Source organism: Cavia porcellus, unplaced genomic scaffold (assembly GCF_034190915.1).
Source record: "Cavia porcellus strain 051 isolate PalLab524CR breed Dunkin Hartley unplaced genomic scaffold, mCavPor4.1 scaffold_15, whole genome shotgun sequence".
NCBI lineage: Eukaryota > Metazoa > Chordata > Mammalia > Rodentia > Caviidae > Cavia > Cavia porcellus.
The window spans coordinates 54,045,509-54,170,652 of NW_026947498.1; the positions used below are offsets into that span (position 1 = coordinate 54,045,509).

At 40.0% G+C, this 125,144-nt stretch overlaps 1 long non-coding RNA gene across 2 annotated transcripts; it reads left to right on the forward strand.

Moving 5' to 3' along the window:
• The first annotated feature begins 3,735 nt into the window (after positions 1-3,735).
• On the forward strand, positions 3,736-110,755 carry LOC134470483 (uncharacterized). Of its 2 annotated transcripts, XR_010039408.1 has the most exons (4): positions 3,736-5,431; positions 8,335-8,419; positions 105,780-105,856; positions 106,675-110,755. It is a non-coding gene; the product is annotated as an uncharacterized LOC134470483 (long non-coding RNA). The 2 variants fall into 2 exon arrangements; XR_010039407.1 differs by lacking the exon at positions 105,780-105,856 and having other exon boundaries at positions 3,771-5,431.
• The last annotated feature ends 14,389 nt before the right edge of the window (positions 110,756-125,144 follow it).

Consider the following 125,144-nt stretch of genomic DNA (forward strand, 5'->3'; position numbering starts at 1 on the left):
ATGTTTGCTATATTGCATAGCGTCATCCTCTGAGAGGTGCTCAGACCTCTGGCTCCAGACCTGCAAAAATCAGCTCAACAATACAAGTATTTAGTTCCTTTTACCTTAGTTGCTATCAACTCAGCCTGTTGTCCTCCCAACCCATGTGTTGCTCGGTGGGGGGTGGAGGTTGATTCTCAGCCCACAGGCCAGTAAGCTCATGGGTGGCACTGACTTTTCTCTTCCTGGAAGCAGAGGGGGCCTGCACGGCTTACCAGAAGGCTGGCTGTTTGATATCTTATCTTGTTGGTCCTCCCAGTCCCAGCATGCCAGATTCTCTGGTGGAGCTGACTTTTCTTTCAGTGTGGGGAAAATTTCCAAAGAAGCTATTCAAATAAAAAGGTAACTTTTAGGTGTGGGGATATGGTTCAGCAGCATAAGCACCTGCCTGGTAAGCACAAGATCCTGAGTTTGATTCCTGGCATACACACAAAAAAATGGTAACTTAGGTAATTTGATTAAAATATGGATAGTCCCCAGTGGTTAGATTCTACCTTCTAGGAATGATTCATAACTATCTCTCCATGCAGTGGTTTTTACTTAGTTATTTAGAGAAAAATATCATACAGCTGTTTTCTGTGGCATAAATGCCAGGCTCTGCTGTGAAATGTCGTTAGATGTTTTACTGTAAGTCACAGAGTAAAATGTGGCCTTCTCTAGGATACTACTGCCACTGATGACAGTATCCCTATAATGGAAGAAAAGATAATGATATTCTAGAAATGGAATATTTCAAAAGAACCATGTATAAAGGCAATAGTATTTGCTACTTGAAGAGATAAAAAGAAATTAATGAATTTGAGCAAATAGGATTACTTATAACTAAGATCCATATTGCTCACAAATCACAGTTATACAAAACCTTATTTCAAAATGATGTGATTGATAAAATGGTATGATTTAAACCATTTTCATCTCTCTTGCTTTACTTTGACATTGTTAAAATTTAATTTCATTTTTACTTTTTTTTTTCAGTATTAGGGCTGAACTCAGGGTCTTATGCATGTTAAGTAAGTGCTCAGCCACTGAGCTACAACTAGTTTTTATTTTTTACTTTGAGACAAAAGCTCAGGAACTTGCCCAGACTGGCCTTGTGTTTATAATCCTCCTGCCTCAGCTTCCTGAGTATCTCAGATTACAGATCTGCTCACTGAAGCTGGTGCATTTCCATTTTTAAGAAAGCAAAGAGACAGTTTATTCCATCTCATATTTTTACAAACATTAGAAAGGATGCTAATTTTAAGTTCCAGTCCCATTCTAAAATGTTCAAAGAAAGGAAAGGAAGAAAATAGAAAGGGGGGGGGAGACAAGGATCAGCTAGCCTTTATCTTTCATTAATTCAACAGAATTCAAGAGATACAAGGTCTGGTTCACAGCAGGTGATAATTTTTTATAACTGAGAACTTTAAACAAGGGAAAAGATACATACTACTAAGGGAAGGGGAGAGGGTTCTGTCCACTCCTTCTGCCTAGGGAAAGAGTGATCCGTTTCCAGGAGTTAGATGACCTTAGGTCACACCTACTGGTCAAAGTCCAGCCTTGCTAAAGGAAATTGAGCTTCCTGCTTAGAAAACTGTAGAATGGAGAGAGAGTATAATGCCTAAAGCCTTGTGTTTCTCAGTATCTGGAGGAGAGTGGATTCAGGTTTAATAGTAACCTGGTCACTTCTCCTTTTGAAGAAAGCTTATGTATCTAAGAGAAAACCTTAGCCCTTGGGAGGCATAGCAACAGAGAAAAGAACCAGCTATCTAAACTTTGCTCTTGGTCATTTATAGTTTTGCTGTATGACCTTGGGCAAACCACTTTACGCCTCTGTGTTTTAGTTTTCTAATAGATATAATGAGACTCTTTTCAACTCTCAGCAGTCCATGGTTCTTCTATGCGGGACTTTCAACCACAGGGCTGCCCACTGGCCCTGTGAATCTTGCATGAGTAGACAGTCGCTACTTGTTAGTTTCTTCCAGTTCTTTTTAGAGCTAACAGATCCCCAAAGCAAGTACATTTATCACTGCTTCTTTTTTCCATATTGCATCGTACACAGACAATGCTGATGGTTGCCTTTATGATTGTGGAGGCCATAACTACAACAACAGCATCCACAATAGCAGGACACTTTGTCAAGTCATTCAGTACTTATTGCTGAAGTGCTTGCTACAGAATTCTCCTGTTCAGGTGGTCAGAAATCTTCGCTTCTCAAATGGGAAAAGTACCCAATTTGCTCCTCTTTTCACATCATCTGGATTAGTAAACAATGTCACACTCAATCCAGTGCTCCAGTCAGAAACCAGGAGAGAGCCTCGAGCCCTCTCTGCCAGTCTCCTTGTCCGATCCATCACCAAAGCCTGCAAACAGACCACTGTCTTCTATCTACAATATGCCAGGCCTTGTCGAGGCCCCTCCGCCAGCTGAGCTGCTGCACTAACTTCCGGAAAGCCTCTCCATGCCTCCCATTCCTTCTCCCCACCACAGGCAAAGCAATCTTTTTAAAGGATGAATTAAGTCCCTTCATTCTTGTATTAGCTTTCCCATGGCTGGAAACAGTACTCGACATCCACAGATGGAAGGAAGAGCTGTTTAGCTGCATTCATTTTTTAAAAATGGTATCTTTTTTAATTGGGTGAGGTTTTTGTACATGCATGTGATGGACTTATTCTCTACCACCGTCCCCTCCCCACTAACTCCCAGCTGTCAGCTGGAAGGTTGTAAGGCAGAAACATCATGGTAGAAAGGTGCGGGGGAGCAAAACTGGTTCATAGGTGGAGAAGCAGCACACGGAAAGAGTATCAGAAAGGAACGGGAGACAGACCCAAGACCACACCTCCAGGACCCCAGAAGAGTGCTCTGCTAGTCCTTCAGAGGGATGCCAAAGTCACTGCATTAAACTCTGCCCTTCTCATACTTAATCTCTAAGGCTGTGTCCACTGCCTTTAAAAGGGGCATCTTGGCTCTGCCTTGTAAGAACCCAGGAGAGCTCTCTAGTCGCTTCTCCGCTTAGTCACCATTTTCCCAATTCTGTTGCCTCCTTGAGATTTTCCATCTCTCTCCACAATGGGCGCTGTTCCAAAGTGACCTGGATAACTGCTACTCATGCGGAAGCTTTCTGCTTGATCTACAAGTCTTTCATTTCAGGTTAATTTTGCCCCGTGAGCTTGCCTTTAAGACACTCCACACAGTAGACTACCTCAAGGAGTCATTCCCGAGATTGAAATCTTGGTTCCATCCTATTCTGGCATCAGACTTTGGGCAAAAAACTTAGCCTCAGTTTCTTCAAATCTAATGTGGAGATAGTAATGGAATTTAAGGGATCATCTTGAGAATTTAGTGAGATAATGAACATAAAATGGTTGGTATAATTCCCAACACGTAAGAATTGAGAAATATTAATTACTAGCACTATGTTTTGTTTAACTCCTGAAATCGAGACGCTGATTCTAGCGCTGGGGAGTTTTGGGGGCACATCTTTATCTGTCTTCTATCGCCCCTGACATATACTCTATGCTATATTTCGTGGTCCCCAAAGGTAGTAAACAAAAAATGTGACAGATTTTGCTTCTCCACTCTATCCGTTTGAAGCCACAATCCACCCACAATTTACAAGCCAAGTAACGTAAGTAAATGACCATTATTTAAGCTCTGACACCGTTAAGAATATCTAGGAACAGCACATAGCATTTGAAAGTGAAGTCATTCCTTCTGGGAGGGTGCTGGTGCAAGGCACTAGCGCCAGCTCAGTGGAGAGGCAGAGAATAGGAGATACAAACTCGTAAACAGCAGCAGCAGCAGCAGCAGCAGCAGCAGCAGACTGAGTGCCCGGGCACCCGAAAGAACTGAACATCCTACTCCTCCCGCCCTCCCCCACTTCCAGCAACCGGTTTGCAGATAAGGAGCACTTCCTGAATGCTCCGTGTAGGTGGCGGCGTGGGAGGAGGTGAAATGCAAACGTGATTTTCCTTGCTGCCTGTCATCAGTTCTCCGCTCTCCTCCGACTTTCATGAGTGATGAGGTCATCCCGGCGCAGAAAAAAATTAAACTTCAAGCCCAATAAAGGCCCGCATTGTAGGTCTGTGTAAACAGAGGCCAGAAGTGCAGGGAGCCGGGAAGCCGCGCGCACGCCCTCTGGCGGCAGCACGAGACGGTGCGCTCCGCAGCCACGCGGGGAGCGCGCGGCTAACACGGAAGTTAAAATTAGATCGATCGTCAGGCTGGCTGGCTCAATCAATGCTTCACAGGGAGAGCATACAACCATCTATTTATAAGCCAAACCCGGCATTATCTCCCTCTTTTAGGACGCAGAGATCCATTACTGCGCGCGGCAGGGGAGAGGATGTTGCACGAAGCTGCTCTGCCACATTCCAGCCGCAGCGTGACCGCAGACCAGCCAGACCTGCGGCGGGCCCTGGACCTCCTGAGGCTTCCTTCCTCCCCTCTTTACCTTCCTGAGAATCCTTGGTCTTTCAGGGGGGAAAAAAAGCATTAAAACGGTCCTTGGGCCTCCTGCCGTTTAAAGGGCCACAGTGGTAACCGCAGACTTAGCAGCCTTTTAAGAAAGGTCTCCCACCCAGCTTCCCTGAGGAACTGCAGCTCTCATCCTTGCTCAGACAATCGTTGCTGTAAATAGCTGCAGTTCTCCTCCTCCCCTGTCAAAACACGGGTGGGAGTGGGTGTGCAGCAGGGACTCTGCACACTTAAGGCCCTGACGAGTTGGACTTGGGGTCCCGCGGCCTCTGCCCTAACAGGACCTCAGCACAGTGCCTGGCCCCTCTGCCCCCTGGATGACAGTTACCTCTGATCCTGGAAGAACCTCCACACCTCTCCACTCCTCTCATTAACATTGTTAAACTGTTTTCACATGTTGAAGGAGGAAGGTAAAACCTGATGCAGCAGCCCTCCAATACAAGATCAAATCATGTATCCAAGGAAAAAGCTTTTCTCATCTTACCTAGGTAAACAGCATACTGTATATTACATGGACTTATATTTATTTTTTCTATATTTAACAACTTTCTTTAATAAACAGATACTATTTTTGCCAGAGAGAACTTTAATACTGGAAAAATTTTAATATTCGCCTAAACGTACATTGCACATATTTTTGGAATAAATTTATTAGTGGCTCTATCATCTGACATAAAAGGCTTTTGAACTAAAGATAGAAACTGAAGCCTTCTTTATTTAGAAGCAACCTTTCTCCTCCTCTTCAACACTTGTTGGCTTCCCTCCAAAGCGTATTCCGCATCTGTCCCCTTCTCCACGTCTACACCTCTCCTCCTTAGTCACCGTTTGTTTCCCTTCACCTGGATTCTGCAAATATCTCCTTCCGAGTTTTCTGGATCCACTTTCTCCCCACTGCGGTTCTCACTACACCCTATCAGCTAGTTTGCTCTTTTAAAACGTAAGTCAGATCCTATCTCTTTTAAAAACCTGTGGCTCTATATGGTGTGTCAGTCAGACACCAGGTTCTTCACGGGAGCCAAAATGTGGGGTGCTGCCTGGCTCCGACTGACTCTTGTTCTTTGCTCTTCATAGAATGTGACTTTCTCACTATTTGTCATAGCATGCATGGCAGTTAGGGTGGGTTGTCAACTTGACTGGCTTTGGAGCCAGCTGGGGAACGAGTATAGCACCCTTCTGGGTGTGTGGTGAGGTATAGAGGTGTGACTTTGCGATCTTAGCTGGCCTTTGGCCCCTTTATCTCTGACACTGTTCCCAGCTCTATTTCCTGGCTACCAGGAATCCAGTTTTGCCCTACCCCACCTCTCCGCCCTGGTGTTTCTGCCTGGGAGCCTGCTGACTATGGACTGAATCTCCTTACAAAGTGACTCCCATAAACTTCTCCTCCTTTAAATCGTGGGTGTCCCTGACACTGTGTCTTGCCAGGGGAAGTCTGACTAATACAGCATGCTTTCCCGTAACTCAGTCTCAACAGTCCTCAGACCCACCAGCTTTTTCTCACCTGTGAATCTTAGCCTTGTCATTGTTTCTGTGTGCAAGATCCTCTCTTTAGAACAACTCAGATCAGCCCCATTATCATTTTAGTCTCAGATAAAATACAAAAGACCTCTGCTTTTCTAAAACTCCTTACTATTTATGTGACCACAGCAATTAAATAAAAGTTGTTGTATTTATCCATTGGAATACCAGAGTGTTCCCTACTTGCATACATTAGAATGTAAACTCCACAAAAATGGATTCCTTTTCTTTTTTTGTTTATTATCTTTTGTTCCAACAGTAGCACCTGGTTCATAGTTGACCTTCAATAAATATTTATTAAGTAAATTATTAAGCATGATTTCCTAGTATATGATTTATAAATGACATTAATAGCACTCTACATATTTTTTCTTGAATTTTGGGATTATTTTTATGCTCTTACGTTTCTTCCTTTCAAGTTTAAACTCTGAGATAGAATCATATTTAGTTCTTCATTTTATTTTCCATGGCCCCAAGAAGTCTTGCACACTACAGATGTTTAATGCATTTATTGGGCTAAATTGCAAAATAAGTGAATGGATACTGAATTTTACTTAACTGTGAACTAGATTAAAACTTTCTTCCTTTAAGTGAGTATCAGGTCCTGGGAAAAGCTAACACACACATACACATACCCATAATTTTAATGACTGTTCATATCTGCTATTTTATTTGATCTTCATACCAGTTGGTATGTAAGAATAGAAGCTCAGGGGAATTAATTGACCTGCTAAAGCTTGCATAACTAATACAAAGCAAGAACAGGGCCAGGACCTGCTAATTTACAATATCCACAAATATGCGCACCTCCATACCTTCCCACATTTGCCAGCATCCTCTCTTCTCAACCATATTTTTCATTCAAACAAGAACATAAATCCAAAGTACTATTAATAGGGGCTGGCATTTGCTAGGCTCCCAATAAAGGACCAGGCCTTCCTCTTTGTGACACCACCATAGCCACAATCTTCCCATTCTTACAAAGAATGCTTTATCTTCCCTCTGCTCTTTTCCTTGCTAGACTCATCGCCAGGATCCTTTTATTGTGGAATTTTAATGCATAATATTAATTGGATATTTTGATAGATTTGAGCAGTATTAAATGGATTTTTGCTAACTGGCAACCTATTGCTTTTAACCTTTATTGTGAATACAAGCCAGTGAGAAAAATATGAATGCCCGGCAGCTAATAGATCAGACTAAGTCATACAGAACGGTGTCAGTAAAAAAAAAACAAAACGGAATATAAAGTAGCAAAGTTTGGTAAACATAGCACTGGCAAGAAAGGACAAGTAATGTACAAAACTAGTTTTACTACAGACAAAACAAATTAGAAATTCATTGTGTTAGTCAGCTTTGTGTCAGTGTGACAAAATAATGGAGAAAAATACCTTCAAGGAGAAAGTGTTTATTTTGGCTCATGGCTGCAGAGACTTCAGTTCTTGGTAACTTGGCTCCAGCGCGTCCAGGCCAGAACAGTCTGGCAGGCAGCGTACAGTGGGGCAGAATAGCTTAACTGATGATTATGAAGGAGGGAAGGAGAAAGAGAGAGAGAGTAGTGGGCTTCCTCCTCCTCCTCTTTCTTCTTTTGTTCCACGCAGGTCCCCAGCTTACTGCATAGCGCCTCCCACCTCGCAGATGCTGGGCAGGTCTCCCTCCTCAGTGTGCTTCCCACGCGCCTCTCATGTCTGGAAACGCACACGCAGACACACGGAGGAGTGTGCTCCACTAATCCCCTAGGTGTGTCTCAACCCAATCAAAGTCGTCATCAAGATTCACCATCACATTTGTTGACTATATTTTATGTGACAAGTATTGCACTAAGTTTAGTGGGAAAGCAGCAGGTATATATGGGTGAGATCTCTGCTGATATGAAACTAGTGGAACAAAGATCAGGGCTGAGGGCTGATAAAGCAGGAAGAAATGACAGGGACTAGAGAATTCAGGGGAGAATATTTTTGGGATGTGATGAGCTATATCTTGAGATCAGATGTGGCTCAAACTGCTAATGCTTACTAAAGAGGGGAAAGGAAGGAGACATGATCAAATAAGTGAATGATAATAGTAACTTTTAAGTTTTTATATTTAATAAGTAGTTGCGAGTGCTTACCATGTACCATGTAGTTGTAGGGGCCAAAATGGTGAGCAAAGACAAAAACCCTTGTCCATATCTTGTGATAGAGAAAGGCGATACAATAAACCCGTATATCATATAGTAGGAAAGAAAGCCAAATGTTGATTTCTGCTAAGGAGAAAAACAGTCCAGGGAATAAAATAGGAAAGTTGGCTTGAGTGTGGTACTGAGGTACAGTTTTATGTATGCAGATCTGCGTGTCTTCATGGAGTAATACATTGGAGCAAGACCAACAGTGATACAGAAGCAACTCTGCTGATCTAAAAGGTGGCGAAGGTGAGTGCAGGGAAAGAGATCTCCAGAGGGTGGATTTTACAAGGGCAATGACCCTGAGACAGCAGCATGACTGTCTTACAAGTTTGAGAAAGTTCAAGGAGGCCAGCGTGCCTCAAGTGAATGCAGAGGACAAAGTAGTCACAAAGTCATGAGTTCAAGAAGGCTTAGATTTTGAGAGATCCTGTGGGTGATTATAAATCCTTCGGATTTTCCTCTAAGCAGATCAGAAGGCATTGGAAACTTTCGGGCCAATGATCACCGTACTCGGATTTATGTGTTAGCAGTGACTGTGGCCGTGGCAGAGCAGAGTCATCGCCCTCTAGGTAGTGCACTAAGTATATGAAGACACCCTCATTTCACCCGTGCAGCTCTCATTGTACTGGTGAGAGAGCTGAGGCTTAGAGAGTTTGAGGAGCTTTGCAAGGCTGCTTGGCCAACAGCAGAGTTGAAATCAGGTCCATTGGACAGGCCCCTAAGAGAGCCTAGGGTCCGGTGATGAGGGTGACAATACTATTCATCCCTTACTGAAGGTCCACTTGTCACCGTTTCAGATTTTTTTCATGAATTTAACTTCACTTTTAACACCAACTCTATTAGATAGGTACAACTGCCCCTTTATTACCGTGAGGAGACACAGAGGTATCACACTAACCTAATTCAAATAATTGATAACTAAAAGTTGAAACTCAAATCCGAAGTGTTTGTGCACACCTATTTTGTCTCCTAGATAAATATATCAAGATTCAAAATATACTTTTTATAAAGTACCTGTAAAACACACAAGCCATGTATTTTATAAAAATCCATTCTTTCTTTTTTGATTGCTTAGTGCACTAACATACAATTACTGAGATGGTTTGTTTTTATCTACTTGCTATTTGCTCTATTTACTGCTTCTTTCCTGTGTCCCTTAACTTACTGTGATTGTTAATTTTGATTTGCAGTGTGATTGGATTGAGATTAGTGAACCGTACTTTTAGGCGTGTCTGGATGGGACACGGGGCATGACTTTGATGGTGACTTCTGGTCTCTGGTTCTTTTGATTTCTGGCTCTTTCTCTCTCTGCTCGCTGGCTGACATAAAAGTGAGCAGCTTTGGTTCACCATGCCTATCTTCCAACATCTGCCCGGGAGCCAGGTGACCGTGGCGTGAAACATCTCAAACTGTGAACCAAAATGACCATTTTATCTTTCGGTTGTCAGGTATTTTGTCTCAACAATAAAAAACTTACTGACACGCCACTCTTTTCCTACTTGCTTGCCTATTATACATGCTTAACATTTTTATCTCTTACCCTGAAAAGTCAGTATTCCTCCCCAGTTTAAACTGGTACTTTTACCAGTTCACAGGTGATGCAAAGAACTTACAACAGTTTTAAACCCATTTTAAGAGATTTTCATTCTTTGTTATCACAATTTTACTTCTATACTGTGTTCCCAAAGTCTCTATTTTTGTTTCAAAAAATTAATATTACATAATACACATATTTGTCCTTTATTATGGTCTTTATTTCTTCCATATTTGAATATTTCCCATATGTGAATATTTCTATTTGGAATTTTTTTTTCCTTCAGTCTGAAAGTTTTCCATTTATAAGTCATTTTCTTGAGACAAGCTTTCTCAGGATTTATTTATTTGGAAATATATTTACTTTGACTTAAATTTTGAATGTTTTTACTTAGTGTAAAAATTTCCTTCCAGCTCTTTAAAGATGTTACAGCAGTGTCTCAGATTCTATTGAAAATTTTCTACTAAAAAGTCACTGTCGGCCTTGTTACTTTATAAACAACGTCTTCACCCCTTTCCCTGCTCTTTAATTTTCAGTATTTTGAACATGCCGCGCTTAGTTGTGGTTTTAATGTTTTTGTCTTTCTTGGTATTCTTTTGTCTATTTAGATCTAAAATGTCCCCTAAAAGTCTCACGTATGTGGGGCTTAGGGAAGGTGGTGTGTCATGGGGTGCTATACTCATCAGTGGAAGTGGGGACTGGCTGTAGGTGGGTCATGGTGTTGTGACCTGAGAAGGTGTATTCTGGCTCCTGGCTCCTCCCTTCTTTCTCTGCTTCTTGCCCGCCATGGATTGACTGACTTTCCTCTGCACATTCATCTACAATGCTATTTTTGATGTGAAGCTGATCATGGACTGAATCTCCTGAAAACCAGGAGCCCAAAATAAACCTCTCCTTCTTTAAATTGTGGGTATCACATATTTTGTCACAGTGACGGGAGAGTGACAATACATCCCTCTTCTTGGATCAGTGTCATTATTATCTGTTGTAGAAAATTTTTAGTTTTTATCAGTCATTATTTCTTCTTCATATTCTTTTTCCTCTGAAATTATACACTTTTGATGATGTGTCTAAGTCTGTTATATTTTATTCTGTTCTTTCTATTTTTTTCCTCACTGTTGAGTTTTAGTTTTGGGATTTTAAAACACTGATCTTATCTTTGCATTAAATATGCTGTGTTCTACATGTTGATAAATTCATCCAAATGAGTTCCTAATTTTAGATAACGTATTTTCCTATTTTAAGTTACCCATATAGATTTTTTAGCCACTTCAAGTCTCTTAAAATTCTGAATCTAATAATGGATATTCAGTGTTTTTTTTTCTTTACTGTAATAATTTAAATTATTTTAAAACGATTTTCTGGTAATTTTTGCATTTGAAATATCAGTGGATCTACTAGCATTGTTCAATATTTTCTCTTGATTATAGATCACACTAAATTTTCTTTGCTTGTTAGTAATTTTGAGTTATATTATAGACACTGAGTATTACAACAATACCAAAAAAGTAACCAAAAAGTCTGCATAATGTTCAGATGAATGTCTACAAGCAAGTTTCTCTTTTTCTCTGGTGACCAGACAGGCAGAGATTGTATTACATATGGGTGTGTTATAGTTTTTAGCAAGTCTCTGTTCATCTCTAGTTTTCCCCTATTCTTTGCAGAGATCACTTTGGTCTTTTGATGGGAGGTTAGTAGTGTTCTTTTCCTCTGTTGTGAAGATTATAATTTTTAGACATTTTGAGCTTCCATCACAGTTAGTCCTTCCACAGGAGTTCAAAACCAGGAAATGGTTTAAGAATAAAAACTGTGCATTTATTGCAAATCCAATTTTTTTTTTTCTAGTAGGACTTTGCGTTTTAAAGATTAGAAACTGCAGGAGATGTTATTCTCTTTCTGGTTCAGCACCCTTTATGCCTTCCCTACCACTTCAAAAATGGGAAAGAGCTTTGAATTTTTTATTCTTCCATTTTCTAATCCATTGTATTACTTCTGTACATCAAGTAAAGTCTTGTTGGTTTCTCTTCCTTCCAACTGAATCTTTCTGCTTGGCCCAAATCTAATTTTCAGCCTGTAGTACCTAGAATAGGCCAATGTTCCCTGAGAGGTAAACAGTTGGTGATTATAAGCCTATTTAGGAATTTGTGTTTCTAATTCTCTTTCCTTCCATAGATCTTTCATGTCTTTAGTGATGTTTGCAGTTTACCTCTTTTTTTTTTTTCCTTTTTGCTACACTGTGGGTATTAGCCAGCTGTGATCATCTACATCCTAAGAAAAAGTGAAAGTTACTCTCAAATGTATAAAAGCTTAGAAATTTTGTTGTTGAAACAAATTATGATGTTTACTTAGTATAGCTACCTCATTGGATAAATAGAAAATTGTCTTCAAAATAGTATAGTTTATATTCCAAGTCAAAAGCTAAGTTAGGCTAGAAACTGGATCTCAGGTAGAGCATGAGATTGGTCTTCTGATTCAAATGCAGTCTTAAAGGGGATAAGAAGGAAAGAAGGAGGAAGGATACATGGTAGAAAGAACTCTATATAATACGGAGAACAATTCTGGAATCCTTGCTATAGGCCCAACTGACCTGTTAAAAACTAAGAATGAACTTCAGTCACTAAAAAGAACACTTACTTGAATTTAGAAATGAACCACCAGCGATAAGATCTAATTTTAGGAAGTTCCAGACCAGTGTGGTCACGGGAAAGTACAGAAGATTAACAGAAACCTAAGGTGATTCCCCTTAGCAGGGAGATATTCACAGCTGATGGAATTTAAGGAAGTAGCTGTTATAGGTTCATGAATTACTAAGAGGAACTAAGACAAGCAGTGGGCCTGTGTCCTTTTGGAAATATAAAAGAAAATGTTTTATTCTTTCCTACGGGAAGTTTGTCACTACAACCTTGTTCCCCTCTGTGACTGTTAAACTAATCCAAAGTGAAGAGAGAGAAACACACACACACACACACACACACACACACACACACACAGACAGAGACAGAGATAGAGACAGAGAGAGAGACAGAGAGAGAGACAGAGAGAGAGACAGAGAGAGACTACTGATCTACAGATGACAGGACCATGAGACAATAACCCAACTTTTCCAAAATGCCCCTTGCCCCTTAACCAACATGTTGAATACTACCACAGTCAATCTTTACCTTTCAGGAGGAAAAGCATTTCAATTTGCAAAAAGTAAGAAATCATGAGAAGACATTTTAAAATAAATGTAATTTTACGTTTAGTCTTCAACGTGAGAGTAGTATATTCATTTAAGAATTGTGGTATTTTTCCCTGTTCTTGGTTGAAATTTCATGGCCACTCAGGCTAGAAAAGAGGTTGCTAAGCAATTTAACAATGTAAACAAGTACAAGGTGGTGTTTAGAATCAATGGGAAGCAGTATGTTCTTATATTCTTCTTAGAAGAACAAACTGTATTTAAAGATATTATCACATTATTGTCTACATGCAAATATGTGCAGTTATTTGTAAATGAATCAAATCTTTTTATTAGGGGAGGATGCCTATTTACCATCTTTATAGTAATTTCACTGATTAAAAAAAAACACATTTCTTTAAAATTATCCACTATTGACGATAGCGAGCATTTTGCAGCACTCCCTATGAGCCAGGTATACTAAACAAGGAACACTTATTCTTATTTAAACTTTAACCTAATTCTGTAAGGTAGGAAGTAATACTCTTCTTTGTAGCAGGAAAGGAAACTGAGACCAAGCAAGATCAAGCAACTTGTCCATGCACATATAATAAAGGGTGGAGCCCAAGCCAGTCTCTTCTAAGAGGCCAGGTGGTAATTATTTTTGCACTTACTCCCTTGAAGGGCTCCAAGGTAGTGTGCAAATGATTCTGTTGCAGTGATGGTCAACCCAATGGCTCAGTTTCTGAAAGTAACTCCTCTCCTTTCTTTTCATTGAGCCAGTCACCTTGGGGACCAGTCTTATCTCGCCATCAGTGGTAGTCAAGCTACATTGAAAAAGGAAGTGAGCAGTTTTGGGCAGCAGCAAGACTGATCAGGTGTCTGCTCCTTTACCGGGTTCCTACAGATTCTCTTGCTAATTACATAGCCTGAGGTAATTGACTCTGATAATTGTCATCTATAAAAATGGAAGAATATTATCAATCTTGCATGGTTGTTGGGGAAATAAACTATTGTATGTAAAGTGGTTAGTTTAATGCAGACTGTTGTAGTTAGGGGTTGTGAGGAGAACAATTGCAACAGGAGACAGAATTTATAGTATTATTTTATGATGGTCACCCAGAGTTAACACAAGAAAGTGCAGGAAATCTGTCCATAACACTAACGACCCAGAATACTCATCCAAGGGCCTGCATCCCACACCAGTGTCCTGCATGAGTTCAGATGAAAACCTAGAGCCCAGGACAATGCCTCTCATAAGTCTAACTGGAGGTCTAGAGCCCACGAGAAGGACTCACGCCACTTTATTTTATGGATCTGTGCTGGGAAGGCCCAAAGGTCAGTGGTGGAAACCAGCAGGGTGAAGGAGCTGTGCTACTAGGATGAGGGTTCTACACTGGAGCTGAGAAGTCACGCTCAAAACAAAAACCAGGGCTGCCCTGAAAAGCACCACAGCCATCCTCAGTGACATGGAGGTCCCGAGCTCTTCCGATGATGAGAATGGTTGAATACATGCCAGGAAGCCAGCATGACAATCTTCTCCTGAAGATTAAACAGCACGTATCTTCCTCTCTGGAGCCAGGAAGCGATGCTCAATATAAGGACCAGAGCTCCCCCAAAGTGAACCATAGCCACTCTCACTGACAAGATCCTGAGCTCCTCTGATGATATTGGCCAAACTCATGTTGGGGAAGCTAGTCATCTTGAGCTCCTCCAGGAGAACCAATGGCTCAAACAGCAACACTTAGTAGAATTCACAATGGCTAGCTCTTCTCTGTGTCTGTATTTATACTGGCAGCTTTCCTCAGGTGGTCAGTCTATATTTAGCACCATGCTGATTTAATTCAGCTGGTGTTGACCACCAGTTTTTAATACATAACACAGACACACAATAGCTTCATAAAATATGAATCCCCTTCTCCTCTTCCTGTCAATACTACACCCTGTGGTGTATCTTCAAAGTTAGCTACTGGTGTAGTTTTTTGACCACCTGTTGATGGTTGATGTCGAGACTTTGTGTAACTTAGGGAAGACTGGGAGGGCACAAATGGTAGGAGATCTTCAAACAAGCAATTTTCCACTTCCTATTTGATACATCTTCATGATTTTCATACTTCTTTGGAAGCATTCTTCAGCTTTAAAAATTATCCAGTTTCCCACTTGGAATAAAGATTTTCTGCGTTTTGCTCACTTCCCACTACACAGTAAAAACATCCAGGATAACATGCTTGTGAGCTAGAATTCAGGATACATCCTCTTCATTTAGAGCCATGTGGAGCTGAATAGCAAACTTCAAACTGGGGCCCTAGCTACATGAAAGAGAAGAAAGGAAAAACCAAGTTGGCACACCAGAGAAACACACAGCCTGAGAAAGACACAATGAAACCCAGTGAGGGTGCAAGTCCTGGGGAGTTTTCTAAAAAGAAAAGCGACATGTGAACTAATTCAGCCAGTTTAATTCCATGAGAATTTGAAGAGACTGCCAGCCTGCTCAGCCAGCCCAGGGTAGGATGCAAAAGAAATGAAACATGGTCCCCAAGGAAGGGACAGGCCTTGGGAGGGGCTGCCCATAGACACAGATGAGGAAAAGCAAAAGACCATGTAATTCAGTGCTAAAATTGTAATGCAGGTTTAAATGTGGTCTCTCAAGTAAGAAAGAAAGCTATTATTCTTTTTATGTATCCTGCTATATTTTAGGAAATCAATTAGATGGGTTAAATAAATTATCACATAATTTAATCCTAAAAACAAACCTTTGACATGAGCTTGTTTTGATGATGAGAAAATTGGAGTACAAAGATTAAACACATAGTCCATGATCCAATAGCAAGCGGGCTATGGGATATAAAGTAAGTCTGTCTGGCCTACAGCCAGTTGCCAGCTAGAAGAATAAACAATCCTGTTTCATGTGCTTCTGTTTCTTTATGTGACAAATGACATAATTACGCTGTACTCAAATTTTGGGGGTTAATATTTAGCTTGTACACTTTTCTCCAGCAATCTAACCCTCACTCTAACCTCTTATAATTAGTCACCTCTGTGCTCTAATCTTAGCCTCTGTTAATTGGCCACCTCAGTGTTCCAAATAGGGGCTGTTCAGACAAGGGCAAACACTTGACCAAACAGCGGGTGGGGGGGGGGTGACAGATCCCAGAGCCCTGTCCATGACTGTTCAGCTTTTCCTAGGTTCCAGTGAAACTGTGCTATGACTTTACAACAACTCCTGTTCCTCCTGTCTTCTTGGACTACATGAACTTCTGTTACTTGCAAACAACAAATCCTTAAGCAGAACAAATACCTTCCTTATTGTGAGGAATTCATGAGATAAGGTAAATTACAAAAGGCAGGATCAATGAGACCACAGCTATTTATCTTATAGTGAGTAAAATAGCAATTTGGCCTTTATAATTGGGTCCTGAGATTTTCAGCTTATGGAATGTTTCATTATGTCAAAAGGAGGATAGCCACAAATTTCACTTTTACGTTTTCCTGCTGGGAAGTATCAAAGTGGCTGATGGTCCTATCAAACAAGTCACACATCCCCCAGGTTCCGTGTGTTTGGATATATTGAAAGGCTCTAGGCTGGTTACCTGGTAACTACTTCAAATTAGGTTTTCACTGGAGCCAGACTGTGCCTGTAGACTCTTCTAAAGAGCCACAGATAACTGACCACATGATGGATACATGCCCAACTGGTTGACTGTCCTTCTCTCTTGACCTGTGTGGTGTTGGTGCTGAGGGAGGTACATAACTCAAAGCCAACAGCTTCTTTGGCCAAGGACCTTTCTTATTTGATTTAGTTCAATTGTATTGACTGTCTGTGTCACTCAAAATAGCCAAAGCAGTTGCATAGGCAAATAAACATAGCTGGGAATACAAAACAGTTTCTTTAAAATAAACTAGCACACAAACCTACACGGGATATCTTAAAACCCAGTTATTTAGTACCATGAATGCTTTACCTCTGAGTGAATGAGCCTGTCAATTTGAAGAGATGGTTGGAAACAACACAGTTCTGGTATTTTTGTTGTCACCCAACCAACTGTACATTACTTTATTTATCACAGACCTCAGGATGTCAAGGCTTCATCTCTTGATCATTTCAATACCTCTCGGATTAAGGCGGAGTCACTTTGACGCAGCCCCTCACCCCTCCACATGCACCTTACTCTCTCCTGCAGTCTGCGGAGTAGGCAGCTTCTCATATTCTTCACTTCCAGCCAGGCAGCAGGGAGGGCAATATTTTTGTTAGTGGATTTTTCCCTGAAGCTGTTTTATTACTGAACACAGACCATGTAAATCACTGGTCTGAGAGTGGCCTGTGGGGGAATCAATTCAGAATCTCAACTGACTGCTGTAGAGACAGTCAGTTAATTTTCCTGCTACTTTTCACCACTGTCACTTCTTCAGCCTTTACCCGCCAGCATCAGTTATGATTCTTTAAGATAAAATGTGTTCTGCTGATACTCTTAGGGACCAGTTATGATTCTTTAAAATACAGTGTATTTAGTTAATCTTCTTAGGATTCCTCACCTCATAAAGCTGCAGGTCAGTGCCCCCTTTCTGTGGGAGATTTCAGAAGAGGCTCACAGGAGAAGATCTGGTGACTATATATATATATTGCGATGTCCTTTACACCATATGGTTTTCATATGATTTTTCAGTAGAAAATGCTGAATCTTGATTTATATTTGAGGTTCTTCAATTACTAATGTCATTAGAAAAAGAAACTCATGTGTGGATAACATTGTAGGCATCAGATAGAAACCTCTTTTCAGAACAGCTTTCTCCAAGGTAGTTAGTTAAAGGTGAGTGTGGCACTTCCCCAGTTACCTACTCTGTGTTCTAAAATTTGGTTGACAAAGTTAAATGGAGCCCATCTGACCAACTATCTGTATATAACTCTACCTGGATAGGTTAACCAAAGACTTTATAAATAAATGTCCACCAAGACTCTGAATGACACATATAGCAAGTCTAACGGTGAATATTTAGCAAATTTTTACCATGTGGCAGGCATGAATCCTATCTTATCATCTAAGCAAAGTTACATTGTCATAAGAACAACTAAGATGCCTTGAGCACTCACTATGTGCCAGGATCATTCCAACTACCATCTGGCATTAACTTACCTTAGTTAATGTTCTCAGTAATCATAGGACACAAATTTTTAGCCCATTTTACAAGTGAGGAAATAGATTAGGTAGTTTGCCTGAGGTCACACTATTGGGGACTGTTGAAGCTAGAATTCAAATCCAGAGGCCAGATTTCAAATTCATTTGATAAACTATAACCACAAAGAAAACATGGTGATAAACAACTACAAAGAATATGTCGTGAATGTGGACCATGAAGCATCTAGTTCCTTCTGTGACTAAAGGAATTGTGCCTTACATGGGGTTGGGACTTTTCTGTTGGTAGTTTCTGCTCATCCTTGCTGTGGACCTCACACTGTTTTTGCCAGAGGGCAGTCTTTGCTAAAATGGTTGTAGCTGTTTGAGCCTCCAGATTATTCTCCATCTCTGCTAATGTAATTTCTCATATTTCTTTTTAAATACAGCCTTTGTTTGTTGATTTCTATGGAGATTGGCTCCCCCAATACTTTCTGCAAAATACCTGCCTCTAATTGCCAAGAAATGCTTCTCTCTGGGTTTGTTTACATGACACTTTGACTCTGTCTGCTCAGAACTCTGCCCTCCATGCCCTGTCTGTGTTTTTCTCCTCTATTAGCATTCTCTGCCACATTATGGCTGTGAAAAGTCTTATTTCCTTGCTCGTACTAGAAAGAAACATTTTAATATTGGAATTTCAGCTAAAATGTGAATGTCCCATGGGCACCTCTATGATACAATTAAGTCTCCCCTGTAATAATAGTTCTAGAGTGTCCTAATTTGTTTTAAGCCTTTTATGCTCAATATAAAGTAGATTACATAAGAAATAGGAGACCTGCCTCCTAGGTGGAGACAGAGTGTATGGCATGGATTTTGGAGTCAGGCAGACCTGGGTTTGTACCCCAGTTCTATCATGCACTAACTAAGTGGTCTTATGTACTTGATGAACCTCTCCAAGCCTTCTTCCTTAGAACAGAGGTAATACCTCACAGAACTTTTTGATGGTCAAAAAGAATGATAGATGTGATGTTACTGGTATGAACCAGGTACACTGTTGTTTTTTATTCCAATCAAATTTCCTGTTCTGATAATATTTGGCTTTTATATGTAACCACTGGGGCACTCAGTCTCCTCATTTTGAAAATGAGGTATGAAGGTAAGTTCATGGCCAAGATTTCTCACAGCTCTATAATAACTGACTGAGGGTTCTCTAGCCGATGTTTGGGGATTTGAGTTTAGATCTGCACACTCAATCAGTGCACTGAACTGTAGGACTTACAGACACACCTAATATGCCGTTAAAATATGGGTGACAAGCAAATCACTGTCAATCCTCTGGAGCATTCATGACCTGTAACCAAGGCTGCAATGTGATAAGATGTGTCTTTACCCAGTAGGTTTACAAACCTAATGAAAATTCAGCTCAGTGGCTTAAACAGAACCCAGGCAAATGAGAAGGATTTGACTTACTGATTGGCTGGATGGCTCTCTGGCCATCTGCCCAGCCTGGACAGACGTTGTCTATGGGTGAACATTATGGTGAATTGACTGCTGAGCAAAATACCTGGCAAGCGTGTCTGTGTCACTCTTCATGATATTAGGGCATCTGTCTGTAGCAGCCTCATTCCATTATCTAATTTCTTGTTTCCAACATGCAATGGATTTAGAAATCAGCCAACCAAGCGTTTTGGAGTTGTGCCGAAAATAAAAGTAAGTACTCCTGAGGAAGTGTTTTAACAGCTCTCAGAGCAGCTTTTGGTCTGGAGATTGTGACATTTCAGTGTCATCAAAGAGAAGGAAAAGCCATTCAAAATAATTTGAAGCCTATCAAATGTTTATACTAATTTGTATACATAAGTACAGAGATGTTTATGTCTGCTACACCCACATTTGGCTCTGCTTAAATGTTCTGTTCTTCAGATTTGCTGATCTCAAATGCAAATACAAATACAAATAGTAGCTGTCTCAACTTTCTCACGTAAATTACCTGAAACACTAGGTACTGATTCCTGTTAATTTAATTGGAATGCCTTGCAGGAACCCACAATTCTCATTACAATTATCCATTGGTAGGGAGCTGATACCCACTTTTCTGGGCTTTATAACCTTTTTTTTGTGCAGGTATTTTAAGGTACAGTACAATATTACAGATACACTTGTGCTTCAGCGATTTGAATAAGCTATTTTCTTTAATTTATTTAGTAAAAACTCACCCATCAGCAGTACTTCAGACCCAACTGAATTTTATTTCACTTTAGAACTTTAACAAACACCACATACACCAGGAAAATTGCGTTGTAAAAATCTTAAGTGGCAGCCAACACCTTTCATCAGAGAAATTCAAACTACTTCCCAAACATTAATTAAATCCCACTGCAGTATACTTAGTCCTACACTGAATTGTTTTTTTTTTTTTTCTTTCCAAGAAAAGAATCAATGCAAATAAAGAGGTGACAGATGTACAAGGCAGGGGAAAATGAAAAGTTCTTGTGGAAACAGATTCATGTTCTCAAGTACAAAGGGCATCTACTCTCTCTAATCCAATGATGTTGCTCGTTCCTAATCATACTCTGCTGCTCATATTCTTCCACACAGAGCTGCTGATCAGATTATCCTTTTACAAGCAGTATATTCTCAGCATGGGCAGAAACGTTTGCTTCCTGCTTTCACTACTATTATGCATAGTAAGGCTGTGGTCTGCAGCAAAGCTTTCCAAGATGACAAGAAAATTAGAACTTTTCCTAAGGCCCTAATTTGAGCACTTGGTTCCCTAGATATTGAAAGATTGTAAGCACGGCTGAGTCCCCTGGAAATAGCAGAATGTGTGAAATGAGAGAGAACCCAGGCCTGGTTTGGAACTTGGATTAATTGTATCTGGAGATCATGCAAGTACGGATGGGGGTGGGATGCAGGCAAATCTGTACTCTCCCTGACCTTCCTGTTACCTCTCACCCTTCCAAAACCTCTCTCTCTCTTCTAAACAATGTTTAAATTGCTAAGCTTGTGTTCTAGTCAGCTTTTCATCAGTGTGATAGAACTCTCGAGAGTAATACCTTAAAGGAGAAAAGATTTATTTTAGCTTATTAGGCCAATGATAAGGGAGAAACATCATAGGGGAAGGTCATGGCAGAGGAAAGCTCACTTCATGGAAGCCAGGAGGGAGAGAGTGGTAAAAGGCCAGAGAGGAAGGGGCTGGGGACAAGATATAATCCTCAAAATCACACCTCCATGACCCATTCCCTTCAAAGAGGCCTCATTTTCATTTACATTACCTCTCACTAATGCCAGCAGACTGTGCCTCCATCAGTGAATGAATTCCATGATAAAGTGAAAGCCCCATGATCCAATCACCTTCCAAAGCCCCACCTCTGAATGTGTAAGTCTTTGGAGGGATATTTTAGATCCAAACTGAAAGGTCTTTGCCCTAGAATAAATTACTGTACGGTTATGGCGGTGGCCTAAGATGGCGGAAGGCTAGAGCAGGAACGCCTACCACTTCCTGCTTCTCCCTCAGCCTTAATTGCAACTCCCCTTCCTGTTTGCACACACAGAAAATTACAATGAGCTCCTCATGCGTCATCAATGCCCGCCCTAACCGCTGTTGTACTCTAAGAAAGTAGTAGCTTCATCATTTTGTGTATTATAGCAAACCTGTACCGTGGCTTACTAAATGTTTTTTTTTCCTATCCTTTTTCCCTAACTGATATGTTAAGTGACCCAACTGATATGTTGAGCAATACTCTCCTCTGTAAAGAATTGCAAGAATTTCACTTAATTGAGATGTTAACCAGAGGGGCCCTCTACAAACAAGGAGAGTGGTACTAAAACAAGCTAACAAGGGTTGTTAATCACGGTTAGGCGCCTCTATTCTTCGCTAAAGAGCTAAAGAAGACTAGAAGGCCCACTAATTTACACATTGTTTGAAGTAACTTGTTTATATGCAGGGAGATTTGAGTATGAGTTTAACCTTTTTACCTAACCTTAGTTACTTTTCCCACAAGATAGATACCCCGCCGTTTTCCTGTTCTGTAGCGCGCCTTATTGCCTCCCCCCACCCACCTATCTGGGCCATAAAGAATTTGGGTTTCTGGTGACCTCTCCCTGACCCGGTGATGATCTGTCATAAAATGAGCCTGCCCCAATTTTAAGAACTGCTTAGCTTAAAAGAAATTACCGGGTAATACTATGGCCCAAACCCCGATCGGTGCTTTCCTTTTGTTCTGTATGTATCAAATGAGTTAGATATCATATCTTTGTAAAACTTAAGTTCCAGCGTCTCATAACTCGTGACCCCTTCGCACTCACTAGCGAAGACAAGCTGTCCTGAGATAATTAACTTTCCACTTTCTTCTCCAAATATTGCTGCAGACGTGCCACTCTGAGATAATGTCAGTCTGCAGGATGGGAGTAATTTGAGCAACACCAGGAACTCCCGAGATTGTCAGAGCTAAGTGGACAGCAATACAGTTTCCAGATGCAGGTCAACAGGTTTAATGGCCTTGCAGGTTTCCCCCCACTTTCCCTTACTTTTAAAAACCCCTTTCCCCAGTCTTGGGCGCGCAGTCTTTGGGTCGATCCAGGAGAGACTGTGCCGCCAGGACTGGCTCAATAAAGCCTTTGCTACTTAAATTTTTGGACTCTTGTTTCCTTGGATTTTATACTGGGGCCCGAGTTATAACACCGCCACCCTGGTCAGAGGTCATATATATATCCCATACCCCATAGCCAGTCAGAGGGAACCCAGGCTGTCTATGGTCATGGACTCCTTTCCATGTCCTTGGAATAAAGGCTATTTTTACTTTATATTCTCTCTCTTTTATTGCACCGAAAACTCTTTCATAAGCCATAAGAGTTTGAAACTACAGGATTCCTTCCCTTGAAGCTTTCTAACTCATTCAAGGAGTATCATACCTTTTCCACCAAAGTTGACTGTCACTTTGCTGGAATTTTTGACTAGCATTAAGTCTAGTTGTGTTGCTTCAGTTTTTTTCCCAGACACATCAAATCATGCCACTAAGTCACAATTTCCATGAATACTGGATTCAGTATTTTCATGTGTTTTCTTCACTATTATTACAATTTTGCATCTAGCCCAATATCATCATAGATGAGTGTCAGTTTTGCTATTGTGATAACTGATAAGTGTTCTTAAAGCTGTAGCTTATCAGTAATCTTAAAGGACTGGCTATCATATGCCATACAACAATAATAAAAAGGCCTTTCATTTAGAAACTACTTTCACAACCATTATCTCATGTCTTAGATTCATTTCTTTATTTGCTCATTTATTGACTTGTTCAACCAAGAGACTTCTCTGGTCTCATTGGGAATAAAATGATAATTAAAATATGGTTCTTGGTTTCAAGGAGCTGACAGTGCAGGAGTGCGAGTAGACAAATAAATAATTGCTGAGAAGATGAGTGCTATGCTCAGCTTGATCTTCACATCATCTTTTTTACCTAGGAGAAAAGGACAAAAAAAGCCCTTTCAAGGTCATATAGTTTGAAGAATAAGAGCTAAATCCACACCTCTGAATCAAGCCACTGGATTTTTACCAATTTTGATATTGTATGCTTTGGAGTTTTTTTTTTTTTTTTTTTTTAGAGCAGAAGTTCTCAAAAGTGTGGCCCAAGACCTGCAAAATATGGGAACTCGTTATAAATGCAGATTTGCTGACTCCACCCCTGTCTGCCAGAGCAGACATTCTGGGGCTGGGCCCAGCACTCTGTTTTAACAAGCTCTCCAAGTGATTCCAATGAACACTGAAGTTTGAAAACGCTAGATCAGCATTCCCTAAATTTCTGTGTGTACAGGAATATCACTTGCAGTTCTTATTAAAATGTAAATTTTGATTCTCTAGATCTAGAGACAGGCTTTCTTATTTACACTTCTAACAAGCTTCACTGCAAGACCTATGCTGCTGGTCCTTGGATTCTTGGTTGAATAGCAAGAATAGACAAGGGATTAACAACAACAGAGCTGATTGGTTAAGGCAATTATAACTAATGCTTCAGTGTCAAGTGACTTCAATGAAATTGTTCTCCGACATCTGGGAGCTTAAATACTAGCACAGATAATGCTTGGAGAAGATCTTAAGGATACAAATGCTACCAAATGACTACTAACAATGTGTATGTGCATGTCTGCACTTACACAAACAAAATGGGCAATGTTTAAAAAGACTGCATCGCACACTGGCACCTTTCCTAATGAAAGATCACTTCCATGCATAGATATTGGGACAAAACATAATCAAGAACCAGATGACAAGCAATGTTTTTCTGAGAAGTCAAAATATAGATTACAACATTCATCAGTTTTACTGGTATATTAGTTCATCAAATCATTATTTAGAGCTATTTGTTTTGGACAAAATTCTAACACACCCACATTAAAAACAGATTAGGGTAAGTAAATTGGGTAGATAAGAGGTCAGGATGCTATGGACAGGCATTCTGACAGTCAAGCCGTGCCGGTTGGCAAGGAGGGAATGTGTGCACATGTCCAGATAGCCATATATTCTTCCTCCAAACACTTCGCAGACTGGAATCAATAAATGTCAATAAAGAACACTGTATTGAAGGGACAATACAGTAATCACAGAACCAGGCAGAAAATACTGAAATTACAGAACGCTAAAGACCTGGAACACATAAGACATTTTAGGTGATCTCCAAACAAAATGGTAGGCTTGCTAGATTTGGAAATAAAAATATTTTATCTAGCAATTCTAAAAATAATTTTAAATAAGAGGGCTTTGGTAATTTCTGAGAATTTCATGTTTGTGGGCTGCTGGTTTCCCTGCCAGTGCCTATCAAGCATGAATGTTGAGGAAGGTGGTCAGTTTTATGTCATCCCGGACCATGGTATGCCAAGACATGTGGTCAAGTATTATTCTGGGCATATCTGTGAGGATATTTCTGGATGAGGGTGACAGCTGAACTGGCAGCCTGAGTACTACAGACTGCCTTCCCTTCCAATCAATTGAAGACCCAGATAGACTGATAGGCTGAGTAAGAGAGGACTACCCAGCTCCTTGAGCGGCAACCTCAGTCTTTTCCTGTTTTTAGGCTGGAACTTTTACCATCTGCTCTCCTAGTTCTGAATCTCTTCACATCATCAGACTTGACTGGGGAGTAGTTGACCCACTCCCTCACATCTGTAGCTTTTTGAGAACAGATCTTGAGACTTCTGAACTCTCATAACTGTATAAACTAAATCCTTTACATTTTTTTCTGTTTCCCTAAGAACCCTAACATTGGTAGTGAGTGAAATACGAGATGTTGGAGTTGTAGGGTTGGATGGGGATCTCAAACAAATTTACCATGAGTCTCTCAGTTGGTTAATAGGGGTGTATTGGTAATAGTTTATTTACACTTGCAAGCAACAAACCTAACAAAAGATTTTTGAAGTAGGAAAGGAGTTTACTTCACTCACGTCAAGGAAAAGCAGAGTTAGTCCAAGACTAACAAGGTAAATCAGGAACATCATCAGATTCCTTTAACTACTCCTTGACTATTTCATCACCCTTGATCATAGCCCTTAACATTGTAAAATGCCTGTTATATTTCTGAATGCAATATTGAGACCCTAAATAGTAAGAAGGGGAAAAATAAAGACCAAGACCAAGATTAAGGGGCCTTTGAGCATATCAGACAAATTGTTTTAAAAAAGAAAACCTCCTGTAGGTTCTTTTTAAATGGTAAATCTATTTTTAACTTTTTTTGAGGAATAATCTAAAGTTTTTCATAATACTTGACCATTTTAGCTTCTTACTAACTCTGCACAGGATTCTAACTATTCTGCATTTTTTTTCAGTTTTTTATTAGTACATGTTTGCAATACATAATGATTTCATTCCTGATGGGAAGTAGTACATAAACATAACAAATTTTAATTCTTTCTTTATTCCCTTTTCATCTGCCCCCTTCATCTTTTGATCTCCCTCCCATTTGAAAATAACCTATCTTCTTACTTCCTATTATCTAGCTTTAATTTTGTGCTTTATTTATACTTTGAGCTTCTCATTTTAGAAAAATCATGTGATATTTAAGCTGCTGCATCTGATTCTCTTCACTTAACATCTATTTTCCTACAAATGACTCAAGTTTGTCCTTCTTTATGGAAGAATAGTAATCCCATATAAATATGTATACATATCTCATTTTCCTTATTTATTCATCTGTTGATGGACATACAGGGTTGCTTCTAAGATTTAGCTATTGTAATTGTGCTGCTATAAATGTGAATATGCATGCATCCCTGTGATATGATGTCTTTTCTCTTTGGGTCAAATGAAATTTCTATTCTTAGTTTTTTGAGAAATCTCAATACTGATTTGCATAGTGGTTGTACACTTCCACTAATAGTGAAGCAGTGTTCATTCTCTGTTATGGAAGTCTTGTCAGCATTTGTTACTTATCATTTGATGATTTGAAGATAACCATTCTTTCAGGAGGCAGAATCTCCATGTTGCTTTAATTTGCATTTCTTGAATGGCCAATGATACCTTCTTTAAATTCTATTCAGTAAATTCCATTTTCGTCTCCTTGACCAAGACTATTGTGTGGTCACTTCTGATTGCTGAAATCTGAAAAGCTATCTTAAATTGGACACATCTATCTTAAAAAAAAAATAAAGGGGCAAATGAATAAAGACTGGGTGAGCAGTTAGAAATGTATGTCTTGAAGGTATTTGTGGAGGAGATAACATTTCAAGAGAGGAATGAATGAAAATAGGAAGAGAAAGAATGAATAAATGATAAAGAAATTCCAAAGAAAATTGGAAGCATAGGCAAAGGAATTGTAGTAGTTTAAGAACTCGTTTTTTTTTTTTTTTTTTTTTTCTTAATTTTTTTTTTTTTTTGTCTTATTTCCTTTTTATCAGTATTTGGGATCGAACTCATGACTGCCTGCTTGTAAGGCTGGCACTTATGCCAGCTGAGCTAAATCCCCAGCTCCCAGTTTAAGAACTCTTGAAAGCCATTATATGTCTTCAAGGATGGGTAGAATTACCCAATACAAATTAAAGCTTTATGAGGTCTGAAGCGTGTCATTTTGTCGATTTTGTGTACCCCAGACTATTTTTGGGATAAGTTTCATGCTGAGTAACTAGTGTCATATATTTACTTTGTCTCTTAAACCCATGTTGCTTCAAAATACTTTAATTTGACAGAGACAGTAGGCAATATCTCTGGGCAATTGAAAAGATATTACCATGGTGACCTTTAGCCATCACTAAAGCAAAACGAGAGCATCTTTGCAGTTTTCCTAGCATCTTCTGCTTAGAGCAATAAAATCTATAATACTGCATAAAACAAATAGCTCTACACTTTAGGAAAATAGTGAGAGGCAGAGGAAAGCATCATAAAATATTTGAAGATAGTCAGATTTCACTAATTTATGCAGCCACTGAAATACTTCAAGACCCTTTATCATTACGGAATTTTATTTTATTTAATTAAAAAATTTTTATTTTAAAGAAAATAAAACAAAACAGAACAGAACACAGAAGATCAGAACAACACAATGCAAGCAAGACAGGATTTCAAAACAAGACAACAGGAAATCAATAGTGGCTACCATAATGTCTCTTGTTCGCCCCAAAATAGTTGTGCATAGCTTCACACACAATGAATTTAAATAAAACAAAACAGTATAAAATCAGTCAAAACAAAAGAATGAAAGCATTGCTCACCTTCAAAACCAGACAATAGGATAATCAACACTGGTTACCATAATGTCTCTTGTTCTCTTTAAAATAGCTGTCCACACCTTCACACATATTGAAGTCAAATAATAGAAAACAGACTAAAGCCAATCAAAACAAAGAATAAAAGCATTATTGGACTTCAAAACAAGATGACAAAAAAATCAGCAATGGCTACCATTATCTCATTTTCTTAAAAGTAGCTGTTCATACCATTACACATAATAAAATCAATTCTTGTGAATTCTTTAGCAGACATTCTAGGCATGTATAAGACTATACATATACATATGTCCTTTCTGTATTAGAAGGAAAAACAAAACAAAACACGAGAAAACAAAAAAATGAGAGACAAATAAATAACAATAGTAAAGAGCTCCAAACAATAACAATATAGTCTTTCAAAACAAAGTGGTAGGAACATAGCTAAGATTGTTATTTTGCATAGTTATCTTCAAAAGAGTTACTCAGATTACCAGACATAAACATGCAAAATTGATCTAGTCCTATGAATGTTAACTGTTTTGTTCCAAGAACTGTTAGAATTAGTACTACAATCATCTTAGCTATCTTAAGTGTATATATACAAATTCATATCTTTTTTTTTAACTTTTTATCGGTACCAGGGATCAAACTCATGACCGCCTGCTTGCAAAGCAAGTGCTGATGCCGCTGAGCTAAATCCCCAGCCCCCAATTCATATCTTTTTTTCTCCTTTCCTTCTTTTCTCCTTTTCCTTATCTGAGTTTTTTCCCCTTTAAGCATTTTCTTACCCTTTCAAAATATTTATTAAAGATTTTTTGTATCTCATTTACTTTTAGTTTTTTACACTAGGGAGACAATACAATATTTACACATGTGGGTTTGATTTAAATCACTAATAAGTATGGTCTCAGGTTTCATCCATTTATCTATAAAAGCCTCAATGCGATGCACCCTTCTTTGTGGCTGAGTAATACTCCATTGTATAAAAATACCACATCTTTTTTATCCACTTCTCAGATGGCATTTAGGTTGTTTCCAAGATTTATGTACTACCAATTGTGCTGCTATAAACATGGGTGCACATATATCCTTTGGTATGATGTTTTCAATTCTTCTGGGAATATGCCCAGAAATGGAATAGCTGCTTCAAGTGGGATTTCCAATTCCAGCTTTTTCAAGAACCTCCAGACTGATTTCCACAGTGGTTGCACCAGTCTGCACTCTCACCAACAGTGCAGAAGAGTTCCTCTCCCCACCCCCCAGCCTCTCCAGCATTTGTTGTTGATAGATTTCTGTATCCCAGCCATTCTTTCTGGAGGGAGATGGAATCTCAGTGTTGTTTTAATTTGCATTTCTCATTAGAGAATTTTAAATTATCTTGAAAAGAGGTATCTTACTATGTTAGAAAGATTGACTCATCTGTGTTAGAAAGAAAATTTTGCCCCCCAAAAGGAGAGAAGATAAGACATTTTCTTGAATGCTGCATTGGTGTTTGCTTTAATTTTGATTCAATTATCTAGAAAATTTCATGCTTCCAAGTCTTTGGAGATAACTGACCTTTTACCTGAATCCTAAAAGCATCTTTGTGGTCATGGTGTGTTTTGGACACATTTCCTTCTTTTCTTCAGATATTATGAGTAATCTGATTTGGTTATTTTCTTGACATGAAAAGAGGTGGCTGCCTCTTCTTTCACTTCTATCCTAGCAACAATGTCAGGAATTGCTGCTTCTTTCTGCTTTGATATTTGTATGTTGGGCTGAGGGAGGAGGCGGGGGGGACCCAAAGAAATGCAGAACAAAATCAGGAAAAGAGGGTAAGAACATGTCACTCCTTACTCTGGGAGCAGTCAAATCAAGCTACCAGCTGCAACAAGAATCTTTCTAATAAGGAAATTAGAGCATGCTCATTTCTAGCTATGTGACTCTGCTTCTAAGTAGGTTTTACAAATAGATTGTGATTGAACTTGGAAACATAAACAAATTGGCTTTGCAGAACAAAAGCTGAACTACATTTTGGTTAGAGAATTAAAATGCTTCTCTGGGAGGCGCTCTGGGAGAATGGACAGCTATTTTAATGACAGCATATGATTTCTGAAACATGCCGGCTTTGTTGGCTTCCCTTTGGAAAGTCAGGTCTGATAAATTCAAAAGAAAGTTTCTCAACAGAGTCCCTAAGAGGACAAATGATAAAGGCAGAGGATGGGGTAGTGTGTATTTGAAACTCCCTATTCGGATGCAGGGAGGAGAGGTGCCATTTAAAAATAATAGATTTAAAAATATTGGAAGCTTAAAAAACTCTAGCAAGCTGTCTCCCTTGGACATTTCTTTTGTCTCATGGAGGGCTGGGTACAGAGGTTCTTTAAGCTCTTCTAATGCATTTTCACTTATAAATATTCATGCTATGTTCCTGAGCCTCCCACAGTGACTCAGTGCATGCTGGAGGGAGAGTTGGGGCTAGAGGGGCTGCTAAATATCTCCTAGGGCCCAGCCCCAGCCTCAGACAACCTAGTGCCATTTGAAAAGACCAAGTATTTTTTAGTCAAGATAAAAGGTTATGCATTTCTGTGTGTCCCAGCTTATATCTACACAAGAGGATTAGCTTTCTGTCTGCAAACTCTCCTGGTTGCTACAAGTAGCCATGGTTTTGTGTGTGTTGTGCTTCACACAGCGAGAAAATGGATCTGCTGATTAGAAAGATGTTTTTCACCTTCTTTTTTCTAAATTCACCAGTTACTTGCTAAGGCTCAATCCATTACTGAGTCCAAGTGAGCAAAATCTCCCTGATAGTACAGTTAGAAACATACAATGTTAGAACTAGTAGGGATCACAAAAGTCTTTGGTTTTGTGGGTGGGAGTTTAGATCGAGGTTATTCAGAGTATATTTTATTATCTCGAAATACTTACTACAGATGTAAGGTCAATGATAAAGCATCAGCCTAGCATATCTGAGGTGCTGAGTTTGAGGCCCACAGCTGGAAGAAAAACCCTTGCATTATGAATATTTTTCCTAATTCTAGCTGTAGACTCTCTTTGTGTTGACTGTTCTCCTCCTGTTCCAGGTATGATTGTGGAGTACATAAAGTCTATAGCTGCACGTATTCAATCTTTTTCTCATTGTGGTGTGGGTGTGATGGTTAATCTTTTGTGTCTACTTGACTGGGCTATTGGATGCTCAGATCACCAGTAAAACTTTTTGTTTTCCCTTGAGTGTGTCTGTGAGGGTGTTTCTAGAAGAGAGTAGCATTTGAATTAGAAGACTGAGTAGAGAAAAACCACCTTCACCAGTGTAGACATCATTCAGTCTGTTGAGGCCTGAATGGAACAAAATGGCAAAGGAAGGGCCAGTCTTACTCTTGTAGAGTTAGGTCTCCTTGGGCAGAAAGAGATTCCAGGACTTACAGCCCATCCGAATTTCCTGCCTTCAGACATATTGGCTTTCTGGAGTCTCTGGCTTGCACGGGGAAAATCTTGGGGCTTCTCTCCCTCTATAAATGCATGAAGTCAATGTCATTAGTTTTGTTTCTCTAAAGAACCCTGACTAATTCAGCAGGGCATCTCATACTCCTGAAGCCTAATTTTGTCACAAAATACTTTCTGCTTCCAGGTAAATGAGGACAAAGCTTCTGTCTATGGTTACAGCTATGGCCTTACTCTATTAAAAAAAAAGTTTTCTTAAATTATATAGAGGAATCAAATATTTTGCTAAAAGAAGCTGGTATTGTTTTACATTTTTATATCAGAGATACTTTACTTTCATGTATTCTTTGGCTATGACTAGGTATTTAGCCCAACATTTCGGTTCTCTGCTGATGCTTTTGCTGTTTAGTGTATAGAAATTTATAAATTACCAGATGAACTTCTTATGTAGAAGAAACATTTAAATTAATTCATTGTGAAAATAAAACTTCTGCTCTCCCTAAATTGTCCACTCAGTATAAATAGTTTATTTTCTTAACAGTGTGTTTTTTTAAAAAAAAAGAAAGAATGAAAGAAAGAAAAAGGAAACATCTCAAGTCAGGCATCCTGTGACCTAGATTGTGGACATGACCATTCAACAAATGACGGAATTTAGAAGTCATGCATGCTGGAGCTATGCTGGGTATATTTGTGGGTGAGCTTTGCAGAGTCTATCATGTGTTATGAATCTCCAGAGAAAGCGAATAATCGGGTTGTGTCTCTCTCTCTGTCTTGGTCTCTGCCTCGCTCTCACCCCCTCCCCCGAGTTATTTTAAGGAATTGAAATTGGCTTTTGCGATTGTGGAGACTGGCAAGTCCAAAATCTGCAGTGTAGGCTGGAAACCCAGGGATAAGCTGCAGTCTGAGTCTAAAGGCATTCTTCTGGCAGACTTCCTCTCCCCCGGCATCTCGGTGTTTTTTGTTATTGTTGTTGTTAAGGCCTTTAACTGGTTAGATGAGGCTTACCCACATTATGGAGAGTAATCTGCTTTACTCAAAGTCTACTGATTTAAATGTTAATTGCATTTAAAAAAAATTCCTTCACAGAACTATCTAGAATAATATTTAACCAGATGTCTAGACACCGTGTCTTAGCCAAGTTGACACATGAGATTAACTCTCATACCATACATGAGAACCTCCTGAAAGCTTGTGGAACAGATTACTGGGCTTCATTCTCAGAGATTCAGACTCCAATTTCCAATTCTAATGAACTCCCAGGTGAGGCTGAGGCAGCTCTTCCAGGGACTGTTGTCTGAGCAGTACTGTTCCAGGTATATCACTGTGTAATCATGGTCCAACCTCTTCTGCATTTGGGAAAGCTGAAGCTCAGAGTCACGAATCGGCTTGTCTAATGCAGATCTTCAAATCTTATCCAAGGGCTTTATAGCACACTGCTTAGCATCTAGTACAAAATACTTCTGTAGTTCTGTAGGATGAAATCCAGCCTTACTATTGAAATTTCAAAGTGAGCTGGTCAGACTTTTCACAGAGTTTACAATTTACACAAAATTCATGTGTTTAAAAAAAAAAAAAAGTCGGGAATAGACAAAGCGATTTTGAAAAAGAGTAAAGCTTAAGTCTTTATTACATATCTTCAGGTGTAGTATAAAGATATAGTAATTAAAGCAGTATGGTTTTGGCAAATAGATTACTGGAACCGAATGGGAAATCCATTGAGTGGCAGAGGTACATTGCAAGGAAAAGATAAGCTATCAATAAATGCTGCTAAAAAATGGCTATCTGTGTGAGAAAAAATAGACTTCCTACACATACCACTCTTAAAAATAAATTCCATATGGATCCACGCAGAAGCAAAAATGTAAAATTTTTAATTACCATATCTGTAGGTGTATTATAAAACTACAGTAATGAAGGCAGTATGGTATTGACAAACAGACCACTGGCGCAGAATCAATAGCCCACCGAGTCCATGACAGAGGTACACTGTGAGGAGAAGATAAGCCAAAGAAACAAGCTGCTGAAAAATGCCTATCCATGTGAGAACAAATAGACTTCTCACACATAGCGAAGTTAAGCCCTAGTTGAATCTATACAGAGGCAAAATTTTGAAATACTATAGAAAATTTAAGACACTAATTTATATTCATCACAGAAGGTAAATAGTTCCTCAGTGAGACTTAAGGTACACAAGCCATAAAGTAAAATGGCAATGAACAACTATTTAATAGAGTTATTTTATGTATTATATGATACTTTTAGTATGCAATATATACCATCTCATGTAATCCTCATGAAAACTTCATAAGCAATTATTACTATGATCTTCATAAAAGACCTAGACCTAGGGAGACTATTAACTTTCTTAATCTGTATAGTAAGTGGTAGAGGTGTCAGTTTGATCTAGGCATTCTAGGTGTGGAGCCACTGCTCTCTACTACCTCTCCAAAGAGGAAAATCAACCACATTCAAGTTAAGAGAACACATGTTATGTAAACTAGTCAAAACTAAAATGCAAATACCAGGAGAAAATATTTTCAATGCATATAACCATCAATTGAAAACACATATATATGGTACAATATATTTTCAATTCATATAACTGTGAAAGTATGTGTATTTGTTCATTAATATAAAAATAAGTAACAGCCCAATAGGAAAATGAATTCAGATTAGGAACAGCAGATTCACTGAAAAGGCAGGTCACACAGCCATAATAAAATGAAACATGTATACCAGTACATGTAGTATGTAAATCAGTATGGTCACTTTAGATGGTAATTTGGAAATGAGAACTAAATAAAACATGTATATTCCTTATGTTGTAGTCAGGGATAGAGATAGAGGAAAGATTCAATACATGACATACAATTTATAGGATTATTTTAGGAAGTGTGCCAGAAGGCTGAGGGATCTTTCCTGGAGCCAGGAAGCCATGCTCAAGGAGAAGACCAGAGCTCCCCAAAGAGAACATCAGCCATCCCTGGACAATGAGCACCTTCTCCAATGAGACAGCCAAATTCATTTCAGGAAAACCAGGTGGAGCATCTTCTCCAGGAGAATCAACAGCACACTAACTTCCCCCCCAGTTCTCCTTTATGCTGCTGGCAACAATCCTCAGGTGGGCCTTCCCCACTGAGAACCGTGCTGATTTAGTTCAGCTGGGTGTTGCAAATTGACCATTAATCTCACCACACCCTACGATCCACAGAATCTTTCCTGCACATATACTTCTTGCAGAGTTGTTTCAGCAAAACATTCATGATAATAACTCATTAAAGAAATGGTTCAATACATTGTGACACAATTATAGTCTGGAAATCAAAATAGAGTTAGGTGTGTCTATACAGGTAAAGTTAAAAAAAAACAAATGTTGTCTGAAAAATAAATAAATTGAATAGCTGGTATTGAATACATGGTAAAGAAAATAATCAAGCCAGTGCTTTAGCGCGAGTCTGAGGCTTTGCCCCCACCACCACTCTTTCTTCCGAATTCATTACTGCAAACTTGCTTGATTAAGGAACTTGTCCTCCCAGGTGGGATCTGGGAAAAAGCTTCAGTATTAGACAAATGGCTCCAATTTTCATTTATCTTAGAGATGGAAATAATATGAAGAAATACTTTCTCTGGATATGCATCTCCTAATGCACAGGGCCGCTTCCTGCTGTCTCTCTTCCTGCCCCTTCCCTGGTAAATACAGGGAGAGAATGTATACACCACTGTGTACTGTGTAGACCTCTTGCTGCTCTGTATTATATTGAATGTGTATTACAAGGGACTAGTATCAAAGCTCCTATCCATAAACTATGGGGAATGCCATTTCTGAGCAACTAATTTCTAACTTTCTACCAAGTCTCCATAGCCTGAGACATTTTCCAACGCTAGGTATAGCCTATAAACTCCAAGAATACTCACAGAATTGTACTGTGATCACCCCACTCATTCAACGTAATAAGGAAAAAGAGCCGATTAGTGGAAATATGAAATTAAGGACTAACTTTTAAAGAACTGAAATACTATTATTTTGAAGTTACCCATATGATGATTTTTCACTTACCAAGTATAATCTATAGCTGTTCTGAACATCTTAATTAATGAAGAGACAAAAGGGATATTTAATCAGCTTATCAACAGAAGGAGGAAATGGGCATTTCTAAGTGATTGCAAAGTTTAGTCTCTTAAGCAGGTTAACAACTTCTAGTTTCCTTATGACCTTTCCAGATTCTCAATTAGCACTGAATACTATTCCTTCATTAAAAAAAATCAACAGAACTCTTTCCACTCTAAAGCTCTAATAGGAGGACAGAGGATGCTTCATTGCTTCTACACGTTATTCCTATACATTTTTCTTTTCAACTGAAGGAATGAATTGGCTTAGTCCACATCCCTGGTAACACCATCCTGAAGCAAATGTTAGACAAGGTCTGCTGGCAGCTAGTAGCCACCATCCTTTTGTCCAGCAAACGGGGCTACTGTTGTACCAGATGGAGCCCCATGCACATGGGCAGGCAGTCTGGCAGCACTGCCTGCTCATGCTAATTATGCTAGTCCAGCGCTTCCCTTCTGGGAAAGTGGGAGGAGAGAAGCTGACGCCAAGTTCTTGCACAAGGTCAAATGTTTCTGGTGGAAGAGAACCAGGGTTAAATTAGCAGTCGGGATGAGGTAGGAAGCTGGGTGGAGAAACAGGCTGGGAGGAATAAGCCTTAAAACTCAAATGCAGACAGGAGTAAAAAGTAATTACTAACACATTTCCTAACTTGGAAAGCCAGCCACATCCCACACCAGGGCCAAACTTGGAGCTCTGCTATTCCAGGGAGGTTGGAGCAGGCTTGTGGACAGGAAGAGCTTGTGCAAGCGACTGCCTTGCCCTGGCTTAGGAACTGTGTGCTCTGAAGAGTGAAATGGATCCTGAAAGAGAAAGGAAACGATAGTTCTGCCTACATTCTCCACAGAGACAGAGGTCTTATATGTCTGCAGGATATTCACCCATTTAGGACTATTCAATAGTTAAAAAAAAAAAATCAACATCAAAGCAAAGGAAAGGGAACCCTTTTAGGAAAATGTAAGTCATCACAAACCTAAAATATCTCCCTCCTTTGCAGCTCATCAGCATCACTGGAGGAGGGAAACTATTTGTGGGGGGACAGATCCGAGGAGGGGAGGAAGAAGAAAAAGGAACGGGGCTGGAGGAGGAGAAGCAGTGCTTGCTGGTGTCAGGGAGAAACTCACGATGAGGTTGACTGTTTTGGATTGATTGTTTTGACAGTTGACTTTTATTTTTTTTTCCCCCTCCAACTTCAGAGTCATGACAGACAATTGCTGAACATCAAATTGATGGGTGAATACTTCATCAGATCTGGTTGCCTTAACAACTAAAATAGCCAAAATGTTAAGACAGTCAAATAAGATTGATAATTTCTGATACAATTCTCAACCTAGTCACTATATAAACACAGAAGATGTATCAACAGAGGCAAAAGCCGCCAGAGGAAAAATGAGAATTTGCCAATCTGGACCCCTCATCTCTGCATTGTGGAGAATCACCCACATGGGGCTCTGGATTACTTCTGGGTGTTACAGGAAGTAGCCCTCTCTAAAAGCTGGGAATTCACATCCTTTCAGTGCTGAAACTAAGACAGAGCCTGGCTTGTACTGGGAAAACAGACTCCCACAAATCGTTGTCTAGAGGTGCTGAATCATGCATGAATGTCAGCCGATGACACCAGCCATGCATCCTTTCCTGGGGACTTTTATCTGTTATGAACCAAGATAATTCTATGGTAAGAATTCTGTTTTAAAGCAACCACAGATAATTGTTGTGCTGTGTCATAGACCCAAAGGGAAATTAAATCTCTCTCATAATTGGATCTGGTATTTGCAGGCTTTCCAGAAAACAAGGGAAAGGAAATTCATTTCATATTCTTAAAAATATTGAATTAGAAAATTCCCACTGACATCTCAGGTGCCTGTCTGAATTCAGCCACCAGTGTGGCAAAGATGCCTTGCCTACTAGTATAGGTGCAAAAGGTTCCTGAATTTTATTTTTGTTTATTTATTTGGTTGGCTGTGGGTTTTCTTTTTTCCATTTTGAGTTCTACAAAAATTATTATTTGATAGCTTTGTGGCAATGCAGCCCATGTTGAGAAAATAGAAATTGATTAAGAAGTGAGACACTCTGAGAGACTGAAAATGAGTGGGTTTTAAAAAAAAGCCTACAAAGCATTTACAGTGTAATTTTCCAATATAAAGTTGAGTAGATACCAAATGCAGTTAGAAACAGATGCATTTTCAAAACTTTATTATTATTGAACAAAGAATAATTCCTGAGTTTTCCTCTTTTAAAAAGAATCCAAGATAATACCAAAATCTATGTATCAGCACAGCATTCATATGGGTGGCTCACCGCTTAAAACTTGATTCGGTCTCAACTATTAGAAGTCCTGACATAGCTAATGTGCAACTGAATGGAAAGGAAGAAAGTTTGAAATAAGTACTTATAAAGGCAAAATATTAATCTTTGGATATCAGTTTGCCAGATTAATTACCAAAATTAACTTGATATATTGATTTCTTTACAAATACTCTGCAGGGACATTTGAATAAAAAATACAAGATCACATCTTAAAACACTTCATGTTTTAAAGATCTTTTACTTTTCCTTTGGTTTGAAATTGATCCACATCACAATCCTTTGGAGGTCAGCATCTGCTCTGGCCTGCCTACCTTTTCTTTCCAGCTTGAATTCTTAGGAGCTGAGCTTTCCTTTACACAAGAGTGGCTGCTAAACCAGCAAGAAATGAATGAGACTGACTGAAAAGCAGACAACCCACTTTGAGCACAATAAATTTTTTTCTTTCTTGGGAATTTGAACCAGGAAATTCCTCAGGAATAGGAAGAGGTGAGGGCTGACACTGAAATGTCTTTATTTAATAGAGAGATGCTAGACAGGCCGAGATGTTGGTTTTAAATCCCGACACAGTAAAAACTATGAGTGGAGGTGACAAAGAAGGACAGAGAGACAGCAGAAGTTGGATGGGAAGCAAAGGGGAGAATGGAAAGGTAAGGAATAACCACGTTGGGTAGATTCAGGAGTGCTAGAAATAGACTCCATAACCCCAGTGACTTGGGGGTGATTGTGAGTTATGCTCTAGAATATTTTGGTTTTTTTCCCCTGGCAACTTTGGTAACATGAATGAGTATTCCTTGCATCCAAAGGACTTTGATTAAAAAGTTTCAACAGAGAATAAACTCAACCTAGTGAAAAACAAAACAAAACAAAGCAAACCATTTATTTATGTCTAATTAGGACTACAGTCTGGGAAAACATAGATGCAAGTAGTCTAGATAATATGCTGTGAGATTTTATGAAGCAGTGCTCTTACTGCTGTCTCTTCCTTCTCTTGGCGTTTCCTCCTACACCTCCACTATCTAAATCTAACCATAGGAGACCCAAACCAGCCTCTGCCTTACTGAAACCATGAATGAAGTGACTATTGTTTCAAGTCAAGATTTGAACCCAGTAATAAACATATGATCAGAGCATTCTTGTAAAATATGGGATAGGCTATTATCTAGAACCTGATCCTGAGGTTGCCCAGCATTACCACATTAGAATATGGCTCTGCGACCTAAGAAATTCCAAGGAATTAGGAGCTCTGTGTCAAGAACTGCAGTCAAAGACCAAATTTTTTTTGACATTCCCTTTGCTCAGGAAATTACAAAGGTCTTAGACTTTGGGCCGGGGGCTGGGGGCAGAGACCAATACATATATTTCTTATTATTTCACACCATACATTTTGGATGCCATGCTAATCTGTTCTATCAAAGTTGCCACATCTTACATAGCAGCTCTAATTGGTGTTAGTACTTGGTTGAGTTTTTAATAGCTCCCACTCATACTGCAGGATCCACTTGGCTTATGTGTGTGCCAGTCACGTCAACTACATAGTGGTAGCCACCAACCCTATATTATTTAGATCTTCAAGACTCCAGGATGCAAATTTTTTTAATATAATAGTTTGTCTAGAGCAGGAGAAAACTGTTGAAAGCTTTATTTGGCCCTTTCCACTATGGCAGTTCTTAAACCACAGATCAAGAAACCATTGTAGAGGTCAATTCCTTACTCCAGTGGTGCATTCAGGGATTGGAGACATGACCACAGGTTGAGTCTATATACTAACTTGAAACAATATGAGCCACTTTAGCTAGGGGTTCCATTTTATACAGAGGCATGGGTATAACAGAATGATGAGCTGGGCATGGTGGCTCACTCCTGTAATCATAACACTCAGAAGCTGAGGGAGGAGGACAGTTGCAAATTTGAGACCAGCCTGGGCTACAAAGTAAGACTGATGCCAACCTGAACTGGATAGCAAGACCCTATCTCAAAAAAAAGACCAAAAAAAAAGTACGATGTGTGTTAGGACTCCAGCTATAGATGTCAACACATAGTTCTTAAAATGGGAAAAAGTACAATATACCTTATACCCTAGCTCATGGTCACTGAGGGGATAATGGCAGGCCATTTTGGAGATGGACTGGGGGAATTATTAAAATAAATACTTGTGATGACTTTTCAGGATTTCTTTCTCATGAAACCCAGACTTTTCAGAAAAGGTTCAGATCCAGAAAATCCTCAAGGGGCTATAGCATTTAATTGAAGCAGCAGCTCTCAGCCTTTGTTTCTTTTTGGTGTACAGATTGAGGAATAGCTATGTTGATGCTTCATGTCATTGGAGCTTGGAAATACTCCATTCTAGTAACTATATTCACAGCACTGTGTGAAGCATACCATCCTCCCCACTCTATAATAATTGATCTCATTGTGATTTTTTTTTATCAGTACCAGGGGATCGAACTCATGACTGCCTGCTTGCAAGGCAGGTGCTTATGCTGCTGAGCTAAATCCAGCCCTCTTATTGTGATTTTGATAATTAAAGATTACCACCTGGCCTCCACATTTATGAAATCCAGGAATCTATCAATGCTTTGCTCTCTAAGAGCTAGTTTTGCCACAGTATCTTTTAAAACCAATTCCAGTCTAGAGTTTAGCCACCACTGAGGTTTATAACAGTGTTGGAATTCTCAGCATATTTCATCTTGCTTTGGTAAGTAGAATGTTCTCTCAACCCTCAGTGAGCATAATGCCTTAGTTACTTTTCTCTCCTTGCTGAAACAAAATACTCAACACCCAGAGTTAAGAGAAGAAAGTTTTATTTATCTCACAGTTTGTAGCTGTTTCAGTCCATAATTGGCTGGCTCCAAGGCAGGGTGACACATGGCAACAGTTCATGGCAATGGAAGACAGCAAAAGCAACAAGAAAGGAGAAAAAGAAGGCTCTGTCTGTCCCTTGTGTTGAATCCAGTCTACTTGCCCTATGGCTGGTGTAGCACTCACATCCTTAATCCCAGCATTGGAGCATGAATCAACCACAAACTCTAGATTCAACCACTGATGAAAAGCCTGCCTGCAGTGTTGCATGAGGCCTTGGGGGGAAATTTAGACACAAACTGTAACACATAATCAGCTAACAGATTTTATGACATTACATAATGTCAGGTGCATTGCATTGTAGTCCCAGTCTTCCCCAGCTGGTTTACATTGTGACCTGATCCTGAATTATTCTCTGGTGAGTAGAGGGCATAGATCTGAGAGGTCCATGTTGTTCTCACAAAGTAGAGGCTTCCACAATGTTTTCAAGCAAGGAGGAAGCACTAACTTTTAATAGGAAGGAGTGAGATTTCCCCTTGGTTCCAGAGATCCCAGAAGAATATGAGGATTTATATTTCTAATCTTAGATCTCAGAGTCCCACTTTCCCAAACAGGGCCATGACCACTGTGTAGTCAGCTTATTAAGTTGAGATTTCAACCCCTATGGAGTTATGCTACTGTATTTTTTAAAATACATGTTTGTAATACATAATATTTACATTCCTCGGGGGAGTTGATATATACACTTAGCACATTTTAATTCTGTTTTGCCTTTCCTTCTCTCTCTTCCTCCATTATTCATCTCTTGATTACCTTCTCTTTTTTTAATTATGTTTGAAGTACATAATGCTTACATTCCTTGTGTGGAGTTAGTATATACTCTTAACACATTATTACTGTTATTATTTTGAGGTAGGGTCTCACTTTGTAGTTCTTGAACTTGCTATGTATATGTATGTGTATATGTATATGTATATGGTCTTGAACCTGTAGTGACTCTCTTGCCTCAGCCTCCCAAGTGCTGAGATAACACATCTTAATTCTTTTTCTTATTCCTGTTCTCTTCTCTCCCTCACCTTTCCTGCTGGCCCCTTGCTATTTGATAAAGATCTAGCTCCTTGCATCTTATTATCTATTTTCTATTTTAATATATATACATTTCAATATATATTTTAGTATATATAATGTATACTAGGTTTCTCATATAAGAGAAATCACATATTTAAGCTTGTGTGTCTGATTTATTTCACTAAACATTATGGTCTCAAGGTGCATCTATTTTCTGCTACTTTTATACTTAAATCCTGGTCCTGATTCTCAGATTTTATTTATTATTATTATTATTATTATTATTATTATTTTGCCTTTCTTCTTTGGAGATGAGTGTCTACTGCTAAGGAAGACTTCTGGCTTTCATATTTTACTCATGATGGGGGTTAGTCACTTTCAGACTTTCACTGACTTTCTCTAATACATTGATGGTCCCTAGACTGTTCCTAAGGATATGAATGGCAATAATAACCCAACTCCAAAGCCTTTATTATTCTGTTCGCCACAGAATTCTCAGATGCAAGAAATGCTATACTTGCTAGTGCATTCCCATCCATCAGTATCCCATCCTAGTTCCCCAGTAGTAAAAATTTAACCACTGTATTGCCAATCCAAGCCAAGGGCTGATAGTGCTTCAACTCCCAGCCATAATAGAGTCATCATTTCCAACTAGCTGAAGTTTGCTTGCTTAGAACATTGTTGGCACCATATGTGGCAGGTCAAGTTCCCTAGGAAACAGACTCTGGTATCCCCAGATGTGTGTACAGGATGTGTATTTCAAGTGTATTTTTGGAAACAATAACCCCAAGAAGTGAAAGAAAAAGATGGTGCCTGAGACAAAATGTAATGTGATTAAAAAATAACTAAAGCCTCATACAAAACTTATGAAGAGTTCTATAGATCACATGATCTTTCAGAGTTGTCCTTTACTGAAGTAAAGAAATCAGCCCAGCACTCACCACAATCTAAAGGAATTAAGGCTTTAGTCCTAAAAGAGGGATCTAGTTGTCACACCTCCATTGCATGCCACAAGAGAAGACTGATTTTGCATCTCTGCACCTGGGCCTACCAAATATTACTGATAGAAGGGTTGTTTACTCCACTGTAGATGTCACGGAGTCACAACATAGGTAAAATTACAATGGTAATTCCAAGAGACAAAAACTGGTCCTGCGATTCCAAGTTCTGACTGCCCAGGTCTCTGGAGGCATTTCTGAGCATCTGACTTTAAACAGTACATGGGAACTGGTCTTGGAAAGAGCAGTCTGTCCTGGGCTTCCCAAGAGGTTTTCCTAGGCAGAAATTAGGTATACTGCACAAGTCTAAAAGGTCTATGGAGTAATGGTATGGATATGAAAGCTGCAAGAGTTGGAGTTTTAGCAACACTGGGGCCACAGTTGTAAGACAGATGCGAGGTATGGTGGGAAAACCCACTGCCCTTGGAGCAAGAAGACATAGAAATTTGGAGTCCAGTCTTGGCTTTGCTACTCATTAACTAAATTATGTTGAGCAAATCACCTACCATCTAGGCATCTTAATTTTATGAACTGTAAAATGAGTGTAATGTGATGAGGTTATGCTATACTTATTTTACAGGTGGCTACAATAACCTGAGTGGCAATGTTTATGAAATATAAATATTATTATTGCTTTGGCTAATGGAGAATTACTTTAAAGATTGTAACAAGGGTTCTAAATTGACTTTATTTTTCTACTTCATTAGCTTTGAGTCCCTAATGGACAAATATTTCCAAATTATACTTACTACAGACTGCAAAAGGAAAACCTCACTGAAAGCCAAGGTTGTTCTATTGGGAAACCTCTACTGGCATAGAAAGGAGCAGTCTCAAGCAAATCATTTAACAATAGGAGATAGCCATTTTCCAGAACGGCGACCCAAAGTAAAACCACAAGTAGTGCTTCCTGGGTCTCCTTGGACTGCAATCGTTTGAAAGAGGAAGGAGAGATAGGAAGAAGATGGGCAGGGGGTTGGGACTGGTAACAGTACTTTGTATTCATATAGATTTTTCCCTCCATTGATTGCCAAGCACTTGGCAAACTTTAATTGGCTAATCCTTACATATCCCTTTGAGGTTAAGTCGGCATCAAGTATTATCCCAGATTTTCAAATGGAGTAGTAAAGGTACAAAGAGTATAAATGCTTTGCCTTAGGTCACAAATGCACACTGGTGATCAAGTTGAGAAGCAAAGAGAACAAAGTTCTTGCCTTCCAACCCACAGCCCCAACTACCAGCCTCACTTTGCAGAATGATTTGGGCCTTTTGTTGGTATTTCTGAAGCAGAATCCTTGGCAATTTATTTTACCAAAGACAGACAGTGTGACATCTTTATTCCTATGTAGTACTTGCTTTGGATCAAAGGCAAAAATACATATTTTCAGGCATAATGAGCTCGTTACACTTAAGTCATGCTCAATACAGGCAGAAAAGACTTATGTGTGTTTAATTTTCAAGAAAGACATCGACATTCTTTTAAGGAGCTGAACACTCTTTGAATCCACCGGCAAGGCAGAGCCTGTGAACAAAACCATTCCTATTCACTTCAAACTATAGTATCTTTGCTGAACACTCTTCAGAGAATTCTCAGCTTTGTTTAATGAATTACCCAGGCTTCTCTTCAAACTACCCAGCTGACCCCTGTTCATCTAGTACCCTCAGTGTTGCCAGGAGAAACTGATTGTTCTTACAATATTAAAGCTTGCCCTGGGATATAAGACAATTTTGCATCAAAAAAAAAAAATTCCCTGATGAGAATTGCAAAAAGCCCTTAGCAATACAGGCAGGCGGAAAATCTTTGAGTCAATAACAATAGAATTATTTCACCTAACCAAAGCTCAAAGAACACTGAGCATTTTAGAGCCCAGTCAGTATGTGGAGAAAAATGACATTTCCAACCTGGTTCATTAAGTGCTTGGTGTGTTCAGGGCATTGTGCTGTTATAGTCCTAAGCTTCATCATAGTTCTGAGACCTTCTGTTAAGACCCACAGCACAGTATAAGACCCTGTGCCAGGCTGTTCCTGTAAGAAAATAAAACCCTGATATCTTTGATTTGGAGATGCAGAAGAAGAAAGAGTAAGGGATTTTTTTTTTTTTTTGGAGGAGAGAGGAAAAAAATTTGAAGGACAGTTTGTGCCACAACAAACTGATAATAATTCCCAAGCCTTATAAGTCAAGCCACATCCACTTTCCAAGTTGATAGTCAATGTACAATTAGTAAAGCCCCTGGACTGGGCCCTAGGGTTCTGGGTTGAGAGAAAGCTCTACACTCCTCATAGATATGACCTTGGCCCAGGTTTTTGATATTTAGGGACTTCTGGTTCCTCAAAAAACAAAGGTCTGTGGGATTCTTAAGGTCCTGACTTACAGTCTCTTAATGACTAGAATCCCAAACAATCATTTCTTCCGTTCACTTTTCTTCTGATCAGCTTGTGGCCTGTGATGGGCTAGATTCTGTTCAGTTAAGTAGTGTATTCAGTTTGTTTCTCAAATTTTGGTGCATGATCTTCTTTTCTCATTTGACTATTTGGAGCTCTTCTCCAATAAGGAGGGAGAAAAAACACTGGAGGTAGGGGTTCGGGAAGGAAAGAAACCTTGTTTTGTGGATGACTTATAGTCCAGTGTATAGTATAGAAATCTCATTCATTCTTTGAGAGGAAGAGTCTATTAAGTTCACTTTACAGATGAGAAAACTAAACATCAGAGGCAATAACAATTACTTGAGGGTATGTAGTCTGAAGAATAGAGTTAGGAAACCATGTACATTTTGGGGCCAAGTGCAGGAGAAAAATATGGGCCCGTTGTTCAAACATTATTAAGAATTCCAAGATGGAGATAGCAGAGGATTAAACCAAGTGACAGGACCTTATAAGTTCAGGCCTTATAAGTTCAGGAGACTATACATGTTGCTGGCCCATAAAACCCACCCAGAATAGAGTCAAAATGTGTGTCTTGCTTTCTGGATGGACATTGTGTCTGTAATACTTCCATTTGCTGCTCCTGATCCACTTGCTCTGTGCCTGTAGACCGCCATCTTGAACTTGCCCTCTGACTTTTAACTGGATTTGGGAGCTGTTGGCAGGAAGATGGAAGGAAACTAAAAGTAAGCTTTCTCTCTAGCCCCAGGCTGCTCTTTGGCAGATTCTGTGTCTTCCCTCTCATGGGCTTCTTTAGATTGAGTTGAGGGTTTCCTCCTTTATTGCCTCAGGCCTAAATTTCCCCTGTTGCGAATCCCAGTGTTCTTCTCCATCCTTCCATGATGCTCAGCCTTTGGAAATGATCCTCTTTCAAGAACAGTATGTGTTTCCTACAGGTAAACTCTTGAGTGTGTCCATCAATTTTGTCCCTTTTCTTTTAGTAGCTATAATCTGCTTTTTCTTGAGAGAGCTCTTGTTTTCCCCTCAGATACCCAGGTGTTATGGGGCTCAAGCCTGCCAAGAGCTCCCAGACTCTTTTGCCATGTCAGCTGTCCAAAGGACATTCATGTCTTCTTGCAGCATTTCTGCGAGAATTCATAGACAAGATGAGGGACAGTCTCCCACCTTTCAAGAGCCAGCAGACTTTTTCTGTAAAAGGTTAGGGAGTATATAAGATTCATAAATGATCCTGTCTCATGGCTTTTTATTTTTGGCTTGGTTTTTTATAACCCATAAAGATGTAAAACCATTGCAAACTTATTAAGTGGATGCTTGGGGGACTATAACAACCAACTACCCCTTGTGTAGTTTATTAACCCCTTGTGTTCACTGAACAGAAAAAATGAGGTGAACAGCTACTTGAGGTGAATTCTCTGGTAGCATAAAGGAAGCCCACACACCATCATCTTGTCCAGTACAGAACCATAGAAGGGTGCAGAGAGAGAGATCCAGAAGCACCAAGACCTTATTATAGTTCCTAAGTGCTAGTTGTGCAACTTTTTTTCTACCTGGAGTCTCCCACTGTTCCTCCCAGTTACTAAGCTAAGCTGAGGTAGTTTGAGTTGGCTTTCTTGAGCTTTCCAATAACTAAATCTCAGTGAACACATTATAGGACTTCTAGAGCCCACAGCCAGCCCATCCATTGATTTCAGTGGTCTCTGGAGTGATTCCCGTGGAGCCCATGAACTGCACAGCTCCGCAGAAGCGTAGTTGATGATCATCACTCTTGCTGAAAGATTCACACAGTGGACATATTGTTTAGAATGGAGAGTTGGATACGTAGAAAATCATTACAAAAAATGAACATGAGCTAAGCTCTCTCTGCACAAACATCTAGGGTCAAAGCTCACAGTTCAGGAGGCATTGCTGTTTCCAAACAAGATTTTCATGGCATCATATGTGGTAACCAGAGGCCTCAGACCAGGAAAACGAGGCTTTAACAAACCGCAGCTGTCTCTGCCTCTAATCAAGTCAGTCCTGATGAAGCTGCTGCTCTGTGGCAACTATGCATTGCAGGTCATGTTCAGAAATTGCTGCTGCAAATGGCCTGGTGTCCTGTGCGTGCAGCTGAAAGCAATGGGGATTGAAAAGGCAAAGCCTGCAGCATTCCCTGAGGGGATAAAGCAGGCTGCTGCTGTGCCCAGCTCCATCAGTGCTGTGATTGATCCCAGAAGCAGGGTGGGAGGGAGCAGATTCCCACAGAGTGTCTGCTGGAGAATCTTTTGTCCTTAAGAGAAAGTTTTGGCAGAGAAGTTTATAAAAAGCCAGCATCAGCCTCACCATCCACGATCACAAAATTAAAGGGGGTTGGAGAGGTAGATATAGAAGTAAGAAAACAAAATGGTTATGAAATAGGAGTTAAACACAGTAATAGCAAAATTCAATGTCAAATATACTATCCTGTTGTTCCTAGCAAATTCGTATTGGATTTGGCTGTGTGCCTAGATTTGGGTTGTAGGAAAATGTTCACCACAGGGAGAACACTGGGAGACTTTGTCCTTCTGAATAAAACCGGTTCGTGTGCTGGCCCTCTCAGGGAGCCAGAAAGTATGGCGCACACTGCAGTGCCTCTCCAGTACGCAGTGATCTCTAGGTGTCATGGACATTCTGGTGCAGTGGATCTGGCCTGGGACCTGGGAATCTGCTTTTCTAACAAGCTCCTTGGTGATGTAAAAGCAGCTGATGTGTGGACATACTTGAGTATCAAGGCACTAGTGGATAATGGTGTCTTAATTTGGGTGGCTTTGATCACTAATAAATGTTAATAATAGTAGCTAGCAGACAGCAATTTGGTAACTATGAAAAATGAAGTCACAGAGCTATAAGGAGAATTGCCAGAGATTGCCTTTGAGCCCTGTGTTCTTCCTACCATTCCCTGCTAGCTTGCTGCAGGTACAGAGGCAGGGGGAAAGTGCTTGCCCTCACAGTCCCACCCAAGGTCGTGATTACTCACAGCCTACGGAGCAGCCAGCACCTGGCCCACTTGCTGGGCAGAGCTGCCTGGATGGAAATTTGGCCAGGTTCAAAGAAATGCCTTCCAGGCTCAAAAAAAGGGTACATCTGGCATTTCTAGACACTGATGAGAAGGCTGGCTTTTCTGCCTAGCCAATATGACTGTGCAAAAAGGGAGCATTAGGATGAAGAAAAGTAGGAACACCTCCATCTGACTGAGAAATGTTTGATTGTGTACAAAACAGAGTGAAATGATTAGCTGTTCCTCCAGGGCACATGTGGCGTTTCTCTATGTTGTCCTCAGAGGACAGATCCTAAGGACCTGATGCTGACAACTTGCCTTTATTTATCCAACTGCCTTTATTTATCCAAACATAGGGCCATGCTGAATCAATTAGCCAGAAAGGAACTATACCATTTCAAGCAACTTTGTGTCAGAAAAGAAAACCTTTCCTGGAAAGGTTTGTGATGTGGATATATGGTCTCAGGCTTTGTACTGATTGGACCATGAACCTGTACAACTGGGTAAAAATACAATTAGCTTTTTAGAAAGGTCTACCCTGGAAAGCCTCACAAAGGACTTTCTTTTCTTTGGTCTTCTTACTGAATAGTTTCTCTTGTCAAGCTAGCTCCGGGCAGAAGCAGCTCCAGGCAAACTGGGGCAGGCAGGTCTCTTTGACATTGTCCTACCTGTTCCATCTGGGGTTTTTCTTGTTGGTCTCCACCACCTCCAGCCTCCTCCGCTTCCCATACTGCATCCCACTCATGGGCACAGGGTGTGTATAACATTTTCTCGGGAGGGAGAGCATGGAAACAACTACTTGTGCAATATACTGATTCATATTTATTTTCTATATCCATGAAAAATTCCTTAGTTTTTAGTTGTTACAGAGAAAATGCAACTATAACTTATGTTTAATGATTTGTAGAACTGATTGTGTATACCTGTCAAATTCTTGCCAGATTTCTGACAATTATAAATCATCTCCCCCTTCTGGTAAGATGCTAGAGCATGTCTTCCATGCTACCTGCCTGGTACCCTCTCTGGGGTTAGAGTACCACACTTGCTCCCTTTGTACCTGAAATATTTACTTGTGAGAACTCAGGCTGTACGTGCAGACCCTGAAGATGAGAAAGACTATGAGTACCGGATCACTGTCCTAGTGAAACAGTTTTAAAAGAGGAGCAAGCAGGGACCAGATGGCCCCAGGTCAGTCACATCTCTGCTCCATGTGCACAGCTCCATTGAAAGCCACAGAGAAACATGAAGGCCAAAGCCTTGAGGTTTTGGAGAGTAAACTATGACTTCCTTCTACTAAGCATGAGAGTAGTATTTGGGATTGACACATTTATTCAATGACTTACTTTTATTGCAGTAGCAAACAACTAGAAGTAATTATCAATAGTGAGGGCAGGGCTGCTCAAATATTATGACAGTATTAGATAATTTGTAGAAATACTATATGATGAACCCCTGATGAAATGAGTTGGAGATCCATGTGCTATTAGACAAAGTTCTCTAAGATGTTTTAAAAAATAGCATGTATAATTTGCTTCCATTTTCTTTTCAAAATACTTTAAATATATCATTGGATACATACCAAGGTCACACAGGGAGCAGATGGCAGAGTTGGAACCTGAGCTCCTTTTCTAGAGCATTTGCATGTGATTACTGTGTAACTGAGGGCTCTTGTTATCACTTCCTTTATGAAGACCTGGGAATGCAGGTATATCATGGAGCCAAGCAGTGAAGCCAAGATTCAAACTCAGGTAACCACATCCATTATGTTACATAGTCTCTCTTCTTGTACTGTTTGATTTTTTAGCAAGCAGATGTATTATTTTTCAGATTTAGAAAATCTTAGCCAAAAATTGAAGATATTCTATGGTTTTAAAAATTCTCTGAGAAGCTACTTTGAGTTAGTTGTATTAAGAATACATAAGCCAACCACAGTCTTGCCCTTTGGGGTTCACAGTGGAATGGCAGATATTTACAAGTGAAACACACTTTAAACATAGTCCTAGAGAAGTTAAGTGCAGGATGCTTTGAGAATCAAGACTCAAGAGTCAGGCTAGAGAGAAGAGAGAGCAGGGAGGGAATCCGAGACTGCAACACCTAAGCTGAGTCTACAAGGATAAATAGGAAGAAGTTAGCATATTAAGAAGCTGGTGAGTGGAGTTATTCGGAGAGAAAGAGAAGCAAAAGGAGGCAAAAGTTATCTCTAGGAACTGCAAGAGCCCAAGGGCTCCAACACAAAATGAAAAGCTAGAAATCAGAGCAAAGTAAGGGTTAGAAACCAACCCATGCTTTTCAACTCATGGTCTATTAATATTTTGCATTGGAGCACTTTTTTACTGAACAGAACAGTGCTTCCCATCTTGGCATATTCAGTATCCTTGACCTTTGCTTGACCTTAAATATCAGCAACATCCTGGTCACTAAGAAACTTGACCCTTAAATGAGTTTGATGGCTGGATTCTACCCTCTTCTCAGAACTGTGACATATGAAATCTTGTGGGTCACAATTATTCTAAGGAAAAGAAGAAGAACAACATATTTCATATTTCTGTTTCAGAAATACGTCTCTGGCAGAAGGGTCTGTGGGATTTGCAGAGTGAGAAACTTGAAGGAAAGGCAGACAATTACATTGTTGCTAAAAAGCAAGTAAGAAATTTTGGGTTATAAGAAGGCAACAAAGAAGTAAGAAATATTGTCAACCAACATCATTAAGGAGCTATTTATTAACATGTATCTTCTAATTGGAAGGGAAAGATTAAGGAGAAAACAGTCAACAAGTTTCCCTGGGAAGAATTCAGTGAGTAGAGCTAGACAATGAAGCAGTTTGCCATAAGGAATATGGAATGAGCCTATCTAAGAAGGAAAAGGTAATTTCATCTTGAGCACGCCAAATTTGACATGTGTTTTTCACATCCAAATGGGAATGTCCCGACAGATTAGGTCAGGGGGGAAGCTGGATCTGGAGAGGAAGGCTTGAGAATCCCTGCGTGTGCCTGAAGCTGGAGTCATGGGCTAAGAAGATCTGGTTGACCTGTGCAATTTGATGTGTGTCCTACATTGCCTCCTTAGGCAGAAAAAAATTAGATAAACCATATGAAATGGCCAGTATTTAACTGTTTTTGTTTTTTACATAGAAAAAAAAGAATTTTATATGACTCACACTAAGAGAATCCCTATCTGTACACTTAATGATATCACTTCCGCTCCCACCACCTGCAATAGGGATTTAGAGCATCCACTTCCTGCTTACCTAGAAGAAGCAATGAAGAGATGGTGGGGGTGAGCTGGAACAGGAAAGTTGGACAGAAACCTGGAAATAGGAGAGGCTTGGCAGACTCAGGCAGCAGAGCAGCCCGTGTTGAGACTGGTGGTATTATGAGACTGCTTTTCTGCAGAGTTAAGGAAATTGTTCCCGTGGTGGAGTATTTCTCTTAAAAGAAATAAGTCCTTCCCTCTACCTTTTAGAAAGCCGACAAAGATAGCTGTTAACAAAGGGACAGCAAACAGGTAAATCAGAATAATTTTGATAAAAGAGGGTGGCCAAATTTGAGATTTGCAGAACTCAGGGTTTATCTTATTGGGACTAGTTCCAGTAAGATTCAACCAACCATACTTTAGAATAAGCAAGTATACCCTTGTACCCCAAACACAAGATTCCTCTGATTCAGTGATCTCATTCTTCTAGAGCACTGTGAGAGAGAGGAATTTTATCTCATGATTTCCACTGAGCTACCTGTGGAGAACAGTATTTTTTAAAAATTTTATTTAAAGAAAGACTAAACAAAACAGAAAATAGGTAGAAATAATACACACGTTCAGAGAAAAAAATAAATGTAAGAAATCACTAGTTGATGTTTACATATTGTCATTTTACAAATAGTTGTTCAAGATACAAAAGTGGAACATGTAAAGTGGGAGTTCAAACAGCGAGACTGCAAACAATTCTGTTCAACTATCCAACAGAAACTTAGTAACATGGTTGTCAATCCTATACACTTAAAGATACATGCAGTTATCCATAGCTTCATTTATGTTGAGATTAAACAAACTAAAGCAGGTTAAAATCATTCTGAACAAAGAATAATAGTACTTCTGGCTTTCACATCATGACACTCTGGGATCAGCACTGGGTACTGTAATGTCTTTTTTTTTAAATTTAATTTAAAGAAAGACTAAACAAGACAGAAAATGGGTAGAAATAATACATAATTTCAAAGAAAAAAATAAACAGTAAGAAATCACTAGTTACAGATCGTCTTCTTACAAATAGTTATTCAAGATACTAAAATGGAGCATATAAAGTGGGGATTCAAACAACCAGTTCTGTTCAACTATCCAACAAAAACTTAGAAATATGGTTATCAATCATATACACTTAAACATACATGCAGTTATCCATCTCTTCAATTATGTTGAGATTGAATAAACCCAAGCAGGCTATTTTCACTCTGAACAAAGAATAATACTATTGTTGGGTTTCACATTATGACACTCCAGGATCAGCACTGGGTACTTTAGTGTCTTTTTTTCTTCAAAGTATCTGTTTATTTCATCATGTGTCATTAAGATCAGTCCCCTTAAACTGTTTATAGATTCTACACATACATGAGTCTTAACATGTATTTCTATCCTTTCTATATTAGAGGGAGAAACAAAACAAAGCAAGACAAAACAAAACAAATTCCTATAAACACATGAAATGAAAAAAACATATAAAACCATTGTACAAATAGAATAGTATTTTTTAACATTATATATTCTTTATTAGAGCTCATGAATATTTCTCAGACCACCATTCAAGCTACTGATGGGTCACAGTTTTGAAAACCTGCTCTGTAGTGTCCCTTAATAGAATATCGCTTCCCACTTGTGGTCAAACTGAAGAACAAATGGGTAAGATAATCACTCTTCTCTTCATTGCCCTCCCTTCCAGTCTCCAAAATACTATTATATGGAGTGATACACAGAATCGTCCTAAAAGGTTGTGTATATCTAGAAGGATCTATGTTGGGAGAGGGATATTTTCATTTTATCTGCATGAATTTGTTAGTAGACAATTCTCCACGAGTATCTTACTTAATTCTCCATGGTTAGGGTTCTCTGAGCAAAGACATTTACATCCAATTTAAAAATGTTTGCACAGGAGATGTTCCAGGGTAGGAAAGCTTAGCAACATCACCCTCCCTGGAGATCTTCCAAAGTGGTAAAGGTTAAAACCTCCTCTCCCTCTACCCAAAGAATATTAGTTTAAATTTCTGAGTAAAGATAATCTTTTTCTCTCTCCAGTGGAGTGGGGAGAATAGCAGGTCAGTAGCAGCCCTATGTAAGATAAGGGCGTCCTAATGATGCAGTTCTGCAATAATGGTCCCAGCTGCGGGTTTGGACGCCATTTGGTCCTCACTGCAGAGACCTGTGGAGGCCGCTGCTGTGACTTCTGCTCTTACTGAGTAAGAAACAGTCTTTGTCACAGACCCAGAGGTCTTGTGATTTTTGTATATATGTGTATATAAATACTTGCATTTATTTGTGGGTATATATTATACATATATAAATGGGTATATATTATACATATATAAATGACACATGTATCTAAATCTATAAACACATATATAAATAAAACTGAACAGTTAACTTCTTAACTTGAAATTAATAGGAAATCTGACAGCTTCACAAATTCTAAGTTAGCAATTCTGTATGCAGATTTCCTCTGAGAAAATCCATTTCCTATCTAGAAGCACTGTCTTGGTCTAGGATTCATCTCATCCTTATCCCAGGAAATAGTGGCAGTAGCGATCTTTAGGCTACTTCTGCATGAATTTTGGCATTTCAGGGTCAGGACTGTTTGTAATGTACCTGTAGGGAGAGGTACAGAGTATTGCCTCACTATCCAGTGTCACCTAATCAATAGGATAATCATTGAATCAAATGTACTGGACACCATTTCTCGTGGAAATATGAACCCTGAACAACCAAAAAACCCCTGGAAACCTTGGGATTTGACATAGACCTGCAGAGCAATCTTCAGAACCCTTAGTTCCTCTGCCAGATTCAGAGATGCCTCAGGGCCTGCAGATGCCAGGGAACGGAACTGGTCCTCGGGCACTGTCACTTCATGATCACCAGTGAGCTACAGAAAGACCTGGCATCTATGTGTGTCTGTGCTTATACAGAAAAGCTTCAGAAGTTTTCAGATATTTGTACCAAAATGTATTTTAACTGCAACCTGGCTTCTCCTTCACCATATAACTATCTACAACTCCCAGCAGCCTTTGGTGCTCACAGAGGCCCAACCAATCTGGGGAATTTAAGCTCTATTAACTTTATAGAAAAGCTGCATCTGTTTTCTTTCCTGAGATTACTTCATTCCAAATTTTCAGGAAACAAAGCTGAAACAAGTCATGCTTTGCAGTAGGGCTTCATATTGTGATCAGAAACCCATTTTCAAACACACACCGTTATTATCCTTCCAAACCCCCATTTTCACACTCTCCCACCCCACATTTTTAGAGATGCTCATTTCCATCTCACAAAGCCAGCCTGGACTATGCATGGCAGTTGGTGTGGAAGATTCCAGACTTTCTCTTACAGAGATAACAAAACTAATCACATCCATACTTTCATGAGCTTCATACTCACTTCTCAGCTGTCGGTCCCGTCATTCAGTAATAGAAAAGATTTTGAGTTAATCCTACTTCTTCCGTCCAGGAAGGAAAGAAAGCTCATCCAAACCCTGTTGTGCGGCACCACCTGCCCATTTGTCCAGAGCCAAATAATGAGAGACTTGGAGCTGGGGGGATGAGTGGGAACTGGGTTTATTTTATGAGCTGCTGAAAGTTGGCTGGGGGACCCAGCAGGAGGATTAGCTGGAAAAAATAAGTCTGTCTTGTGCTGCATATATGTTCTTTAGAGAAATATATGGCGTTATCCCTTCTGGAGATAGGGAATGAAGAAAATACAGACATTTTTTTCCAAATACTGGGTTTGAGGACTGAGTACCTTTGCTTTCTCAGGTGATCTTGCCTAGTCCAGGGCTTTGCTTACACGGTGGGGGAAACTGACTGTGAGTCACATGGGAATGGGGGGCCAGAAAAAGGGTCCCTTGACCGGTGCTCAGTGACCTGACACTTTTAAGATAGGAGCAGGGAGCAGCTGTCATCAAGAATGGCTGTTTTTCCCTCAGGGCAATATTTCTGCTTGCTTTCTCCTGGAAACCATCATACTTATCTTAATGAGAACTCACCTAAACAACTCAGCACACAGCCACTTTCTAGAATGTTGTAAAGAAAAACACCTTCACAAAGTTTTGATTTGGGTGAGAAACACCACCTAGGTTGCTTTCTTGGTAAAGCAATTTCACTTTGCACAAGATCCAGATTGACTCAGGCTGCGAGAAGAGGGATTTGGTGCGGGCATTTGAAGATCTCATTTGCAATTCCTGGCTGGAAACCTATTGTGGTGATTCTAATAGAAGTAGGAGAAGAAGAAGGGAAAGATGTTATTGATGAAAAAAAAAATACTGCCAACAGAGTCAAGGGCGAATGGCATTTTGTTCTTAGTGTAGACATAATTAGTTGTCTTCCTCCTCACTCTCTATGCCACATGAAAAGAGACAGAACAGAAGAACAGAAGGCAGGCACGTGGTGGAATCTTGGGAGAACTAGAAAGCTCAGGGAAAATTGCTCCTTGAAGTTGCTCCATTGGCCGCACAGTGGGTCCTGATCATGCTAGATGAGCCGAAGTCATGGCTAACCCAAAGTGTGCCCTTGGTCATCTCAGAAATATCCCCAACCCTCAGCTGGTGAGGCTGAGTAAACACAGCAATGGCTGAATTCTAGTCCAGCTGCTCCTCCTCGAGGTCATGCCCTTACGCACCAAACAGCCAGCCCTGCTGGAGAAAAGCTCTGTGAAGATGGGAGAGGCTCTGAACTTGAATGTCTTCCCTGGGATCAGTCTTCCCGGGAGGACCTGCCCTGCCGGCTGGAGCACAGCTCCAGGACTTCAGGGCAACCCAATTACATGATGGTAAATGTCACAGCTACATTTTGTCTGGTTTTTCCCTCAGTAAGAAGCCCTTTCCCCTCAGAGGCCACTGTAATTAACCCTAGAGAGAACAAGTCATCCTTCTCGCTAAACTAGAAGCTGCCATCATGGTTTGACATATTTAAACTGAAAACTTGTTTTTAGAGCTCACCCATTCTATATGTTCTTCATGTGAAAACTTTGATATCCAATGTTTTTATTAAAAAGTCACATTAACTGTCTATTCTACCTGTAACCATTATGGGTCTAACTGTACAATAACGTTACTAAGGAACTGCTCTGCTTGTTAAAGAGTAAGACAACAACAATCACATTGTCTATGCCAGGAATAAAGTGCAGGCTGAAAATGCCCTTGTCTAAATGCCACAAATTGCTATAGCTTTGCTCTGCATTTCAGTGCTGGCATCATCACCTTTTAATTGGCCAGAAGACTCTGCTGTAACATTCAAAAGGAGTAACAACATTCTTAATCGCTGTCCAGTTTTCAATATAATTATTTGTCAGAATCATATTAACCTGATGTATGACAAAGCCATAAAATGGATTCATTTAGGTCTCCAGGAGTCCTCCCTCATTAACTCTGATATTTATAGCCACGACTTTCATGCTGTAGTCCCTCCTCCTGTGAAACATAGAGCAGAATGTCAGATTTCTCTGATGCTATTAGGGGACTTGTTAGTTTTCTGGTGTTCCAAATAAGGAGTGGAAGAAAACTATCTTGTGGTCCACAACCTTCTAAACCCTGGTTAGTTTCTCTGCTCATTCTTCTGTTTTTAAGGAAGGGGAATAAAACTAAAATTAGATACTTGTGCATGAATCCTACATGTTTTAATAACTCACCCAAGGTAATAAGGCAGAACTAATTAGACGGAGGCATTCAGAGTGCTAGTTCTGAAAGTTGTCTTTCTAGGATAAAAGTCTGCTTCTACTGCTTACTGGCTTGGCCAAAATGCTATTTTTCTTTTGATGTTGGTTTTCTTGTCTGTAAAATAGGGACAATAATCACTTCTAATCTCATGGGTTGTTGTGTGAATTCAACAAAGCAATATATAAAGTACATGGAATAATCTTTGGCATATGCTAAATGTAACATAAGTGCTATCTGGAAGTCTGACTATAATTACTATTTCTACTCTGGGTCATATATAAACTAAGTTTGCATCCTGCAAATCTACAGTCTAAGCCCACTGGGTTCTTACCATGTTCTAGGAACATCTGAGCTTAGACACAGGTGACTGAGGTTTCCCAGAGATGGAAGCTGTTAGCCATGGAATATATGGTGGGCTAAGGCCTATCAAAAGGGACTCCCCCATATTGTGCTCTATGCAGAACCTCAACATTTTTTTCCATTTCATGAGTTAGAATTCTAGGTAAGTTCTCATTTTAAAAATGGACTCAGTGCTCAAGACAGATTCAGTACTAAAGCTCCCAATATTTTTGACCTGTACAAGTTCTCTAGCTAATCTAAGTGGCCCAACAAGCACCTGTCTCTGCTACTCACCCTGAATTCTCCATGAAACTGAGTGAGGAGGCCCAGGGAAGTTGTCTTTTACTTTTAAATTTTGGGAAGTCACGTGTCTGCAACTTCAATATCCAGACTTCAGGTGCTTCTGAAAGCTATAAATGGCTGTGTTGGAGATACTGTCTATGACAATCAAAACTTAAGCTTTGGTTTCATCAGGAATGACAGAGAGGGGCTTTTCATAATGATGGGGTCTTATTTCATGGAAATATTTCTAAAGTTGCCTTCTGAGCTTATTCCAGCAACCCAGGGACAATTGTGTTCTCAATTGTTCACCTGTTTCCTGGAGAATGACTCTAGGGTATTTGCAAACAGCTCACGTTCTTGGAGAGGCCCTTCACTGACTCACACAAAGCCTTTCAGTATTGATTCACTAATTCTGAACAACAACGAGATGCAATGATGCCCTTCCTCTTCCTATCAAACAATCTAAGTCAAATGCCAATTTCACTCTGTTATTCTCTCCCTCTGAACTTTAGTATCTTCCCCATCAGTGTGTTGGATAAAGACCAGACTCACCCTGGCTTTCAGGTTGACCTAGTCAACTTTTGTCTCATGCTTGTCTAAGACAAATTTTCTGGTATAGCAAAAAGATCCTAGCACCACACTCTGTATCATCATTAACCCTCTCTGCTCCATCCTCTCCACATTTCCAAAGCCCATCCACTTCCTTTCTGAGCCTCCTTTGGCTACCCCCAAACAAATGATTGCTCTCTCCTCTGATCACAACTGAGCATCATGTCAGCCATGCTGCTCTAGTCTCTGGTTCCTTGGTGCCAGTGGCAAGAATAAAGGAATCATGAGCCACAGTCCCTCACCAAGACAGGATTCCACAGTGGCATCTGACCCAGGCAGATGGAAGACAGATAACCTAACAATCCACACACCCATGTGGGAATCAGTATGCTCATTATGGAGAGGCACAGGCCTTTCACATGAGCCAAGTATGAGTCTCCTATCTAGAGCTCTTTCTGCATCAAAATGTCAAGGAAACTTAATTGATCATTAGGAGGTTAAGCAGACATTTTAGCAAAGAAGGTAAACAGCTTGCGAACTAAAATACAGGTTCCAATGAGAACTTGTTACACACTCTCGCTCCCTAGCAGCAGTAGGAACCCTAGTGACCAAATACTCTGGCCTCCAAACTGGAGTCTCTGCACTGAATATTGTCATGTCAACAATAAAAATATTTGTCGCTGGTTCCTCCCTTGTCTATGTTCAGAAGCCCGACTTTTTCTATAATGTGACTCATTAATTTTAATTTTTTATTCAAGAAATACTTGTTGTACATCGTTTACTATGTGCCAAGTGCTAGAAATATTAAAGGCGAACCATACCTTGGATACTTCCACACCACTGGTTTAAGTACAGCTGAGTTTTGCAATAGATCTGAAAGCCATTCTTTCCTTTTCAAGGTGACTCTGGTATATATGATCTGATTCAGTCTTGATATTAAAATCATGCATAGCACTTTCAACGCTAACTTTCCTGAGTGAAAATTCTATTGCTTCAACCATATTTTAAATTCTAGGAGACAGAGAACAACTTAATGTTTATCATGGGTGTCTTTCATGGGTTTCTCCAGTAATTTGTGTACAAAACTGGGATTAAATATATGTCCCTTTCAAAGAGACCTTATGTTTCTTACTAGTCATAAGGACAGAGAGGCAGACTTTCATGGTTTTATTTCAGCTTCCCAGAGTCCATACATGAATCTAGCTACAAGATCTGTTATATTTGGAGACATAGTGGGTTTTTTTTAAATTGACATTTAAAAAATTAAGATGTGTCACACACATATACTGGAAATCCAGAAATTCTTTGGATTTTTAAGTTCCCTGGAAGAACTGGAGCACTTGCAAGCCTTCGCCTCCTACCTGCTGGGCACAAGCAGGGCACCAAGCGTGCCTGGCCTCCTCGGAGAGCGGAGAGTGAGTGGTCCCCACCAGGCCCAGTCCCTGTCACTCGGTGTTTCATCACACTCCCAGCGCTCCGACTTACATGATATCCCACAGCACTGGAATCAGCATCCTCTGTTTTACTCAGGATACAGAGAAAGCAGAGAGGAGATGGCGCCTGCATCCTCAGCCCACAGAAAAAGAACAGCGCATACTGCTTGGTGCTCCAGGCTGCACCTTGGCCCTGGGCCTCCCTCGCTGTCCGCCTTCCCTGGAACGGGGTGCCTTCCCGCTGGGAGCCCACTGTGCTCCAAATGGCCTGTCTCAGCGACTCCCAGCGATTCAGCCTGCCTCCCAGGCCCTTCTCCAGCTACCCTGAACCCATCTCCCAGTTTTTGCATCACCGCTCAGCTCCTGCCAAGAAGATCTGCTCGCCTCGCCGCCCCTCCCCCACCCAACCCCTCTCCTGCTCTGCAGAGGTCCAGGGTGCAAGGACAGCAGCCAGCTGGAACATGAACAGGAGGCTGCCGGGAGAGTGAGAGACCCACAAACGTTCAGGGAGGGAATTCGTGCACTTTTCCCTAGGAGAGCTCAGGTCCCTGGACACAGATTTTAAGCATGGGTGTAGGAGTGTGTGTGTGCCCGACTATGAGACTGTGTGATATGTGGGTGATTTTCTACTGGGAAAGAGAATAAAAGAAATAGAAAAACACATATTTACAGTTATTTCTTTTGCTCCAAAAAGAAAGCAGTAAGACTACTGGGCTCATAACACTGTGAGTCAGCGGTTATGTAAGGCTGGTTCTGCTTCCGTGTCAAAGCACAGAAAATAAGTGTTTGAACCAGTGTAGATAGTAATAGATTCATACACACACATGCACACACACACGTGTGCCAATGCAAATACATGCATTTCGTGTTTAAATTATGGGTTAACTATTTGATTATTATAAAACTTTGAAAATTACTTAGAGTCAAAGAAATGGAGTAAAAGTCAAATGTAATGTTAGTACTCAGAAATAACTTTCAATCTATTTCTCATTTCTATGCATAACACATACCATTTTATATAGCCGAGTTTATGTTAAGTATGAAAATTTACTAGCTTACTTTTTCTCCTTAAAATTATATTATAGTTGTATTCTCATGAAATGAAAAAAAATTCTTACATCCATAGTTTTAATAGTTCTGTTACAGTCATAGTTTGGATTTTCATAATTTACTTAACAAATTTCCAATTTTGGGATCGTTGGATTGATAGCAGTTTTTTTATTTTTATAAGTAAGATGGGAATAATCACATCATGTCTGAATCTTTGCATTTAGTGTTATTTGTTTGGGATAGGTTTCTAAAAATGGAATTACTGGATGAAGAGTAAAACTGCCTTTAAAATTCAAGAATTTTAAGCCGGGTGCAGTGGTGTGTGCCTTTAGTTGCAGCTACTCAAGAAGCTGAGGTGGGAGGATCATTTGAACCCAGTAGTTCAAGACCAGCCTTGGCAGCATAACAAAAGCCACCCCCATCGTGAATTTTATATTGGTAGTTTGATTTCCTAAAGGTGTTCCTGCCATATTTTCTCAACGTCCTTAAGTGAAAAGGGACACTGGAAAGCTCACAGAAATCAACTTGATGTACTTAGTTGAAGTGTTTAACAATACATGAAGAGGTATTTTATTATATAATTAATGAGTGATAACTGAATAGTCCTTGACTTATTGTGGCTTGATTTAAGGTTTATTTATTTTACAATGGTGTAAAATCCGTTGCATCCTATACACACTATGCTTCAATTTTAAATTTTGATCTTTCCCTGGGCTGATGACAATGTAGTCTGATGCCCTCTTGTGATGCTGAGCAGGGCCAGGGAACTCAGCTTCCAGTCAGTTACACCATTGCTAAAGGAACCAGTAAGTTCTCCACGGTGCACCATGTCACTAGGCGATCCTGCTGGTAGGTTAGGGGGCTTAGGTGAAGTCTGGATTTCAACATTTCATCTCACAACGAGTTATCAGGACAAAACAGGATTTTAAATCATGGAACATCTGTATACCATCTGAGAATAACCAAAGCCACCAGCTGAAAAGATGTTCCTCCAGGCCACATCCCAAGTCAGTCTTTCCAAGAGAAATGAAAGAGCAACTCGATTTGTCCCCACATTGCTTGGGGATCTTCATCCATCCCTAATCCCAGCTGTGAGTCCAGGACAAATCCGTAGTCTGTTATGCACACACTTATAAAAGAAGGAGCACATTCTCTGCTAGAGTGGCCACTGTCCATCATCCTAATGGAGTAAGAAGTCACATGCTTCACGGAGGTCCCTGCAGATGCCACCTTCTCCTCCTACCTCTTCCATTACAAAATCTCTCTTGATCTTCTAGTGTGTGAGCAGTGCCTCCTTTATGTCAAATATCTCTGTTTGAAGTGAAAAGAAATATCTGCTAAGGTATACTCTTAAGTGTTCCTAGCACTGCTGCCTTTAGAATTTTTTGTAAATTCTTTTACTACTGTTGTTATTATCATTTGCTTAGTATTACACAGCTCTCTTTTCTTTTAACATAGGCAACTAGCCCAGATGGGTCAGCTTGGGAGCCAATCTGCTATCAGCCATTAAACTTCCATGCCGTAGAAGTTACCTCTTATCTCACTGCTCTGCTTCTGGTTGGAAGGAACGTTCTCCTATCCTGTGTATATTGTTTGTGGTTAGGAGGATGTTAAAAGGTAAACTTTGATTTCCTCTAGCTTTGAGAATTTATGTCCAGGAGTCAATGATCATCCTAAATTCCCTATTTTCTATACAATGAGGCTACTTTGATTTCTAGGTTCATGATCGCTTAGAGTTTACCCTCTAGACATTTCTGAAGTTTCAGCTTGTACAGAACCTAAACCTGAAGGGTACCTTAACTATAAACCACTCAGCATAAAATACGCAGTGTTAGTCTAATGTTAAAATGCTTTCTCCCAAGAAATAGTAAAACATCTAGGTCTTTATCTTCCCTTATGGTTGTTGTCTTGGTTCTTTATCTTTTGCTAATTCTTTGCTATTTTCATTCAGATACAAATTTGTTTTTAAAATAGTCGTTCCTAGGAATTTTTTTATTAACTGAATAAAATCTTGAGTCTTCATGTCTCTGAGGTTCAGTGGTCTCTGAATTTGGCAATATGTGAAAAGCTTTGCTAATTCGCCCTTCATTAGTCAGAAGAGAAAAACTCTAAGGCTGAATACAGTCTGCAAAGAATTACCCCATGGCTAAAAATTATGGGTCAATGATAATGTCAATATTTATTTCCTTAGAATATATCTGTCAGAGGATTTTATTTAACTGGGTTAATTTGTGGAAATATATCTTCTGTCTCCAGTTTTATAAGTTCATGGTCAGAGCAATGACAATCTGGTTAAAGAGATACTTGCTGTGATATCACTCTTGTATGCTTCAAAATATTAAAATTAAAAAGAATAGAAAAAAGAAAAGAAAAAGCCCAGCACTGCAGGTAATCTATGCCTAATTTAAACAGCCTGCCTAATATACTTTTGGGCTAAATTTAGTTTATTCTGCTTTTATTTTTTTCCTCATGTTATCGTTGTAATTCAAATTTATTACAGGAAATTTTAAAAAGTTTATGAAAGATAAAATTGATAAAAAATTACCTACAATTAATATATATATTTAATTTGAAATCTAGTTAAATTGATATATATAAATATATATATACGAAAATTTAAAATTTAGTTAAATTGAAATAGGATCATAAACTAGGTGAAATTACTGTGGTTCCCAGCTAATAAGGGATGCTCAAGTCAAGTGTATTTATTTCACCCTAGGAGTTGGAGGCCAGCCTGGTCAACGTAAGGAAAACTTATCTCAAAAAATAAAACAAATACAAACAAACAAAAGTCTAAAAGGATATCACTACTGTTTGAGAATCCTTTTCCTTTCATATATATATATGAATGCCTTGGATTTAAACATAGATACGCAAAGTAAGAATTTAAAATTTTTCTCCACAGTGAACAGATTTTTCTGAAAGTTAGGTGAGAACAAACCAAAAATAAATGCAGTAGCTTATAGATTCTCTGAGTTATGTGCCTTTTGCACTTTTCCTCATTTTTCTCACATTGATGAACATAAGTAAAGATGAAATAACAGAGAAATGGACCCACAGGTGGGTGGGTCAATGTTTTCCTTGCTTCTACGTTGGGTCTTGGCTTCTATTTGTTAATCAAAGAAGGTTCCTCTTCTGGGTAACAAGATCAGGGCTCCAGTGGCTTTTGGTTCTTGGGCAGGAAACAGTGAGCTGCCATACATCATTCTGATGTGGGAAATGAGCACCACAGGGATCTTATGTTGAGGTGCCTTGTTCCGATTTGTGAAGTGTGTGGTTCAGACATGGAAAATGACAAGCAGAAACTGTACCCAGGGTAGGAGACCCAACCTCTGGATTCCAACCATAATTACTTTACTCGCTTTTTCTGTATGCTGGAATCCGAGACTTGATACTTATCCGAGACTTTGATAATTTTCGGTAAGGATCTGAGTGATTTTAACTAATGTGCTTCTCCATCATCAATTTAAGCAGTTTTATAGAAGTCAACTTGTTACAATGGCCTACTTTATAATCATCACAATCCACATTAATATTTCCACAGCTGTACTGTAAGACAAGACTTACATTTCTTTTAAAGGCTAATATTTTTAGATAGTTTAAATCACGACACTCAGACAAATATCAAATAACAAATGTCAGAATTTTTTATTCAACTCATTAATTAATAAGAAAGCTAGCAAAATGTTATAACAGGTTTAAATGAGAATCCAGAGCAGACACATACATAAGCAAAGGGAATTCTGAAATGAACACATGAAAAGCTGGTGAATAGACACAGGGCAGTATTCAACTGCATTCTCCTAGACACAATTTGCTATCCTCTCTATGAATAAGAAAACTGCATTATTATTAAGTTTTCTACAATTTACAGAGTTTTAAAATATCACAAAGACAATAAAAGATGGAGGTGACCTCCAGACAGCACACCCAGTGATATTTTTTACCCATTTAAAAATCAGTCACATTTCTAATAATAGTTTGTGTGCCCAGCCCTCACTGCAAGGTCCTTTTCTGCACAACTAAGTGTCATAAAGTAATGCTGGCTCCTAAAAGGGAGTAAACAGTGCCAAGTGGGGACACTGCTACTATGCAAAATTTTATTTGCCACACCCTCTAGATCAGCAGCTGGGGAGAGAAAAGAGGAAGAGGTTGGCTTCCTAGGAAAGAACAATTAGTGGAGCAAAGAATGCAAGCAGCCACTGCACTCCGGATAACACAGGAAACAGAAACCTGCCAATAACCCCTTTGGATCCTCCTGTTCTAGTAGCTTCCTTCTCATCAAGATCAGCCCAGCTAATGCAAGCCAGGGGTGACTAGAGGGTAAAAGTTCACCAAATTTACAGATGTTATACGCAATGTTTTCAACCTAGATCATTAAAATAGTATTATAATTTTTCCTACCAACATTACCATTACTGGGACTGTCTCGTTATCCATTTTTAACTACCGTGTTTAAAGAATCTTCAAATAAGACTGCTAGTCCTCAGTGTAAACCGTCTCTTGAAGTCAGTGTGTTTAGAGAAACACTTGGCAACCCTCAAGTGGAAGCATTTCCTGTCAGAAGCAGCAAACTAACCCTCAGAGGTGTTCCCAGACTGCCCAGGGAACATCAGACTTCTTGGACGGGAACCAGAGTCTTCAGAAGGTATGTTAGGTATTTATTTTGGTCATAGTCTGGTTACTCACTAGTAATAGTTTCCTCAGAATCATGTTGATTCTAAGATCATAGAAATAAAACACCCACCACTTTCTATTTTTCCTGAACAAGAGTTCTGTGTCTCTGAGAAAGTGCTGAGGCAAAGAAAAGGTCTTCTATCATTCTGAGACCTAGAAATCTACTTTCCCAGGAAGACACTGGCTTCACAGAAGAGTTGAGCAAGGGCCAGCATGTAAATACTGGACAGCTTCCCAGCAGCTCTTGAGTCAGGTCATTATTGTGCCATTTCATCATTTTCTCTGGAGGGAATTCCCAGGATTGCTCCTGTTCACATGTGATACAGAAATGCGTTCCAACATAACAAATACAGCCACTGTGATTTGGGACTTTCCACCCCTCTACGCCCTGCTGTCCACTAATATAATTATGCACATTATACAATTAGAATGTGTTAAGATACACATTTGCATCTAGTGTGTGGCTTGGTATAAATTCTCAAGTCTGTTTGTGACCAGTAAGTCAAGTGGCCATGGGCAAATTGCCCCAAGGCTTCCTGTGTCAGTGCATTTATCTGTGAGCTGTGACAAAGGAGACCAGGTGGTTCTCTGACTTCCTCTAACTCTACGCATACACTTCTAGCTCCAAACTGAGTTGCTTTAAAAAAAAGTTGTTAAGATCCTTATACCTAATCAAGGTCTTGGAAGATGATAGTATTGTGCAACAATACCTCAATTCAAAACTTAATTTATTCTGTGATTTTGGAAAAGATGGACATATTTGTGCTTGTGTGGGAAAGATGGCCAAGGTTATGTTTGTCAGCCAATACATAGTTTCCAAACAAAAATAAAATTTTGTCAAACACTTCTGTTTGTGAACCAAATTGTTTGCAAATAAGCATTCATGAACTGAGGTACCACTTTACTTAACCCAGTTATTCAATTAAAATGAAACACTGACAGGTGTGGTGGCACACGCCTGTAATCTCATCTCTCAAGGTTGAGGCAAGAGGATTGTTATGAGTTTGAGACCAACCTGGGCTACAAAGTGAGCGCAAGGCCAGCCTGAATTACATAGCAAGACCCCATCTCAAAAAGACAAAATAAATACATAAATAAATAATAAAAAATAAAATAAGATGAAGCATTATTTATATCATTCTTTGAGGTCTATCTCTCTTGCTAAACATTAGACATGAAGATAAGGCTGGTGTCTTTCTCATTTTTAAAAAATTTTTATTTAAAGAAACACTAAACAAAACAGAAAATGGGTAGAAATAATACACATGTTCAAAGAAAAAAATAAACAGTAAGAAATCATTAGTTGATGTTTACATACTGTCCTCTTACAAATTGTTGTTCAAGACACAAAAGTGGAACATATAAAGTGGGAATTCAAACAGGGAGACTGCAAACAGTTGTGTTCAACTATCCAACAAAAACTTAGTAATATGGTTGTCAATCCTATACACTTAAACATACATGCAGTTATCCATATCTTCATTTATGTTCAGATTAAACAAACTAAAGGAGGCTAAAATCATTCTGAACAAAGTGTAATAGTATTGCTGGATTTCACACCATGACACTCCAGGATTAGTACTGGGTATTGTAGTGCCTTTTAAAAAAAAAATATTTAAAGAAAGGCTGAACAAAACAGAAAATGGGTAGAAATAATACATACTTTCAAAGAAAAAATGAACAGTAAGAAATCACTAGTTGATTATTACAGATTGTCCTCTTACAAATAGTTATAGGGATTCAAACAGTGAGACTGCAACCAGTTCTGTTCAACTATCCAACAAAAACTTAGAAATATGGTTATCAATCCTACACACTTAAAAATACACACAGTTATCCATATCTTCAATTATGTTAAGATTGAATAAACCCATGCAGGCTAATATCACTCTGAACAAAGAATAATACTGAGTTTCACATTATGACACTCCAGATCAGCAATGGGTACTTCAGTGTCTCTTTTTCTTCAAAGTGTTTGTTCATTTCATGATGTGTCATAAGATCAGTTCTCATAAACTGTTTATAGGTTCTACACATGCACGAGTCTTAACATATATTTCTTTTCTTTCTTTCTTTCTTTCTTTCTTTTTTTTTTTTTTTTTTTTTTTTTTTTTTTTTTTTTGCAGTATTGGGGGTTGAACTTGCCCTCATGCTTGCCAGGCAGGAACTTATGCTAAATCCCCGGCCCTTAACATGTATTTCTATCCTTTCTATATTAGAGGGAGAAACAAAACAAAGCAAGACAAAACAAAACATCTTCCTATAAACATATGAAATGAAAAAGACATATAAGACTGTTGTACAAGGAGTTCTACCATAGTTCCTGTGTTGTCTCTTGTTATCTTCAATAGAATTGACTATATCATCAGATATAGTATAATTGAATATATCAGTACATAACAGTATTAATAAAAATACAACTTTGTATATAGTATAAAACTTCAAAAATAGGCAGTAATCAAACCACAACGTGTATCGTAGTGAGTCTTGTCATCTTCAGTGTAGTTGCCTATACTCTCAGGCTTGATACTATTAATCATATCAGTTTTGAATAAAATCTGTGGATACCAAACAGCAATCAAACAAACCAGATTTAACTAAGATCAGTCATGATAAAACAGTGTAAGTCATACAGGGCTCCAGATTAAGTTAATAGGAGATTAAAGATGATTACTGTGCTATATCCTGATGTTTTTGGAATAGCTGTCTGTGCCCTCAAATCTAATGCAAGCAGACAAACTGGGGCAAAATAAAATCTATCTAAGCAGAGTGGTGTGAGTAATGTGGGTTTTAAATCCTGATACACTATTAACAATGTCTTCTGCCGTCTTTTTTTAAGACTCTCCCTCCCCTTTTATTTCCCCAGGGTACACTGTGCATTTTTTAAAAAAAATTTTATTTAAGGAGAAAAGAAGAAAAAAAAAACAGTGAAAGGGTACAAGTTATACAGATTTACAGAGGAAAAAAAATGAACAGTAGGAAATCACTAGTTAATGGATTACATATTGCCATCTTAGAATTAATTGTTCAAGTCACAAAATTAAAGCTTGTAGAGTGGACATTCCAACAATGATACTGCAAACAGTTCTGTTCAATGATCCAATAAAACTCTATGATATCATTTTCTATCTTATACACTTAAATATACATGTAGTTATATAGTTTAGAGCACTTTCTTTTCCTCTCTTTTGTACAATGACTATTACACATTTTGGGTTTCATTGCTCCCACGGTTCTTATTGCTTTTTTGGAAGAGAGTAAAACCAAATGTGACATAACAGAACAGAATCGGTCAAGTCAAAAGGGTGGACATAATAGATAATGTAAAAACATAATACAAGGTGATCAACAATGGTTACCATAATGCCTCCCGCTATCTCTAGTAGAATTGCCTATATCATTAGTTATAATACAATTGAACAAAACAGTAAGGAACAAAACCGACAAAACCAAAACATTGGAGACATTGTAGGTCTTCAAAAGTAGATAAAAGTCAACGAGAATGGGCGTTATAATGAATCTCATTATCTTCACAGCTGATGCCTAAACTTTCGAACCTGATACTATCCAGCAAAACAGAATAGGGGAACATCAGACAAAAACAAGATGGTGAGAGTAATACAGGGCTTCAAATCGAGATAATAGAAAGTCAAAGTGGGTTACTATAATATATCCTGCTATTTTTTCCCCTTTAATTAAACGGATAAAAAAAATAAAAAAGTAAATAATGGAGTGGAGATTGAGAAAAAAGAGGGCATAACAGCGAAACAGCGCAGATCAAAACATAACCATTTAAGCAGAATAGTGTTTCACCACCAGATGATTCCGACCTAAAAGTAGTTACCATATTGTCTCTTTCTTTGAAATCCTTGAGTACAACTTCGTATACTGTAGCATTAAGTATATAAAAACAATGTAAAACCATTTAAGAGAATGACAGCATTACAGAGTATTTAGAATTGACTAACAGAAAATGAACAATGGTTTCTGTATAATCTCCTTGTCTTTAAAAGGTTTTTGCTTATACTATTGTACATTAATAAAATCCAATAAGATACAACCTATTTAGACCATTGAAGACAGAAGAACAAAAGCTAGATGAGACTTCAAAACAAGATGATACTAAATCAGTATTACCTATTAAGATGTCATTTTCTCCAAAATAGCTGTTCCTATCATCCAATCTTCTCTGTCTCATTTCTGTTGAGCTCCTTTTCTGTCAGTAGCTGTCAGTTTGTCTTCTTCATTTTGTTCTCTGCTCCATTCGTTGTGGCCTCCCCGCCACTATTTCTTGGTTCTTTGTATTTTTCTTTTTTTAGAATATCCTGCAATACTTTCTGTAGAGTTGAATTGGTGGTTGCAAATTCTCCCAGTTCCTCTTTATCCTGGAAGCACCTTGTTTTTCCATCAATTTCCAGGGACAGTTGTGCAGGATATCTCAATCTTGGCTGGAGATTATTATCTTTCAAAGCTTGAATTATTTCCCCCCACGCTCTTCGTGATTTGATGGTTTGTGCAGAGAAATCTGCTGTAATTCTGATGGGTGTTCCCTTGTAAGTGGTCTGTTTCTTGTCTCTGGCAGCTTTTAATATTCTGTTCTTGTATTGAATTTCTGGAATTTTTATTATTATATGCCTGGGTGTTTCTCTGTTTGGGTTGTAGGTAGCTGGGGTTCTATATGCCTCATACATCTGAGTATCTTTACCTTTTGCTAAATTAGGAAAATTCTCCTGGATTATTTCTGTGAGTAGCTTTTGTAGTTCACTTGTTTGTGTCCCTACTTCTTCTTTTATGTTCTTAATCCTTAAGTTATGGCTCCTCTTATCATCTTCTTGTCTTTGTATTATTGCTGTTTGTTTCTTTGTTATTTTTAAGAAGTTTTTCATTTCATTCTGCCATATTACAAGTCTGCCCTCCAGATCAGATAGTCTGTCCTTAGTTTCTTTCAAGCTGTTATGCCAGTCTTGGATAGACTTCTTAGTTTCTTGATAGTCCCTTTGAACCTGCTTCACGTACTCTACGCTTTCTCTGTTTTCTCCATCAAACGATTCTCCCCTCTTTTTCTGTTCTTCCATTCCACCATCTGTTTTTTCCTGGGTGGTGCTTAGCATTTCTCTAACTATTCTGCATACTTCTAGCTTCAGGTCGTTGATAACTTCATTCCTGAATTGGTCTATGAGGCTCTCTATATAGCGCTTAATATCTATTGGTGCAGTGTCCGCTATTGCCTGTTTCTCAGAATTGGGGGCCGAGGAGCCTTTCTTGTTGCTGCCTCTTCCCATATTCTCTGTTTCTTATATATGCAAGCTTATATGAGAGGCCCAGCTTCTCTCCCTGTCAGCCACAGCCTGATCGAATTGCGCCGGTTAGGTGTTCCTGCTCACCGCTGCGCACCAGGCAACCTACTCGGGGCCCGCCCCTCCCGGCCACCGTCAGGCTCTGGGATCTGGGTTGGGCTAGCCTACTGGGTCCACCGGCAGCCTCACGCAGGCCAGTCACTTTTCACCAATCCCGCCCGAGAGGGGGATGTGTGGCTGGAGTCTCCACCGCGCCCTGCTCCCGCAGTACTGCTCGGGCCCAGAAAGTCCGCTGGAGTCAAACTGTGGTGGAGTGTCAGTTTCTTTCACTCACCTCACCACTAGTCAGTGCACACCTCCCTGCCCGTCCTGTTTTCGACTCCGTTTGCAGATTGCCATTCTCAGAGCTTCCACGTCTCTCTCCTTGCCGAGCTGATGTAGAGGCAGCCAGCCGCCGCGGTGGGAAACCCAAATCGCGGCTTCCAATGGCGCGGGGTTCAGCCTCCACACCGAGGCTTTTCTGTTCCTGTTTTAGCGCCAGGACTGCATTCCAAGTTGGTTTCTCTCAGCCCAGTTCATTCCTGGGTCAGCAGAGCATATCTCCACCTGCTTATTCTCTTTAGTCCGCGCCATTCCTGGCTTCTGAGCCTAGTTTTTCAGAGAGCCTCCAGTAGTTGCTGTTATCTGTCCGCCATGTTCTCCCGGAAGTCTACTGTGCATTTTTGGATCTCACCAACACCCTTGGTTTTAAATGGGGGGGGGGGGCAACCTGTTATTTACCTTATTTACCTACATGGTTCAGAACCTTCTTTCTCCTGGACTTGATCTCTAATTGTATTCCTTTACCTATTATTAAAGCCTGTCTTTCCAACCTATCCACAAATACTGGTCTAGTTTCCCCTATTACTCTCTGGTTCTCTGTCACATAGAGCATTGTTTTCTCATATTTGATTTTCAGCCCATGTACTCTTTTTCATGTTAATTACATTTCCTAAAAATAGCATCTTAGTGGACCCTGCCTCCTGATCTACTCCACATATGTTTTTTTTAATTTAGTGTATCAAGGCTATCTATATTAGAGATTATAAACAACCTTCTCTGCCTCATTTCTGTTATGCTCTTTTTTTGCCATCAGTTGTCTGCTTGTCTTCATTCTGTTTTCTGCTCCATTCACTGAGGTCTCTGAGTCACTGTCCCTGAAATCCTAGTACTTTTCTCTCTCTCTAGAATGCCCTGAAGTATTCTCTGTAGAGCTGGATTGGTGGTCACAAATTTCCCAAGTTCCTCTTTGTCTTGGAAGCATCTTGTTTCGCCATTAATTTCTAGAGACAGTTTTTCAGGGTATAGCAATCTGGGCTGGAGGTTATTTTCTTTCAAGGATTGGAATATTTCACTCCAGGCTCTTCTTGACTTGATGGTTTGTGTTGAGAAGTCTGCTATTATTCTGCTGGGCCTACCTTTATAAGTTATATGTTTCTTGTCTCTAACAGCTTTTAATATTCTGTTCTTATATTGAATTTCTGGGATCTTGATTACTATATGCCTGGGTGTATCTCTGTTTTGGTTGTAGGTGGCTGGAGTTCTGTATGCCTCATACATCTGAATATCATTTCCTTTTCCTATGTTTGGGAAGTTTTCCTTAATTATTTCTGTGAATAGCCTTTGTAGTTCCTTTATTTGCACCCCTGCTTCTTCATTCACATTCTTTATTCTCAAGTTATAGATCCTCTTGTCATCTTCTAGCCTTTATATTGTTACTGCTTGTTTCCTTGTTATTTTAAAAAAGTTTTTCTTTTCATGATCCCACATTGAAAACCTGTCCTCCAGTTTGGATAATCTATCCTTAGTTTCTTTCAAGCCATTTTGCCATCTTTCCATGGAGTTTTTAATGTTATGGTAATCTCTTTGAATCTGCTTCATGTATTCTATATTTTCTTTATGTTCTTCATCAATTGGTTCTCTCTATTTGAGTTCTTCCATTCTTCCATCTGTGTCTTCTTGAGGGGTACTTAGCATGTCTTTAATTAGTCTTCTTATATCTTTATTTACTTGGCTAAATATTTCCCTTTTGAACTCATCTATGAGGTCCCGAAGATATCTATGTCCACTGGTGCCATGTCTGATATTGCATGTTTGCTTTTCTCATTCTCCTTTGTTTTTACCTGTCCTGGGTCCATGTTCTCAGGGTTGGGACTTGAGGACTTTTTCTTGTTGCTTCCTCTTCCCATCTTCTTTGTTTCTTCCTCCAGGAAGCCCCAGTTTCTTTCTTTGTTGGTTACAATTCTTATGAAGCACACTGGCTAGGTGACCCTTCCCACTGTAGTGTGCTAGTGAGTTGCAGACAGGGCTAGCATATGCTGGCCCCTCCCCTCCATATCAGTCAAGCTGCTGAGGCCTTCACTGTATTAGTGTGCACTGCCTCCCCTCTGGGTCAGTCAACCTGTTGAAGCCTTCACTGGGTTAGTGTGGTTAGCGTGCGATGCCGCAGTAGAGAATTGATTTCAGATAACCTATTGGATCTCAGCGAGGTCTTGTGACCCAGGCCAAGCTCACTCCACCAGTCCCATTCAGGAAGGGAACAACTGACTGAAGTTACTGCTAATCCTTATTCTTGCCTGGCCCCAGAATGTCATCTGTTGGAGCCCCTTTTTCTGTGGAATGGTTTTATTCCACTCACTCACAGGTTGATGCAGGCTCACTTCTAGCTCAGCTCTCCATTTGGCTTGCCGACCCCTGACCTCAGTGTGATTGTGTTTGCAGTGAGTCGAAGCAGCAGGATTTTGGATGGCTCGGTAAGTCCCTGCTGCATGAGTTCGGGTGCTGCAGCGGGAGCATTGAATCTTTAGCTGTTCCAATAGTAGCACCAGGACTGTATGTTTGATTGGTTCTTCTCACCTTAGTTTCTTCTTGAGACGAGAGAATTCATCTCCGTCTGTCCAGGGCTCCCCATGCTGTATTATGTTGAATTCTAAGTTGACTATCTCAGGGAGCCTCTGTAGCCTGGTGTTATCTATTTGCCATCTTTGCTCCTCCAATTGAGTACACCTTTGCTCCTATCTTGCCAATCAATTTAAATTAGCTCACTTAGTATCTCTTTTTCTTCAAAGAAGCTGTTCATTTCATCATACATTATATGATCGGTTCTCATAAACTGTTTAGAAGTTCTATGCATGCATGAGTCTCTACATGTATATCCATCCTTTGCTTTGTGCACCCATCACCCACCCAGCTCTGGAAGTTTTTCACCTCAACTCAGCAGAAACTTTCTACTTCCCGAATGCTCCTCCTCCAGGCTCACAGGCACCCTTCTGTTAAGGCTGGTATCTTTCTCACCCAGCACCATCTCCCCAGCACCTAACATGGTGCTTGTAGGTAGGAGGAATCAGTAAACAAATGCTGAACAAATTAATGAAGTGACCAGAGACTTGAGTTCTTATCTGCTCAACAATGGCACTGAGGAGGTCTGGGTGGACTGGGAGGAGACGCATTTCCTTGCACTGCTGTGACCTGAAAAAAAAACAGCAGAAGTATTCAGACCTTCTTGATCCCTAGGATCTCTTCTGGCAACTGAGAGGCTACAGGACCTATAATAGTCATTAAAACTTTCCTAACCCTGATATCCCACTCTAAGACTGATGGTATATCACCTATGTAATCTATGCTTTAGAGTCCTATGTAATCTAGACTGGACTCTACTGGCAGGAATTTGGGATGGACCCAGGAATGTAAATGCTTTGAGGAGGTCTGTGCATGACTTAGATGCTGGCTGTCAGTGGTACAACCTGGCCAGGACCTGCAGATCAGCACAGATTTATGCGTGGTGCTCCCTACTCATTACCTCAGCTATGGATACTCTCTGCTCCTTGTGATGTAGTTTAGCCAGTCCAAGTCACACTGTGACACCTGGTTGAGGAGAAACAGGAGGCCTGGAACACTGCCAGATTCTCCTCATTATCATGGAGCTAGGCCTTTATGGAGTTTTGCCCAGCAGGGGGAAAGGGAAACATTGAAGGGTGTGATTAGACCAAGCCTTGACCTACAGGAGTCACTTATAATAGTGTGCATAGAGACAGCCCCATCAGGAGCAGTTAGGGCCTGGCTTTTTATTCCTTTCTCCTTTTCTTCCTTTTTCTCCTTATTCCTCTTCCTTTCCTCCATCTTCTTCCTCATCCTCTTCTTCCTGACCCAATCATCATCTAAAAATTCCACCTCTAAACATATGAGAAGGACATTTTAGATCCCAATCAAAATAACTTCCCAGCAGCTCCATGTGCCTGGCAGACAGGGACAAGGACAGCGTCCTCTCACCACGGTGTAAAACAAGATATTTTCAATTCATGTCATTTTTAAGCTTCAACAACAGCCTTAAACTTAAAAATGCACCCATGGTCTCCACTGTGCTTTGTTTTACTCATGAAATCTATGATCTCCATCAGAGATCTCTAAGTACACTATACAGCATTTGGAATAACAGTTGGAGATCACACCAGCTATGTGAATAAGTGGGGCAGCGTGGCAGAGCGAGTCCAGCTGTACTTCAGCAGGCTCACATTTTGTTTATGGGTTTAAATGTTTCCCAGGATTAGATCATTTATTATTTCCTAGAAACACTGGCTATAAGTTACCATCAAAGGCAGTATACACACAAACACAAAAGTGTGAGGTCAAATGAGTTTTGCTGAGTCTTTCCTTAGAATGAAAACATCAAGTCACGGGGGGTATTTGACCATATCAGCATTTATTTTCAAATGGCTGGCAATTAATATATGTTATCTGAGTGGGATGAAAATAAAATGTATCTTTTTCTTTTTGCAAACTGTTGAATAGAAGACTTATTAAAAAAATCTGAAGGTCACTTTAAAGTATTACTTAAAATCTATAGGAAATGGAAGATATTAGAGAGAGAGAGAGAGAGAGGGTGTGTGTGTGTGTGTGTGTGTGTGTGTGCACGAGCACGAGTGTGTGTGTGTGTGTACAGAGTTGTAAAGGATGGGGAAAGGAAAGACAAGTCATGGCAGAAACAGTCCAGTTTTAATAATGAGAAATAGAAATAGAGATGATTTGGTCTGGGAAGCCTAACTGTACTTCCTCCAGATTTTTTGTATATTGCTCAGTGATTTGCATACTGCTGGGGCTGCCAGTCCCTCCCTGTATTCCCACAGCCTCCTCTTCTAGCTCCTGCTCTGCCTTCTGCCCACCAGGAATACAGTAGTAATTAAGCGAGCAGGAAACATGGAGAACAAAAGACGCAGTGGCAGCCTCTCAAAGTCACCCCTAACTTTTAGCTTCATAAAGATTTGAGGACAGATCTGCCCTGTCAGCTTCTTAGGAGAAGACTCCAACATTATTTTCTCTCTTCTAGAAAGGAAACTCATTGGAGGGATTATGAATGTTATTCTGTGTCTCAGTCTGAAGTTTAAATCTTTTCAAGCATGCAGTTATTAAGATGCCAAGTTGCCTCACTTAATTACAACCTTTATTATAGTATTGAATACTTTAAATACACTATTTATCACACCTGAAGAGAAGAGCAACCCTGCCTTAATGGACCGCTCTCGGTGGGCCATCTATTGATTATCTTTTCTACTGAATTAATTCCTAGTAATCACCTAGTGAGCAGCCATTGAAGGAAGGTCTACTGTGCAGACAGGGCTGGTGTTGAAAGGACCTGACAGGCCTCCCTGATATCAGCAGCCTGTGCTTGAGCCCTGTGCTCAATGAACTAAGGTCTCCAGATCACCACGCTGTCTTTACTTCAGAAAGTCTATAAATATTTATAGAGGGCCAGCATTTAGAGCAGGACAAATCAGTTCCGTGCCAACTATACAAAGGCCTCTCTGACAATCAAAGAAGAGCCCAGCCTGTTGAAAGAAGCCCAGCTCCAACAGGAGTCTAGTATTTTTTTGAGTTTCCACCTTGAGATGGGTGTTACATGTCACCCGTGGCCTCATTTCACGGACTTTACTCCAATCACTGAATGATTTTCTCTTTTGAGTAGATTTCAAAGACACATTATTAGTCTAGTTATTAAATGAGCTTCCTGAGGTTCAGAGAGGTGACATATGTTGTTGTCCAAGCAAATAATAGCTGGCAGGTGATCGTTTGTCTGATTTTAAGGAGGAGATAGAGTTAGAAAAACAGGGAGATAGGAAGGTGAGTCCACAGCTGTGACTTTCCTTAGTGGAGGACAGAGGTCTCAACGTCTTCCTAGTGATCTCCATTCTCTTGGACTTTTATAAGTCCCACTCAGGAGTCACTTTATAACACTCTGCAGAGCCTACCTATAGCAAGCATCTTGGCCTTTTACAAATGAACTGTCTGCTCTGATTCAGTTCCACCGTGGTGCCCAGCGGCCAGTGTAACTGTATATTTGTAAAGCTGAGTAATGATAGTTTGGTGGGCTATTTCTCTTCAAACTTCTCTCCCCCTTTTCTGGACCACACTTCGGCTGGCCACTTCTTTTCTGAGCAGGCTCCGGGAGTGGTGGGATGGAGGAGGGGAACTGCACCCACAGGTTGAGCGTTGACCCTGGAGACTGAGATGTTTTCAGGTAAGCCACTCAGTCAGGATTCTGTGATCATATGAGGGCCTTACTTAGCTGAATGGAAAAGCTGGCAGAGTCAGACTTAGTTACCTTCTAATTAATGCAACTAAGTTTGTATTTATGATCTCTGGTCTTCTTCCTTGCATCTTTTTTCTCTGTGTGATATCTTAAAATTATAGCAACAATGACAATAATTTAAATAGTACCTACCATTCGTTAACTGGTCCTGAACCAAACACTGGCTGGGTGTGGTGGCCAGTAATCTCAGCTACTCTACAGGCTGAAGCAGGAGGATTACAAATTCAAGACTAGTGTGGGCAATTTAGCAAGACTCTGTCTCAGTCTAAAAAAAGGAAAAACGTCTGGGGATGTGGCTCAGTGCTTCCTGAACTCGGACCCCAGTATCTCAGAAAACAAAAGCAAGCAAACAGAAACCCAAGCCCTTGGCCTAACATATTGCATAAATTGTTTCATTAATTCTGACAGCCTGATCAGGCATAGTCATTGCATTATTAATGAAAGTCTGTGGTTGTCAGCCATTGCTTCACATTGTAATTACCCAAGGAGTTTTTGCAAATGTAGAAACTGTTTCACTTGCCTGAGGCTGAGCCAGGGAACTAGTGGCTCCTAATAGGGGTTGCACATGGGAAAATGTATTGATCCCACTCCCAGAGTTTGATTTGGTTGGTCTGGGTTGAGTCCAAGGCATTGGAAACTTTTAAAATTTCTTCAGGTGAGTTACATGAACAGTCAAATTCAAGCCACTCCGTTACACTGGTCTGAATCATTTGCCAGAGACCTACAAAAGCTGGGGAGTGACGCTGGAATTTAAACTGGCTGACCCTGCTGTGTGGAGCTGCTGACTGTTATTCCTATCTCTCTGACTATCCTCCAACATGAGCAGGGAGCCTGCCATTGTTTATACCTCCATGTGAGTGCATCTTATATCACCTCTTCCTATTTGTAGAAGGAAAACCTTTATAGTCCTTACGAAGCATTTTAGGACCCTGGAGGTATTCTGTAGCTTAGAGGGCGTGGGAGCCCTGCTGTAAGTCTCCATGCCTGCTTTAGACACGTAATACCAAGGTCCTGAGACCCATGGGTCCCCTAGGGTTGCTAGAACTCCAGTGCATGTGCCCCAACCAAGGGAAAAACGCCCTCCTGAACATCTCGTCTCCTGCTCATCTCTTCCTGACAGCCTAGTTACTCTCATTTAGCAACTTAATCCTCACTCTGTTTTACTAGAATAAAAATGGGATTTGGATAGAGTTGAATTGTTTGTTAAAATCCCTTCCATCTCAGTGTTTTAACCTTTTAACATCTCCTTTTCTCTGCTTGGGCCTCCACTATCCTTCCGATTCTAAATTTAGCCTGGCATTTGTCATCCCTGTCATAGCTGGGGGGTACCCCAGTCGGGCAGAGACTACCGATCCTACTCCTAGGTCCCCGATCAGGGCGTGACAGGATCTCAGCAGGCTTGAAGGGGCAGGCGGGGTGCACAGGCCTCTCCCTGCCTGAGAACTCAGCGCTCAGGGGAAGACTCACAGAGTGCCTATTGTGCTGATCATCATTCTCAGCCCAGAATGCAAGCATGTAGTGGTTCCTATAATAGAGGTTTCCAGGGGTGCCCTGCATTCACTCAGAAAAGAGTCCACACCAAGGTGTTTTTAATCTTCCTGAGTCCATCCTCCGTGTGCAGGCAGCCCCGCCCTGCAGTGGAAAAAGGAGGAGATGGACACAGGCACTGAGTACCTTCACTTGTGTCACAGCTGGGTATTGCTCAGAGCTGGGGCGCTGCAGAGGTTTTAATGGAAGCCACTCTCTTTCAGGTGTTTGCCTCATCCTTGTCTCTGGACCCACCCAGATGTCAGTGGAGACAGCTGGGCATAGGTCAGGCACTGCCTAAGCCGAGTCTGGAAGCTCCCCGGCCCTCAACAGTGACTAACGTAACCCATCTGGTATTTTCTTTTTCCCTGTGGAGGTTCTAGGAAATGACTTGCCTTCCCAAATGAGTAGACACCTAGTCCCTTGCCGACTCTGTTGACTGTAGGATCAGCCTGATGCCAAACCTCAGACACACCCTTGGAACTGCCTTGTGGCTGAAAAAGCCTCTGCCTGCCCTTTGATTCTCTAAGGCTGTAGTTTTTGTACAGAGAAACTGATGCTGAAAAGTATCTTGAAGAAGAATCAGCATGTTTTCTCACATGGCTCCTGGTCAGAGCCTTGGCTTTCGCCTTATGTTCTCTCCTCTCTCACCTCACATTCTACTAGGTCTCAAGTCTTGAGGGTTTAACTTTCAAAACACAATTAGAGTTTGACCTTTTCTCACCTTTGACATGCCTTCTACATTGGTCTAAAATGCCATCCGCTCTTCCAACTTCTAATAATCTTCAACTCCTACAGTCTTCTCTCTCTGATTTTTGTTGTCTTGGAGTCTAATCAATATAGCAAAAAGATGCCGCTAAACAGACATCATGTCACTCCTATGCTTCCCCCACTGTTCCACAATGGGTTTCCAACTCCTGGGGAGTGAAGTCAAAGTCTTCATAATGGTACAAGGCCCATGATAGTACTGGCCATCTCTGGGCTCTCTATACCCCACTTCTGCCACAGATGCACTTATTACATCTGCCAGCAATGTTCTTCCCCAAAGTACACGCATGACTCACTGGGCTTATTCAAATGATTGCTCAATTGCTTTGCATTGAATTTTCAGTCCAGATATTTGACTTTCAGTGTTTTTTCTCATTAATCAGTTAAGCCTGTATAAAAGATGGATAGGGAGAAACAGGCCAAACTATGCCCAGGCAGCTCTCTTCTCCTCTCTTCCCTTCCTAAAGTAGGTCTTGACAATATGTGGGTTATACATGATGGCACACAGAAGAAATATATCTACTCTCTAATAAGAATATCTCAAAGGAATATCCAAATGAACCCTGGGCAAGGTCTGACAACTCCTCATGATCACTAGGAATCAACTGAAGTGTGAATTTACTTTGAAAAATAGCCATTAGTAATGAAAATGTCAAGTGAACTCCAACTTTCTGTAACCAGAGTAGATGGTTTTCCCTTTTTACAGAGTCTCAGCATATACAACAGGTTCTACTCTTTCCCAGGATTAAAACTTACTCAAGACTATGACTGGAAGCCCATGATAGCAATATGCCAGGAAAGAATTTAAGTGGTTTTTCAAATTACGGTTTGGGATGTCTGTAAATTATTCTGACAACCTAGGTATGGCGAACCTGACCATTTGAATATATTTATTTTCAACATTTTACAGCAGCAACATGAAAATACAAAATTCATTTACATACGTGAAGATTGCATTCCTGTGCCATCTCAGTTCCTATCTGTCTATATAATATATGGTTTATCCAGGATTAAGAAAGAAGAAATTTAGAAAATGCTGTCTTAGTGCTAGCCTAAATTATGGACTTCAAGTTAAGACAGTTGAAAATTTGAAGCATATCTCAGACGTGTTCTACCTTTGACTTATTAGTTGAATGTTCCTGCATATTTGCATACTTACATTCACTTAGCGCCTGCACTCTGACAAGCCTTTAGAATTTGGTGCTAGAATTTAAGTCTTTCATAGTTTACTTTTTTTTTTTTTTTTGGTCTTTTTTTCTTTTTTATCGGTACTGGGGATCAAACTCACGACCATACACTTGCAAGGCAGGTGCTTATGCTGCTGAGCTAAACCTCCAACCCCTCATAGTTTGCTTTTATGTATCAGCTAAAATGAACACAACACAAGATTCCAATGTTGTTATAGCCTGAGGTGATAAATAAACCCTGGTCTTAGCTTATCTGTACTTAAGAGTATCCTACTATTCACCACACCATGTGTTTAATGAGTCTTATTAAGCTGCATATTCCAAAGAACATGTAAAAGATTTCCACATTTGTTTCATGCTCTACCTGCCACATACAGGATGCCCTTTTTTGAACTAGCAGCCTTGTTGTGACAGAGATTTCTTTGAGAAGGAAGACATACTGTCCTCCTTAGGAAAAATAAAATGAAAGCTGAGCTGAGGAGAGAGAAAATTTCAATTGTAGTTATTATTTTTTAATCATTATCTCTCATCTCCTCTTTTTGTTCCTTATTTTGGCCTTTCTTCTCTTCCAAGTGGTGGTGAACACTGAGAAGGCTTGAAGGAAAGTGAAAGGTGCTGAAAATTGTAGACTTGAAAAGAAAGGCAAGTTGGCATGTAAATACTACCTTTTGTACCAAATCGTTGCTACGTACAACTGCCTGCTCACTTTCAAAACTGATTAACATCAATATTCTGTCACCTACCATGTTCTAGGCCCAGTGACTGTCACTGAGATGCTCCAGAAGATAAGGCAGAATTCATCTTCCAAGGGATTCATTATGATGTGGGACCATACAGGCAAACAATCCTTTTACATGGAACACATACACAACTAAAATCAATCATATTCCCATGGGTTTCAAAGTATTACATAGGAAGAGGTGAAGTCAGGGTTTTTTAATTTTAAAATTTTTAAACTTTTATTTTAAAGAAGATAAAACCAAGGAAAATAAAACAGAATAAAACTGATCAAAACAAACCAGTATTAAGTGACACAGGACTTCAAAACATTATGAAGTCAACAGTAGTTACCATAATGCCTTTTGCTGCCTTCAAACTAGCTGCAGATACCTTTGGACATAGTAAAAATCAAACAGAACAGAATAGAATAGAAACAATAAAAACAAAACAATGAATGCAACAAGGGATTTCAAAATAACTCAACAGTAAATCCAAAACTGCTACCATAATGTATCTTGCTATCTTTGAAATCGCTGTTCATGCCATTGGACTAAACATAATCAAACAAAAGAGAATAAAGTCCAACCCATCAAAACAATGAAAATGATATAGGACTTCAAAAAAAGACAATAGGGAATCAACAATGGCTATAATCCTCAGAAAGAGATCCCCCATAGATGCCATACTGTGTACCACTATCCTCTGAACCTATGATCAGAGCTCAGACCGCTGGCCCCAAACCTGCAAGGTCAGTGAAGCACCAAAGCACCACAGGCATCCATTTACATTCACTTCAATAGCTGCCCTCACAGCCTCTGTTTCTTCAGATCAGCTGGTCACTTGGGAAGGTGGGTACTTCTTGTTTGCTGGCCTGCACAGTGGAAGGAGCTGAGGTCTAGCTGTCTCCAGTCCCACCGTGGGAACGGTGCTGCTTCCCAGATGGGGCTTGCTTTCTGGTGTGGCCTTGTTCTTGAAGTGATAGTTTTAACCCACTACTAAAGACTAAAAATCTTCAATGGTTCCAGACCTTTTCTGATGCTCATAAAACTATAGATATATATTTGGCATCCCCAAAACCACTGTCAGTCTCCGTGATTTGCTAGAAAGACTTGAGCACTTGCATAGAGTTATATGAATGGCTAAGATTTATTGCAGTGAGAAGATAAAGAGCATGATAAACAAAGACCTTAAAGGAGCATGAGGCAGTCTGAGAAAAGCCAACCTCTGAAGGTTCTCCCCTAGTGAAGTCACAGAGGATGCTTGTGGAAGTCCCCAAGCATGAGTTGTGGCTCCGGTAAAATGTCTGAGAAGGAAATTCTTTAGGTTCTCAGAGTTCAGCATTTGTATTGGGGACTGGCATGTGGCAGCCTTTGTACATATCAAAATTTCATCACCCCACAGGAAACCAGATGTGCAGCAGAAATCGTATTATTCATACAAATAAAAAATTAAGCAGGGTGCACTATTCTTAGAGGCAGAGAATGAGAGGAGTTTTCCCGAACTCCAAGATCCCTGATGTCAGTCATTTGTGAACCTTTGAACAGGACTTTCAAAGCACAGGGGAGGAGTAAGGCTGCTCTTGTGTTTTAACACTACACAAACCTTTTTCTGCACAACTCATCTACACATTTTATCCAAAATGCTATTATTCTGTACATAGAGAACAAATTCTTTATGTTCTAGACAGTCTGCAAATTTTCACTTCATGTAAGTTTACCTAATTCTTTGTTGTAGTTATATAATATTCCATCGGAAGGTCAAACAATTGACTTAACTATTCTTGAATGGGTAGATATTTAGTTTGTTTCCAATATTTAAACTATAATTTATGATTAAATAAGCATCATTCTACATATATTCTTCAAATGTTCCCATCCACTGTTTCTGTTAAATGGAGTTCTAGAATAATATGCCTACTGTCACTTGATTTGGCAAGGAATCTTAGTGGATGTACTAGTGTATGAGATACATACCGAAATTTTGGTGGATGTATTGGAGTACAGAAAGAATGTCAGAAAAGAAGACAGTTAAGAAGCTATTAAAATAATACAGATGATAATTGCTCAGGGCATGGACTAAGCTGTTGCAAGGAACATGGCAAATAGGTAAGTGCTGTAGACTTAGTAGCTGGGCGACAACACAACAGGCTGGTGACTGCTGAACTGGAATGAGAAACAAGGGGTTACAGGTGGCTCACTTGTATGGGCCGGGGGACAGCAACGAGGTGGACTTCAATAGGAGCAAGTGTACGACTGCGAAGCGCTTGTAGTAATTCAAAGAAGAAATGGTGGATGCTGAAATTGTCAACTGTTTTTCTTTCATACTTGTTGAGCATCTGCCATGTGTCAACTAGCAGTTATCATTGATACAAACATCTCTTATCTTTTTATTTTGCAAAAGGCATCGGGATAACAATTTGGGCAATATAGATTCCAAATAACTTGGCCATTAATTAACTTCACTGCTCTTCTTTTGTGAATGGCACAAAGCTTTATAAAAGCTGCCGAGAGGGATGGCGACTCCGGTCCCAGATGCGTGAATAATTCGCACACACTTTAGAGAAAAATACAAGAAGGGAGGAAGGAAGGAATCGTGCAAGCAAAGATTTCTCCTGTGTCTGGGTTTGAAGGCAGACTCCCTCCCACGCTTCCATTTCAGAGAATGGCCTCAACAGACGTGGGCAGACCTCCCTCCTTCCTCCCCCACCCCCGCCAGCCTTCTCTCTGGCAGCTCCAAGTACCACTTGTGTGGGCATTAAGTGTGGTGAGAGAGAAGCCAGCAAGCAGCTCTCTCTATTCTTTGCACGGATTTGCTATCCCTTTCCCGTTCTCTGCTCTTCCCACCCCATGAGCCTAAAATGCAACTTCCCATCATCTGAAGCCCAGACACATATAAATTGCAATTTGAATGCTAAGGGTTTATTTTGTAGGGTTTTATGCATCCTTCAATAAAAATTGAAGTGCTTTTATGCATTTTATCTCACAACTTGCTTGAATTTATATTGGAATCTGCTTCCTGATTAAGTTCAGTTGACTATGCAGAGAACTCCCATTCTGCATTCATTTACACCCAGTGTATATATGGAGTGTGATCTCACACATTCTTTATGAAATTCTTTTTCATAGTTTCTGAAGCCTAGATGAGGGGGTCATATATTTTTTCCTACTGACATAAGTCTCTTTCCTCTGCTTTAAATTCATGTAAAAGGTCAAGTTAAGAAGATACTTGAATGGAAAAAACAAAACAAAACAGGAAAGGATACTTGGCATCACTAATCATCAGGACAATATAAATCAAACCCATAATGAGGTATCATTAGAATGGTTTTGATTTTTAAAAGCAGAAAATAATCAGTATTGATGAGGATGTGGAGATTGGGAACTTTTGTGCATGGCAGGGGGAATGGAAAACAGTGCTGTTGCTGTGGGAAACAATAAGGCAGTTTCCCAGAAATTAAACCTAGAATTACCATGTGATTCAGTAATTCTACTTCTGTGGAGGTATTTTCTATCCAAAAGAAGTCAAAGGAGGGACTTGAGCAGACAGTTGCACATCAACGCTATTAGCAACATTGATCATAGTAGCCAAAGGTCTATTAACAAATTAAAGTAATCCAAAGGACTATTAACAAATGGGTATATAAAATGCAGTGTTTCTATCAAATGAAATATTATTCAGTCTCAAAAAGGAATGAAATTTTGATAGATGTTATAACATGAACATTATGTAAGTGAAATAAATCCCCCCCCCAGCACAACTATTGTATGGCTTTATTATATGAAGTTCCTAAGACTATGAAAATTCATAGAGATAAGAAGTAGAAAGGTGGTTGTCAGGGGATAGAGATAGGGAGAAATGGGCGATAATTACACAATTGGAAAAGAATTTCGGTTTGGTAAGATGTGCAAGTCTTAAAAATAGATGATGGTGATAGTTGTAGGACAATTTGTATATACAAAATTCCAGTGAACTATACAGTTAAAATAGCTTAAAAATAAAAGTAACAGTCAAGGCTGCCTTTCCTCTCCTGATTCTTTTCCCAACTCCAAGGGATGTTTTTTCTCTCCCTTTTTCCCTCTCATCCCAGCTTTGTTTCCTTCCTCTAATGTTTTTTGTACTATTTCATCCCTTTCCTATTTGTTAAACTTTCTCAAAGGATGGGGTCTGATGCAATCGTTGATCCTCTGTAGATATTTGAACAAGTATGACAGCTTTGCCTATTATACTATCATTTTAAGACTTATGTCTAAATTGAAAATGTAAGGCTGTATTTCTTGGTGAAGATTGCCTTCTGGCTTCCTAAACTCTAGGATCTTAAAATTCCTGCACCTCTACAGAGGACTGACGCATTCATTATAAAGGCATTATTGGAAAACAAAAGTCACTGTAGCTGTTTCAAGCAAAGAAGGATTAGTACAGAGAGTGACATTTCCAAGCTGTTGTTAGAGGAGGAGGAACAAATTGAGGTTGGAGAGAGTTTTGCTATCCAGAGATAAGGCACCAGGGTCTGTTCCCCTGGCCCTTACTGGAATCCACTTGTCCTGAGCCCACAAACTCCTGTGCCTCCTCGGTGACTTCAGAAGCTAGTAGGTATCAGCCCCTGCCTGGGAGGGTCTCTCTATTGCCATTGCCACCTCTCCCAGATTCAGCACGAGATTGCTGCTGCCCAGGCTGGAGACAGAGGAATCCCTTACCCACTTTTTACACTCGCTTACACAGTGATGTCCCATGGGCAGAATCAAAACCAGAGCTTGCTGGCAGTGGAGTCTCAGAGAAGCAGTTTACAAGTTGCTAGCTCTTATGATTTAGGAATAGTATAGGAAAACAGTTGCTGATATGGCAGTAATTTCCCACTGGAAGCCATGCTGTGTAGCAGCTGAAATGACACTTACATGTGGGCACTCTGAGCCCTGCGGAATGAGACAGCCTCAGGCTCTGGAAGGATCGTGGCTCTCACGTCAGACAGATGTGTCTTGCCATCCTTGCAATCTTGGGCAATATTGGCAGCCCTTTACAAAGTCTTTTCAGGGCCCATGTGCTCTGTGGAGTGCTTTGAACCTGATACCAATAAGCCTAGGACAGAGGTTCTGTAATCTCTATTTTCCAGACAAGGGAGGAGAGGTCCCATAGCCACTGAACCATGAGGCTGGGATTGAAACTCAAATCAGACTTACTCTTGTCACATTTGACTCATCCAAGCTTCCAACTCACAGGGTTGTGGGGGATTCAGTGATATTCTAGGCATATGCTTACAGATTTATATTGCTACGTCTTTATCTCGTCTTTCCTCTGAAATAATAAAGTAAGCGTTATATGGCCTCTCTCCCCTCTGAAACTTGGCACTGTCCTCTGCAGACAGGGTGATGATCCATGCCACTGTTTGCCTGGTAATGTTAAATGAATGTGTTCCTAGACCCAAGAGAAAAGTCAGAAAATTTGAGCTGTTTTTGCCACTAGGCAACTTTCCCCCTTATCATCTGTTTAAGTTTCCAATGACTAATGTAACAAACTACCACAATTTTGGTGACTTAAAACAATAGAAACTCATTCTTTCCAGTTTTAGGAGTCTGAAATCTGGGAGTCAGCAGGGCCATACTCCTTCCTGAGACCGAGGAGTTTCTTTTCTCTTGTCTCTTCAAGCTTCTGGTGGCTCCAGGTGTCCTGGGAAGCTCGGTCCTCATTGTCACAATACCTTCACCTTTTCTGTGTGTCTGTCTACTCTTCCTTACATCACTCTTTGGGATGGTGTTTTGAACTTGCCTAGACAATCCAGGATGATCTTCTTCTGAAGATCCTTAACATAATCCTATGCAAAGGCATTTTTGCTAAATAAAGTAGCATCCATAGGTCCCAAGGACTTGGATGTACTCATATCTTTGGGGAGAACTATGGACCCATTACATTATCCTTGGAAACTGGAAAGGAAGAAGGCTTTCTCTTCTCTGCTCCCACAGGCACATCTTTGGATCTGGGCCTTTCTATTTTATGCTGCTGTAGCATCTTTCCTCCAGTTTACTCCAAATTCTAGGAAGTAACACTAAGAAGAAAAGAAGAGAAAAAAAAGAAAAAAAGACAGACAGACAGACTAGGGCATACACTACTAAAAAGATGTATGTTTGCACAGTTGTCATCCTATCCTCCTGGCAGTGAAGGCAGTTTATGTTCTCCTGGACTTCTCTTATTTGGCTTTTTCTTCCCTCCCTCCTTCTCCTCATCTGTCTCTCCTTTCTTCCTCCCTTTCTTTCTTTCTTTCTTCCTTCCTTCCTTTCTTTCTTTCTTTCTTTTTTTCTTTCTTTCTTTTCTTTCTTTATTATCCTAGACTTGAGACCCTATATGCCATCACTACTTACTAATCATGTGATCTGAAGCACATTTCTTAACCTCTCTGAGCTTTAGTTTCCTTGTCTAAAAAGATGAATAATATGAACTCCTGCATAGGGTCATAGAGGAGGTTTAGTGACAATGCATAGGTAACAATAGAGCCAGAGATGCTGAGGTGAGAAAGACTGTGGGAATGTAATTAATAGTCCCTGGCACATGGCTGGCAATCAGTAGGTATTTCTTTGCTCCGTTTTTGGAGCACCATGGAATGGTGGCTAAGATTGTACACATTTATCCCCCAATCGCCTGTGTCATTCTTATCACAGAGCTGTTGGATTTGATTTATCAGGAGACCCTGGCTGTACCTCTGTGACTATGAGCCGTGGCCAAATGAGAAAAGCCTGAGAGATGCAGTCAGAGTGATTAATAGCAGCCTGTCTCCAGAGCTCCGAGAGTGGCGAGTGAGACGCATTGCCCTGACTGTACTTCTGATTCTGTATTGTCATACACGGATGTTTGGCCAAGCGGAAGCCACACAACCATAGCACAGTGTCTGGCTGAAAGCCCTGGATTTCCTGGGTCACCAAGACAGAATCTCTGAGTGGGAAAGAAAATGAGCCAGAGCAGTGATATTTACCCAGAGCAGGGTGTGGATGCAAGGCGCATGTGCAGCTGCCCTTCTCCCCTTGGCTGGCTTCAAACTGGATGGAGGGCGAGCCAGAGAGAGCATAGCAAAGGCGAGCTCATGCAGGTTTTGCCCCCATTCCTGCAATGCCATCATCTGCTGCTCTCTCAGGAAGAAATTCATTGGCAGGACATCATGCTCAGCAATGTAAGAGCCAAGTTTAGAGATGTGTCTCATTTTCAGACATTGTCATTGCTGTCTTTCACCCATCTTTTGCAAATTCAGTAGCATTATTTTTTAAAGCAACTTCCATTCTACAGACATCCAAATGCTTTAACATAAGGAGGATTATGCAGGAAGAAACTCTGATATATCATTGTGACCTACTAAAGTTAGGATTTTCTTCCATGACCTTCACATCTTGAACATGGCTGTCAGAACATTCATTTGTTGCATTCAAGGGAACATAACAGTGAATATGTCTTAATCTTCCTCAAACAAGCTACCAAATTCTTACATGGTATTTGTGAGACTATGATCTCTCCAAAATAGGGAAGTGGTGGTCCTGATCCGCTGAACCAGAACCCCTGATCTCAGCCTACCAACACAGGTAGAAAAAACATCATAATTCCTGTTCAAAATTACACAGTCGGATCATATTTCTCTTGGCTTCAATATAAAGGCTGGTGCCCAGAGCCAATTTCTGGCAAAACTGAAAAGCAGGAAGCCTTCCCCCTGCCTCCTTTCTAACATTCCCAGCATCACTGTTAATCATTTTTCTTTTGATCTCCCTCCAGATTCCCCAAGACTTCTTTCTTCTTTTGCATTATCTGCTTTTGAACTTGGAAGTATCCAAAACAAGTTTTGTGTATCTCTAAATGCTTGATAAAATACAGAGCAATTGTTCACAACCATAAAATGTATATGACTCTCTTATGCTATTTGTATTGGTCTGTTTTCTGTTTCCATAACAAAATACCTTAAGGCTGAGTAATTTGTGAAAATAAGAGATTTATTTAGTTCTCAAGTTTTATTGTTTGATAGTTCAAACAACATGGCAGTGATTCATGTGTGGGTCCCCCAGGTGTATCACTTCCTGGTGGCTGACATCATGGTGAGCGTACCTGAAAGGGTGAGAGATCACATGACAAGGCAGAAAGCCCTTCAGCTATTGTGCTGTTTTATAACAACCTTATTGTGAGGAACTAGTGAACTTCATCAATTTCTACTGAGGACAACAATGAACTAATTAGTTATCACCAGGCCAACTTCTTAAAGCTTCTGCCATCTATTAACACCACCACACTGTGGGTCAAGCTCGTAACATAGGTAACCTTGGGGAACACATGTTAGTTGCCAAACCCAACCAACAAATAGGGAAATGCAGATTCAGATCCAGTGGTTCTGGAGCAAATTGAGATTCTGCATTTCTAACAAGCTCCTAGTGATGCTGATACTGCTTGTCTGTGGACCACTATACTCTTGAGTACCAAAATCCAATCCCAAAGGGATTAGGAAAAGTCTCTTTCTTTTCCTCTCTGATTTAATAAAGTATGTGTGTGTTTTCCTTATTTCCTTGTGACTATCTATACCTTCAGATCATGCAATATGATTGGTTTGCTTAATCAGAATTTTAAATTAATTGTAACGGTTTGCCATTCTCAGTGACTGATGCAGGGCCATAATGCACCTTTACTTTGTGAAAAGACAAGTTTTGTCTCTTACTTTGGTAAAAATCAATCATATTTAAATTATTTCTTACAAAATTGTTTTTCTACTTCATATTGAGGTTAGAGGTGACTAAAGCAGAGTCCCTAAACAGGGACCAGAGATTTCTTGGCTCCTTCCCCAGTCTTACGTACTATTGCCATTCAGGGCACCTTGTAAACTGCAGGAACTGCCTGAGACTGAAGGGCCTGAAGATGGGACTCCTTCTAGAAGGCGGAATCTGGTTCACAGTCAGAGCCAGGACTAAAGCCTTAGTCCTCAGTGACACAAATTAGCTCTCATCCCAGTCTTCAACTGGCTCAATTACAAAGTTGAAAGGAGAAGAGACAGTGACCAAATACAAAAAGGTTATTTGCATGAAAGATTCTTTTTTAAACAACTTTTAAACAAAATAGAATGTACCTTATCCACTTCATGGTCTGCCCACTTTCACTGTCCCAGAAGGGGAATTCACCAAAGCTGAGCACCTGCAGAGAGTGCCTGCCAGACTAAAAAGGTCCCTGCATGGAGTTGGGAGAAAGATGGGAGATGGGACACAGAATGGAGAGAACACAGTGATGCCATGTTAGGGGGCCATCTCACTCAAGGTCATAGGTCAGAAACTCTCCAGAGCCTTCCAAGAATACAGCAATATCTAGGTCTCCAAAGTTAATTCTTTTTGTGATTCTGGTTGCAGAATTTGTTCCACAATTGATTTTGGTTCTGCATGCAGTTTTACTTACAACCAGAATCATGGAATGAATTCTTCTACCAGAATCATGGAAAGAATTAAGTTCCTGAATGAAAGTACTACCATATTAGGGGAGAGGTGGCAGCAAGGGGTGTTTTGCAGCGGCTAAGACTCTGCATCAACTGATAAGACCAAACAGTTGGAGCTATGAACCTAATTTATTCAAGGTCCCATGTACTTAGCCCTCTATCCTGCATTCTGTAAAACCAGTACATAACCTAAAAGAGTCAGTTTGGAGTCTACACACTTGCATGCTGTTCAGATAGGGCTTGGTAGTTCTTGTGGAGCTCTTGAGTACGGTTTTCTTTGGAGAAAGGTTTCCTAAACTACATACCCTGAGCAGGATGTTTTCACAGGGTGTATTCAGCATGAGAACTTGCAACCTGTAAGGATGCAATGGACTTGTCAGAACCAGGGGCCTGACTAGGGGAAATATTAGTCAAGGAGGGAATTCCCAGGACTGAGCCATTCCTCATTCAGTGGCTCGACATGCCATTGAAATTCAATTTCTTGGAGACTATTTGAAGCCACCCAAGATTGTTGTGGAAGCTTGTAGGGTAGGAAGAGGACTTTTGAAACAGGGGCTGAAATTACTGGAAACAAATGATGATGGCCAAGACCACAGGTCTCTGAGGCTATTTTTTTAAACCAAATTAAGAAGCTATTGCTCATGCTTCTAGCTATGTAGTATTCAAATTCAATCCCCATCACCAGCTGTACTCCACAGTTTTGCCCGTCCACAGGGATAGAGGACATTTCCAAGTTAACCAGAAGCCAAATCAAAGACCTCATTCTACAATGATTGAAATGTTCCAAGTAATGGGATTTTGAACAAATTAGTTTTTCATCACGAAAGAGGTATTACAGATAAATACCTTGCCTCATTGCTATTCTAAGCTGTCCACCAGTCATCTCTTTTAAGGAGAAAAATAGAAGAATTAATGTGATTCTGAACAGTGATCTGCTTAATGATTTCAAGGTTTTTTTTTAATCTGGAGAGGATTTCAATAAACTACTTTAACAGAAGTGGAAGGTTAAAAAAAAAGATGTGTGAAGGGCTTGTATAATTGCTGAAAGGTTGGTTCTTCAGGGCAAGAAATCAACAAAAAGGGTGAATGTTATGGGAAGATTTTTAAAGTACTTATTCAGGAAAACTAGAAAATCAATCAGGAAAATAAAAAATTCATAAATCCAATTGCTTCTAATTGGCTTAGAACATAGTACAGAATTCAAAATGTTTGCCTGTGAGCAGTTCAGTCTCTTGAAATTATGACTCTTATTATAAGAGAGAGCATTTGGTTTAATTTTTTTTTCAATCAGAGAAAATTCATCAAGACTGAAGCAATCCTTCAAAGATTCAAGCTGAAAAACTTCTCATCTTGGGCATTTATGGAAAAATTCTTACAAAAATCTACTCAGGCTAGGGAGGAACATATTTTCATCTCAGGTCTTTAAAGATTTATTAAGCTTCTAGTATGATATAACTGTAAACTGGGCCATGTGAGAGAGACAAAAAGTAATGAGCTAGATTTTCTGAGAAGTCACAATTTATAAGAACTCATGATTTTGAAGGGGAAATGAATGAATGTCTGATTAGCTTTAGGATGGAGAGAATACAATAAGTCCTTAATAAGAGAGATGTCAACACAGCAGAAAAGGAAGGGGGCACCCATGATTTTAGACTAAGAGGACCTGAAAACTTATCTTGGGGGAAGAAGAATCTATTTCAAAGGTAAGAAAATATTTTCCATGGGAAACAGAAAGCACTTTGAGAAAATATCCAATAGAAAGTTGAACTAGGCTGGGAGATAGTGAATTATCTTTATCATAATTTAGAAGAACTGGTGTATAGTGAAATTCTGAGGAGGGTGCTATGTTTGTTGAGAACCATAATCTTGGATTCTTCATCTCTAAATTTTGTGGGCATTCCACCTTTGTGTGTAACCCTCATTCCTTTTGTTAGAATGAAAATATTCCAAGGAACACACAATACTTTAAGTATCAACAACTCAAAAAAAATCCTTTTAAGAGTATTTGCTTTTTAAATTTAAAATTTTCTTTTACTATGCTTTAGTTTAAGAAATAGAAGAATTCAAAATATGGAATTATTCATAATTTAAACAGTGAAGACAACTCGAAGAAGTAACTGGTCTCTCTTTCTTACTCATAAGGACTTTCAACATTCCAAAGCGTGCTCACCATTTCTTTTCATAACAGATACACGAGAAAAGAATCACATTATTTTCCAAGGAATATCCTTTCTGTGGTGGAAAGCTTTGTCTGAGTAAGGATGGTCTTTTCAGGCAGGAGGATCTGCCTAAGGAGAACCTCTGGGGAGTTATCTAAGCATTGCGGGAGGAACACACGTTTTATGGACAAAGTCCTAGGTTTTAATTCCAGCTCTACTTCTGGGAGCAGTGATGCTGGGACACACTGCTCTGCTTTTCAGACACTGGACTTTCATGTGTGCAGAGTGGAAGCAATCACTGATCACCAAGCCTGGAGTGTGGCACAAAATCCCTTCAACTCATCACAGCAGGTGACACTGATGCTTCCTATAAGCGAGGTCATCCCTAGTGTAGTAAGAGTGATTGCCAGAAGTGCCCAGGGTCACTCAGCTCCCGTCTGTAGGGGCCTTCTCCCACAACCCTCTGCCACTCTCCTTGTGACACATGGACTCTGCTCTTCTCAGCCACTTTCTCCATACTGAACTGGTCAGCACTCAGATCTCAGGAAAATTGCTTCTTCCTCTCTCTCTTCTGACCAAATTGGGTGTTATCTCTTCTCACTTCCTTGCCAATATACTGTCTTTGTTAGACTTTCAGATTCACAACACTACGCACCAGGTCCATAGCTGACTGCCTGGCTTATAATAAATGGCCTCAAATACATTTACTTACTTATTTATTTATTTAATAAAGTCTCGGCCATTTATTCCCATGGCATCTACTGTTTACAGAAAGGTAATAGCTACTTAGTAGTGGCTGGTTTGTGTTGCTTTGTTTTGAAGGAGATTCATACCTTAGACTAGTGAGTCAAACTTCAGGGTTCACCTGACTTACCTAGAGGGCTTGCTAAAACGTGTGTGGCTGGCCCCATACCCTAAAAGGCGCAGGATTTGCATTTTTAACAAGTTCCCAAGGAATACTTATGCTGCTGGACCAAGAACGATAATTTGAAAAATACTGCTATAGGAAAAATTGTCCTGTCTTTCTTGGCCTTTCAACCTAATTTTCTGCCTCTACCTCAATCATACCTCCTTTTAATCCTCGGTTCTTAGCGCTACCTTTTATTTTCTTGAGTGCATGAATAAAGGAAAAGAAAAAGGAAAGGAAAGAGAAAGGTAAGATGGAGGGAGTGAAGAAGAGCATGTTGAAATTCACTGCATTACTACCAAACAGACCATCCCGAGGACTGAAGGACAGCGAGCTTGCAGCAATGTGGCAGCCGCCCCGGAAGAACCCGCGGCGTCCATTAATATGTGATGATCTTTCCGAAAGGACAAAAAGGCAACACTGGAGCTCGCTCAGTTTTCCACACATCAGCCCTGCTTCTCATACCATTCTTGCTAGCATTTAATTGCCAACATTATGATCCTGGAGCCCTGCAAAGTGCACACAATAAATTCCTATAAACTGATGTCCTTCTCCACTCAAGAGACAGTCTCAGGGTATCACTCACCTGCTTTGCAAACTGGTCATCTTTTACTAAGTAGAGTAGATGAATATTTGAAAAGTCTTTCAAGAAAATATGTAAAATACTTGATCATAAAACATTCTGTTGCTGTTTGCAATTCAAAATATCTGATGAGTCTGACACAGGAGAATTTAGATTGCTCTTTTTATTTCTACCTTGATTATAGTTAGGGGGTCTTGGAGAAGGGCTGGGGAAGTGAGGTTCGAGAGAGGTGAGGACGCAGTGATCATTTAAAATTAGGACTTAGCGTTGAATTTAACGCAGAGCGAGGAATATCTATTGAGCACTTGTTGGGTTGAGCAGTTCCAAACAACACAGAGTGTCAGATACTTTGTTAATAATTAAAATGTTTTATGTAATGGTGGTGTCAGGTAATAAATTATCTCACTTAATTCTATCAACTCTATAGTTGATCATATTATTACGGCTACCCTAATTTCCAGTTTGGGAACTGGGCACAGAGATTAATTTAGCAAAAACAAACAAAATATGCCATACCCAGGGATTCATAATCATTAAATAGTGAAGTCAAGAGTCCCACAGGACATATAGCTCCCCAGCCTATGCTTAGATGCTGTAGGGATGGCAAAATGGGCGGGAAGAGGATGAAGAGGAAGAAGAAGGGTGACTATCTCCATCCTGGACAAGTCTGCAGCCAGCAAGGTGCTTCACAGCAAAAGCTTGGACGGTGTCATGTTTCTTATAAATCCTTAGAGCCTTGGTGTCTTCCTTTTGCAAATGGGGAGAACTCTATTGTGCCTTAGGCCTGCCATTTCTATGACTCTCTCCTGTACTTCGCATCAGATTCTTCACAAATACAAAGGAAGGAAAACACATCTGGTAGAGAAAATAGCCTTGGGAATGTCCCTAATTCCCAGGAAACCAGGAAAGAATGGTGTGAAAGAGACATAGATAGAGGTAAAAAAAAAAAAGGGGTGCAGGAGCAAGGCTGGCCCAAAACATGTTGTTTAGCCTTACGGTCTGACCATTTGCCACCCTTTAAAACATTGTTCTTTAAATATGTATTCAACATTTGTTTAAATGAGAGGCTGAGTTCTGCCTGTGAAAAGGACAGAAGAAAGTTTGTGCATTGTCCAAATTTAGCTCCAACTTCAAATCTCACATACAACTCAGCAAAGCAGAGGTTCCATGGCAACTAGAATCCAGCTACTCCACATGGTTCTCCACCCCCCTCCCATCCCATTCTACCCATCATCTGTTGCTCTCTAACATGCACACTGGGGCCTCTTCACCCAGAAAATACTTCTCTGGAGACAGTCTGGGGTCCAGTCATAACTGTCATAGGTATCATAACTGTGTGATAATGTTTCTTACAGAAGATGTGCTGATATATCTGCTCCAAATCTGTTTTTCATCCAAGACAAGGAGAGATACCCTGGAGAGGGTCAAGTTCATGATTACACAGCCCTTTAACCTGAAGGCACTGGGTGGGAGCCACTGGAAAATTTTAAAAGAAACAATGTGTCTTGCGTTCTAACAAGGCTACTCTGCTGATAGTGGACAAAATCTTGCATCTTGTACTTGTCATGACTGGTGGATCAAGAATGCTAAGACAAGAGGCATGGATAAGATTACAGCCTCCCAATTCTCCCTCTGTCCAAGTGACTGACTCTGGTTTTATTTTTTTATGAGTAATTACTATTGTCATTGTTACTGTCATCATCATAATTTGTAGAGCCAGTACTAGATAAAAATGTAAAGTCCCATAAGATTTTGAAGAGAAAACCAGCAACTAGGAAGCCCTTCTGAACTCATGGTCCTGTGGCTCAGATACGACATAAGAGCTTGAAACCAGTCCCTGTAATCATCCTCCTTTGCCTGTGTCAGAATTTTCTTGGGTAACTCAGTTTTTTCATGCTTAAACTTCTTTTACTGACTTTGTTTTTTCCAACTTATAGTCTGCTTACTACCTTCTGTATGTCATGACATTTGTCCTTGTTATTGAGCCTTTGAATATCTTGTCTTCAGACCCCACCCACATAAGATAGGATCTGAAAAACTGAAGCAGATACTATCTAGCAGAAACTGCTTCTGTTCAGAAGAGCACTAGCAATAATTAATCTCAAAGTCATAGCCTGGCTGTGGCCAGGCTGGCAAGAGCTCCTGAATCCATGCGATTCCTAGGAGGGCGGGCGTAACTGTATGATAGTCTCCTCTACAAAGCAAACACATGGTCGAGTCCTTTTCTGGATTCTAGAACTAGAGAAAAGTGTAAGAAACACGGTGGGATTTTTCTGCTTTCATAGAGCTTATGCACTCACCGGGGAGTGGCTTACCCTGTTTCCTGATGATAAAATCTGAGACTCCGCAACTTATAAAGAAAAGAAATTTATGTGGTTCATGTGTTGGAGGCTAGAAAGTTTAAGAACACCATGCCAGCATCTGGAGAGGACCTTTGTGATATGTCATCCCACAGTGCAAGGTAGAAGACAGAAGCTAGAAGCAAGAGCATGAGACAAAGAGATGAAGAGTGAGGGGCCAAACCCTTCCTTCATCAGAGCTCAGTTAAAACTGCTGCGGCAGTAACAACAGAGATTGATTCTTCAGGAGAGCAGAGCTTTAATGATCGAATGACCTCTTCAAGGCTCTCTTCCTCACTCCATCACAATGGCAATCAAATTTCAATGTGAATTTTAGGAGAGCATTCAAACCATAAAAGGGAGAAAGAACACAAAATGCCAAATCATCTTACGCAATCCCTGTCGGGACTGTGCTGTGAAGCGCACCCCACTCCCCCAGCCCGCCCCCAGCTCCTGGCTGCGGCTGGAGGCTGGCTTGCCTGTGGTGTTCCTGGTCTCACCACTCACTGTGCTGTGTCTCAGGTGTGCACTCCCATGCTTCAGCTGTCTCGTTTATAAAATTAGGATGCTACGAGTACAGTCTCAGTCTCAGAATCTGGTGAGATAAAATGAGATCATCTGTTCCTGGCTCTGCCAATGGTTTGACTTAATATTTTCTACCTTTGTTCCTCATTTCTCTCCTTGAAGAGATAAATCTGATCTCTCTCCATTCAGGTGGTCCTTAATGTAATTCTGCTTACCTTTTTCTCACCACTTAGTGTGCCCTCCCTTCTCTTAACACTGCTGTTTAAACACAATCCATGTTTACAACCTAATTTAGGTCCCAAGGCCTTCACGAACCTTTCCTTGGTTATTGTAGCCGAATACAGATTTTTAAGGCAATACTGAGTATTGAAAGTACTTAGACCTCAGAGTAAAGCCAGTTTACAGCTTAAGAACTTGAGGCTGACAGCCTAACCTCATTCTTTTTGCTAATCTTCAGCTCCCATCACTGACCTCTACCTCCCATCACAACTCTAAATCCCCCAGTGCCTGTGTTCCTGTTGCTTCTGTTGTCTGTTATTCAGCTTTCATATTTCAGTTCACATGATTGGGCCTCAAGTAAGTCTTCATCTCCTCCAACAGGAAAGCTGACCATCCACCAGAACAGGTCAGTCCTACCAAGTGTCCTTTCTTGTACCTGCCTGGTCTTCTCCTTGACAGGCTTCATTCAGAAGCAATCAGAAATCACTACAGTTGTTAGCTGATGAATGCCCATTTCCTTACTCATCAGAATGAAAGCCTTTGTTTAACAATAAAATATTCGCAGCTGCTGAAGGTGCTTACAACGTATGTACATGGTAGTGAGCTGACCCTTGGGGACTCCATGGTGAGCTGAACAAATTTGAGCCCTGCCTCCAGGGATTTCATATAGAGCTACAACACTGAGAATGGGCTCTCAGAACCTGCAGGAACTCTCATGGACTTGAAGTGGCTTTTAAAAAATAAATAGAAACTGGGAATTTTTCCCTATTAAATTGAAGCAAAATAATGATGTGGTTTCTACAGTGAGAAAAATAAACTAGTACAATCTCAAGTATTCCAGGAAACAGAACAAAGAAATATGCGTTTGAAAATGAAATACTGCTCTCTTTAGGCGGGGCTTTTCTTTCAAAGGACAGAAGTCAACATTTGCTTTAGTCTCACTTGTCTTAAGGGATCTACGGCTTTAAGTTTTTTTCCAGTTACTTGTTTCATAAAGAATAGCTTGGTTCTTTGTCATGCAGGTGGCAGGACCCTGTGGGCACCTGAGCAGTGATCTTTCTCTGTTAAATAATCAGAGGGTAAACAGAACCCTTCATTGTAAGGTCAAGGGTTTCTTTTAGTACTTATTCAAAGGAACCAGCCTTGTGAAGCGGCCCTAAATTATAAGCATCCAGGCCACTTTGGGGGAGACTAGTAATTTTCTAGCTTCAAACTGTTCATTTATGGAGACTTCTACCTTCTGCCAGTTTGTTTGAAAACACTCTCCTTAGAGATTAGAATGCTCACAGCATCCTTTGAATGTTACAAGGTTCCAGGTGCCTAGGACATTTATGCTTTGCTCTCTGCAAGCAATTCAGTATCAACAGGTTCCAAATGGAACTACAATCTGGTTACTCTCTTTTTATTCTTAATACTTGATAATGACACCTCCAAATCAGAAATCTGAGATGTACTCCTTATTATATACAAAATCTTATTGTTTTTACCTAAATGTCATTTGCACTTGCCTCACACTTCCATCCCTCCACCATTCTTTCCCCTCTTGTTGTCTTCTCCCTCTACCCTGGCCCAGATCTGCAAACCTCACTAGCCTTGAAGATACTTGTACTATGGCTTCCTTATTCTCAAGCCATCACACTTGCCTTTCTGAATCTTCTAGTCCCATTGCAATGATCTATTTGCAATTCCTATCTTGTCACCTACCTATTCAAACCTCTTCAATGTTTTCCAATTCTGAGCCAGCAATTTTTTCTTGAGGGGTAGAGCTCTTTGGAAACTTTGGGACAGATAAGAATTTCTTCATCATTCCAGGCTGACCCTCAAACTGTCGGATGTTAAGTATCCTTGGCTGGTGTAGGCTAGTAAATGCCAATACAAAGCCCTAGTCACCCTGGTAGCCAAAATGTTATCTCATATTTCCAAATATGCACTCGTACTATACCAGCACATAATTATCTCTGAAGGAAAATACCATCCTTTTTATGGCCTACAAAGCCTTCCAGCACCTGGCTCCCATCTAGACTTCTAGCTCCCTGTATGACTACCTTACATGCAATGCCTGGGTTTTACACATGCCTGAGGTCTGCTCCAGCTGCCTTTCCTAGAAAAGTTCTCATTCTTTGAGAACCAGCTCAGGATCACCTTCCTTGAATAGCCCCTCTTATCTGTCTCCCTTCACAGCAGCATTGATTGCACCCCTAGATCCTGAGGAATACTGTCACCACCCTGATCAAATCAAGTTACAACGACATGTTGGCATTTAGTGTCTCCATCTCTAGGCAAGATGCACCTTCCAAATTTCCCTTTTGTGAGACATTGGCTATCTGAGTTAGTTTCCTAAGAATGAAGTAACAAATTATTATAACAACTGACATGTATTCTCTCCCAGTTCTGGAGACCTCTATTTTAAAATTAAGATTCCAGCAGTTCTATTTTTCCTTTAAAGATTGTAAGGGAGAATCCTGCTTTGCCTCTCCCTGCTTCTGGATGACTTCAGGTATTTCTTGGCTTACAACTAAACAGCCCTAATCTCTGTTTTATTTTCTCTGTGTCTTTTCCTGCTCTGTCCATTATAAGGGAACTCGTCATTGAATCTAGGGCTTACCTAGATAATCCAGAATGATACCATCTGAAGAACCTCAACGTAATTGCATCCTCAAAGATTCTCCTTCCAAAAAATGTCATGGCCATAGATTCTGGAAATCAGAAAGTAGATACAACTTTTGGGGTCCACTATTCAACCCACTGCAGTCTCCAACTCTAGGAACACCGGAAGGATCAGTTGCACAGCAGAGCCATTTAGACAAAGTGGCTTGGTGGTTGAATAGTCTGGTAAGTCACTGAGAATTAGTCACCTTGTCATCTGGCACTGATCAGGAATACACAAGACCAAATTTATTCTCTTATTTTCATGCCTCTATATGCACATGATTTACTTCTGAATGTCTTTCAGTGTTACAGTGCTGAAAACATTTTAAACTTCTCAGTGAGTAAGATGTTGAAGTAGCCATGCAGAAGCCTAACAAACTCTCTGGCCCTCCCAGGACCAACCTTCCTGATAGGGAATATATGATTACTTGTCATGATGAATGATAAAAAAAGAAAAAGGGCAGCTTCAGAGAAGCAGCAAGATTAGCTCTGTTAGGCTCAATTTCCTGAGCAGCAAAGGAGAGTTTTCCCTGAGGACTGAGAGTTTTCAACACTGACTGCTTCTCTGTAAATCTCTATGCAGAAAGTTTCATGACAGTCTTGAGTCTTAACTGGGCTATAAAGCAGGGGGGCTTCCACGAGGGGAAGGAGACCATTCGCCCAGCAAAACAACAATATGGGGGGAGGTGGAGATGAACATCTGGAAGAAAAGAGACTTGTCTGACCTAGAAGGAGAGGAAACTGCCTTGGGAATCAAAGAGCAGGAGCTAGAGTACAAAATACTAGGAGACAGAGATGGATACCACTTCAGATATGCATGGCCTTGGAGGCCAGGCTGTGGCCAGTGTGGAGGCGGAGAGCTATTGAAGGAGTTTCAAAGGGACTGTGGAAGCAGCAGGAGTTGAGGTTATGAAAGTGGTGTTTGTTTAAAAAAACATATATATATATATATATATATATATATATATATATATATATGCACCAGTACGAATGCTGCTGTAGTTACTCAGACATAGGGCAGGATGGGACTTGGAATTAAGGCCATGGTGATGTTAGAGACCTATATGAGTTGTCTATTTGTTAACTGGTGTAAACATTGGGACACTTCAAATAACTCTGAAGTGAGAACTAGGAGACACCCAGAAATAGGGACGCTTGGAAGTTGAGATTTAAAAAATGATGAGCTTTCTTTGGGACATGCAGAGTTGTGTTAATGTCAGGAAATTCAAATAGAAACACTCAGCTGTTTGTTAGAGATGCCTCACTGCAGCCCTGTCACTGCTGCTGCTTTGTCCTGTGACAGTCTGACCTAATGGGATGTCTCTCGCTTGCTCCTGGGAAGACAGGCTCCTGTTAACTCCACAAAGCACCCTCCATCTTATCTTGAATGTGACCTTTCCCTTAATTTATAATATCTACTCCTCAATCTTTTGTTGTGTTAGCATCCATTTTCCACTCTCTAGTGGCTGAAAAAGAGACACAAGGAGAGGTCAGGACAGCATCCATTTATTTATTGGCTCAGCAGACATTTATCAGGCACCTACTTTGTGCCAAGCCTTTGGCAGCAGCCATCCAAGAATGAGCAAAACAAACCTGATCCCCTTCATGACGGGGCAGATAGATGGCAAATGAGGGTGACCTGCAAGAAAGGGAGTGCAGGATTCTTAAGAGCATAAATCAGTGGAGGCTGAGGAACTTAACAGTGTGATGATATTCATTGCTGCTCATCTTACAGGGACCTTGGAGCTGATCAGAGTTGATATGAACTCATAATAAGCTACCTTGTAATGCATTAATAAATATAAACCTTCATAGATGTTTGTTAATTTTCATGAGAAATTAGAATATCTGTCACACAGACCAGAGATTGACAGCCTGGAGGTGCTGACTCATGCTAACTAAACTCCCAAAACATGAATATATGCAAGCCAACATGCCGGTTTGTTAATTTTCTATGAGAAACAGAGTCTGTCTGTCAAGTTCATCTGAGACTGACAGCCTATCTGTCTGTGTAGGGGGCTCCCTGAGAAGCTTAATTAAACTAGGTTTTCATACTGAGCCTGGAATCAGAGGAAAGTACAGAGACTTACATGACCTAAAGTTTATAGACTTAAGCTTTAGTGTATCCTGCCTTCATCTTTTGTGGGAACAAGCTCAGTGGGTTTGTCAGGAAAAGGGATAAGGTAAGATGGTGACCCACAGTGACCTCTTTGTGCGTCTTTATTCCCAACCTCATTAACCCTCTCGATTCTTACACTCTCCTTTAAAAGTATGTGTGCGCTACCCATGACCTGAGATTAACCTGTTTACTGCATAACTTTACAAAACAATCTGTGTTGATTTTTATAATTTAACCCTAGGAGCAACCCTAACCATTAAATTCAGAATCTTAGGGGCACCTTCCTGCTCCCTTCAGGCCTACCTACACTTGTACACTAAAGTGGTGTCTTGGTGTCATAGTCTTAATATGTCTCCCAGACTTCACATGTGGAAACAGATCCCAGGGCACCAGTGTTGGGAAGTGCTTGGAAGTGGGATTTGATAGGAAGAAGCACTTTGGTCATGGGGGAGGAACTCATGGATTCATGCTCTTACACTAGGAAGGGTTATCTCCAGAGTGCATTTCCTATCAAAGCATCAGTTTGGGCCTCTTCTCTTGCATGTACATTCTTACCCTTCTGCCATAAGATAACTCAAGAAGACTTTTAATAGATATGCACTCCTTGACCTTGGATTTCTAGTTTCCAGAACTGTAAGAAATAAATCTGTGTTCTTTATAAGTTACCTAGTCTCAAGTTGTCTGTTACAGCAGCACAAAATGGACTAAGAGATTTGAGTTGTGTCTGAGTTCCAAGTAAATATGGCTTTGTGGTTTTAGGGGAAACAGAATGGAAGTTAGTCTGTAGCCAGAGAAGAAGCAGGGAAGCTTTGGGGCATCTTTATATCATTTTATGAAGCTTAGAATTCACAACCACAGACCTCCTGACTCCCTCTCCCACTGCCTGCAAGGGTTTGGCTCAACACTACTCTGAGCCAGGGGTGGGAGCATACCAAGGCTCAGTCTTTACCTACTGAGCTCTGCTCAGTCTGTCTATATAGGGTGGCATGCAGAATTTAACAGTCCCTGACTGAGTCCATTTTGTATTACTACAACTGAATATCACAGACTAGGCAAATTACAAACCATATGTTACTTGACTAGGAAGTCCAAGGTTGGGAGGCTACATCTTGAGGGGGCCATAACACGGTGAGAGGTATCACAGGGTGAGAGAGCAAAGTGTGAAGGAGAACCCACTCCACAAACCACTTTACTTAAAGACATTAACCTCACCCACGAGTCATAGACTAATCATCCCTCAGATGCCCTGCCTCGCTATACCATTACACTGACAATTAAGTTTCAACATAGGCTTTGAAGGAGGTATTCAAATTATAATGTTCTCCAAAGACATCTACATCCTAATTCCTAGAACCTGTGAACATGGAGTTTACACTGTAAAGGAAACTTGCAAATATGATGAAGACAAAAATTTGGGGTTGAGGAGAAGGTTGGAGATCTTATGGACACAGTGAAGTCACAAGGGCCCATATAAAGGGGAAAAAGAGGCAGGAAAAAAACGAAAAAGAAGAGGCCAGAGATTTAAAGATTATATTCCAACATTGAAGTTGGAAAAGGAGTCATGCACCTAGGAAAATGAAGGCCTCTAGCAACTGGAAAAGACAAGAACACAGGACTCTAGAAGAAACCCAGGACTTCTGACACATGGAACTATAAGCTAACAGACTTGTTTTGTTCTACGCCACTAAATTTGGGGGTTGCTACAATGGGAAACTGATATACTTGGCTTCTCCTAACTCTAAAGACTCATCTGGCAGTCTTGTCTTTGAGTGTCCTGATCACTCTAGACACCATGGAGAGCTTTCTGGTGTAAGACAATTCACCAGTGTTGTGCAGAGTAGAGAGATGCATTTCTCACAAGTAGTGCAGTGTACCCCACCACAGCTCATTTCTGCCTGTGCTAAGTGGTGATCCCGTGCCCCAAGCCAAAAATACAGTTCCCCTGTCACTACCTGTGTCAGACTTAACTCTTCTAGGGCGCTGATGAAGATTCAGGCTATTTCAAGCTAGTTGTTCAGATCAGCTCCACAGGGGCCTTAAGCAAGATGAGAAATAGGTTCAAGATTCTCATCAGGATTCAGGTTTCATATCAAAATGCACAATCAACTGACTGGAACGGGAAATAATTAATCAGGACATTACAGAGCAGTTAAGTATAATTAACTCATACAAAAGAATGTGAGTGTGCAGTTTTAGCTACCAGACTGATTTTTTTTTCTCTGCAAATTTAGTTCAAGATAAACAAACATCAGAATAATCTTCTTGGATTTTTCATGACTCATGGGTTCTTTCTTTCTTTTTAGTTACCAAAAATATTATTAACTTCATACAGTAACACATTAAGTGGATCATATTCTGGAAAAAGAGCTCAGTGCTCCTGCTAAGTGGGAAATTAACACTGTAATATAAATCACTTCCACATATGTTAATATCTGTGTGTATAAATGTGAGTGTGCACATGCGTGTATCTTTGTGTGTGTATGTGTGTGGTAGAGGAAGTTAAGCTTTGGCACTGAATAAACCTAGAGGGAAATTTTGATTTCTGCCCAAACATCTTAAAAGCTAGCAGAATGCATAAACAATTTATGTTGTGAAAACACCATCTGAGTGACTTGATCCCAAGGGTAAACGTACTGATAGTGTGTGGATTTTTCTTTCCTCTTCTCTTTTTTCTTTTTCTTCCCTGGAGCTGGAATCTCTTTACAAGGAAAGAGGTGAAAAACTGTAAGGCAACATAGTTGACTATAGCAATAGCATTATTAATCTCCTACCCAGTTCTCCCGTCACAGGACACTCAAAAAGCCAGCAGACAAGCTTTGTGAGCAGGGCTTTATTTAAAGGTAGAAAGATTCATCATGCTGCAGTGTTGGAGGTAATATTCTCTCCCCTTTTGGCTTCAGAGAGCATAGAGTATCCTGTCAAGCTGGAAAAGTAGAATTGGGTTGATGTGATGGGAGATTATTGGTTCAAAGTGATGATCATATAGGCTATCGTAGGAGAGGCAGGGCTGCTGGGCCAGGGGGCTTCGCTCAGGAGGCTCTCAGGAGGGTATTTATGTACCTTCCAGATTTAACCTGTATACAAATTACATGCAAAAGACTGTCTGATCACCTTGGTCATACAGTGTCCTGTCATGTGACAAATACAGCCATGCTCTGGTTTATGTTCCAGTTCACAATGTAGAGATGCTCCAGTTTCTTATGAGTCTTAATTTCAGCAGCTGGAATCAGTCTGGCTCCAAAGAACTTTACTTTGATGTCTTCAGTCTCTACTTTCCCTGTAGGATGTGGCTTTCAAGATGAAAGTTATGACCTGCTATGCTCTTTGAAATAAATTTAGTGGGTCACAACCAGCATTTTTACTGTTTTTTTTTTTTTTTTTACAAAGTAATAGAATAGAAAAGAGAGTACCAGAATATATCACACATAGCAAGGATGATTGAGTATGAAACTTTAGTTTCAAAGAAAATATATGTGTACTTATAGATCTATATATCACATCACACTCACATACACACTTGCATGTTAGCGTTTTCATGATCAAACTCATTAAATGGCACCAAAAATGTTAGAAAGCTCTTGCTGTAATGTACCAGGTCATCTGAATGCCTGTCTCACCCATAGGACTATGCAGCCTAAAGCACAATGAAGTTAGTCGGTACTAGGAAAAAATGGCTAGAGTCGAAAGAAAGCGACCAATGGAATCAAACTAATAGTGGCTATTCTGGTCTCTACAGCTACCTCGGGTCCACTTAAGTCTGTTTGAAGGCCTACCCATACACATCACTCTTTTCCCGAAAGGCTGTGAGCAGAGGTAAAACTTATTGCTTAAGATCTATGATTCCTTTGTTGTTCTAAAAGTAGCAGAATTATGTAAGAAATGCTGTGCTAGTGATGGCTGAAGACACAATTCCTGAGCTGGATGCAATCACATGTTGCATTTTTATGTGCGTGTTTCAGTGTTTGAGCTATACACTTAAAACTATAAGCAACGCTTTTGTTATAGAAACTCTTGCAGTCCCCTTACCCTTTTTTGCCTCACTGAAATGACTGCATGACTGCATGTCATGCTGCTTTGTTCATGTGAGGTGGGCTGGGCACACAACTCTCAGGTCACTGTGGAACACACTGTCGTGGAGGAGCTTGTCAACTGGGCCTATTTGAGGGAAATGTTTTTCCTTGTTACCAAAACACACCTAAGAATGAACAGGTAACAAAGCTACTATCTCGGATTCATTATCTTCTACGTATATTTCTGAGGCAGTTTTAGCAAATGGTACAGTTGTATTAATGAAGTGCTGGATATGACCTAAGAAATCATCACCAAAAAACTAGTAACATTCAAAAACATGACCAGGTGTTACAGTCAGGGTTTGCAAGGAAAACATTTTAATACAGGACACATAATTCATAGAATTATTTTATAATAGTGACTCAAAGAGTCAAGCACAAAAAGTGCTGGAAAGCTGTCCACACACTAAGGCCCCAAAAGAATTCAACTGAGGGCTTAGATCCCATGGTAATGTCCTTCATGAGTCCAACCAAAGACCTATAGCCCTTGACAATGCCCCCTACAAATCCAACTGGAGACTTAGAGCCCATGACAATATCTCATTCAAGTCTATTTCACAGATCTGCTCTGGGAAGGCCCTAAGGTCGGCAGTGGAAGCTAGAAAGTCTATGCCAGCAGGATGAATGATCTGTCTCCAGCTGGCTGAGTGTTCTGCACCGGAGCCAGGAAGTGATGCTCCAAAGTAAGGACCAGCGCTCCCTCAAAATGAACTGCAGCCATTATTAGCAACACTAAGGTCTTGAGATCCTCTGACAATGAGAACAACCAAGTTCATGTCAGGAAAGAAGCTCAAAAAGCTCCTCCAGAAGAACCAACAGCAACATGAGAACCAACGACAACCAAGAGAACTAACACCACCACTGCTTCCTCTCCAGTTCTCCCTTTTATGCTGGCAGCAATCCTCAGGTGGGCCATTCATGCTCAGCACCATGCTGATTCTGTTTAGCTGGTGTTACAAGTTGACCACCAGGCACCACACCAGGCATTATGTGTTACATGGTGGAAGCACTGTACTAAACTACCAAACTAAATCTGCACAGACCTACAGATTTAAATGTCAATGCACAAAAATATGGAAAAAATGATATACGTTAAATGATGTCATGGGGATGCCATCAGTTGAAGTCAAGACTCAACCAGACAAAAAGTGCTGTTTCTTTAACATCAACAAAAATAATAAACACCAGGAGAAAAAAAAAAAGCAAAAGAACTATGGGCTTTACTTAGACTTAAGGACAATAATCTCTCAAAAATACAAAAGACAGTGATAGAGATTGTTTATAGGATAACCAGAGAAAGTATAAATACTAAATGGATGCTTGGTATGATTAAGGAATTTATTAATGTTGTTTTTAGAGAGCTGTTAGGAGTTTTAGGAGGGGGTGATGATGTTGCTGTCCTTGCTTTTTAAAAAAGGGTAAGCCTTGTCTTTTTTAGATAGACACTAAAACATTTGGTGATGAAATGCTCTGACATGAGAGATTTGTTTCAAAATTTATCTAGGGCAGAAAGGGAACAGGACAGGTCATGAGTGGAAATCATTCAAGCTGGGTAAAGTATACACTCTGTATTTTAGAATGTGCTTGAAATTTTCCCTAATAAAAAATTCAATGTGTAACTTATTGAAGTATCTGCTGTTTTTACAAACATATATTAAAATAATATTGCACACAAGGCATTGAGCATATAGAGACAAGTTAGTCTTCTGGCCAGATTCACTGCATCTTAGTTCCTCTTTCTAAGACAGCATTGATTTTAAGAGATACAATTATTTTAATTGCAGCTTTGGAATCGACAGACTTGAAGGTCACTGCTCCCTTGGAGTAAGAGGGAGGAAGAGAAAAAAATTACACACTGATGCTAAGACACTTCCAAATTTTAGACTACCCACATCTTAGAGTTAAGGCAAAATGCTAATTTTGGTTGTTATTTGTATATACAGTAAAATTTGGGTGTAAATATTTGATTCTGCCCAGTGTAACTGTGGTTCTATCTCCCCCCGCCCCTCCAGTGTGTCAGAATCCAGTCATCAAGCTGAAATAGGTCACTTGGGTCTTACTGAAAGCAGATGTGTCTTGGTCATTTGGAAGATGGAAGATACAAGAAGTGACTCCAGGTGTGCTCTTCAGGAACACACGCTGTACAGCTGTCTAGCTAGACAAAGCCTTTCAGCCAGAAGTCAGTTTGTTTTGGATCAGATCATTTTCCTGGCAAGCTATATTTGTTTTCTAGTGACAGAAAGGTAAGGCGCAAGTCCAAGTCATTTTTTTCCTTGAATACTAAATTTGAGATATTTCTGTTTTCATTGAGCTGAAGCATTTGTGTCTCAAGCTTCTAGGGAAGTTTAAGGCTTTCTATACCTCTAGAAATTATGACCTACACCTATTGCATCTTTAAAAAGACTCACACTCTTTAAAAATATCTTCAGTGCTTTTCCACTCGTATATTTAAAGTACTTTTCTATTATTATTTCTCTGTATTTTTTTCTTCAGCTACCAACTGGGTAGATGAAAATTTGGCTGAGGAGACGGAGGAGGATGGATGGGTGAGAGGATATATAGCATGAATGAACTAATGAACCAGTATTTTGAAGCAGTGTGTGCATTGTAGACTTGATCACTTGGAACCATACATTCCAAGTCAGTAAACATTCATTTAGCACCTATCTGATTTCAGAAATTTATTATAACATATAAAAATACCATCAGAAGAGAAATAACATCAATATAGATCCTGTAGATATTAAAAGACTAATAACAGAATCTTATGAACAACTTTATGCTAATGCATTCAATAATTTAAACTGACAAATTCCTACAAAAAATACAGAGTACTAAAGCTCACTCCAGGAAAAGTAGATAACCAAACAGCCCTTTATTTGTAGAAATGTAACAAATTTGAGAGGCACAGATATTATTCTCCTTATTTTGAAGATGAAGAAATGAAGGCTTAGAGAGGTAAAGTCTTTTGCTCAAGGCCATGTCCTGGAATATAGGAAAGCCAGGATTTAAATCCAGGTTCCTATCTAATGTCCTTGCTAAGAAGCCTTGCTGCAATTGAAAATTTCAACTCCTTATTTATGAGGGAATTGTTCCTGCCCAATCCACGCCCTCACTACATACCATCCTTTCTTAAGTTCTATGTTTATGTTTCATCAGGGTTATGTTCTTTGCCTTTGGAATCCATGTTTCTGTTTACATTTGGCAAAAAACTCACCAGGTTACACTCGGACCAAAATGGACTTAAAAATAAAAAGCTTCAATGCTTTTGCTAATATATCAAAATGTGAAGTTTATAGCTTTAACTTTTTGGAACAAAAACTAATAACACTGGCTTAAGTGCTGACTTGAAATGCTATTTTGTAAGGATTGGATCTGAATAATCACCGAGGTCAGCAGTTTTATATGAATGAGACATAGCTTCCTCCACTGTATCCTTTTATTTTCTGTATTTTAAAAATGTTTGATCCATTCTGTGGTTGATGGGCATTTGGGTTGTTTCCAAGATTTAGCTATACAAATTGCACTGCTATGAACATGGGTGCACATATATCGCTGAGACATGACCTTTTCAATTTTTCTGGGAAAATACCCAGGAGGGGAATAGCTGGATTGCATGGAACTTCCACTCCTACTGTTTTGAGGAATCGCCATACTGATTTCCACAGTGGCTGCACCAGTCTGCACTCCAACCAACAGTGGAGCAGTGTTCCTTTCTCCCTGAGCCTTGCCCACACTTGTTATCAGTTGATTTCTTGATGGCAGCTATTCTTTCTGGAGTGAGATGAAATCTCAATGCTGTTTTAATTTGCATTTCCCCAATGACCAGTGATGGTGATTTCTTACTGGTTTTTTTTTTGAAATTGTGTATTATTGCTACCCTTTTTTCTGTTTTGCTTTCTTCTCTAAAAAAAAAAACCAGTTTGAGATGCTTCCTATATACTTCTATGTTAGCTTCGTTGTTTTCCCTCCTTTCTTCCTATACCTTGCCAACCTTTGTTTTAAATAAACACATAAAAAAGGGAATTATAGTTGTAGAAACTATATTTGCTGGTTTAAAATTATTTCAAAAAGTCAAGGGCAATTCAAATCTGTAACCAAAAATCTTTCTCCAGCACAGACTTTCACAGCAGAGATGCGAGGTCCAGAGCTGGAGGGGGACCAGAGGACCCGAGCTGAAATCCGCCTATATCTTACCAACAGGGTCACCTTGAATGTGCTTTACTCACTGAGCATCATATGCCTTCAATAAAATATGTCTGAAGAAACCTGCTTTGGGGTATTCTGGGATTGAAATGAATAACAACATACCTAAGTGCTTAGTAGAGTGTAAGGACACAGGAGCTTAAGCTATCCTTAAACTTTCCTGCAGCACAAAGTGAGGCTCTATCATTCTGTGAGCAAGTTTTGGATCTGATCTTCTGACTGGTATTAGCAGTAAATCGGGTCGTTCTACAAAGAAATCATTTGGTGAATTCATTGTCAAGGAATTCACAGGTGTGATATCATGGGCTGTTATCAAAGTCCTATACCCTGAGTGTTTAAAATGCAAATGCTTATTTCTCACAGCTCAGGAGCATGGAAAGCCCGAGATGAAAGTGCTCACCCATCTTTAATCTTGTGGAACTTTCTTCCAGACTTGCAAGTGGCTGTCTTCTTGCTGTATCTTCACATGGTAGACAGAGAAATATAATGTCTTCATCTTTATCAAGGCATTGATCTTGCCACAAATGTATATTCTTATTGCCTAATCTAACTACTTCAGAACCCCACCTCTAAATACTGTTACCCTGGGGATTGAGTTTTCAATGTATGAATATGGTGTGTGTGGGGGGGTAGGATATAGACATTTAGTCTAAAGCAGGTGAACTGGATCCTTCTACCCTGACTTTGAACTTCAGCCTCAGAAGCCTGGACACTTTCTCAACATTTTCTCCAGATAAGATTCATGCTTAGCAAACAAGCATCACCATAGATCACGTTACTTAGGCAGGGACTGGAGAAATTGTTACATTATTGGCACATAGTAGGTATTTATAAAACAAACTGAATGAGTGACTGAATGGAGAAAAGTCTTTCAGAGTCCCCATCCTGAACTGTACTTTAGTCCCACCAATGCCAATGCAGTGAATTTTCCTTTTTTCTAGGATGTTTATAGAATAGTCTCTCTTCATCCAGAGGGTATGTTCCAATATCCCCAGTGATGCTTGAAATCACAGATAGTACCAACCCCTATATATGCATATATTATTTTATATACATGAATCCCTATGACAAAGTTTATATTGCAAATAGTAACAGATTAACAGTAACTAATAACGCAGAATTGCCACCATACACTGTTGTAAATGCTATATAAATTTGGTCTCTTTCTCAGAATATCTTACACAGGATTCACCTTTGCTCCTGTAATATGAAACAATGCTTGAAATGAGGTGAGGTGAATGAGGCAGGCATTTTGATATAGTATTAGGCTGTACATAACGATTACTTGAACAAAAGCACCATAGCAGCAACAAAAGCACCACAGCAGTCAAGCTGCTGAGATCACTATAAAAGCAAATTAACTTGCAGGTAACATATACAATGTGGACACACTTGGCAAAGGGGATGATTTGCATCCTAGCTGGGATGGTGCAGGATTTCATCATGCTATTCAGAATGGTGTATAATTTAAAGCTTATGAATTTGTTATCTGTGGAATTTTCTTTCTAATATTTTCAGACTGGTATTGACTATAAGTAAATGAATCCACAGAAAATGAAACCATGGGTTGGGTCAGGAGAGTATTCCATCTCTGCACCATGTTATTATACTGTCAGAGAAGTCTAAGGTCCACTTTAGAGGTGACATGAGTATCTGCCCTTTTCCTTTGCCCGGCGTCCTTGGAACCAAGCAGAAAACTGTGGAAGCTTTTGGTTGTCTTTGTCCATGAGTAACTGGTTTTCTGAGGGCTCCAGGACCCAGCATTCACCATCAGTCTGCACTGGCAGTGGCCATCCCATCAGGCTGCAGGCACCAGCTGGCTCTGTCCTTGGACAGTCTCATCTCATAGATGACGTGGCACAGGAGCAGCTGAGAGGAGGTCATAAGCTGCAGAGCTAATCTGTGCACATATTACCTGCATGCTGAGAGACCAGGAACAGCGACATGAGGGAGTCACCTTGCTTACCTCAGGGAAAGGAACAAAGGAGGTAGACCTTCCCAGTATCCTTTCTAGACCAGAGGATAGCCCAATTCTACCTTTTGGGTTGGTTGCTTACTTTTCTGAGCCTGATTTTTTTTTTTTTATCTCTATGAAAGATGAAGACCATGATAGAAATTCATGTTATTCATCCTCCAAGTAAACAAGCTACGTGTTAGTTTCTCCTAACCCTCTAAAGCCTGGTGTATACAGTTTGTTAAATCTGCTGTAAGTGATAAGGCAGACATCTCTGCTAAGGATCATAGACCTCCTGCCAACATAGGGGCCCAACGTAATCCCATCATGCCCAATAGAGGAGGAAAGATTTGCATGAATAGTTGCAGGCTATCTAGTGCTTTTATTCTCCAAGTTTTCAGGGACAGGAAACAACAGCAACAAAAATTCTCTTAGGAGCAAGGTAGGTAATGTAAATGAATGGAACTTGCAAGGAGTTCCTATCATAAACATTAGCAATATTCCTCACTTCTAAAAACACATTTTCTCCAGTTGCTGGTAAACACACACAGTCCTCTGGGTATATGTTTTATATTCTCAATTTTTGTAGATTTGGGAGCACAGAGAAAGGTTTCTCTACTACAAGCAAAACACTAAAATAAACTAACAACTTTGCAAGGGCTGGGGAGTGTGCCCTGTATCCAGAGGCACTCTGCTGTACGACTCCAGCCAGGCACTTGTCCCTGGTGCAACCAGATCTTCTATTGTTTTTATTCAACCACAACTAGATTTTACAGGAAGTGTTGAATCTCCTGTTTTTGCTACATTTTTTTCCTGCTTCATTTCTTAGAATACACACCAAATAGAACTCACCTGCCTGTGGGGTGTTTACCTCCCACCACACAGTGACTGATAACAGGTCCTTGCTGATTTTTCTAAGGGCATTCTGGGTAACCTCTTTCTGCTCTGGGGTCCTCAGTGGCTGAGAGGGCCATGTCATTGGCTTGACTTGGGCCTGATATCTACAGGCATGCCAGGGGCTGGTGCAGGTTGGATAGAAAGTTGGTCTCTTTTTTTCCTACCAGAATTTCCTTTCTGGGGTCTTCTTATCACCCTGAGATACAAGAGAGGCTGCTGACTCCTTCTTCAGGCTGCCTGCTGATATCTGCCTGGATAGGGTGTGAAGAAATATAATCCTGTGTCCTGACCCATTTCCTGGGAGAAGCGACAGAGGAGCAGTGCAAGTTAAGTCATGAGGCATCTTGGCCAGCACCTCATTTTACCCATGCACAGGCTGCGATGCAAAAAGCCGTAGGGTCTTCTCTGGGTCCACAGCACAGCAATGACGGCTAGTGGATGAGATTGCTGTACAGGGACCCCCTGCATCAACCCCTCCAGGTCTCCTCTGCAGTTTAACTGAGATTTTAGGTGAGTGTATGACTGAATTTCAGAGCTGAGCCTGGGTACAATGTGAGGATAAGGGGAAACTGAGGGGTATGTGTGCTTGTGGGGATTTGGGACTTTCCTATTTTCCTCAGATGTGAAAAGAATTCATCCAAGATGCAGCCAGAAAAACCAGACCAGACCAAACCAAACCTTGTTGCTTATTTTGTTATCAGGATCTGAGATTGCCATGCCCATAGTGCCTACCTACCATATGCCTGGCAAATGAGACTTGAGGGTAGACTGGAGATCAGGGAAGAAGCTGCTATCCATCTTTCCAGTTTGCACAGAGCAAATCTAGTTGGTGGCCGGGACCGCGAACACCAGGGCTCTGAATGCCACTGGCTCCACCTCCCAGGCCTGCCCTTCCATCCCAGATCCAGAGGATTGAGACGCCAATGGGGACTTCTCAATCCAGGTGAAGGATCTATTCTCTGGTACAAAGGCAATTTGGGCTTGAACTACTGTTGTCCTACAATTTCTGACCTGTGAACAGCTGTTTAGTCTGAAATAGCTCCTTTTTTTTAAATCAGAAATTTCAACTTCTACCCAATAACATTTCTAAGAAAATAAATATGAAATGGGGAAATGCATGTGCTTTTTCTTTTTATCTCATAAGTGGGATAAAAAGAGTAACACTTGTTAAGCTCCTACTTCTGTTCCATTGGCCACTTGCATATACTGTAAAAGAAAAATATCGAGGGACCATAAAGTTTTAGAGCTTGAGTAAGAAGCAATTCATGAATTTGGGAATTCTACACTGAAGAGACTAGTGATCTGATAACAACATAACGGAAGGGGAAAATACGTATGCAAAAAAATCATACAAAATTTCCCTTTTAATTGTTATCTTGTTGGAAATTCCCTAGTCATATAATCATGTGCTGTAGGCTGCTTATGATTGGCTGACATTGTTTTATATTTATCTAACATTTTTAATCATTTACTAAAAATTATCCTAATTAATTTTGCATGTTTTTGCAGTCTAAGCAAGGACAAGGTTATTTTGAAGATCTAGTTAGTTTTACTTGCTCAGGAATTTTTTAGGCTCTGTTTCCATTTTAATTTTGCTTTAGCAATACCTTATCTCATGTTGTCCTCAAAACATTTCCAAAAGGAAATAAACATTACTACTTTTACTTTTTCTTAAGTAACAAGGTGGTGGGGATCAAGATTCATATAAAGACAAAACTTAGTAAATTTCTACACTGAGTCTTGGAAATACTGTGCCTGTGTGAATCTGCCTATATTCTGAGGCTCTTCTATACGCTCCAGCACAGAACAAGAGCTCAATAAATAGGCTTACTATGTTACTTCCAGGGTGAACCAGCTAGTAAATGATATCTTTATAAAAGAGAAATAAAAAATCCTCATGGTATGAAGAGGCAGAGAAAGTTGACATAATTAACAGTGAAATAAGAAATGACATTGATTTCTGTATCACACCATCTTTCTTCTAAGGATTTCACAGTATTTGACATGTTACTTCACTTCTTTTCACCAATCCTGGCACTATTCCTGACAAGTGAAAGGAAATGAAGAAAAAAAAAAAAAAAGGAAGAATAAAGGTGAAAACTCCAAGTCCAGAGCCAAGCACAGTCACCTCCCCTCCTGGTCTGGCTTCCTCCTGGAGCCCTGGAGCCTTGGGGAGATCTAGAGAGAGAGCCTTCTGCCTCCTGCTCTGCTCCATCACCTCTCCTGAATTTCTGTCATTAAATTAGGTGACACCTTGGATTTTTACTTAAAGATGTAAATGGAAAGAAAAACTTAGGAAATTGACTATGGTAAAGCATTTAGACAAAGTACATGGGAACAATACTCTAAATGTGCCTTTTCTTCAGATATGACCTTTAATATATACTACAGCGCCTTGACCATTGCAAGAAATCCAGCTGAAAAGGAGTAAAAATCTCAAGTAAATGATTTTCTGGGCATTTATGTGTTATTCTTACCAGAAGATGACAACATATTAATAATTTTAGCTATAGGTATAGATATAAGCTTTACTTATATCAGTCTCATATGCCATATTTTCATCAGAATCACAGAATAAAAGCTACAAGGGAAGTGGCTTTACAGTCACAATTGTCCTACATCTAAACTACAGATACTGAACTATGGATATAGAGAGCTGCAAACTCAAAGCCAGTGAAAGTTTCTACAAGACTCTTAAAAACAGCCTTGCAAATACCCATCTTAAAAGCTCTTCTGAGATGCTGAAGTCTTGATTAAATGCAGATGACAGGATGTCCTATGTTGATTTTTCTCATTTAACATTAGTTTCGTGATTTAAGTAGCTCAGTAAGAAGTAAGACATAATTGGGCCTTGCTTTAATTAAACATATAGATATATATTTATTGACTAGCTCCACCAAGCTATTGCTTTTCATTAATGTTGTTGACTTTTCCTTTCCATGAGACAACATTCTTATTAATCCTGCTTGAATGTTATTACTTGTCCTATATTTATCTCTATGTTTCATAGTTAATTCCAGTGTAGAATAAATTTATTTACATTTTTCACTGCTCAAAACATCCTTCCCTTGAAAATTCACTGATAGTGCCAGTAGTCACAGTGTATTTTTACTTCTGTGTGGAAAGAAGTGAGGGACAAATCCGGAGTAAAAAATGAGAGGGAGGTGTCCATAAACTATCTTTATTTGCAGATGAGAACAGCAATGTTCTTTCCTAATGCAGAGCACAAGTGCCCATTTTTTGGATATAATTATGGTCTGTAATTGGTTTTCCACATTACTTTCTTTCCTTAGAGACAGACAACATAGTAAGAAATAACTCTAATATCGTTATGGCATGCCTAAACACTGAACAAACCTAAGCAGTGAAGCATCTCTTAATGCAACATGACATTGATTCAGCATACATCTCTGACCAAGGTGGGAGACAGGAGCTAAAACCCTGACATCTTACGATAGTTTGTCTTCCAATATCATAGTATTAAAAGGTTAATAGAAAACCACACTTTAAAATTAACTTGGGGCCTTTTGGCAGATGCTTTCTACAGCAAAACCCTGCACTCCACGCAGGTCAGTTAGTGTTCATGGTGCTTTATTCTCCGGCCGTATGCACATATGGGCTGTATGGGAAAAAGTAAATAGAAGTCATGTCCAAGGCACAGCATGTCACCAGTTGCCTTTTTCTATGTCTTATAGCCACTGAAGATGACTAAACAAGCAAGGGCTCTAATCATCCTCTAAAAGGTAGCGGGCTGATTACAGTTTAACCTACGCCTTGTCAAAAACCCCCATCTGAAATGCTTCCACTTGTGAAATAATACTTATGAGGTCTCTGTATTTTCAATATCTATGTGCACTCCCACATCCTTGGATTTAGTTTCTTGCAGTTATTAGCCCAAAAACAGCTCTGAGTTTTTAATCATGCTCTGTCTGGTGTGATTGGAGGGCCTGCTCTCAACATGATTTTCAGAAGTGAGAATCAGGTACTGGCATGAATGAATAAATGGATGAGCTGAATAATGTTGGCAGGAAGGCTAAGGTTCCAATACCCCTGGCTACAAGGATGGGCCCCTCCCCTTTCACATTTTTTTTTTTCCTTCACAGAAAGAGTAGATAGGATGTCCGACACTAATGTCATTTTCTGTCCTCTGGATTCTCTAAGAAAACCAACGAGTATTCTAATAGGAACCTGGGTGGGAACAAACATGTCTAGAGTGCAGCTGCATTTCTTTTGGGCCCTCAGTCATTTTAGGTCTTATTCACTTCTTTGATCATAACCCAGCATAGCACAGTATGAATTTCAGTATATGTTATGCTCGTCTCTAGGCTCTGTCCTACTAGTTGTTTTCTACCTTGGTCAAAGTGTAATTTGAAGAGAAAAAAGCCAAATGGATTGTATTTTGAAGTATTTTCACTGAGCCAGGCACTGTGGTAAACTACTTTTAATCTCCATTTTATAAACAAAACCAAAAGAGTTAAGTGACTCATGCTAGGCCTCACAGCAGGTAAGATGAACAGACCACTCTCCACACCTGCCTCCCTCTACAGGAGCAGCTGAAGAGCACAGTGGATGTTTAAAGACACCTTGTTAGTAATCCCTCCCCTGTTCTGAACATGCTTATCCCGCAGTCCTTGGCACTTTCTGAAGCAGTTCAGGAAGTCCTCTCTTTCACGAATGCCTTTCTGAGGTCATTCAACTGCCATCCAATGGAAAGGTAGGCTTGTAAAAACCTAGTGTGTCCTCAGCTACCTCATTCACTGACTCTGGGAGTGTGCTACTTCTGGTTCTTTCCTAAATGACTGGGAAAAGTAAAGGTTTTGAATTGATTTAAGACATCAAGGCAGCCACAGAATGACCAAAGATACTCCCAAAAGGGAACTTCCAGAACTGCCCAGAAAGTGGCAAGAGCATGGCATAAGCGTTGAGAAGTGTATTTTGAAGGTTATTAATGGTGGTATGTTTTTTAAGGTAATACATTTTAAAAATTTAAACACACACTGTATTTTTTTAAAACCACATCTTGTGCCTGCACTTAGGACTGGTCTCAAGGTTGCCCACTGGGTGGTGAGTAAAGATGAGGCCCTGACAGGAAAGTATCACCTCGACTCTATAGCAAAAGAAATGATTATCAGGAATCACTGAAGAAAAAGAAATGATTACCAGGAAGCATGATCTCCGTGGCCTTCTTTCAAGGGCAATGTGCTGACTTCCCTTTAAGACACTAATAACGGGGCTGCTGAGCAGCATGGCTATTATTGTCTTGATGCTGACACTTGGTTGGTTCTGTCTCCTTTTTCTTTCAGGCTAATTATTACATTTAAATCCCTGACAGGACTCTAAGCATGACCTCAGGGGGTTCTAGGTTTCTTTACTATTGCTTGCAAAGATTTCATTTTTAAAGCCCTTTGAAACATAAGTAAGTTACACTCAGCAACAGCTTTTTAAAAATAGCTATTATCTTATTGAGTCTTGAAGAACACATGCTGCTCTCTCCCTCCTCACCTGGAGAGGCCTTATTTTTAATCTCCAGTTGGAAGAATAAAAATACCCAGGAGAACTGGAATAGGTAGTCTCCAAGTGTTTTCATCAGCACCTGTGTCGGTCAGGTTGAGCTGGGTGGCATACAGGGTCTCATAATGTGTGCAGTCAGGAAATTCATCTTCATTTTTCTTTTTTATGTAATTGGTTTTCTATATAAAGTTAGAATCGTTGTGGTGGCTGTTTCTCAAGGGAAATATGAAAAAGAATTGATCTTTGTATGAGATGATTAGTCACTGGACCTGTGTGTCTGGAGTTCTCTGAGCAAGGCCTTCAAGAGGTCGAGCTTCTCTGGAGCCCCCTACCCAGCACTGCTCCACTCCTGGAATGCCCAGTCTGTCTGCCCTGCGCTCTAGCGTGGCTGTGATCATGGGCAGCGGCTTTCCTCAGTGCAAAGCTACCCGACCAGAACTGAACTGGGCCCCTGCAATCCTTGGAAAACAGAGATGGAGGCACACAAATAAGCAACGATTATCTGGGTCAGTTGGGGACAGAATGGCAACACTGGCCTTATTAGCACATTAAAACAAATGAGGGCCTCCCTGAGGCAGGCCACTCAGGAAGGTTCTCTTCTGAGATTTTCTTTGCATTATGGATCTTTTGGAGAATCCCAGTTGCTTCTGACAAAGCGTGAAGAGCCCACTAGGTCTAACAAATCCATATACTAAAGAAAAAATGACCTACCCAGAAGGCCCAAAACTACTGTATGGTGAGCAATTACAGCTAAACTATTTGGCCAAATGTTTTTACTGGAGAATTTATTTAACATTTCCCAGATGTACAAAAAATAAGAGAAGAATATTACTTCTACTAAAACTGATGTCTCTAAAAGAACACTTAACTGAATAATACTATCATAATTTGAGGTATAATTCTTTTATGCAATTAATAAATGTTCCACTATTGATGGGTTTAAAGCATAAATAATTTTGATAAAATTTTCTGAACAGAAATGAGAATGGCACTTGTCAACGCTTTCAAATACATTCCTGCACAGGATCCAGTGTAACTTTTTCTGTTTCATTTAGTAATAGCCATTATTAGAACAATTCCAACTGACAGCCAGGCATGTAGCTAAAGGCATGAGGAGACATTGGCTCTATCGAATCCGAGAGCACCATAGGAAACATCTGAGATACATACCTAATCAATCCAAATGTGGGCGGGTGCACTTGATAATACTGAGCTAACATCACATTCTAAAACAAACAAGTTTGCTTGAGCAGGGGTGGAAACTATGGAGAGTGAGAAGCATTCCTAGAAAGAGCTGCTCAGGAGGTGGGATGGAGGAAACCCACCAGGGCCCTTAGCCCAGCTGGTGGGGCAGCTACACCTGCTAGAGAGGAGGGAGGCTGCAGTCATGGGGAGAACAAAGGTCTTAGTATACTCCAGTGTTCCTAGCATGACAGTTCAATGTTTCCACGAAATCTGTTACATGCAGGATGATGAACTCACTTCGCTCATAATACAGCTCGGTTATAGCATTTGCCAAACAATATTTTTAATAAAAGGAGTTAAAAAATAAGAGTTTATAAAGATAAATGCTGTTTTAAATAGCACAGTAGCACTATACAAACAATTCAATCACAAAGTGTAACTACTTAGAAGTTGTCACTTTAACCCAAAGGAATTTCTCAAGCAACTGAAATAAAAATTTGGAGGAAAACAGTAATTTGCTTTTTTTTTTTGAAGGATGTCTATGACCAAATAAAATTATTTTAAATAAAGGCTCCAGAAAAGCTAATACTGTACTAGGTGGTACAATGTTTGTCTAAGAGGGCAATGGCAATCATATTGCACATCTGTAAATCATATGTTATTTGTCACAAAGACTGACATTGGATTAGGTTTCAGAGTTATAAAACATTTATCTCTGAACTGGAGAAAAGATCTCATCATCCAAGTTGGGAAAAAAGTTGGTCTTCCACAATTTGCTATTACCAGAATTGAAAAGTTGCTGCTTGCTAGCCAAGTAAGGGAGTAACTGCTAGGTGGAGTTCTTTCTGTGTGGGTTGTAGTTAGGGAAGTTAGGCTTACGTAAGTTAAGTACTTTGCTTCTCTCAAATCTACTGGGTGTGTACTTTAACACAAAGCTTATGAAAATTGAAGAGCAGGTGTGTGAATTTTGCCTCATGGCCAAACCCTGCCAACCATGCAACCTCTGAGCTACAGTTGAAATCCTGTCCTTCCTAGCTGATGTCACTGTAATCCACTGTTTCTGAAGTTGTTAAATCTTTCAGGTAAGGTGCCACACAAGGGACACCCGGTTGTATTTGGAAGCCTACTCCTCTGTGGGAGTTCTAATCATGGTGAGCAAGCTCTGTGCTGCAGAGAGTAGCTTTCGGTGCGGGTGGCTGCCACTAGCTGCTTCCTGACCTCCATTAGTTATTCGTGCTGAGGGCACAGAAGTCCTCCTAAATGCATCAAAGTTAAATTGCCTATAAGGAAAGGAAATGAGATGGTCCTTTGCTACCAAATATTATTTTCCATTCAAATGATCTACATTCACACACAATGACAGAATCAGAGTTCAGACCAAGCAGCACTGGCATGAAATCCTGCATCCACAATGCAGTATTTTTCACCTGGTAACTACCCCCGGGTTTGGGTCTAGATGAACTTGCCTTCCTCTTTCCACACCCAGCCCAGCTCATGTACTGCAGACACAGACTCAGGCTCAGGCCGAGTGTGGAGTGGTTCCAGCCCAATCAGGAAGGGAGGTGCGTGGCCTCTGTGACCTCAGGAACGCATGTGACCCAGTCAGATGCCCCAGCTGGAAGCTGCAGTGGCCAGGACTGCCGAGACCTCCACTCTTTCCACCTCTCTGCACCACCTGAACCTCAGGCTGTCCGGGTCACACGGAACCCAGGGAGAAGGCCACAGCTACGAGAGGAAAGCTGAGTGTTATGAGACCCGGGGTCCTTATAACCTGGTTTGAAGAATGCATTTGTGTCTCTGAGCATATGAATTTTCAGTTACATTATCACAGATCTCAGTGTTTTTTTTATGTCTGGCTTTTTCTTCACTTGCAGTCAAAACAGTCCTTTCTGACAACCAATGAAAACGGAGCAGCCCATGTTGTGGTGGGGCAGAGGCTTACCTCATCCTACAGGCAGGGACAGCAACCAAGGGCTGCAAGGGGCTTGCCCGGGCCGCTGACAGTCCGCAGGATCATCAAGGCTAGAGCCCAGGTTTCCTGCTTCCTCCCGTGACATTTTCACAATACCACGGGAAAAATTAACCGAAAGGTAATTATGAAACACACTGGGCTTGTTTACAACTTCTAATTAAAACTTAACTCCAGTAAAGTATTTATATATTAGACAATTATGATTTTAAAAAGAATTTATACCCAGTATTTTGTCATTCTTTACATCGTTATATAAAACACCGGCAACTTGAAAATATATTAATAAACTAAATGTCTCAGCAGTGTGCTGGTGGCCTGCTGCTGCAGCAACAGAATAGCCTGACAAAATAGCTTAAAATGTTTTATTAAGTATATATAATATTACAGGGTAGTATTTACAAAGTTATGTTTTTTTAAATAAAAAAGTACCTTCGCAAAGATTGCAGATATTCAAAGCTTCAAACAGTGATAAATTGATTTAATACATATTAAAAAAAACCCTTTAATGGTAACACAGCTGTAAAACAACTTTGGTCTTTAAATCACTGCAAAAAAAAAAAAAAAAAAACCCAAAAAACAAAACAAAAAAAAACCAAAAAACATAGCTACTGACAGATAGCACACCTTTACTTGCTATGAAAAAATTGCCCTCAGGAGAGCACCTTGCACATAGCAACACTGGAGTTCTCTTTATCTGGAATGGTTAATGGATATTTATATGATGTGGGATCTCATTCTAAACAGTGGCTTTGCTGTAAATAATGCTGTTTAACAAAAACAAAGCTGGTTTCTTCTCTTACCAACCATGCTAACAACACTTACAGATCCCACTGATGTTGTCTTCAGAGAAGCTCATTACAAGTGCTTTCTTTTTCTTCCCCAAACAACAAATTCATGGAAAAGCTAGTCTTAAATGACCATAATGACAAACTATCAAAGTTGAAAGCAGGAAAACTTTCCGGTCAATGCTCATCTCTTCAAAATTAACTTGAATTATCCCTATTAGCTACTGAAAATGACTAAAAGAAATCCCAGTGTGATACCCATGTAAACTAATGTTTCTAAATAAATCCTCGATCAAATAAAATACAATGAAGATATAAAGGGTTGTGAGACAATTATTTCCCCAGTTTCTGACACCAGGTAAACAAAGCGTTATATATTTCCATACATATAATAAACCCCACTTTTGAATATCCATTGTAAGACAAGAGAAATCTAGAGAATGATACACATTTTAAACCTTTTACTGATAAGATGGAAGAATAAACTTATCACTTTTGAGCTTTATCAACTCCAATTATAATTTTCTTGGTCACTTACTAAACTGATTACAACATCCTAGCCCCATGATTTAAATTCTGACATCCTCAATCTAAACAGGAGACATAGAATTTTCAGGTGGGAAATCATTACCATTTATTTATGGGCTTTGGGGCATGTGAAATTTGTCAGAAAAGAAAACTCTTTAGCTCACCCTATTAAAAATAGTGAAAAACATAAATACAGCCAGAGCTCAATCATCAAACTTGTGTGTCTGATGTATGCCAAACAGTGCAACAAGACAGAAAGGAAAAAAGAAAACCCCTCACTAGAGGAAGCAATTTTAAATCGAGTGAGAACAATTCACAACCCCAAAAGAACTAAGCAGAGACACATGAAGTGCCCAGAAAGGGTAAGAGAGGAAAGAGGCTGCTGGATGGATGCAGACAGACTGCGAAGGTCATCCTGTGGTGGAGGAAGACGGGCTGGCACAGAACTGTTGAAGAAGAAAACAAATCAATTTGGCCAAAAAGTCTGGAAAGACTGTTGCAAAGAATGAGACATGGTGTCACTCTGAGAACACAGAACAAATATAACTGAACAGAGATGACGGCAAAAATGGGGATCAGAGTAAACAGTGCACTACGGGGCACAACAGACATAATGCTCAAACACTGCTAGCATTTTAATTTGATGTGGCAGAAACCTGGAGCCATTAGGAGTCTAACTGAAGGAGAATGAACTGGCCCAATGATGCCCAGGCTAGAAGACTCCGGCTGCTGTGGGCCCTGTTCTGAGAAGTTGATGATGAGCATGAGAAGAGTTGATTTCCTCTGCCATCTCCCCTGCTGCCTCTGGTGTCACTAAGTAGGGCAGTAAATGCCTTGAAAGACAGGCACCATTGAAGAAAAAACAAGAGATGGTCATATCCAGGGGGTCAACCCCATATAAGCGAGCATTAACATATTAAAAGATACAACTTTAGTTCATAAAAAATAGGACTACAAAGATTTTCATACCTTTCTTAATAAAGAATAGGAATTTATATCTTATTCAAGTCCATCTGCTTCTTCCCCTTTCATCAAAACTGATTTCTAAAGTAACAATATTAGCAAAATGTAAATATTTTCAGAAGAAAAAAAGAGCAGCAGGAGCCATGAGATTTGTGTAAAGGAATACAGCTCCCTCTCCATATGCTAATATTTTGGGCAGTCACACAATTGAGGAAGAGAAAAAACATGGATGCATATTTTTCTCCAAAAAGATGTGTTTTGATAGTGTGTTCAGTTTCTGAGAGGCCTTGGCAGGTCGTAGGCTTAGGTTCACCATGGGCAAACCGCTTGGTCCCAACATGAAATATTACAATAAATTTGGCATAAAAGAGGCACATGGAAACAGTTAGTGGACTAAGAAACAACTATTAGTAATGCCACTACAAATACCAATGTCTTATTACACAAGACTAGGAACAATTACTTGTATTTTAGAAGGTATTGGTGAGCAGTCAAAAGGCTTTGCAAATTACCTAGAAGTTTTTAAAGTTTTAAGTGATCAAATGTTTGCATCAAATATAATTCCACCCAATAAGGACCTTTGTTTTTTAAATGCTTTTACTAAAAGTACGAAGTTAGCATTGCTCTCCTGTAGGTACCATACTTTTGTTCTTACAGAAGAGGCACACGCCTACCTTATACATGTGCACATACAAACACACACCCACAAACAAGGTAAAAAACGAGTGCTATTAATCTAAAAGTACTCCAGGCGGTCACAACGGTCAGAACGTTAGTTTTCCTCTAAGGGAGTGGGCTGGAGGGGTAGGAAATGTGGCAGTGTTTTACTTTTCAATCTTAGGGCAGGAGAGGAGGAGGCAGGACCACAGGAGGAAGGTGATGAGTATTCATCATGCAACAGAGACACAACAGGAGTTAAACCGCCCTCTTGAAGGAGGGCTGGCCTCGGGCCTGATGGAGACACACATTATGTTGCCATGCAGGAGACTCATAGTTTAAGTTTCAGTCTTGCTTTTTCATGCCTCCAATC